The sequence below is a fragment of the Manis javanica genome, chromosome 2 (assembly GCF_040802235.1).
Source record: "Manis javanica isolate MJ-LG chromosome 2, MJ_LKY, whole genome shotgun sequence".
Classification (NCBI taxonomy): domain Eukaryota; kingdom Metazoa; phylum Chordata; class Mammalia; order Pholidota; family Manidae; genus Manis; species Manis javanica.
Window position 1 is genome coordinate 178,782,609 of NC_133157.1, and position 117,189 is coordinate 178,899,797.

The following is a 117,189-nucleotide window of genomic DNA, read 5'->3' on the forward strand; positions in this document are numbered from 1 at the left end:
TTAATCTGCTTCCAGGTACTTCCTATCTCCCTTTAATGTAACAATCCACCCAGCCACCCGGAACAGAAACTGGAAGCAATCCCTGTTTCTCTTTATTTACTTCCTTTGTCCAAGTCATAACCTTCTCATGATTCTTCCCACTAAACAGCTCTTTCATTCATCTTCTCCTGCCTCTCCCCTCTTCTATTACCCTAATTTAGACTCTAGATTTCTGCTTTAGCCTCCTAAGTGATCTTTGCCTCTAGAGGTTTCTTTTTCAGGATTTGTCTTTTTCAGGATATTTCCTAAAATGCAAATCTGATCATGTTATTCCCTAGCTTAAAGTTATAACATGCTTGAAACCATGGTAGGCAAATGTAGATATTCAAAAGCCTTTATTTTTATTCCTTCCTACTTTTCCACCTTATCTCCTGCCACTTCTATGCATAACCTTTACATTTTATCTGGGTGATAGTGGGCACGTCTTTAAGCCTGGTAAGTGGGGAAATGTACTACCTATTCATAAGGTTGTTAAAAAGGTTGAAATGATGCATGTAAGAATTTTAGCACAATACAGAGAAAGCACTTGTTTTCCTGATTAAAGAGACAGAGGAAACATCTCTAGTTCAGTGTCTTTCCTTTTTCCTGTCTTTAATATGACTGTTGATATCTGGTGTTAGACAATCACACTGCAGCTAAGAGGGAAAAGTGAAGAGAACTGCAGAGATGGCTCTCTGACATAATTGAATGAATACCAGCAGCTACCTACCTCCAGACCTCTCACATACTTTTTTGTTTAAGCAATTGTGAACCAGCTTAAATTACCTGACCTTCTATTACTTCCAGCAAAAATTACTAATAGTACAGTCCAAATTTATGCTTAAAAGTTTTAGCTAACATTCTTTCTGCTATCTTGTAAGCAGTTTATACAGATGAACCCATAGTATCTACAGTTACCTCACATGTAACTGCCTCTATTTTGAATCCTCCTGCTACAAATAAACTCTCTAGATCTTTGGGGGCAGTTTTGTTACTTGCAGTGCCCAAAGCTCATAGACAATCATAGTTTCACTGTGGTAATACAATGGCTGTACCATCTTGTTAACTAAAAACAATAGGTTTGTCCTACATGTAGAACATGACAAAATTTTTCTGTATCTATTCCACAAAGAAGACACTTAATATGATTGAAAAGTTAACAGGTTTTAGAGTTGACCAGATGGAGATAAATTCCAGTTCCACCATTACCTAAAATGTAAATTTTTTATTCTCAGTTTCCTTTTTTGTAAAAGGATACAAAAAAGGTATAGTATTTCCTCAAAGGATTATTATGAAGAGTTAAGGTTAATGTTGTCAATTGCCTAGCACAGTGCATATGAATGGAATTTCTTTTATTGCTTTAATTATATACTAGGCAATTAGTAAATATTATTGCCCTAATCCCTTCTACAGAAAATAAATCAGTATACACTTCATTAGGGAAGACTAGAGTTAAAGTTTACCCATAGAAAGAAGCTTTTGCAGATTAATCTCAACTGTTCTGACCATATCCTTTCTGGATCCCCATTAACATTTATATAGTCCCATGGTTTAAAAAAAATCTTACTCAGATAAGTGATTTCCACTTCAAACTAGACACTCCAACAACATGGTAATTAGTCAAAAACATTCTTTAGAAATCCTCTTTTAAGGAAAGGTTTTCAGAACGTAGCCCTCCTGTGTCATAGATATTCGTGACTGAGTGCTGGTGGTTTAAGTTACCTAACTTACTTAGATGTTATTTTCCACATGCATTGAGATTATATGTGTTTGTGTGTTTTCCTTTAGTGGCAAATCATTTCCATTAGAAATCTGTTTTTTGAGAAAACCGAAAGTTGTTCCAAGCTACTAGTAGTGATGAATAAGGTGGTTAAGAAATATGCCAGGCGATTTTATTGGTGATGAGGGAGTTGGGGAGGAGAACAAAATACAACAAAAATAGAAGTGAGATTTAAATATTAAGAAATTTTCCTTATGACCTATAATTGGCTTTGAAGGTATTCTAAAATATTTTGGACTAACAGTCTCCAAGGCTGCTTACTTCGAAAAACAATGCTCATGTATGTGTAAATTTGACTTAGTTAGGTTCCGTTTTTATTCACAATGTGGTAAAAATGATTTCATTGTATATACATGATTTCCTATACTTAAAAAGTAGAAACACAGAGAAAGGTCTGGCAGGAAAACCTTTTTAAGTGCGTTTATGTGCTTGAGCATATGTCATAACTGTTTTTCTTTTGTTTTTTTTTTTTGACACATACATTGTTGGAATGTCTCCTTTAACACGAAAATGGCCTAGTCTGGATTAACTCTGATGTAAACATCATCTAACAGTTTAATGAAATTAATGAAACAATATTCTTGTGTGATATTTTCTTTGCTGTGTATTCCATTTCCGGACCTCCTAAATTGATTTCACTTTTCGCTAACGGGTCGCGTCCCCAACTTTGAAACAATCGTTTTAAACTGCCGGTCGCTTCCGCCAGGCTCTATGGTTAGCCAGTTTCTAAGTCATCCTTTCTCGGGCTAGCAAGCCTGCCGCGACTTTGGCAACCTAGCAACCAGGCAGCGTGTGCAGACACTTCCGGAACCTGGCCGGAGTTGTCCAATCGGCTCTGCGGAGCTGCTGCAGAGGCTGATGGGGTGACGGAGACGGCCCTGCCTCAGGCGACTGCACCATGGTGACGGGCCGCGGTGGAACTAGGCTGGCAATGGCGGCGTGGTCCATCTCTCCGGCCGCGGCTGTGATTGCATTCCTCCTGTTAGACCTCCCAAGAGTCTCACAGGCCCAGACCTTCTCCTTCCCCTTCCGGCAGCCGGAGACGTGCGGCCACAACCAGTACTTCGATATCTCCGCGCTCTCCTGTGTTCCTTGTGGAGCCAACCAGAGGCGGGACTCCCTAGGTGAGAAGGTTCCGGGTGGGCCTTGGCCAAAGTAACATTCTGGCCTTGGTGCTGCCCCAAGTCCCTGGCGTCGCTGAAACACCTATTCGTCTGCGGGAAGAAAGTTTCAGGAAAATTAATCGCCAAGGGTTTCCTTGGGGGATTGTAGGTTGCACACAAATGAGGTTGGAGAACCCCGAGATCTGCTACTCGGTGATCCATTGCCATAATTTCTGAGCGCTAGTTCCCCGGGGACTCCTCATCCGAGGGGTCTTTAGGCAGGCACCTGGAAAGTCGCCCACTTAATGTGAAAAAAATACAGAGAAGTAAGCTGAAGTGCAGAGGAGCAGATGACAGGACAGGTTGGGAAGGGAATGCATATTGGTGCTTTTATAAACTTCGATAGCCCCAAATCCTAGAAATGTAGAGCTGGAAGGGACCTTAACCATGATCTGGTCCAGTCTTCTCATTTTACCGATAAGGAAGTTGAAGCCCAGATGAGTTTGTAATGTTTTGTCACCTAAACTGGGGTGGTGGGGAAGAACTCCTGTCTCTGCTTTCAGTCTCCACCTGTGCATTTCCATTATACATCGTGGAATAATATATTTCCTTAGAACTTAGGCATTTTATTGTTGAAAGTTACTAATTGACCTTAACATCCTTTAGATAAACCAAAAATTTTTTGACACATCTATCCTTTGTTCCTAGTTCTCACTGAAAATGCTCCGAATATGACGTTTACCGTATTCTAAAATCTAAGATTTAAAAAAAAGTTAGCGAAAATATATGAAATCCTGATTTGGGCTATGATTATGGGGGTATATACACATGTCAAAATCCATCTATAATTTGTTTATTTATGTATGCACCTCAACATAAAATAATTTATTTGAAAGTAAAAAAAAAGTCTTTAAGATGTTTTCAGTCTCAGTTTGATCACGCATGTTATCACCTTCTGCCATGTTAAATTTGATGTATCCTCGCGTGAATTATACAGGACAGGTCAGGCTTCTCACATGAGGAAATATGAATGAGAAAGCATTTCACAGACTCTAGAGTGTTAAGTATTAGTTTCATAATTATGAGTCCGGATATCATACTCGTTCTGCCTAAATTCCTATAGGTCCTGTTTCCACTTATTGCCTCCTTAGAGAATGTTGTTTTGCCTATGCGTCAAGTTAAATAGTGATAATCATATAATAGTTACTATCTGTCCAAGCAGAGGAAAACAAATTATTTGAATCAAGGTAATTTTCCTAATAAGATTTTGTTTTGACAGTAAATTTGAATTCTTGGATGTATATGTATGGTTGGGTAAAATAGAAAAGTAAAATTTTCCATAGCAGTTAATGAATAGATTATTAGTGTAACAGTTGAGTAATTTAGTAATTTATTCTTGCACTAAAATAGTAGCAAACACAAAACTTCCTTCAGCCAGACACATTTCTAAGAGCTTTTCATATAAAAACTAATATTCATACTTACCCTATGAGGTGGGTAGGTAATTTCCCCCCCATTTTACCAAAGTGGCAGCGAGGCACAGAGAAGTTCAGTAACTTGCTCTAGGAAACACAGCTAAGTAGCAGAATTAAGATTAGAACCCAAGGAGTATGTTTCTGCATTTGAATCCAGGCAGTACTAGTTCCAGAGTATTGTTCTTAACTACCGTACTGCTTTTCAAGATTTTAATAACTATTAAAAATGTCCTGATCTTGGAGTTCTTATTTACCAAGGTCAAAATTGGCATTTTCTTTTTAGGAACTTCATGTGTGTGTGTACCAGGATTTCAGATGATCTCTAATAATGGAGGACCTGATATTATTTGTAAAAAGTGCCCAGAAAATATGGTATGAAGTATTTACTTTAAAATAATTTTACTGTAAAAAGTAGTAAGTTAAATGTCTTTTTTTTTTAACTATGTCTTAATATACTCCAATGTTTTCCCACAAACTTTAAAATTATTAAGCTAGAGTAAATTTTGGGAGGTCAGTGAAATCTTATGCAAACTTTGAAAAAACAGGCATGTATTTCTTTACTTTTTAAAATCTGAAACCCAAAAAAACCACAAAGTTGTGGAAATTTGCTTGTCTATCTTTTCTCATAAAGTAACAGCGATAAAAACAGATGAGTATACGTATATAGCCTGCTGACATCTAATACATACATGGACATAATAAAAAATTTGGGATGTGTGTATCCTAATGTACAGATTCAATTCAGTTTTCTATAACATGTCAACAGTCATAACAATTCATGTTCAAAACGATACCTAAGGTGTGATAAGTTCATGAAATGCCAATTGCCTCACACTAAATAGCTAAATAATGTCTGTCTGTTGCTGTTTTGTTACTTATTTCATCATAATTTTTGGAAAATTAGTAAATTAGTAGCTACTATATATAATGATTCTTAACAGAAACACATTTTCCAATCATTTTGGATAACTAGGAGTCTCTGTGTGTCAGTTCTGACTTTTAATGTTTCTTCTCATCTATATTTTAAAAAATTGAATCTGGGAGTTTAATATAAAGTTACCAGTTGTCCTAATTTATGACTAATATAAGTTTGAGGATCATCTTGATACTTATTTTATGTTTTTGGAAATATTTACCCTAGCTGAATTACCAATGATAAAAAGCTACTAATATGAAATGGCAAGACAAATTTATTTTTCAGTGACATTGCTAAAGTGTTATAATTTTTAAATGGCCCTTTATAATAATTATGCTGCCAAATGTAGGAGCATTTCTTGATATACCCAGTCTTTTCAACCGAAATTAAAAATAATTTTTGGCATTGTTTTGCTATTACCATTGTTCTCTATTACTTTTGATTATGTCCATGTATGTAATACAATTATTGTATTTTTATCCCAGGTTTAGGAAAAGCCATATAATATAATAATCCCAATTTGGAATGATGTCATATTTTACCAGAAACCTTTACTAGTACAAACTACTAATGAGTAGTAGGAAATATCCTTATAATTTAATTTAACAACTTTATTTGCATATAATTTATATACCATAAAATTCATCCATTTTGAATTATAACTTAATTTATAAAAGCTAATGTATTTGAATTTTAAAAAATTAGAATAATTACTTAAGAACAAGTTAAACTAAACCATTAATTGGCTATCTGTTGATTAAATACTGTTGAATTTTGTTGTTTTATGTTTGTAAATGGAAAAACTGAATGACAGTACTACTTTGAAAGTAAGGACTCATTTGAACTAAAAATTATGAAGAACTATTGCCTAGAGTTAATAGTAGTCAGTACCTAGTAATGTATAACTTTATTTTAGAATGTAAGCACAATGGGCTATCCAGGAAATTTTTATGTGACTCATGCATATATGATTTATTTGAGTATTGACTACAAGTTATATACTGTTGTGGCTTTTTGAACTTACATAATCAGTTAAGAAGGAAAAAGCTAATATAGATGGAGAAAATAATTTTTTTTTAATTTAGAAAGGTGTTACTGAAGATGGCTGGAACTGCATTTCTTGCCCTGGTGGTTTAACTGCAGAAGGAAAATGCCACTGTCCCACCGGCCATATTTTAGGTAAGAAGTAGAGTCTTTATGAAATAGTAGTGATGAATCTTCATTTGTGTTTGTTTTTGATAAGGACATTCACTGAAATAGCTTGGTTTTTTCTTCCCAATGCTTGCTGCTGTCTTAAACATCATTGGATGTTCTGGACAGCAGTAAACTTTATGAAGTTTAAGACAGCAGCAAGCATTGGGAAGAAAATTAAAAGCCCTACCCATTTAAAAAACAAATTGTTAATAATGTAGGATTGAATGGATATATCCTTAAAATAACATTATAAAATATATGTGTTTCAACTCAGAAGCCAACATGATGCTTAATAGGGAAAAATCATAAGCATTCCTATTAATGTCAGGACCCAGATAAGGATGTAAACCATGCACTCAGGTAAGTGAAAGAAATAGATTGTAGAGTAAACTAAAAGGAGAAGGTAAAAATCACTAATTTCCAGTGATTTAATTCTATGTTTAGACAACTCAAGGGAACTACTAAAATTATTATAAACAATAAGGGTTCCTGCCTGCATATAAAATTAATATCCAAAAATTATAGCCTTCTATCCAAGTAACAATCCTTTAGAATATATGAAGGAATAAACGATTTTATCTACAATAGCAAAAGAAAAAAAGAAAAAAAAAAACCTATCCATAAACTTAGAAGAAATGTATACAGTAAATTAATTGAAGAAACCTTAGAATAATATTGAGGCACACAAAAGCAGGCTTTAACAAATCAAATACATACTTCATTCTTGGATGAAAGATTAAAGATGTCAGCTCTCCCAATACCAATCTACACATTTAAAGGAACCCTATTAAAATAATAATAATAATAAATGAATAAATAAATAAAGGAACCCTATTAATTCTACTAGGATATTGTTTCACTTAATTTTCACTTTTAAGTTCTTATTTGTCTTTTATTTTTATACCTTATTTATGCATTACCTGTTCAAAAACTAATTTTTTAAAGAAGTAAAAATCCCTGCCATTGACTTATTTAAAATCTACTTAGAAAGTAGGACATGCAAAAGGTAAAGTAATTTGCAAAGAATTTCTTAAGTGTGGGTAAGGGGGATGATCGTCTATAGATTCAAATGCTGCAGAGAGGTCAGTGTGGACTGAATTACTGAGATGACTTTAACAGTCAGAAATCACTGGTACTATAGTTGTGGTTTTAGTGAGTTGCTGAAAATGAATGCTAGTGGCTCTGATACCTAGTGACCCCTTAAGGTTGGGTGACAGCTGTGAAAATAGCATTTCATTTTAGGGGCTACTATTACATACTTAAAATTCTTCATGGTGTGAGTTTCTTAGAGCTTCCTTGAACTTTTGCTTAATTCTGTGGATTTGCAAGAAGGGTTGGGGAAGAGTGGGAGAATGGGCAGAAAGAGGTTCCATTTTCTTGCACAGCTTCCCCCAGCTCTTCTCATTTCTTATGTGAGAAGAAAATACCCAGGTAAACAGATAAATAATTTTTTAAAATAACGCAGTAAGTACATAGTACTAAAAATACCAAATAATAAATAAGGCTATAAAATGGAAAGTGAAACACTAAGCTTCCCACCTATTTCATTTCCCAGAAGTAATTTGTTTCTTCTCTATCATTTCAAAGCTCATATATATGCAAATATTTTGGAGTGTTTACTTGCAGTGTATTTTGGAGATAGTTCCATAAGAGCACATACAAATTTACAGTTTAAAAATATCTATCTATCTATCTTTTTCAAGTTCAACTTCAAAATTATACTTTAAATAGTATAGAAAAATACAAAAAAAAAACTAAGGGTCCTTTCCTTCCTACCTTCACTCCCATTCCCAGTCCTCAAATTTAACCACTATTAAGTTTCTTCTATATTCTTTCAGGAATGCTTTATATATTTATATGTCTCTAGATATCCTTGAAAATATCTGTAGAAGTCTTGTCATACTTGCTCATTTATTTACAAATATTTGTTGATAAAAAGTTAAAATAAATTTTAAAAGTTTATTTAACAGAAGGGCAGTGACTAGCCCCAACTCAGTCTCACCGGATCGTTGTCATATAGGAACATGGGTCCCATGAAACTAGGTTTTCCCATTTTTTGAGATGCCAGAAATAAAAAATTTTAAGTCAAACCTCTCAATTTTGAATCTAATTACAAAGAACAGTTTATTGAGTACCACCTGGGAGGTACTCTGATGACGGTAGTCAGAGCAAACTGTTCATCTTCACTTCTGTTAAAATTATTTTTACCACCTTGTAAAACCATAAAACACTATGGGAAAAATATTATGGATAACATGATTGGGACTATGGGTCTTCGACCATTTTTCCTAATGCTAATTATTACTTCCTCAGCCCCAAAGTAATTATCATTTTGATGTGTGTGTGTGTGTGTGTGTGTGTCCTTCTACAATTTTTTCTCCATTTTTTTAATGTACAGATATACATTGTAGCCACAAGAAATATAAGTGGTATTTTTATGTAAACATCTCATACCACATGTTTTGTTCTACGGCATACTTTCCTCAGTTAACAGTATGATCTGTTAGATTACCTCATTCTTTTTAGTTCACTTCATAGTATTTCATAGCTTGGATATACTACCTTTTTTCTATTTTAAATATTTAGGTTGTTTTCTAACAAATAATGCTCTATGAATATCCTTATATACGTGTACAAATGGGTTAGGTGTCTATAAGTGAAATTGTAGTGCTATAGGTTATGTGAATTTAAAATTTTAATAGGTGCTACCCTATTTGGCAAACCAAAGCCCTCTAAGGTACAGAAACTTACCAGCTGTCTATGAAGACTTGTTTCCCTATACCCAGTGTAATAGGAACACACACAGGTAAGAGGTAAGAAAATTTTTGAGGAAAAAAATTAATTTATTATGATAATTTGGAAAATTACTATCTATTGTTTTATGTGGGGTTAGGCAAGGCTTCACTTTTCTACACCTTATTTTGGAGGTGACTGACACGACATTTTTTTGCAAATAAGGTATTTTGAAAATTAGAATAATAATTAAAAATGGCTTTGAATAAGTATGAAAAGCTTATGTGTTGACTATGAGTTATATCTTAATTCTGTTTCTAAATTGTTTAGTGGAAAGAAATGTTAATGGAACATTGTTGTCTCAAGCAACTTGTAAGCTCTGTGATGAAAGTGAAGACTCTTTCACGGTAGCAGATGCTTTAGGAAACAGGTAAGAAGTGTGCTGATACTAACTTTTTAAATATCATATTTATGTAGAATCTGTACCTTTTTAAAGTACTTTCCTGTCATATCACGTGCTCCTTGTAATAACCCAGGGTAGGATAGAAGGAGATATTAACACATAAAGAAGCTGGTCAGAGAATGAGACTGAATAGAGTTCAAATCTTGGCTTTGTTTTAGTTGATGACCTTGCCTAGCTCAATAAATCAGTCTCTTTGACTTTAGAATGGGGATATACCACTTACTTCATATTCTTTAATGTGGTAACTTGTATTTACAGCATACTATATGCCAGGTACTGTGCTTTATGTGTTATAATGTTATATTAAAAAGCATATTAATAAGTATAATGATAATAATAACCCAGGAATCCTGATTTTTAGCCCTGTTCTCTATCATTTCCTGTTCTCCCTTTATGCATGTACACATGCACCACACACACATACACCCCCTCCCACTCTCTAGCTCAAACATATTATCCTTATCTAAACTTCTTTAATTTTTTAGAGACCTACATGATGACTTCCCCCTAAAGACAGTTTTCAATTCTCAAGTTTAAGGTAGAACATACTTAAGCAGCTTTCTCTAGGGACACTTAGTGTTGAATCATCTCTTGTCTCAGGCTGATAGGGATTGTAGCATCCAAATACTGACTACTGGGCTGACTACTAAGTCTTTCCGTCCAGTATCTCCTCAAGACAAGTCCGAGTTCTGTGCTGCACCCCAGCCCCTGCTCCTACCTGCTCTATCTTGCAAGTGATGAATACCCATACAAACCCATCATGTCTCCACTAGTCTGGTGGATGCTCTTCATCCCTCTATGTAATTCATTAATATGAATAAGTATTTTCCTAAAATAAAGGTGATGCATAGATTTTAAAAGTTTGGCCGTAGGTTTGATGATGGGATGAGACACAGGTATCTTTTCAGCATCTGTTACCTTTTTGCTTTGTGGCAGACAAAATGAGGAAAGTATATTTGATATAACTACTTATAAAAATGGATTAGGTTTCATTTTTATGAGTTTGTTGGCTCTTTTAATTGAATGATTTAACTGTCTTTGCTATTCACTATTATTTTTTCTTTATATTCCATGTAGTTTCAAAAGAATACTCTCCTGTTATTACTTAATTTTATTTATATCTTGCTTTATAGTACAAAGAGTGGTATAAAACTATTCAAATCAGTGTTAATATTTTTAATTTTATTACAAGCAATTGCTTAGTTGAATGAATCTCTCTAATCCAGCATTTAGGAAAACAAGTTTTCAATTTAATAAGATTTAGTATAATTCATTAACATTTAAAAAATGTTTTATTATGTTGACAGGTGTATCCCTTGTGAACCAACATTCATCAATACCAACAGATCCTGTACATGTTCAGAACCTAACATTTTAGTAAGGCTAAATCACATTGATAAAGTATGTATTTTAAATTATATTGCTAATACCGTTCCATAAACTGGGTTTTGTTTTGTTTTGTTATTTATTTATGAAGACCGGGGGATTATGTTTCAGCAGCACAGTGAATTTTCCTCCCCGTATAATTTCAGCTGCCCGTTACGGAGAACTTGTGAGTATGTTTCAATTTTATTGTTCCGTTCTTGAGATCTTTTTGTATTTATTCCTTTGGTAATTAATTTGGGGCTGAAATGAGAAATGTGTAAATAATTTTAAAACAAAAATTAGAATCTAAGAAACACTAACAACTCAGCATTATATTGTATAAGTCCAGTTACTCTCTGTTTTACTTTCTAGCTCATTCCTTTTTTAGTGGATCTCAAAATTTGCTCAAGTAAAACTGGACTTTTTTAGAGATTCTATAAAAAATACATTACAACACTGTTAAAAGCATCAGAAACTTGAGATTTTACTCGAGATTTGAATCCTGGGTTTGCCAGTTCTTAGTTTTTTATTCTTAGACTTACTTAACATTTCTAAACTTCAGTTTTATTTTCCGTAATTTTATTTTATAACATAATAATACTGCACATGCTTGTATATGGTAATCACTGGGGAAATGAGGGTTATTTGTATCAGGTCATGTTCCTTATTTTATATATGAGAGCTTGGAAACCTGTGGTTAGAGCTTTTGCAACAGAGGCTTGAGATGACAATGTCTGGGCTATAAAATGGGAAGTAAGTGGATGAATTGGAACTGAAGAGGTCATACAAGAAAACAGAAGTTAGATAACTAAGTAGGAGTTAGTTAATGAGCACTGATGATACCTGGTATGCCAGCCCAGCTCAGAGTGGACAAGCTAGGATCTGGTTGCTAAAGTCATCCTTGGATAAGTGGGAGTGATTAGGAGGGCTGTGAAGATAGGCATGTTAAGGTTAGAATCTGGGCTCTTGATGAATAAAGCAAGAATTCCTTTCCTGCAGTATATATTGTGGAGGTCACAAGCGAAGACCAAATATTTGCAAAACAGTAAAATAGATGTTTAAACGAGAATATAAAGGGAGCTCTGACATCACCCCCAAACTGACTCATTTGTAACAAGATGCATGTCTTCTGGGACATTCTTCCCCTACCTCCGATTATAGTGAACTTCTGTATACCACTATCAAACTTACAGGACTTCAGTTTTCCTTTTTTAAAATTTAAAATTTAAAATAAATAAAAATAATTCTGCCAGAATCCCCAACATCGTCTCGTTTTCCTATTTGGCCTCAGATCACCAGTCTGAGAAGTCATGCCCTTTTCATTCTCCAATCTGAAACAAGTCCTTAGTCTTTCCTGGTCTTTCATGAACTCAACACTTTTGAATATTACAAACCTAACAATTTATAAGATGACCTGTGACCTGGAACCCTACTCTTTTCTCATAATAAGACTTTTCCTGTTTATTTGTTAATTAATATCTGTATGAATGAGTGAGTTCCTATTTTATTAAAATGGTTGTAATCCCATATATGCATTGTTTTGATACTCAAATTGTCCTAGACTTGGTCTTAGAAACCCCTTCACATTAGCTCGTATATCTTTCTAGCATATCACCATTATTTTTTGAGCATTTCCTTTCTGGCATAACAAGATTTCCAGAATGCAGTAGATCAATTGCAGACTTCTCTGGTTGGAAGGGAAGGTGGGCCGGGAAAGGCTGTTCCATTCTTAATGCTAATCTGATTTAGTTAATGTATTTCATTTAAACATGCTAGTCATGAACACTGATGCTTTCCTAAGCGCAAATTTGGAACCCCTGCTTTTAAGTCATTTTATAACTGGTGTTCATACTGGTTGTGTGTGGCCAGAATATGAAACATGTAAATAAGTGAAGTTAAGATTATGTAGCTATCTTGACTCTGTCTGTCCTCAAACTTGGCAGGTGTAAGAACTCAGTTTTATCAGTGCCTTTGTAGGTCAGTCAGGTTGTAAGGGATGGTTTAAAGTAATTAAACTCTTAAAAGATTACATAGACTGATAAAGCAGAATATGCTTGTTTATTAGTTAATGTTGAGACTGTAATTGCCAGCTGGACTAAAGTACTTGTGTTGACTCAATAACATATAACCTTCCTAATTGGAAAAGCACATTAGAATATTACAGGTTAGATGTTTTTCTGGGTAATACAGAATTAGGTCATAATTAGTTTGGTTTAATTTTTTGAGAGGCATCCAATCCCACTCTAGGAATATACTTGCCAAATAGTATAGAATTTCCATATATATGGGTGAGTATCTTCTTACTGACTTTCCCCAAAGATAGTAATAGTGATCTAGCATCTTGGTTTCATTTGTTTTTCCCAAATTTTATTTTGAAAAATTTCAAAATAACAGAAAAGTTAAAAAATTAAGGCACTATGTATATCTGTTTTACTTAGGTTAATCAACTATTAATGTTTTGCCACATGTGCTTTATCTCTGTGTATATAAATGCATATATATATGCACACACATGTACACATACATATGTGCACATTTTTTTTTCTGAACCATTTGAAAATAAGTTGTAGACATGTGACATTTCACTTCTAAATACTTTATTATGTAGCTCCTAAGATCAAGGGCACTTTCCAGACATCACACCCAAGAAATTTTAAATTAATATAATAGAATTGCCTGATACTCTGTTTATATCCAAATTCCCCCTCTTATTCCAATAATGTCCTTTATTCCCCCACTCCTTCTTTTGGGGAAAGGGAGAATCCAGGATCCAGTCAAGGCTCACATTGCAATTACTCTTTTTAGTCTCTTAATCTAGACCCTTGCTCTGTTTTGCTTTTTTTGCTGTTACAGCATTGACTCTTGCAGTCTGTCCCACAATGTGGATTTTTCTGGTGGTTTTCTCATGATAAGACTCAGTGAAATATCTTTTTGAAAAAATATTATATAGGTGTTATATACAGCACATTGCATCATAAGAAAAGGCAGATAATGTCACTTACCCAGGATGCTAAATTTGATTGTCTGTCTGGTGCTTCTCTCCATTCTAAAGGTACTGTGATCTATAAGTTAGTCTGAGACTATACTTTTGAGACCATGAAAATATCCATGTTAAAAACCATCGATGCAATTTGCCTGAATCAATTAAATTGGTCATTTCAAAATGACTTTGCAGTTCTATTATTCCCTCTCATTCATTAGCTAGCTGTCTTCTGTAGATTGCTTTACTTTCTGTGTCTTTTTTTTTTTTTTGAGCCTAACTGCAAACTCAGGAAATATTTGTTTATTCAATATGTTATAATTGACTATTTTCACTCTTCTTCTCAAAGCTCAAATTGCCCCAAATTTGGACTTTCCTTTTGAGATAGCTCCTGTGTTATTTTGACATGTCTCCATTAACCTTTTTGCACTTCCTTGGTTTCTGTGCTCAACCAACATAATAATAATTTTTAATAGTACATAACACTGTAGTTCATGCACTGAAATTATACAATTGTACCTTCTTTGAATATTTAGATTTTCTGTTATCAATAGTATTCCTCTCAACCATTATATGCCGATATGTTTTTCCTTTTGGAGAGATTATCATCTTAAGATAAATTTAGGTGTTTCTAAATTCCTAGGTTAAAGTGTGTGCATATTATTTTATCAGGGCATCACTCAACTTCAGCTCTATCACTGGCATTGTCTGTGGGTTCATTTTCCATGACTTTGTAAGCACTGTTGCCATTGCTTTCCATTTTTACTAGTTTTTTGATATGTTGCATGAATGTTTTTTTCTTACAAAATGTGAATTTTTGCTTATTGAAGAGATGAGAATAGTGATTCATGTAATTTTATATTTTTTTGATACCTCTGGTGCCATGTTGCATGTAATTTAGTTTTATCTTCCTGGTCTATGCCCAGAGAATCTACTCTGAATGGTGCTTTTCACTGTCTTATTTTTTAGCAAGATGTGCAGATAAGCTCTAAAGCAGTTGTTCTTAGCCAGAGGTTTGTATCTGCATCTTTCAGATTGCATGCATGTTTTGGTCTCTTCCAAGAGATTCTGATTGATTTGATTTAGAAACCAGGCATTTTCTTTTTTAGGAAATTCCACAGGTGATTCTGATGCCCAGCATTGTGTGAGAATCACCACTTGGAGGTTATAAATGTTACTCTGGGTATCCCCAATCTCCTGTTGCTTAGAAATCATTCATAAATATTTATTTTTTATTAATTGCCAATTTAACACAATACAGTGATCCTAAATTAGTGCATGTTAACCAGCCAATACTAAATCAGTATCAAGTTTTTCTTTTTTTTTTTTTGTCCACCTTGTTCTTTGTTTTTTGTATTAGTGAAATGGGCATAGTAATTTTTTTGGATTACAGATATACTTTGTTTCCTTATGTCTCTTGCCAAAATGACAAAATTTGTAATGAAGTCCTATTTGTAATAGCTGACATTGGTTAGAATTGTTTTCTTATATTCTTATTTGAATTTATTTTTCTCATAACACTGAAAGAAAAATACTAGTTATTTTCCATTGGACAATGTGCATATTAATCTCTTCCTAACAATGTAAATTTAAGGAATCTTCTTTTGAGCCTAAAACTAAAATTCATCTTTTTGTTTACAGGGCATGTCTCTTACTTCAGAATGGTTTGCAAAGTATTTGCAATCATCAGCAGCTGCTTGTTTGGTCAGTTTGAATTTTTAGAAAACAATTTTATTTCATTTTGAAAAAACTATGGTACCACTTTTTTCCCCAAGATAATGAAAGTTTTCTAAGTAGATATATCTCTTTCATCATGTTCTATAAGAAGAATAAGCCCTTTCTAGTGGATTAAAAGAAGGAAAATGTTATTCATTTCACATTTCATTGTACACAAATTGTATGTCTCCAAGCTTATTCAGCTAGAATTGAGTGTTAGGGGACACTGATTCATACTGTCATTTACTAAATGTTTATTGATGACTTACTGTGTGCCAGGTCCTGTTCTCAAATCAGGTTATATATTTCATAAAAAGATAGAAAAATCCATCATGGAATTATATTAGAAATAAATGTCAGGTGGTGCTATGCAGTAGGAAGACATATAAACCAGGAGAAAGAGCATAGAGAGTGGAAGGGGTACTCTTTTATACAGGGTAGTCAGGATATGTTTCCTGTTAGGGTTGTATATGAACAAAGACCTGAAGCAAGTGAGAGTGAGCCATGTGAAATCCCAGGGAAGAGTGTTCTAGGTGGAGACCAGGGCAAGTACAGAGGTCCCAAAACAGGAGTTCCCTGGCATGTTCAACTAAGAAACAGGAAGGAGGCTGGAGTGGATGGAGCAGAATGAGCAGGGAAAGCGGAGGAATGATGAGTTCAGGGATGAAGAGAGGGCTTTGGCAGGGACCTAGAGTTCACTGTAAGGAAGATAGAAGGATTTTGTGCAAGGGGAAGTATGATTGAATTTCAGGTTTTGAAAGGAACACTCTAGCATGGAGAATAGATTTTGCTGGGGCAAGGACAGAAACAGGGAGACCAGTTAGGAGCATTACAATCTGAGTGAATGAAAGTAGACCTGTGGATGAGTGTGGTACCATGGAAATGAGAGAAGGGTTTAGTCTCTGGATAAACTCTGACGAGTGAGCCAACAGGATTTACTGATGAGTTGGATATGGGAAGGGAGAAAAAGACCACTGTGATGTTTGGCTTGAATAACTACAAAAATGGAGTTGCCTTTTCCTGATAAGGAAAACTGAAAAAGAAGTTTGAACAACTAACTCAATAAATGATCTTACTTTGTTGTTCATAAAACAGATTGCTTAAACCAAATGGATTAGACTTATATGCATAGATTCTAATATATAAATTATTATTATTTCAGTTATAATTATTTAATTGTTGCTTTAAATATCATGTTGTGTTTTAGTTCTTTTTTCAATTGCCTGTCTTTATATTTTTGCCTAAAATTTATAATTAAACATATTATTCATCTGTCATATGAAAAGTTCTTTTCTATTTAAATTAGATGAAAGGTATTAAAAAGCAAAAAAATACTCCATAAAAGTATTTATAAAATAGGTCAAATTAAAACCAAGCAAATTTTTATATCAAGTTTTCCTTAGAGTAGTAAAGTCCATGTTACATTTCTCTGCCATTATTCTTTTATAGGTGTATGCCAATCTAACATCTTGCCAAGCTCTCGGAAATATGTGTGTGATGAACATGAATTCTTATGACTCTGTCACTCTTGATGCATGTCAACTGTTTCAGTTTATCTTTAAAAATACTGCTAGACTGCATACTGTTCATTCAGTTTCTTTTTGGTAAGGATATGCTACTTGATGAACTGTCATTTCAACCTAATTCAGTGTAGCTATTTTCCCGAATATTAATATTAAGAAATGCACCCCATTATTAACACAATTGTAATTGTCTATAGGAGACAGAATCTTCCATGGCTGTTCTATGGAGACCAACTAGGATTAGCTCCTCAAGTACTCAGGACTACACCTCTTCCTACAAATTTCATTTTTAAAGGGCAAAATAAGGTACAAGTCACTGTATCATTATAGCATGACTACATTATAAATTGTAATTTTGAAAGGTAATAAGAATGTTATAGTCACAATTCTTTCTTTAGTTCTTTTATTTTAATAAAAAGTATTTTTACTAATGTATTATTGATATACACTCTTCTGAAGGTTTCACATGAAAAACAATGTGGTTACCACATTCATCCATATTATCAAGTTCCCCCCTTATCCCATTGTAGTCACTGTCCATCAGTATAGTGAGATGCGAGTCACTACTTGTCTTCTCTGTGCTATACTGTCTTCCCCATGTTCCCCCCACATCATGGGTACTAATCATAATACCCCTTAATCTCCTTCTCCCTCCCTCCCCACCTGCCCTCCCCCATGTGTCTCCTTTGGTAACCTCTAGTCCCTACTTGGAGAGTATGAGTCTGCTGCTGTTTTGCTCCTTCAACTATGCTTCGTTGTTATGCTCCACAAATGAGGGAAATCATTTGGTACTTCTCTTTCTCTGCCTGGCTTATTTCACTGAGCATAATACCCTCTAGCTCCATCCATATTGTTGCAAATGGTAGGATTTGTTTCTTTTTTATGGCTGAATAGTATTCCATTGTGTATATGTATCACATCTTCTTTAACCATTCAACTACTGATGGACACTTAGGTTGCTTCGGTATCTTGGCTATTGTAAATAGTGCTGCAGTAAACATAGAGGTGCATATGTCTTTTTGAATCTGAGAACTTGTAATCTTTGGGTAAATTCCTTGGAGTGGAATTCCTGAGACAAATGGTATTTCTATTTTTAGTTTTTTGAGGAACCTCCATATTGCTTTCCACAATGGTTGAACTAGCTTACATTCCCACCAGCAGTGTAGGAGGATTCCCCTTTCTCTGCATCCTCACCAGCATTTGTTGTTCTTAGTCTTTTCAATGCTGGCCATCCTTACTGGTGTGAGATGATATCTCATTATGGTTTTAATTTACATTTCCCTGATAATTAGAAATGTGTAGCATATTTTCATATGCCAGTTGACATCTGAATTTCTTCTTTGGAGAATTGTCTGGTCATATCCTCCACCCATTTTTAATAGGGTTATTTGCTTTTTGGTTGTTGAGGCATGTGAATTCTTTATATATTTTGGATGTTAACTCCTCGTCAGATAGGTCATTTACAAATTTTTCTCCCATACTGTAGGATGCCTTTTTGTGCTGCTCATGGTGTCCTTTGCTGTGCAGAAGCTTTTTAGCATGGTATAGTCGCACTTGTTCATTTTTTATTTTGTTTCCCTTGTTATAGGAGATGCATTAAGAAAAAGTTGCTCATATTTATATTCAGGATATTTTTGCCCATGTTTTCTTTTAAGAGTTTTATGGTTTCATGACTTACATTCAGGTCTTTGATCCATTTTGAGTTTACTTTTGTGTATAGGGTTAGACAATAATCCAATTTCATTCTCTTCCATGTAGCTGTCCAGTTTTGCCAGCACCAGCTGTTGAAGAGGCTGTCATTTCCCCATTGTATGTCCATGGCTCCTTTATCGTATATTAATTGACCATATATGCTTCGGTTTATATCTGAACTCTCAGTCTGTTCCATTGATCTGTGGATCTGTTCTTGTGCCAGTACCAAATTGTCTTGATTACTGTGGCATTGTAGTAGATCTTGAAGTTGGGGAGCATAATATCCCCAGCTTTATTCTTCCTTCTCAGGATTGCTTTGGCTATTCATGGTCTTTTGTGGTTCCATATGAATTTTAGGATGACTTTTTCTAGTTCATTGAAGAATGCTATTTGTATTTTGATAGGAATTGTATTGAATCTGTAGATTGCTTTAGGCACGATGGCCACTTGGATAATATTAATTCTTCCTATCCATGAGCACGGGATGTGTTTCCATTTATTGGTATCTTCTTTAATTTCTCTCATGAGTGTCTAGTAATTTTCAGGGTATAGATCTTTCACCCCCTTGGTTAGGTTTATTCCTAGGTATTTTATTCTTTTTGATGCAATTATGAATGGAATTGTTTTCCTGATTTCTCTTTCTGCTAGTTTATTGTTAGTGTATAGGAATGCAACAGACTTCTGTGTATTAATTTTGTATCCTGTAACTTTGCTGAATTCAGATATTAGATCTAGTAGTTTTGGAGTGGATTCTTTAGGGTTCTTTATGTACCATATCATGTCATCTGCAAACAGTGACAGTTTGGCTTTTTCCTTACCAATCTGGATGCCTTTTATTTCTTTGTGTTGTCTGATTGCTGTGACTAGGACCTCCAGAACTATGTTGAATAAAAGCAGGGAGAGTGGGCATCCTTGTCTTCTTCCCAATCTTAAAGGAAAAGCTTTCAACTTCTCACTGTTAAGTATGATGTTGGCTGTGGGTTTATCATATATGGCCTTTATTATGTTGAGATACTTGCCCTCTATATCCATTTTGTTGAGAGTTTTTATCATGAATGGATGTTGAATTTTGTCAAATGCTTTTTCAGCATCTATGGAGATGATCATGTGATTTTTGTCCTCTTTGTTATCTGGTGGATGATGTTGATGGATTTTCAAATGTACTATCCTTGCATCCCTGGAATAAATCCTACTTGATCATAATGGATGATCTTTTTGATGTATTTTTGAATTCGGTTTGCTAATATTTTGTTGAGTATTTTTGCATCTATGTTCATCAGGGACATTAGTCTCTAATTTTCTTTTTTTGTGGTGTCTTTCCCTGGTTTTGCTATTAGTGTGATGCTGGCCTTATAGAATGAGTTTGTGAATATTCTCTCTTCTTCTACTTTTTGGAAAACTTTAAGGAGGATGGTTATTAGGTCTTCTCTAAATGTTTCATAAAATTCAGCAGTTAAACCATCTGGTCCAGGAGTTTTGTTCTTAGGTAGTTTTTTGATTACCAATTCAATTTCATTGCTGGTAATTGGTCTGTTCAGATTTTTCTGTTTTCTTCCTGGGTCAGCCTTGGAAGATTGTATTTTTCTAGAAAGTTGTCCATTTCTTCTAGGTTTTCCAGTTTGTTAGCATATAATTTTCATAGGATTCTCTCACAATCTTTGTCTTTCTGTGGTGTCAGTAGTGACTTTTCCTTTCTCATTTCTGATTCTGTTTATGTGTGTAGAGTCTCTTTTTTTCTTAATAAGTCTGGCTAGGGGTTTATCTATTTTGTTTATTTTCTTGAAGAACCAGCTTCTGCTTTCATTGATTCTTTCTATTGTTTTATTCTTCTCAATTTTATTTATTTCTGCTCCAATTTTTATTATATCCCTCCTTCTACTGACTTTGGGCCTCATTTGTTCTTTTTCTAGTTTTGTTAATTGTGAGTTTAGACTGTTCATTTTGGATTGTTGTTATCTCCTGAGGTAGGCCTATATTGCAGTATACTTCCCTGTTAGCATGGCCTTTGCTGCATCCCACAAATTTTGCATTGTTGAATTATTGTTTCCATTTGTCTCCATATATTGCTTGATCTCTGTTTTTATTTGATCATTGATCCATTGATTCTTTAGAACCATGTTATTAAGCCTCCATGTGTTTGTGGGCTTTTTCATTTTCTTTGTGTAATTTATTTCTAGTTTCATACCTTTGTGATCTGAGAATCTGGTTTGTACAATTTCAGTCTTTTTGAATTTACTGAGATTCTTTTTGTGGCCTTGATATCTATTCTTGGAAATGTTCCATGTGCACTTGAGAAGAATGTGTAACCTGTTGCTTTTGGGTGGAGTGTTCTGTAGATGTCATGAGGTCTATCTGTTCTAATATGTTGTTCACTGCCTCTGCCTCCTTATTTCCTGTCTGGTTGATCTATCCTTTGGGGTGAGTGGTGTGTTTAAGTCTTCTAAAATGAATACACTGCATTCTATTTCCTCCTTTAATTCTGTTAGTATTTGTTTCACATATGTAGGTGCTCCTGTGTTTCGTGCATGGATACTTATAATGGTTATATCCTCTTGTTGGACTGCCCTTTATCATTATGTAATATCCTTCTTTGTCTCTTGTTACTTTCTTTGTTTTGAAGTCTATTTTGTCTCACACAAGTACTGTAACACCTACTTTTTTCTCCCTGTTAGCTGCATGAAGTATCTTTTTCCATCCCTTCACTTTTAGTCTGTGTATGTTCTTTGGTTTGAAATGAGTCTCTTATAGGCAGCATATATATGGGTCTTTTTTTTAATCCATTCAGTGACTCTGTGTCTTTTGATTGGTGCATTCAGACCATTTACATTTAGGGTGATTATCAATAGGTATGTACTTATTGCCATTGCAGGCTTTAGATTCGTGGTTACCAAAGGTTCAAGGGTAACTTCCTTACTATTGAACAGTCTAAAACTTAACTCACTTAGCATGCTATGACAAACACAATCTAAAGATCCTTTTTTTTTGTTCTTCCTTTTTCTTCCTGTTCCATTCTTTATATATTAGGTATCATATTCTGTACTCTCTGTCTATCCCTTGACTGACTTTGGGAGTAGTTGATTTGATTTTGCATCTGCATAGTAATTAATTGTTCTAATTTCTTTACTGTGGTTTTATTTTCTCTGGTGACAGCTATTTAGCCATAGGAACACTTCCATCTATAGCAGTCCCTCCAAAATACACTGTAGAGATGGTTTGTGGGAGGTAAATTCTCTCAGTTTTTGCTTATCTGGAAATTGTTTAGTCCCTCCTTCAAATTTAAATGATAATCTTGCCAGGTAGAGTATTCTTGGTTTGAGGCCCTTCTGCTTCATTGCATTAAATATATCATGCCAGTCCCTTCTGGCCTGTAAGGTGTCTGTTGAGAAGTCTGATGATAGCCTGATGGGTTTTCCTTTGTATGTGATCTTATTTCCCTCTCTGGCTACTTTTAATACTCTGTCCTTATCCTTGATCTTTGCCATTTTAATTATATGTCTTGGTGTTTTCCTCCTCAGGTCCCTTGTGTTGGGAGATCTGTGCACTACCATAGCCTAAGAGACTATCTCCTTCCCCATATTGGGGAAGTTTTCAGTAATTACCTCCTCAAAGACACTCTCTATTCATTTTTCTCTCTTCTTTTCTGTTACCCCTGTAATGCAAATATTGTTCCATTTGGATTGGTCACACAGTTCTCTCAATATTCTTTCATTCCTACAGATCCTTTTTTCTCTCTGTGCCTTAGCTTCTTTTTATTCCTCTTCTCTAATTTCTATTCCATTTTCCTTCTCCACTATATCTAATCTGCTTTTTTAATCCCTTCATTGTATGTTTCATTTTCGTATTATATGTCATTTTGGGAGGAGACCTCTGTCTCACCTCTCACGCTGCTATCTTCAATCTTTTTTGCTTTAGTTCTTTTAAATTTTAATTAGTAAATGAAACCTAAATATACGTAGAAACTAAACTATAGAATTGCGCTCTCTTGAGTATATGGCTACCTCTGTATTATATGGTTACAGCAACAAGTTGTGCTTGTTGTATTGGAAGGGTAGTTTTCATCACCAAATTCAAAACAATCAATGTCTTGTATCTCTAGTTTTTAAAAAGTACTTCCAAAGATTGATTGGGACTCTGTGCCATTTCCCCAGGACTTTACAGGTCCAAATTCTCAACTCCCTATTTTTTGATCTTCTAGAATGAAGGAATAGATTATTCCTTTCCCTACTCACTCCCCATCTCCCAACTCACATTTTAGCAGTTTTACAAGGATGTTATCTGTCACTTTCACTGCCTCTCAATTCTGAAATAATAATTTTCTTGCAAAAAAATAACAATCCATTTATTTTAAGTGTGTTAATCATAGAAATACTTAACTTTGCTTCAAAGAAAAGATAGTTGAATTTAATATTTCATCTCTGGAGAAAGACAAGATCTGTCAACAATGAAAATTTCTTTATAGAATGCTATATTTCAGAGTATGTGGCATTATTTTATTCTTGTACTTATTTAATCAGAATTCAAAACTGAAGTTTATTGCTGCTTCCTATGATGTAAGAGGAAATTTTCTCAAGTGGCAAAGTTTAGAAGGAGGTGTTTTACAGGTGAGCATAATTTCAGCTAATGAATTACTAATGTGCCCCATTTTTGCCTGATGCAAAGATGAGGAAAAGACCAGATTACTGCTTGATTATTTTATCAGTTGTATACTACAGTTGATTTTTTTCTGAAAGCTACTTTAAATGGGAATTTCTTGAAGCTACTTTAAGTTGTGATATTATAACAAAGATACCCCCTTAACTTTTTACACCCTTAATATATTAAATAAATATTACACAAAACATGTCCATGTTGGGGCTTGAGAACTCTTGATTATAAGCAGAAAAAACATTATGAGAGGTATTTATTATTTGTATTATTTTGCTACAGCTCTGTCCAGACACAGAAACAAGACTAAATGCTGCTTATTCTTTTGGAACAACCTATCAACAAAATGTAAGTTTGACTGAATTCACAGTCTTCATTTTTCACATCAGCAATAATTGGAATAATCTTTGAATTTTTAAAATTAGAAATGTTTTTCATATTAATGGATAGTTTCACTCATTTACATAGTCTTCTATTACCTGGGTAGAGAAAATACTAATTTACTCAACATGAAGAGAGTACTTTGTCATGTTTAGAGTCTGAAGCATAATGTTAGATTTTCATAGTTAATTGTTTATTGACTTTTAGGCATATAGGTCTTAAAAATAATGTGTACTTCTGGACATTTTATAATAAAGTAAAAATATTAACTTTATTTTTAATGACTAGTAAGATATTACCCCCTCTTCCCTCTACATTCCAGTAACAAATAAAAATGCTTCCTTTTCTCTCCCTTCATACTTTCCTCCCACCTCCCTTCCCTGACTTCCCTTCCTTTGGTATCCAATTTTTTTGTAATTACAGTATAGTACAAAGGAATATTATGAGCCATTAAACATTTGAATCACTAATCTACAAGACCACTTCTTGATAAGGTGCATATACACACACCATAGAATAAAACTGATTCCAGTTTTGTTAAAACCATAATGAAAAATACCATCATAGAAGACAATAAACATTTTTAACAGTGGTTATCTCTGAACGGTGGAATTATAGGTGATTTATTTTTCTTTTTTGTATTTTCCAAATTTTCCATCACGAACATGAATTTACTATCATTTTCAAAAATGACTTACATGTTGTTTTTTAAAAAAAGAAGGAAGTGTTACTATATGTCTACCATGGACCAGGAGAATCAATACTTACTAAATGCCTGCTGCTGTGTTCTCAGCATTTTATCATTGTTATTTTATTTGATCCATGAAATAGCTATGTGAGATACATATTATCTATGCTTCACAGATGAGGAAGTAGTGCTTAGTGAGACTAGGTAATTTACTCAAGGTCTTGCATCAAGTAAATTGTAGAACCAGTGTTCTGTTAGGCTTTAAAAAAACATGGTTTTTCCATTAAACTTGGCTACCTCTGAAGTGGTTCACAGCCTAATAGAGAAAACATCTGTATAGACAAAAAATTACAAAGACTGTAATAAGTGTTGTTCTCTAGGGACCACATTGGCACAAAGGAAGGGTCATGAACACTTCCTGGGGTAGAACAGAAAGAATTCACAAAGTGAGTCAAACTTGGGCCTGTAGAATGAAATTGAGTTTGCCAGAAGAGCACAGTGGGCCAGGAATGTCACGCAGAAACATTTGCGACATCCAAGAGACAGAAGAGCTTAACATATTTAGGAACAGCAAGTATTATAAAAAAAATACATTTGTAGTATTCATGTTTTGGAAGGCACATGGAAATGCATATAAACAAGATAGTTTAAAGATATTTTATCTTAAAAAATCAAAAAACACTTATTTAAAGGTAATAAATATGCTTTCTAATTTTCAATTGGGATGATTTTGTTTTACATTTTATTTTCTAGTGTGAAATTCCTCTCTCTAAGATCTTAAATGACTTTCCCACTCCTATATTTTATGATGTATATGTTGAATATACCAATGAAAATCAACACCAGTATATTTGGGCTGTGCCTGTATTAAACCTAAATCTTCAACACAATAATATATTTGTGAACCGAGGTGAGACATCCTTATATACTACTCTCTATGAGTTGAAACCAATAAATATATCAACCAACATGATAGTAAACCATGTATTATAAAGTCATGGATTCTCTCTTACTATATGGTTTTGTATAGCATGAACAAAAGTAAAACAATAAGATTGTTAGTTGTTTACAATTTTTACTAAATGTGTCAGGATTACTGTTAAGAAATTAATATTATTACTAAGATTATATCCTGAGAAGAGTTAGAACTATAATTTGGGGCTTCTTCAAGATTTCCATGAGCTGCTTTTTGGACAAATTAGTTTCTTTTCTTGTTTCCCATATTATAAAATCCTGCTTATTCAGGAAATTTGAAGGGAAAATCCTTCCAAACTAATGAAGAGTCCAATCAGAAGACATTCAAGTGAGGTGAGGAAAGCTGTTACTAGGAATTGCTTATAGCAGTAGCTGTCTTTATAACCACAGTATCTTAAACAAAATGTATTATCTTTATGTTTTAAATTTGTTCAATAAACTCCTTGAGAACCATCTTAAACAATTTGAAGGGTTTTTTTTAATGCCATCTTTTTTGTTGTTTTTGTTTCTTTGTTTTGCTTTTTATGATAAAGACAGTGCCTCTGGCAAGTGGCTTTTGACTCGGCGCATTTTCTTAGTGGATGCACTAAGTGGACGAGAAAATGACATAGGAAGTCAGCCAAGATTAATTCGAATTGCTACCCAAATATCACTGAGGTAAATGTCTAATGCACTAAATTAGGCCTGGAATATATGAGAAAATGTCTTAATGAAAGTGTTTGTCAATAATTATCAGATAAAAATGATAACAACTGAATTTGGACAATACATAAGGATTTTCAGGTATCTCCATAGAGTGGTACCCACCAGTAAAGGTGAGGAGCCAAGGGGACGGTTATATCAGAAGAGCCTGGGGAATCTCATCCAAGTTTGCATTCTAGGCTCCACTCTACCTCTGAATTAGAATGATTTGGGAGGTGGAAGGAAAGTGAATGCCAGTGGGCTGAAACGGTATGATAAAAAGAGCCTGCTGAAGGGACATTGTTCTCCCAGCTGACACACACGCCAACTGCCCACAACTACCTCTATAGCCATGAAAAGGCAGAAGAATCTGATCCAGTTGAGAATCACCCAGACAACACCTGAGAGGGGGCCTGGGGAGATAGATTTAACCAATCTTCCTGAAAAAGAATTCAAAATAAAGGTAATAACCATGCTGATGGACCTGCAGAGAAATATGCAAGAGCTAAGGGATCAAGTTAGGAGGGAGAATACAGAAATAAAACAATCTCTGGAGGACTTAAGACAAGACTAGATGAGCTACAAGAGGCCATTAATGGAATAGAAATCAGAGAACAGGAACACAGAGAAGCTGAGAGAGAGAGAGATAAAAGGATCTCCAGGAATGAAAGAATACTAAGAGAACTGTGTGACCAATCCAAACGGAACAATATTCTAATTATAGGGGTACCAGAAGAAGAAGAGAGAGAAAAAGGGATAGAAAGTGTATTTGAAGAAATAATTGCTGAAAACTTCTCCAAACAAGGGGAGGAAATAGTCTCTCAGACCATGGAAGCCCACAGAACTCCTAACAGAAGGGACCCAAGGAGGACAACACCAAGACACATAATAATTAAAATGGCAAAGATCAAGGACAAGGACAGAGTAGGAAAGGCAGCCAGAGAGAGAAAAAAGGTCACCTACAAAGGAAAACCCATCAGGCTATCATCAGATTTCTCAACAGAAACCTTACAGGCTAGAAGAGAATGGCATGATATATTTAATGCAATGAAACACAGGGGCTTTGAAACAAGAATACTGTATCCAGCACGATTATCATTTAACTATGAAGGAGGGATTAAACAATTCCCAGACAAGCAAAAGTTGAGGGAATTTGCCTCCCACAAACAACCTCTACAGGGTCTTTAAAGGGACTGCTCTAGATGGAAGCACTCCTAAGGCAAAATAGATGTCACCAGAGAAAATAAAATCACAGCAAAGAAAGCAGAACAACCAAATAATAATTAAAGGCAAAAAATAAAATCAACTACTCACAAAAGCAGTCAAAGGAAACACAAAGGAGCACAGAATAAAACACCTAACATATAAAGAATGGAGGAGGAAGAGTAAGAAGGGAGAGGAATAAAGAATCATCAGACCGTGTTTATAATAGCTTAATAAGCAAGTTACGTTAGATGTTTAGATAGTAAAGAAGCTACCCTGGAACCTTTGGTAACCATGAATCTAAAGCCTGCAATGGCAATAAGTACATATCATTCAATAGTCACCCTAAATGTAAATGGACTGAATGCACCAATCAAAAGACACAGAATAATAGAATGCATAAAAAAGAAGACCCCTCTATATGCTGCTTACAAGAGACCCACCTCAAACCCAAAGACGTACACAGACTAAAAGTAAAGGGATGGAAAAACATATTTCAGGCAAACAATAGGGAGAAAAAAGCAGGTGTTGCAATACTAGTATCAGACAAAATAGACTTCAAAACAAAGAAAGTAACAAGAGATAATGAAGGACATTACATAATGACAAAGGAGTCAGTCCAACAAGAGGATATAACCACTGTAAATATCTATGCACCCAATACAGAAGCACCAACATATGTACAACAAATACTAACAATACTAACAGAAATAAAGGTGAAATAGAATGCAATCCACTCATTTTAGGAGACTTCAACACACCACTCACTCCAAAGGACAGATCCACCAGACAGAAAATAAGTAAGGACACAGAGGCACTGAACAACACACTAGAACAGATGGACCTAACAGACATCTACAGAACTCTACACCCAAAAGCAGCAGGATACACATTCTTCTCAAGTGCACATGGAACATTTTCCAGAATAGACCACATACTAGGCCACAAAAAGAGCCTCAGTAAATTCAAAAAGACTGAAATCCTACCAAACAACTTCTTGGACCACAAAGGTATGAAGCTAGAAATAAACTGTAGAAAGAAAACAAAAAGACTCACAAACACATAGAGGCTTAACAGCATACTCCTAAATAATCAATGCATTAATGACCAAATTAAAATACAGATCAAGCAATATATGGAGACAAATAACAACAACACAAAGCCCCAACTTCTGTGGGACGCAGCGAAAGCAGTTCTAAGAGGAAAGTATATAGCAATCCTGGACTATTTAAAGAAGGAAGAACAATCCCAAATGAGTAGTCTGAAGTCACAATTACTGAAATTGGAAAAAGAACAAATGAGGCCCAAAGTCAGCAGAAAGAAGGAAATAATAAAGATCAGTGAAGAAATAAATAAAATTGAGAAGAATAAAACAATAGAAAAAATCAATCAAAATATGAGCTGTTTCTTTGAGAAAATAAACAAGATAGATAAACCCCTAGCCAGACTTATTAAGAGAAAAAGAGAATCTACACACATCAACAGAATCAGAAACGAGAAAGGAAAAATCACAACAGACCCCACAGAAATAAAAAGAATCATTAGAGAATACTATGAGAATCTGTGTGCTAACAAGGTGGAAAACCTAGAAGAAATGGACAACTTCCTAGAAAAATACAACCTTCCAAGACTGACCAAGGAAGAAACAGAATATCTAAACAGACCAATTACCAGTAAAGAAATTGAAGTGGTGATCAAAAAACTTCCCGAGAGCAAAACCCCCGGGCCAGATGGATTTACCTTGGAATTTTATCAGAATACAGAGTAGACATAATACCCATTCTCCTTAAAGTTCTCCAAAAAGTAGAAGAGGAGGGAATACTTCCAGACTCATTCTATGAAGCTAGCATCACGTTACTACCAAAACCAGGCAAAGACACCACCAAAAAAGAAAATTACAGACCAATATACCTGATGAATATAGATGCAAAAATACTCAGCAAAATATTAGCAAACTGAATTCAAAAATACTTCAAGAGGATCATACACCATGACCAAGTGGGATTCAACTCAGGGATGCAAGGATGGTACAAGATTCGAAAATCCATCAACATCATCCACCACATCAACAAAAAGAAGGAAAAAACCACATGATCATCTCCATAGATGCTGAAAAAGCATTAGACAAAATTTGACATCCATTAAAAAAACTCTCAACAAAATGGGTATTGAGGGCAAGTACCTCAACATAATAAAGGCCATATATGATAAACCCACAGCCAACATCATACTTAACAACAAGAAGCTGAAAGCTTTTCCTCTAAGATCAGGAACAAGACAGGGATCCCCACTCTCCCCACTGTTATTCAAAATACTACTGGAGGTCCTAGCCACGGCAATCAGACAAAACAAAGAAATACAAGGAATCCAGATTGGTAAAGAAGAAGTTAAACTGTCACTATTTGCAGATGATAGGATATTATACATAAAAAAACCCTAAAGACTCCACTCCAAAACTACTAGAACTAATACCTGAATTCAGCAAAGTTGCAGGATACAAAATTAATACACAGAAATCTGTGGCTCTCCTATATGCTAATGATGAACTAGCAGAAAGAGAAATCAGGAAAACAATTCCATTCACAATTGCATCAAAAAGAATAAAATACCTAGGAATAAACCTAACCAAGGAAGTGAAAGACCTATACCCTCAAAACTACAAGACAGTCAACACAAATTAAACAAGACACTAACAAATAGAAACTCATCCCATGCTCTTGGCTAGGAAGAATTAATATTGTCAAAATGGCCATCCTGCCTAAAGTAATCTACAGATTCAATGCAATCCCTATCAAAATACCGACAACATTCTTCAACGGACTGGATCAAATAGTTCTAAAATTCATATGGAACAACAAAAGACCCCGAATAGCCAAAGCAATCTTGAGAAGGAATAATAAAGTGGGGGGGATTTCACTCCCCAATGTCAAGCTCTACTACAAAGTCACAGTAAACAAGACAAGTTGGTACTGGCACAAGAACAGAGCCAGAGACCAGTGGAATGGAATAGAGACCCCAGATATTAACCCAAACATTTATGGTCAATTAATATACGATAAAGGAGCCATGGACATACAATGGGGAAATGACAGCCTCTTCAACAGCTGGTGCTGGCAAAACTGGACAGCTACACGTAAGAGAATGAAACTGGATCATTGTCTAACCCCATACACAAAAGTAAATTTGAAATGGACCAAAGACCTAAATGTAAGTCATGAAACCATAAAACTCAGAAAAAAACACAGGCAAAAATCTCTTGGACGTAAACATGAGCGACTTCTTCATGAACATATCTCCCCAGGCAAGGGAAACAAAAGCAAAAATGAACAAGTGGGACTATATCAAGCTGAAAAGCTTCTGTACAGCAAAGGATACCATCAATAGAACAAAAAGGTACCCTACAGTATGGGAGAACATATTCATAAATGACAGATCCGATAAAGGGTTGACATCCAAAATATATAAAGAGCTCATGCACCTCAATAAACAAAAAGCAAATAATCCAATTAAAAAACAGGCAGAGGAGCTGAACAGACAGTTCTCCAAAGAAGAAATTCAGATGGCAACAGACACATGAAAAGATGCTCCACATCGCTAATCATCAGAGAAATGCAAATTAAAACCACAATGAGTTATCACCTCACACCAGTGAGGATTGCTGCCATCCAAAAGATAAACAACAACAGATGTTGGTGAAGTTGTGGAGAAAGGAGAACCCTCCTACACTGCTGGTGGGAATGCAAATTAGTTCAACCATTGTGGAAAGCAGTATGGAGGTTCCTCAAAAAGCTCAAAATAGACATACCATTTGACCCAGGAATTCCACTTCTAGGAATTTACCCTAAGAATGCAGCAGTTTGAGAAAGACAAATGCACCACTATGTTTATTGCAGCACTATTTACAATAGCCAAGAAATGGAAGCAACTTAAGTTTCCATCAGTAGATGAATGGGTAAAGAAGATGTGGCACATATACACAATGGAATAATATTCAGCCATAAGAAAACAAATCCTACCATTTGCAACAACATGGATGGCGCTAGAGTTTTATGCTCAGTGAAATAAGCCAGGTGGAGAAAGACAAGTACCAAATGATTTCACTCATCTGTGGAGTAGAAGAACAAAGCAATACTGAAGGAACTAAACAGCAGCAGAATCACAGAACCCAAGAATGGACTAACAGTTACCAAGGGGAAAGGGACTGGGGAGGATGGGTGGGAAGGGAGGGATAAGGGTGGGGGAAAAAGAAAAGGGGCATAACGTTTAGCATGTATAATATGGGGGGTGTCGCATGGAAGGGCTGGGCAACACAGAGAAGACAAATAGTGATTCTACAGCATCTTACTATGCTGATGGATAGTGACTGTAATTGGGTTTGTGGGGGGGACTTGGTGATGGGGGGAGTCTAGTAAACATAATGTTCCTCATATAATTGTAGATTAATGATACCAAAATAAAAATAAATAAATGATGAAAAAATTTAAAAAAAGAAAGAGCCTGCTAGGTGATTGTAATGTGCAGGCATCCTCTGTCTTCATCCTCTTTACTAGCTACTGTTCTAGACTGACCCAGATTAACTATAAACACCTCACTCTTCCTAGGATACTTTAATGGTGAGCCTACCTTAGAGTCATGCTGTGCAGCCCTTCTTTCTCTTTTCCAGTGTGAGATTCCTATCTGTATGTCATACCTGCCTTTCCCACTCCAGTATTTTATGATGTGTCCCTTGAATACACTGATGAAAATCAGCACCATCAACTTAGATTAGTCTGGCAGTTTGACATACTTCAATATGTGTTATTTTTTCACTGTTACTTCATTTTCACTTTAATAACAATCTTATGAGGTAGGCACTACAGAGGGTCTGTCATATATTTTGCTCAAATCCAAGTGTACCATGTTTGTAGCATTCCCTCAGTCTGCTGCTAATGTAGTATCGCCAGTAAAAATGAAATCGAACCTAGTCAGGCCTGATTTGATCTTGGTGAGACCATGGTGACCTGCAGTGTTGTACATTTTCTTTTTTGAGTTTACAAACTGTACATTACTAATGCTTTGAGTTCAGCAAAATGTACCCCATAAACAATACTAGGTAGGACACATTATTTTGTTCAGAATCAATCTTTCTCTCTTGAAAATGAGGATATTATCTGCCTTCTCTAGGCTTCATGTAACACCCCTCTTTTGAGTATTCCTCAAAGATGGTTCACATTAAGTGATATCATTTGTAAACATAGGACCTAGATAGAGAAGAGTTCTAATTGGTCTCAGAGAGTATATTTTAATAATAAAGTTTTGCCTACTTAAGGTAGCTTGTGTTGTTACCATTAGTTTACATTTGGCCTTCCCTAGTTTTTATTTAACTGGTTGGTTCTCAGATTACCACGATTTAAATTACAAAGAAATGATGTTAACTAAATGTTTAAATGCTTAGATGTATTTATAATAAGAAATGTATTTCTTTTAAACAGCATCCACCTTGTACCCAATACGGAAAATGGAAACATCTATCCTCCCTTAATTACCATTGCCTACAGTGATATTGATACCAAAGATCCCAACAGCCAGTCTGTGAAGGTGAGTTCCATACTAATCCATGCCTCTGTATGTGTTAACGTAATACTGCTGCAGTTTACATTATAATCAGAAGACAATTGTCTTTAAGTTTTAAATAAACACTGTATAGTCAAGTCTTAATTATTTTTACTAATAATGGTAAGAGGTGAGTTCTTATAGATCCTGAGTATAAAAAAGCAAGAATCAAGTTTTTCTGTAGACAGTGTCACCAGCAGTTGGGCATCCTGTCCATGATCCTGAGGTATGCTGAGATGTGCAGTGTCTGCTCCTGTCTTCTTTTGCCACCTTGCTTCTGTTAAGATTTTGTCTCCTTGCCTTATTAAACCAGGAACTCAAACTTTATAGTAGGTGTTTTCTTTCCTCACCAGTCTTGCCCACCTGACAGAGAAACACTTGAACAGGCATAAAGAGATTCAAATGATCAACTTTATTACTATAATGCTAAAGTGAACTACAGAATGTAGTTTAGCCTGCACAGAAGTAGGCTTCTTACTACTTCCTCAGCTTAACTAAAGCTAACCAGAGATCTAATGAATAGTCTCTCCTGCCTGCGAGGCCTGGATGTAGAAGGGAGACCTAGTATACCCCAAGGACAGGCTAAACCAAGGAGAGTGAGTCTGGAAAAGGCTGAGTTCCTCTTCCCAACCTCATCAGTCAGATAAGGCAGATAAGGCAGAAAATACAGAAACATGCTTAATAACAACTGCTTGGTTTAGAATTTCCTGGAGTGATCATTCTTGGTTAACCAAGAGTTTATTTATTTATTTATTCATTCATTCATTCATTCATTCATTTATTATTTATTTATTTATTTATTTATTTATTATAGAGAGAAACCCTTTAATACCTTTAACTCTAACAGTTGGTAGCTACCAGTAGCTACAATGACAACAACAAAAATTCATGGTTGTAGACAGTCACATTGGCTAATAACACTTCATAAAATTAATATAAACACTATACAATACACATCACTCTGAGAATATCAGAATCTCCTTAATATATCTATATCTGTGAGACATGTTAAATCCCACTATTTCACTGGATTCATCTATATCTGCCAGTTTTTTTTGTTTTATTTTATATATTTTTCTTTTTTCTTTTTTACTTTTTATTATTATTTATTTTTTTAATATTAATTTTATTATCATTAATCTACAATTACATGAAGAACATTATGGTTACTAGACTCCCCCCTTCACCAAGTCCCTCCAACAAACCCAATTACAGTCACTGTCCATCAGCGTAGTAAGATGCTGTAGACTCACTACTTGTCTTCTCTGTGTTGCACAGCCCTCCCCGTGCACCCCCCCACATTATACATGCTAATTGTAAGGCCCTTTCTTTTTCTCTGCCCTTATCCCTCCCTTCCCACCCCTTCTGCCCAGTCCCTTTCCCTTTGGTAACCGTTAGTCCATTCTTGGGTTCTGTGATTCTGCTGCTGTTTTGTTCCTTCAGTTTTTCTTTGTTCTTATACTCCACACATGAGTGAAATCATTTGGTACATGTCTTTCTCCGCCTGGCTTATTTCACTGAGCATAATACCCTCTAGCTCCATCCATGTTGTTGCAAATGGTAGGATCTGTTTTTTTCTTATGGCTGAGTAATATTCCACTGTGTATATGTACCACATCTTCTTTATCCATTCATCTACTGATATGGACATTTAGGTTGCTTCCATTTCTTGGCTATTATAAATAGTGCTGCAATAAACATAGTGGTGCATCTGTCTTTCTCAAACTGGGCTGCTGCATTCTTAGAAGTGGAATTCCTAGAAGTGGAATTCCTGGGTCAAATGGTATGTCTATTTTGAGCTTTTTGAGGAACCTCCATACTGCTCTCCACAATGGTTGAACTAATTTGCATTCCCACCAGCAGTGTAGGAGGGGTTCCCCTTTCTCCACAACCTTGCCAACATTTGTTGTTGTTTGTCTTTTGGATGGCAGCAATCCTCACTGGTGTGAGGTGATATCTCATTGTGGTTTTAATTTGCATTTCTCTGATGACTAGCGATGTGGAGCATCTTTTCATGTGTCTGTTGGCCATCTGAATTTCTTCTTTGGAGAACTGTTCAGCTCCTCTGCCCATTTTTTAATTGGATTATTTGCTTTTTGTTTGTTGAGGTGCATGAGCTCTTTATATATTTTGGATGTCAACCCTTTATCAGATCTGTCATTTATGAATATATTCTCCCATACTGCAGGGTACCTTTTTGTTCTATTGATGGTGTCCTTTGCTGTACAGAAGCTTTTCAGCTTGATATAGTCCCACTTGTTCATTTTTGCTTTTGTTTCCCTTGCCTGGGGAGATATGTTCATGAAGAAGTCGCTCATGTTTATGTCCAAGAGATTTTTGCCTATGTTTTTTTCTAAGAGTTTTATGGTTTCATGACTTACATTCAGGTCTTTGATCCATTTCGAATTTACTTTTGTGTATGGGGTTAGACAATGATCCAGTTTCATTCTCTTACGTGTAGCTGTCCAGTTTTGCCGGCACCAGCTGTTGAAGACTGTCATTTCCCCATTGTATGTCCATGGCTCTTTTATCGTATATTAATTGACCATAAATGTTTGGGTTAATATCTGGGCTCTCTATTCTGTTCCACTGGTCTGTGGCTCTGTTCTTGTGCCAGTACCAAACAGTCTTGATTACTATGGCTTTGTAGTAGATCTTGAAGTTGGGGAGCGAAATCCCCCCAACTTTATTATTCCTTCTCAGGATTGCTTTGGCTATTCGGGGTCTTTGGTGTTTCCATATGAATTTTTGAACTATTTGTTCTAGTTTGTTGAAGAATGTTGTTGTTAATTTGATAGGGATTGCATCAGATCTGTATATTGCTTTGGGCAGGATGGCCATTTTGACGATAATAATTCTTCCTAAAGAGCATGGAATGAGTTTCCATTTGTTAGTGTCCTCTTTAATTTCTCTTAAGAGTGTCTTGTAGTTTTGAGGGTATAGGTCTTTCACTTCCTTGGTTAGGTTTATTCCTAGGTATTTTATTCTTTTTGATGCAATTGTGAATGGAATTGTTTTCCTGATTTCTCTTTCTATTAGTTCATTGTTAGTGTATAGGAAAGCCACATATTTCTGTGTGTTAATTTTGTATCCTGCAACTTTGCTGTATTCCGATATCAGTTGTAGTAGTTTTGGAGTGGAGTCTTTAGGGTTTTTTATGTACAATATCATGTCATCTGCAAATAGTGACAGTTTAACTTCTTCTTTACCAATTTGGATTCCTTGTATTTCTTTGTTTTGTCTGATTGCCGTGGCTAGGACCTCCAGTAGTATTTTGAATAACAGTGGGGAGAGTGGGGATCCCTGTCTTGTTCCTGATCTTAGAGGAAAAGCTTTCAGCTTCTTGTTGTTAAGTATGATGTTGGCTGTGGGTTTATCATATATGGCCTTTATTATGTTGAGGTACCTGCCCTCTATACCCATTTTGTTGAGAGTTTTTATCATAAATTTTTGTCGAATTTTGTCGAATGATTTTTCAGCATCTTTGGAGATGATCATGTGGTTTTTGTGCTTTTTGTTGATGTGGTGGATGATGTTGATGGATTTTCAGATGTTATAAGAAGAGTATATTTATTTTAATATTAAATACTTTGGATCTTTTCTTTAAATATTTTTATTGTTCAAAGTATGCCAAACTGGGTCTTGACAAATTGGAAAATAAATAGGAAAAGAGGTGAGAGAATCATGAAATTATGCTGACAAAATCCACCTCAAATTCATTCTAATTGTTGCCTGTACATTTAAACATTTCTTAATGTTTTATGACAGCCATTGCAAAAATTCTACATTAGTTTTAAGCATCCAGCTACATCTCTGTTCCCTCGCCAAAAGCAAATAACCATCCCTCATTTCATGAGCAGATCAAGACCATCCAGAATGAATTCCCTCATACTTACTTTTTTAATATTTCAGAGTCTGTTTCTTATCCTTCCTGTCTCTCATTTCTATTTCTAAGAAAAAAGGGCCCTTCCTCCTTTCTGAATTTAAATCTTCTCCCTGTGCCCATTTACAGTACTTTGTCCAGTATCCTGTTTCACTCCTAGCTCCTCATTTAGCCTGCTTCTACACTGGTCCCCTTTCCTTTGCTCAGATCAACCATCATTTTCTATATCTTAAAAACAAAGTAAAACAACCAAACAATTAAATCTTTCCTCAGTTCTGCCAGCTTTTCAGTTTGCTATAGTTATCTTTCCTTGATTTTCCAGCTATGTACTCTTTCATCATTTGCAGTCTGGCTCTTGCCATTTTAGTAAACCTCTTTCATGAAGATTAGCAATGAATTCCACATATATTGCTATATTTCTTAAACATTCGTGTAACATTTGACACTCTACTCTTGACCTTCTTGAAACTCCTATTCCATGACCCTGGTAAGACAGATATGTTGCCTTTCCTGCTCCCCTTAGTCCTGTATCTCTTACCCTTTACTGGTTCTTCTTTCTCTTCCTGTCTCTTAAAACAGTGGTACCCCTAAGATTGTTATTGAGTCCTTTGGTTAATCTGCATTCTCAGGGAGTGATTATTTAGCCATTTGCTAAATTCTTGATACATAGTCACATTCCTCAGTTACAGAAACCTATCAGAAAATGAAATATGATTAGTTTTGGTATGACTTCTGTTATGGAGCCTAACCTAGCTCCTAATGAACACTTCTTTCTTTAATGTGTGTTCAAAGGGGATATTTAAAGCAACATAAGTAATTCCCCAAAACATTTCCATTTATGTGTTAAGTAAGGGTCAACTCTAGTAATACTGATAGTTTAAGAACATGGCTTTTATGGTAAACTCCAGCTACCAATTTATTTTTGTAGTAAAAATAGGTTGGTGTTCTATCTTTTCAGTGTTTCTAATTTGCTTCCTTTTAAATATCAGGTTTCTTTCTCAGTCAAATACGAAATGAATCAAGAGGAGGCACAAGTCCGGACAGATGTGAGTTTAACTTGTTAAATATTTACAGTATATTTTTTAGTTAAAAAAATGATTTTACATGTATAGGAAAGTTGTCAAAATAGTTTTGCCTAATGTGCTTCACCCAGCCTCCCCCGATGGTAATGTCTTATGTAACCATAGTACAGTGATCATAATCAGTAAATTAATATTGATGTGCTATTACTATCTATGCACTCCTTGAATTTCACAAGTTTTTTCACTATCCCTTTTCCTATTTCAGGACCCAATCCAGGGTCACATGTTGCTTTTTGCAGTCACGTCTCCTTAGTCTCCTCTAAGCTGGGATGGTTCCTCAGTCTGTCTTTGTCTTTCATGACCCCAACACTTTGGAAGAGTACTGGTCAGTTTTTTTTTACCCTTAGTTGGGTTTGTCTCATATTTTCCCATGTAGTCTGACACACACAGATAAGACGTTGTGCCTTTCTCAGTGCATCCCATCAGAAAGTACCTGGTGGCGGTGTGTTTTATTGCTGGTGATGCTCACTTGGATCATATGGCTTGAGGGTATCTGCAAAGTTCTCCACTGTATTTTCCCATTTATATTTAATTAAGTATCTTACAGGGCGATACTTTGAGATGTTGCAAATATTCTGCTTCTTATTATCCATTTGCTCTAATTTTGGTGTCATTTGATGACTCCTGCTTGTAGAAAGTATATTACTGTGATATCTGTATTAGATGATGGTGATTTTTTTATTACTGTCATTTCTTCTTTATTAATTTCAATTCTCCTGTAAGGGGAAGCTATCCCTTTGCCCACATTGATTTATTTATTCAATTATTTATTTAAACCTGTATTGACTCTTGAATATTTATTTTATTCTAGTGATTATAATGCACTAGTATTTTCTTAGTCAAATTGTCCTAGATTTGGCCAATGGGAGTTCCTTCAACTTGGCTCCCGTGCCCTTTTTTAAAAAATTTTTATTATTTTTTTTTTCTTAAAGTATCATTGATAAACAATCTTATATTGGTTTCAAATGTACATCACAGTGGTTCAACAGTCCCCATAATCAACTTATATAGTGATCACAAACTATTGTGCCCTTTTATCCCCCCTGCCCACCATCACCCCACCCCTCCCCCTTAGTAGCCCATAGTTCTTTCTCAGTGTCTGTGAGTCTTCTGCTGTTTTCCTTGTTTTGCTTTGTTTTTATATTCCACAAATAAGTGAAATCATATTCTCCCGTGCCCTTTCAACACATACTCCATCATTTTTTTGAGCACTTCCTTACTCTGTATTTACATAGTTTTGAACATTGTTGAGGGAAATTAGATAAATTCCAATATTTTTTTTTTTAGATCGCTTTGGGTGTATTGGGTGGGCTAGCTGTTTTATCATCTCTTCTGAAGACAGCAGGGTGGAAGAGGCGCATTGGGAGTCCCATGATTGATTTACAGGTATGATCTCAGGAGTTTTTAAAGTATATTTTTATCTTTGGACTATACTGTATCCTTCTCACAAGACACAGCTAGAGGACGAGTGAAAAGTTGCCTGAGTTTCTCTGGAGTATATAATGAGGAGAGGGGTTTGCACCCCTCCGCGCCCTCCTGCGTCACTGTGTGCCGGTCTGCATTCCCACCGCAGTGCTGCTCTGGTTTCAGCACTTGATATTTTTTCAGCCTTTCCATGTTTTGCCAGTTTGGTAGGATAGGTAGTATGTCATTGTTGGTTCAATTTTCATGTCGCTGATTTCATACAGTTTATTAATCATGTGTGTTTCCCCTTCTGTTAACTATCTGTTTATGTCCCTTGCCCATTTTTTCAATTAGGTTTCAAGTTTTTCTTACTTATTTAAGGACTTCTTTGTATTTTCTAAATATAAATCCCCTTTTGGTTTTTAATGTTGAAATTTCTCTTCCAGATGTGACCCATCTGTTATTTTTATCTGTGTGTTCCTTTCTTTAACAGAAACTCTTGATTTTGATACTGTCAAATCTGAGTAGTTTCTCCTGTTTCGGAATGTGTTTTTAGGATATTGTTTAGGAAAACCTTCCCTTTCTGAAGATCAGAAAGATATTTTCCCACATTTTCTTACAGTAGCTTTATGGCTTTAATTCTTCTCATTTAATCATTTTTATATTTATCTTTGTTTTTATTTTTATCTAAAATTGAATATTTACTATGAGCCAGGTACTTTTTAAAGCCTTACTTGGGTAATTCATTACAATAGCTGTATGAAGTTAGGTATTATTATTATCATTCTCATTTTACACATGATGAAATTGTGGAAGAGTTTAAATAAATTTTCAACTCCTTTAATTTTTACAATTCAGTAATAGGTGGTATTACCATGTTGTTGATGAAGAACATGAGAAAGGCAACCTAGTAGCCTTTTTGTTCTGGGTATCTTCCTGACTCCAGAGCCAATGTCCTGAAGAATCAGAGTGGTGACTGATTTCCTGTTTGGGATAGTCAAGAAAGGCTTCCCAGAGAAGTGAACATTAGACTGGGCTGGGCTATCTGTGCAGTCCCCGGATAGTCACTGAGGACCTGCTTGATGAGTGCCGTTCACACCACCAGACGCTAGGGCATGTGGTAGTGAGCAAAGACAGGCATGGGCTCTGAGTTCATAAGAGTTGGCCACAGAGAAGGAAAGAATATTTGATGAAACTATGCCCATTTCACTTCACAAAATAACTTAGATGAAGTGTTGGAATGGTTAGTCATTGAGTGAGTAGTTAGAACTGGCAGGTGAGACTAAAAAGGCCATTTTGGTCTAGGTGGTGAAGGGTATTGAGCTTGTGAGTCAGAACTTTACACTTTAGTGAGGAGACACTATATTTTTAAGAGGGGATGTGACACAATCCAATTTATATTTTAGAAAGCTAACTCTGGTGACAGTGTGGAGGATTGATTGGCGTGAAAATTTCCAAACTAGGAGAAAATGATGAAGCAGTCTAACTTTCTTAGATGGTGAAGGTCAGAAGGGTTGACTAAGGCAGTGCTAATGGGAATGGACTGAAAGGTAAAGATCCCAAAGTATCCAGGAGGTAGCTGCGGTTGGTCTTAAGAACTGAGTGATCCATGGACACATGAAAAAAGGCTTGAAGCTTGAGAAACTGGGTAGATAATATGTTATTAAAAGTGGTAGTATAAATTGAGTCTGTAACAACTGTAATTCTCTTTTTAAATTGCAGACAGTTATGAAATTCTTGGTATACTATGCTGGTGATCTAGCCAATGTTTTCTTTATCATCACTGTGGGAACAGGTCTTTATTGGCTAATTTTCTTCAAAGTAAGTGAGTTTCTGAATTTAACCTAAATGCCAATGCCTGAATAACTGGTAAGCTCCCTTTATAAAGAAACTATTTTTATTTGGGAGCATTGCTGATCAAGAGTTTTGAGGCAAGTGCCAAACTTACCATTCCCTGAATATAGTGCTTATTGTGTATCACCACCTCCCTCTCTTATACTGTCTTTAGTTTATAAGTTGTGCTTAGTAAAAGACTTGCATGGTCATACTTAATGGTGTAATTTTATCATAGGCACAGAAGTTGGCTTTTGTTTTGCTGCCAGGGCCGGCTCAGGAAGAGCGTCTCGTTACTTACGTGGGATGCGCTTTTGCTCTAAAGGTGAATTTCCAAAGACAGGTTACTGAATTGAAAAGACCTGCTAAAAACACATTGGTCTTTAAAATTAAAATGTTTTTGAAGTCTTTGGTATAAAATTTAGTTTGATTTTGAAAGCACAGATTATTCTATTTTAAAACAGCTCGTTCTGAAAATCTGCCTTAAATACTTTTTCTAGGAAACCATAAATGTGTTTAGAGTAACATGAGTTACAGCTAATTGATAAAATATTTCATTTGTGACTTTGTTCGCTAAAGTCTGATAATGCATTTACAATGGGACAAAATGCCTTCAGGCATGAATTTTGTCTCTGTTGAGAGTTAAAGGTACCACCTTTGATAAAGTGCCAAAATCGTAGAATTTATTTTCCCTGTCTCCATATTCTTTTCATCCTCTTCCCATGGCAACCTCCCTCCACACCTCAATGTTCTGTCAATCTATGTGAAGCTTTTTACATGTCTCTTTGGTAGATATCATCCCATTGTAATATGATTATTGAGTGCCCCATTGATTTGAGAACCCTTTGAAGAGAGGAATCATCGTATACACTCTCCATGTTGTTTGATGAGCTTCTGGTGATCCCTGAATGGTACTATAAATTCATTTGTCACTTGTGAAAATGGTACTGTGACTTCATTTGTCACTTGTGAAAATTGTAGTATGTTTCTTTAAAAACTCAGTGTTGGTTTCATGAGCAGGCTTAATGCAGGTACTTTTCAGGTGGTCTGTTTGTCATTCTCAGGCTCTGCAATTTATGCATAAGCTCATATCCCAGATTACCATAGATATATTCTTTATTGACTGGGAGCGGCCTAAAAGAAGTGTTATTAAAGCTGTTGAAGGTAACTGAAATAACCGTTTGCACCAAAATTCTATTGCTACCCTTGCAGAGCAAAGAAAGTGAAACCCTTTTACTCATCTTTTCTCCCTGACCAGGTGAGGGCAGTGTTCGGAGTGCTGCTGTTCCTGTAAGCATATGGAGAACATATTTTGTAGCAAATGAATGGAATGAAATTCAGACTGTGAGAAAAATTAACCCACTCTTTCAAGTACTTACTGTCCTCTTCTTTTTGGAGGTATAAACTCATGTGTGCAATTTATGGGGGCCTCATTAATATTAATTTCATATAATTTCAGCTAAATTTTCATCTCAGTGGATGAGTTTTCTACAGGTTAAAATAGTTATCAAGCCATTAAAAAGAGGGGCTTTTTAAAAATTGTGGCAAAATAAGCATAACATAAAACTATCCTCTTAACCATTATTAAGTGTACAGTTCAGTTAAGTACATTCACACTGTTGTGCAACCAATCTCTAGAACTCTTCTCATATTGCAAAACTGAAACCATACCTATGCCTGGTGTCACCTCTGGAGATTATGTTTGATTCAGTAGCTCTGAGGTGAGCCCGGCTATCTATATTGTGCAAAAGCCACCTCCCTGCATGACTCACATTCTCATACCTACATTAGAATCACTATTATAAGGGTGAAATTTTCCAACAAATTATCATTGAACCCCTACTGTGGACTGTGTTATTTGCAAAGAGCTGGGCTAAGCAGTAAATACATAGTGAATCGGTACATGGTCATGATTCCTTTATAATTATTTTGTGGATCTAGTTGGAATTGTTAAAAGAAGTATTCAGTACTGAATATGAGACTGAAATATGTAAGCCATTTATCTGGATAATAGGGATTTTCAGGAATTAGCTGCTTAAATAAGATTAGATATGATTTATTACCTCATGTCTGTCAGCTTTTTTCTCTTTTTCCTCTTTTCTTGTTTTCTCCCTTTTTCCTCTTCCTTTCCTTTTTTAAAGCTAGAAGAATATGTGTATCCCTAGAGCACATGAACAATATTTCAAAAATTCATTGTACTAGTGTTTTTTAGGAGTGTTTCATAGAGCTTTAAAAGCTCTATACATGAAAAAGAAGTGTTATATAGTCAAGTAAGTTTGGAAAACACTGGATTCAATAAAGTCATATTGATTCCTTTACCATAAATCTTCCCAGAGCCTTTATTCTTTGAGGGTAAATGCATGGAGGTAAGTATAAAATTCATGGCTAACCATTTTCATCAAATAAGGTATCTTCCTCAAAAGATGTTTTGGGAAATAGTGTTTAAGAGTATAAAAAGTATTTCACATACCTTCTGACATATGTTAAAAACTCATGAAATGCTGGTTGTTCATTGGTAGTTTACTGAAGGAAGTTTTATTCTTTTAACAGAAATTTTGAGCTTTGTCAGTATATATGATGTCAGTGTCAGTGTAATAATATGATTATATTTGGCTTTTGGAAATATTGAAAATAATATCAAATGAACTAAATAAATACTTTATATTAAATACTTTGTAATTAAAAATACTGGACAATTTACATTTTCTGTTTGTGCAAACTTGAATTTGTTTTTAAGGTAAGGGGTAAAGAAGAATGTCTGATTTTCAGATCAGAGAAGATTTCTTCATCCATGTCTACTTAAATTGTTATTTTTCCTCTTTACTCCAGGTTGTGGGATTCAAGAACTTAGCATTGATGGACTTATCCTCTAGTCTTTCCAGAAGCCCCGCTAGCTACATAGCTCCTTACAGCCTCATTTTGAGATATGCAGTATCTACTGTTCTTTGGCTAGTCATTGGAATTATACAGGTAATAAGAGATCATGCTTTTAAGCAACAGTGCCTCTGTTTATATACTGATTATCCTCAAATGCTGACTACATCCTGGTCTCTATGAAAGAAAAGTGGTAACAACAATAATAGCTAATAGCTTATTCTTACATAATGTTATAATCCAAGCACTGTATTAATTAATTGCATTATTATATATTAATTTATTTAATCTGAGTAGCCCTCAGAGATAGGTTCTATTGGTACTCTCATCTTACAGATAACATTGAGGTGCAAAAAGTTTAAGTAGTTTCTTAAAGTCATGTAACTAGAGATTGGCAGAACTGGAATTTGAACCCAGGCAATCTGATTTCAGATTCATATTCATATCAATAGAGGGGCTCTGAGGGTTTTTCAGAGTCTGCACTTTCAAGTCATAGGCTAGACTTTCTTTAGTTTATATTTAACTACAAGGATGGCTAAGCTGCCCTTAATATTTTCTTTTAATTTTGAAGTATAACTTACTGTTTACATTTATTTAAATATCATTAAATCCCACCCAAAATGACAGAACCTCTTGTGAAGTTTTCTTTAAAATATTTATTCAAATAACTGAACCTGAAAATAAATCTTCTCAGCCTCATGTCATATGGGTCTAGCAGAGGATCTTTTCTATGCTTACGTCCCTTCTTAAAACTTAAAAAAAAAAAAAAAATGAGAGGGAGTAAAGAAAGAAGCAGCTAAAGCACTTAACTCTAATGTCTGCACTTCTTTCTCTTGCTTCCAGATACTTCCGTGCATGGAAAGAGAGTTTGTTGGTTAAAAATTCCTTTAACTTTGAAGTCAGCAAATAAAAATGGGACCTGTAGAAAGACTGGGGTCAAGTGTTTCAAAATCTTTCCATTTCAATATTCATATGAACACATTATCTGTAATTGAAATAGAATACTGATACATGCATATTCTATAACCCAGTGAAAAAATATTTGCCTAAAAAAGCCAATTTTTAAAGATCTTTTGGGATTGAAATTCCAAAATTCCTATAGAATTGGATCTAGGTGGCATTCTATGACCTGAGAATAGACTTTTTAAATTTATAGTTATTTTAAATTGGTGAGACTTGTTTAAATTTGACACTATAGGAATAGAGCTAATGAGGGATAGTTTGATAATCAGAAAAGAAAGACAAACAAATCAGAATTTGAAATAAGATTAGGATCAAAAGAGTATTGCTTTTGGTGTTTATCATCAATAAAATAGTAAGAAAGTATTTTATTTTGTACATAATACCAGTATTATGTTTTCTGAATAGATGAGATTCATCTGGATGTAGAAATTTAAAGGAACACCTTCTAAAGCTTTTCATATTTGGTTGAGTACAACAACAAAAGAAAATTGCAGTGGCTGAAATAAATGATCTTTAGTTCTCCCATGAGAAAGAAAAGCAGAGGTCAGCAGTGCAGAGTGGCTCTGTGCTGCTGTCAGGACCCAGAAGCCTTGTTCTGCTCTGCCGCTCAGCAAGCACTTCCAGCTCTAAGGTTACCTCATGGTCCTTAATGGCTGATAGGGTTGTAGGAGGAAGACAGTGGAGCAGAGCTCACCCTCTTCTCTGTAAAAGTCTTCTCAGAAGTCTCTACAACATCTCCTTAGCCAGGACTTGATCATATGGCCACATCTTGCTGCACCAGCATCTTTCACCTGGACAGCAGTGTGCCTACTGCAAGGAGGCTGTGTCACTGAGGAGTAAGGGGAAGAGATCCCTGGGGCAGAGACAAGGGTCTCAGGCACCACATCTAACCTTATGCTTTGTTCTCACTGCTGTCATTCTGATAGGAATATTTCTCTCCATGGTAACATTCTAAGGTTTTTCAGTATTTATATCCTTAAGTGTTCCTGTAGCAACCTGCTCCATAAATTTGTCTATAAAGATTCTTTTTGATTCTCATAATGCTAGACTTTTATTTCCCCAAACCTTCAACTTTTAAGGGCATCCTTTAATTTTTAAACTTTGAAAGTTGCTGTTTTTCATCTCCTTTAAAGTTGTTTAAAACAATGTGTATATAGAATGTAGTACATTGTTTTTAGTAATCAGCTGCTGTAATTCATTAGTTTATTCATTCACATATCTGAGTACATTTCATGTACTAGGCACTGTGCTGAAGTCAGGGATGTGCTATAACAAGAACAAGTTACAAATTGTGACTGGGGATGTGAAGGGAATAAGCAGGGGGATGAGAGCAAATAAATGGAGGGAAGGGGAGGGGAAGTTAAGAATGGGGGACAACAGGGACAGCTTTAAACTAAGTGGTTAGGAAATGTTATCTTTCTCTGAAATACATCTAAGAAAGTCTACAAAGTAAACTTCTCTTTTGATATGTAAAATTTTCCTTTCTAGTTTTGTGACATATAAGAAAACAACTGAAACCATTACATTTGAGTATTTAACACATTATCTGTAGTTGAAATAGAAGACTTGATACGTGTTTTTCTTATGCTACTCTGTCAGGTTAATTTGAAAAGCAGCAACATCTTTTTAATTGAAGTATACTAGATAAAGGCTTATAGTGGTTTCAAGTATACAACACAATGGACCAACGGTTACCCATATTTTTAAATCCTCATATTTTAAATCCCATATTTTTAAATAGTCAATTACTATCTGTCAACATAGGAAGACATTAAAGAATCACTGGCTATATTTTCCATGCTGAACTACCATCCCCATGACCAATTTATATTATGATTGAGCATTTTTGGAAAAACAGCAGCTTGCCTAATGGCTTTGGAATTTAGGAGATGGACAGAACTTCAGAACCAGACACAAATCTGACCATTAACAAACACATTGTTTTATCCTAAATTTTTTTAAGCCCCTGTCTTCCCCCATGTTTTTCCTACCTTGTTTAATGACACAAAATTTTTAAAAATTTAAAATAGGCTCCCTTGATGAATATTAACAGAATTCTAAAACCTTCTTTTGACAGAAGAATCAGAAATCGTAAGTAGGATTTTATCCCACAGGAATCATTAGAGGCCAATGTGTTCTTGGTTGGAACTTCTTTGTTCTTATGATACCATACTGTGACTATAAAAGAAAATTAAAAACTAAAAGCTAATAAATATGAACTTGGCTTAATGTTTCAGATTGTGTTCTTTGCTGTCTTTTATGAGAGATTTATAGAAGATAAAATTCGACAGTTTGTTGATTTATGCTGTATGAGCAATGTAAGTACTTTCTGACTTTATCTTAGAACTGTTACTTTTCCCTTTTTTAAAGGTCATGAGTATATTAAGAGAGGCCTTAAAAGTGATTTGATATGACTGGATTTCTAGTCTAGTTCTCCACTGGTTGTTAATTCCAGAGATATTATAATGAGCTACAAGTTAATTTTTACTGCCTTAATTTCTTTTTCCTTATTTACAGTTTCTTAATTATGAATTCCTTATGCTACTGGATACTTTACTGAGTACAGAATCCCTGAAAACTTTTCATTTATCAAACCTATTTCTTCCTTTCTTGGATAATACCTTCAATCTCTTTTCCATCTACATTTTTAAAATAACCTCATTATCCTTTATTACCTTATTATCCTCTTTATATATTTTCCAAGAATTCAACCCTCATTATTTGGAGATAAAGGGATCAGTTTTAAAGAAAACTTAATTCTGATTGTTTTGTGATAAGTTGCTAATTGTTCCTTTTTCTTCTCTCTTTCTAGATATCAGTGTTTCTATTATCCCACAAATGTTTTGGCTATTACATTCATGGTAGATCAGTACATGGGCATGCGGATACTAATATGGAAGAGATGAATATGAATCTTAAAAGAGAAGCGGTATGAATATTTTACATCTCTTATTTTCTAAGTTGAGAGGTGGGTTCTCTTAATCTAGGATTCATAATATTTAAGAAAATCTTGTTGCTCTGTTTTGAAAGTTGCTAGGGTACCAACTCATTACCAGAAGTACTGATAAAGGGAAAGAATCAAATTTAATCCTGCAGTTCCTAAATGAACTATTTCAGAGTAACCAGATAATTTCATGAGGGACAGTCCTTCCTTATAGAAAAAAGTAAAAGGACTTCTAAGTTAGGAACCACCATTTTATAATGACTAATCGGTTAATACACACAGATTGCAGTCATCAATGGATGCTTAGATTATTAAGTGAAGGTTAATTGGAAAATTTATAATGAGGAATGAGGTTGACATAATCTGAACACTGGCTCAATCTTACCACAAGAAAAATTTGGACAACTGACATTCACTTCCTGTTATGATACAGTAGGAATTATACAACATTGCCCGTGAAATATTCTTGCCTGAGAAAATTGAACCTGAATGTAATCAAGCCTCTAGCTCTAAAGCCACAAATTTACAGGACATAGAGGGGACAGAGGGACAAATAAAGTAATACCATAGGAAGCAAGTAGCCAAAACTAGAATATAGGCTGTCTCATGGGACAAATGATCATGTCTACAACAAATCAAAGGCATCAAAAGAAAAGGAGGGGTGGGAGTGGGGATGGGAGAAGAACTGTTAAATAGTAAGAGAGATTTAAGAAACAAAGCAATAAAATAAAATGTGTAGACTTTGGATCTTGATTCAAACAAACCACCTATAAAAAAATCTTTAGGAAAAATCTGGGAGACTTTAATAGACTATTAAATTATATTAGGAATGATTAATTTTTTAGGTGTGAAAAAGGCATGGTGCTGTTTTTTCAGACCTTATTAGTTAAGAGATACAGAAGTATTTACAGATGAAATGACATGATATCTAAGGTTTACTTTTAAGGAAAAAAAAGTTGGGAGGATAGATGAAACAAAATTGGTAAAATGTTGGAAATTATTAATGTTGGATGATGGATGGTTTACTGTTCTCTTTACTATGTACATTAGAAAGTTTTCGTAATAAATTTTAAAAAGAAAAGTGAATCCTTAAGAGGAAAAATCAAGGGGTATTATTGACTAAGGAACTATACCTTTGACTTGCAAGAATTTAATACATGGTAATGGCATCTCAGAGATGCCGTTGAACTGGATCAGTTGGTTAACTATTAGAAATTACATCTGGGTTGAAAAGTTAAATATAAAAAAATGAAACTATGAAAACCTAGAAAATATTTCAGATTGAGAGAGACATTGTAAGCATAAAGAATAGAAAACATCAAAGAGGGAATATCCATTGATTTTACTTTATTAATGCAGAACATTTACAACAATCATGTAAGTAAAGGACATAGCAAATTAAGGTAAAATTCTCATAGTAAATAGAACAAAGGTATTGATAACAATATTGAAAGTCATGCAAATCAGTCAGTAGGCAAACACTGAGTTAAAACCTCAGTGGAAAAATGACAAAAAGATTTTTAAAAATACATAAATAAGAAACAGAAGAGACTAATAAACCTCTAAAAAATGTTCAGCTCATATATAATCAAATAAATGAATGTAAGAATAACACTTTTGCCCTTTTCAAATTAGCAAACTCTTTTTCAAAAGCTAACACTAGCAGCAAGGACTGGTGAAATGGGCACTCATAAAGCTACTACTCTCAGGATGAATATTTATAAACTTTCTGGAAGGCATTTGGCAGTATATACCAAGAGCTTTTTAAGAGTTCATTATCTTTGACTCACTATTTCTATGCCCCTAACTCAAGGAAATAGTTAGCAATGTGCATAGCTAGTTAGGTTTAGGATCTTTATCCCAGGGGTTACTTAAAAAAGCAAAAACATACATAAAAATTAGAATATTAAATCAATTGGTTTATCTATATAGTGAAGTCTTAGGTAGACATTAAAAATCATGTTTTATAGAGTATTTAAGAACATGGGGACTGACTTAGGATATAATATTAAGTGAAAAAAAAATTGGTCTATATCCCAGTTTTATGCTGTCTATATGTATATGCCTAGACCTTTAAAGGACTGGAAATGAAACCATAGAATACTTCTATCTTTGAGTGTTGAGATCATAGCTGATTTGTTTTCTTTTCTTTTTTTACCTCTCCATATTTTATAAATTCTCTGCAATAACAATGTGCTTTTCCAATCAGGAAAAAGAAAACACATTCTTTTAACAATAGAGAAGTTCACTACATGTAGATTTCATAGTAAGCTGTAGAAAACCAAGTGTTATATTTGCAGATTAACTTTAGACAAAGGAGCAGACTATTAAACTCTGAGGTAGGCAAATAAAGGCAAGAGAAGGGAGGTAAGAGGACTTCAGCCGACCTTGAAACATCAATAGGAAATGGCCAGTTGGTGTAGGTAGGACAAAACTTCATGTTTCATCCTTGTCAGGCTGCATGTAGTGTCAAGGAGACCTGAAGTGAATGTTTGGTCCATGACATCAACTGTCCGTCATGTATTCAGTCACATATTACTGCCTTTTTATTGCAGTTAACTAAGAAAGTTTTTTAAAGTATTTAGATAACAAAAAAGCACTATTTACAGTTTTAAAAACAGTTATTTCTAAAACAACTCTTTGGCATGTGTTAAAGATCAATCAGTAAACTTAATCATAAAGAAAGCTAAGAATACCAGTATACAGTGAACTTAGTATGGATTTTTTTTTAGTTGGGAATAGTAAAAGAGACGATATAGAAATCTGCAAGGAAGTACGACAAAAGAGAAATTAGTAAAACATAAAGCAGTGTGGGAACCTTGGATAATATTAGATGTTCTTTGTCTCAAATGTAGTTTCAATAAAATTTCAATTGACTTACAGATCTTGTAAGAGATGAAACCAACTAAAAGAAAAACATTGTATATTCTTTTTGAGATAGGCAAATTTTCATGATCTTAATTTAAATCCTTTAACTTTTCAGGAGAATTTGTGTAGCCAGAGAGGTTTGGTACCCAACACAGATGGCCAAACTTTTCAAATTGCAGTTTCTAGCCAGATGAGACAACACTATGACAGAATCCATGAGACACTTACAAGGGTTTGTATGAAGTACAGTTGTATGAAGTTCAGGTATATTTCACCATTTCATGTTACTGAAAAAAAACAAGAATGGAAGCCATATTACATTTATTCTTGTCTCTTTTTCACATTAGAAAAATGGCCCTGCCTTGAGTTCATCAGCAAGTACTTTTGAGCAGAGTATAAAAGCATATCATACTATGAATAAATTCCTTGGCTCTTTCATTGATCATGTATGTATGTCAGCATTTATATGACTAGAATCAAAATGCAATTTTTAAAAAATTAACCAGGAATATCAATTATTTCTTCAGTCAACTGAGTCAGTGAATTTAGAACCCTTCTTCTTTTGGGTGTCAGAGTTAATACCATGGTTATGTAAAAGAGTTAAGTTATGTAAAAGTAAGATGAGATCCTATGTCTATCGGTGTAGTGACAATTTGTTTAAAGTATATTTATACTGGAATTTTCTTAGCCAGTTACTAAAAAGTTACTGTTTCATTACAGAACTATGTTATGCCATGATACTATTTCTGAAAAGCTTATAAGTTGATTTTTAGTACATGTGGTTCTAAATACCACTGAAGACATTTGTAATTTAAAACATTCCTAAAGAGAATTTTGTGATAAAGCCCAGCATGGCAAAATCAGTCTTTTTGAAGAACATATTTTCTTTGTGTACTATTTATTTTTCATTTTCTTTCCTCCTGATTTTACATTAATTGAGAAACATTTATTTCACTGCTATTTTTGAAATGAATCTGTCTTTTTATATTAGGTGCATAAAGAAATGGACTACATTATAAAAGATAAATTACTTCTTGAAAGAATTCTTGGAATGGAATTCATGGAACCGATGGAAAAAAGCATCTTTTACAATGGTATCCTTCAAATGCCTTTGCTAAACTTGATTACTATTTTCAAAGTATGATATAAAGTGCTTATAGTTATTACTTCCCTTTTAATTTTATAATTTTACATATAAACAAAGGAAACAATGAACTTAGGTAACTTCATGGAATTATAGTCATTTTCTGTATTTAGTTTTATTATGTCATGTAGCAGGGAACAAAAATATAAAAGATAGTTATTCTGTAAGAATGCAAAAAAGCTTAATTTCAAAATCAGTGGTATACAAAGAAGAGATAGTAAAATACATACATAAAATTTAGATTTTATTAGAATGTTCATTCAGTGGCGCACCTATGGAACAATTAAAGGAAATAACATTAGTGATTAATCCAACCATTTAAATTAACATTTAATTTTTCATTTTATCCAAATTCTTAAAAATTGCAGATATCTATGACAGAAGTCATGATTAAACTTGGTTTCTTATCAATATGAAGATAGTATGTATGTAACTTTTAATGTGACAGATAACCTCTTACATGGGTTGATAAGAATGGAAATGGCATAACCAGTGTCCTGGCCTAGATAACACTAACCCATGCATATGTGTGCCAATCCTGGGATACACAGACCAATGGTCATTCCTTGGGCATCTTGTTTAGTAGACCCAGGGAAGTAGGTATGTGAATGGGTGATTGGAAAGATGCTGGAATAGAAGTCTGTGCAGGCACAAGTTGCACCAGGTGCAGAAAGAAGAGTAGAAAATCTACCAAGACACATGAAGCCAAAAGAGGCAACATGGAGAAGTTTCAACTGGATCAAAAATGAGTTACTGTTGTCAAACAGGAGGGCCAAGGGAAGAGAAGCAGACATTTGTGCAGAAGGGGAAAAGGGCATACTGTACTTTTGAACTTTATGACTGAAGGCTGATAGGAAGTGGGACACAGTAAGGGAGAGTTCATGAAACAAACAGTGCTGAGTCCAAATCCCAAATGCCTTGTCTGACATCCTAAGGTTTTACTTTATCCTATGGAGCAGTGTTTCCAAAAAAATTGTTTTTAAATTTTTGTCCCATAGAGGTATGGAGGTTGATGCACAGAGGTATGAGAAAAATACATTAAAATGTCTATTTGTATATTTACAATTCCATTATTCTTAATTTATATTTAAAAAATTTTTTTGGCATATGTCATGGTAACTAATAAAGTATACCTACTGTGGGATGTATGCTCAACATTTTATCCTGATAGGGATACATGGTCAAAAAAATTTGAAAAATTTCAAAAAGTGTTAAGTAGACCTGATTTGCAAGTTGAAAGAATTACTCTGGCAGTAGTGAATAGTATATAGCCCTCTAGAGAGAGGTTTTTGTGTTTATACATGTGTTGTAGGTATGAGTACCTGATATAGGTAGGCTTTCCAATGAAGTGATGGCACTATTTCTAATAATAATACAGTCATTATCACCTTCATCTTCAGGAGATGATGAAAATATGAGCAAAGGCAGTAGTAATGGGGATAAAGAAGGATTGCCAGATATACTAGGAAAAACAGGGGTAGGAGAGAAAGAGTAGTCAAAGGTAATCTGCACTTCCAGCTTCTATGACTGGGTGGGTGGTGGTAGTACCTTTCACAAGACAGAGCATGCAGGAGGAGGCCCAAGTTGAAAGAATATGAGTTTAGTTTTCAATATGTTGTGTCTTGAGGTACCTTTGGGACATCTGGGAGGAGATATCCAGTAAGGCATTAAATATTAACTGTAAGGGACTGCATCTTAGGAAAAAGCAAAGACATAATAAGCTGGAATTTCATCAAGTAAGGTCACTGTTGGAGCAGTGAAAGATCACTCAGGAAGAGCATCTAGAGCAAGCTTGTTCATTTTTTAAAATACATATACAAGTATAATGTATATACAGAACTGCATATTTTGTAAGGATATGTCTTAAATATCAGTGAATTTTCACAAACAGAATATATCCTTGTAACTAGCACCCTGATCAAAAAAAGAACATTACCAGCATGCCAGACCTCCCCTTGAATAAAGCAGGAGTTCCTAACTGGGTATATCCATGGCTTCAGTCGTTCTCTGGACCTCTCTAAATTGTGTGCAAGATTCATATATGTGTGCTTTTTTTCCACCCTGGTGGAAAGGTCCGCTTTTATCAGAATCTTAAATGGATGTTCATATGCCAGAAAGGACAAACCCTTCCTTGTGGAGTGAAAAGAAAAGAAGTCTTAGAGCAGAACCTTACCGGACTATTTGAGACACAAATTGTAGCACACTACATAGTATTCTAGTCCTCACTGGTTTTGTTTTGCTTTTTCTAGCTTAGTGCATCTTAGAGAATATTTCTAAGATTTTTAGCTTTTAGTTATATAAGCAAATAAAGGATATTCATTACCTGGTCTTTGAAAGGTATTGACTATATATACTTCCACTTTTAGCAGTTACTGACACTTAGTGCAAATGTTAAAAACTGCTTTTTAAGAGCAGAGTTCCTTGACTAACCATTTACATTAGCAAATTTTAATAACATCTGTTTATTTTTTGTAAGCCACTAAGTACTCTAAGTAGTAACTAGCTAGTTTCTATTTGGCTGTTTTTAAATATCCAAATTTTATCACCAGAAATTTATCACAGATTTATTCTGTTTTTAAATTTCTAATTTGTATCTTATAAATTGCTTTTTTGTTTTAACAGATGAAGGTTATTCTTTCAGCAGTGTTCTGTATTATGGAAATGAAGCCACGCTTCTTATTTATGATCTGCTATTCTTCTCTGTTGTGGATTTGGTTAACCAAGATTTTCTTCTAGCAGCCTTCCTTACATACCTACAACAAGAGGTAAATTTAAAGGTTTTTTGGGGTTCATTTTAAAAGAAATATGTTTGAAGTAAATACTTATTTTTGTAGCAGACTGATTATGTCTACTTTGACTAGGAATGTATGAAGGTTTAGAATATGATTAATCTTACCCCTAAAAAAGAATAACATGTCAACCAACCTCATTTGATACTTTCCTTCAGGGTCAGTGAAATACTGGGGTCTCGTGGGGGACCCAAGTTTCTTGAGCAAATATGAAAGTAATCCAGTAGGAAGACATTTACATTGCCAATCTCCTAGAGGCCAGAAGTGAGCAGTAAAATTACAGTCCCATTCACCCTTTGCACCAAAAGTTAATGTAACAAAAAGGAAAGCACTGGAGATCTACCTCAGCTCAGCCACAAAAAACCCTCTTTAAGTTGTAACTCACACATTTCTTACCTGTGCAGATAAAAAAAATAACTGTATGGAAGAGTGTGGAACCTGAAATGGAGATTTCAAGAAAGATTTGTTCTGGAAATATTATTAATGTCACCCAAATATTCTCCCCACCATGTTGAGGAAGAATATAAGTTAGTAAGATATATTTTATTATTCCTTGATGAGAGATCCAGAATTACAAACAAATTGTATCCCTACCAGTTATTCTGATGTTGCCTTAGCTTTTAAAGCTAGAGGAAAGTTGCCTTGAAAATTATTTAAAAGTATATTCCTGTGAAATGAGATTTGTATTACTAATTCATAAAAAATATATTCTAAATAGACACACACACTGCTTTGATATTATAAAAATAGTGATAGTCTTGAAATAATTTTGTATGTCATCTTGGAGTTCATATGTCTGATTCATGAAAATAAATGGTTGAGAGAATTAGTTTAATTTAAATATTTTAATTGATGTGAATATTTTTCTTAACATATTGTTTTCATTCTGAATTGTTTTCATATTTTTTTACCAGATTTTTAGATTTATCCGTAATACAGTTGGACAGAAGAATTTAGCATCCAAAACATTGGTGGATCAGAGATTTCTGATTTAATTTGCTGAATAGATAACTAAGACTCAATATAATCATGGCAAAAAAAGGGTTATGATTATAGGTTAGTTTGCTATATTTTTATCAGCTTGTAGTACAACTTATTCTATTTTTATTTTTTAATATACAGAATGATTTATTTTTATTACTGATATATAACCTGCTTTGTGAATATATAGTGTGATTTAGTGGAAAATATTGTTTTCCCATTATATATGGTATTTAATTCACCAACTCATAAATTAGATAACACTGACAATGGGGCAAAAAAATCCAGATGTTGCTCTCAGCACAATATGTTCTCATAATCAAAACAGTCCCTATCATTTGTCTCTGTAGACTGTTTTACAAACTGGGATTTACCAACATTTTCTCACATTGACAGAATTACTTGATTCCAAGTTCAAGCCTACTTTTCAGTTCACTATTTTCTTGTTTTATATATTTTATGGTTAAATAAAAGTTGAAAACTATTTTCAAGTTTACTTAAAAATTTGAAGCAGTATATTGCTGACTCAGCCTACCTTAGTAATTACTCAGGCAGTGTACCAATTCACTGTTGGATTAGCAGGTGTCGCATGAACTATGCATTCTTTTGTGTATCTGTATTGTTAGATCAGTGTCCCATGATGTATGTGTATACATTTCAATTATCATTTACATTTATTAAGCTATAATGAGTGACATTTTCCTTGATACAGTTTTTTATACATTTTAAGTTATTTAACATTTTAAGAGCATTCCCAAAGTTTTGTTCTTCAGTTATGTTTAAAGATTGTAAATAACAAACTACCATTTGCAACAACATGGATGGAGCTAGAGGGTATTATGCTCAGTGAAATAAGCCAGGCAGAGAAAGACAAGAACCAAATGATATCACCCATCTGTGGAGTGTAACAACAAAGCAAAAACTGAAGGAACAAAACAGCAGCAGATTCCCAGAACCCAAGAATGGACTAACAGTTACCAAAAGGGAAGGGACTGGGAAGGGTGGGTGGGGAGGGAGGGATAAGGGGATTAAGGGTCATTATGATTAGCACACATAATGTAGAGAGGGCACGGGAAAGGCAGTAGAGCACAGAGAAGACAAGTAGTGGACTCTATAGCATCTTACTATGCTGATAGGCAGTGGCTGTAATGGGGTATGTAGTGGGGACTTGATAATAGGGAGAATGTAGTAACCACAATGTTGCTCATGTGAAACCTGAGCATAGGATTGTATGTCAATGATACCTTAATTAAAAAAAAGAAAAAACAATAACAAACTAAATTTATCATGTTATGTCAATAGGTGATTTATTGAAAGCAAACTTAGACTTTCAAGTAGGCTTCTATTTTTTTTTAAATAAGGAAAAGAATATTAGGATCCAAAATATACTTAATGTAAATTCTGAGCCATGTAGCTAATAATTTTCCATGAGATGATTTTTTTTTCTTCAATATACTCTTTAGGTGAGCAAGGCAGAAGCTTTTATTTAGAGGTACAACAAGAGGACAGAGCTCGAGAGTCCCCTCTTCAATATACTCTTTAATAATCCTTTTCATTGTATACCATGTACTTGAAAGGTACTTATACTTCAAGTATAATAATCATTAACCCCCAAACTGATATTTCTTATTGTCTTCTATGTTAATGCTATATAATACTTAAATATAATGCTATGTAAATATTGTTTACATTTTTTTCTTGATTTTTTATTTTGTAAATATGTAGATTTTTTAATTGAAAATATAGAATAAGACATTTGGTGTTTCTGTTTCCTATTGGATTAATATCTATTTCATGAAATAGCACTTCGGAATGAATACATATAGCACCATTGAGGCAAGGTCTCCAAACACTACCAAAGTTGAATCTTTTCATTTTCCCTGAATCTTGAGGATTGACTGAAGAGAAAGAGGGAAAGCTAGTAAGTTGACTATTCGAAACTTCAGTTTCTGAAGGTTCATAGTACAGGAATGCCTTTATAAAAGCTGCAAAGACAAATAAATGTACCAACATGGATTTTTAAAACCACCTGCTCAGAAGCATGTGGAAGACATTCAGCTCTCATTCTGCAAATGGGAAGTTAATACTAATGTGAATGTTTTAAAATGAAAATTTCGAAAAATGAGGTCAGTTAGCTCACCTAATAAATTAAAACAGAGAAAAGACATTAAAAGAATCATTCTACACTACTTTTGCATAATATTTTTTATTTTGGTTAGAGACATAAAAATGTATATTGATTTTCATACAGTGTTGACTCAATTTAATTTTATGCCACAATTTAAATTTTATGATCATGTACCTGATTTTCCACAAGATGTGTAAACTTTCTATTTCTGTAGCACCAATTCATTGTACTTTGCATCTTATAACCCTAATTTTACTGACTACCTAGAAATGTTTGACAAGTCTCATCATCATTTCATAATGAAACAAACTCTAGGTTTACCTAGATATTCTATATAAGTGCTGTGTCCTCCTTAGAAGTGCACAGATCTCTAAAATAATCCTGCAGATCATTCTCTATGTTATGAGCTGCTTATATTTACTTATTTGCCTGGCACTGCTGTCCTATTAAACTACCTTTTGAGAAGGCTCTTCTAGTTACATAGATTGAGAAGCATTCAAAAGTACCATTAATTCAGTGCTTGTAAGCATAAAAAAGTATCCTTTTTATGGTCTGTAAATACTGACAAAAGCTGAGGAGAAATAAAAGTACGTTAAGGAGCTGTGTGACTTAATGGAAAGTACTCCAGATTTAGTAACAGAAGCCCTGGATTTGAATTAAAATTTGCCCATCACCTACCAGCTTTGGAACCTTAAACCAAGTTATTTGGCATCTTTGAAATTTCATTCTGCATCTTTGCAATGGAATCAATACCCTTTGTTTACCACTTGTTGTAAAGATTAATTCATTAAGATAAGACTTATCACAATGAATAAACTGAACACTGGAATTTTTTTTTTTGAGGGAAATTGCTGTTTTATTTGTATTCATAAAACTTGGCTGTAATCAATTATGCCATATAGGATGTCATACAATACCACTGGTTAAAATAAAGGCTATTTTTCAAATGTAGTGAGTTTCTCAAATTTGTCATATTTTTCTCTTGTTTTTATTCAATGCACAATATGGCATTACATCAATGTTCTTTCAGCTGTAGCCTGGCATACATTTCTGATAGACCTTAACAGTACTCCAAAATTTACAAAACATTTATAGGGCCCCTTAGTTGTACACTTTATGGTAAAGTGGATTCGAGTTGGATGTGGCTAGGTAAAGCAATGAGCAGAGGAACAAGGTATAACATGGGAGCTCTGTATTAGTACACTTGGGTGTCAGCGTGGCCTAGGACAGAGGTCAGCACACTGTGGCCCAAGGGCCAACACTGCTTTTGTGTAGCCCACTAAAAATGGTTCTTACATTTTAAATGACTGAAATCAACAAAAGAATACTGTTTTTGTAGCAGGTGAAAAATAATGTAAAATCCAAATTTCAATGTCTATAAATAAAGGTTTAAAAGAACATAACCATACGGAACACTGGAATTTTTATAGTTTTTGGATTGAACTATCTGCTTCCAAATATATTTTGTATCTTGCTAATAAACTCCATGATACTGAAATTTTTGAGCCTTACTTCTACTTTAGCCACCCCAGCCTCATCAGAAAGAGGACTTGGAAGATGTCACAGCTGTTGGTGAAAAGAGGCAGGAAGTAGCCGTCATCACACCATGTCACAGACATGGGTCGTGGCACAGACAGAAGGGAGGTGGGGGGATGGTGCCTGTGGAAAGGAGAATCATTTGCTCTTTCGTCTACTCATTCCAACAATACTTCTGCCTCTTCCTACTCCCCAGCTCCTCAGAAGGATTTTACAATTAGTAAAGGAAACAGGTTTATTAACCAATAATTACAGCAATCTGAAAAATGCATCAGTCACCAGGGTGCACAGGGAAAACCCTCCACAGTGCATCTGTGGTCATCTGGGCTTCTATGTGAGAAAGTAGTATTTGATCTAAGATTTAAAGATAGGCAAGTGCAATCAAAGCAAAGAGCAGTATGTGCTCTGAGGTGAAGTACATGGCAGTTGGGTACTATAGGTAATTTGAATACAGAATACATGTGTTTATATTTTTTAGTTTTCTGCATATTATGATGTACTATTTTGACAGCTTAAAATTTTTTATGGCTAGGGGTATTCTAGTCATTTCTTAGAGATAGCAAAGAGCTGAGCCAGGAGCATACTTTTGATATGTAAACTAACCAATCCAAATACTACCTGTTCCATCTGGCCCCATATACACCAGGAGGCAATATTCCTCTGCCTTCATCATCCCAGGACCAGGCAGCAGAGAACGAGGACCACTCCAATAGCTTAGAGCCTGTCCTGAACTGTTTACCCCACCCTGCCTTGACTTTACTGTATAAGGGCATAAACTAATGAAGTCCATGGCCTAGGCTCTCCCTTTGCTCCTGTGCCTCTGCCTCCTGGCCAGCACTGGTACTGCCCCAAATGGTTCTGCATAGTGTAGGGTACCTGTGTGGCACAGCGTGCCTTCTGTTTCCAAGACCTGTGAGTAAAAATAAACTTTGTTTCCCTGAGCCTCTCCTGTATCTCCTCTTGTGGCCCCACCTGACTGACTATCATGTAAAAGAACACAGAACAGTACGTTTGGGGTTCTTGGAGGGTTATGAGGTTAGCAAGAAAAACGAGCTATAGCATTAAAGGTTTTTATATTCTAGCCACAGTATATAGAGAATTTAGCCAAGCCAAGTTTACCAGCCTCTCCCTCAAATACCCCATACAGAGGCATGAAAAGCGGATTTTCCACAAATTACTCTGGAAAAATTGATAGTCTGTAGGCTAAGAGACTGGTGCTCCTCCCTCTGTTGCCTGATGCTTGTTACAGTTCACAAGAAAATACATTGCCTGTAAGAGAGGCAGGGAAGGGTAGTGGCTAAGAACACAGAATCTGGAGCCAGATTTGCTTTATTCAAGTCCTGGCCGCACCACTTAATTAGCTGGGTGATTCAGGGCAAGTCATGTACTTCGCTGTGACTAAATTTCATCATCTGTAAAAGGGAATACTACTACCCACCCCACAGAGTTACAGGGAAGATGAAATGTGTGTAGTGGTAGTCGTAGTAGTAAGTTCCACTGAAATTCAATTCTGAAGGACCCAGATGAGCCCATCTGGAACCTGTAGTAAGATGCTGTCCCATTTCTGGGAGTGCTAGAGGTAGCAGTACAGAAACTGCCCAAAAAAAATAGTCTGTGTATAATGTGGGGGTTGGGGCATGGGGAGGGCTGTGCAACACGGAGAAGACAAGTAGTAATTTTACAGCGTCTTACTACCCTGATGGACAGTGACTAATGGGGTATGTGGGGGGGACTTGGTGAAGGGGGGAGTCTAGTAAACATAATGTTTCTCATGTAATTGTAGATTAATGATACCAAAATTAAAAATTGCTTAAAAACAGTCTGTGGGCTTTAAAGAATAACTTTGCCTCTATTTTAATCATTACAAAGAAAAATACAGTGGGTGTGGCCCAAGGATAAACAAATGACCACTGGAATGGAATATGGACACAGACCCATAGGTGTACAGTCACTTCATTTATGACAAGGGTGATACATGGTGCAGTCAGGGAAGGGTAGCTTTTCGATGTCAAGTGACTATCATAATGAAAAAAAATATCTTTATACCTATGTCACACTTTTATCAAAAATAAAGTTCAGGAAGATGGTAGATCTAAATGTGATAACTGATAATGCTTCTAGAAGATAATAGAATATATTCATGACTTTGGTGTAGGTCAAGCTATCTTAAGACCCAAAAAAGCAACCTTAAAGGAAAGTATTGGTAAGCTGGACTTTCCAATTTACACTAAGTTTACTCAAACGTATATTTACATCTGATGTAAATGTAATTTTGCAATTTATATTGAAATTATAATTATAACCTTGCTTATCAAGTGGTAACATTGTGAGAATGAAAAAGCAAACCTCAAGATGAGAAAAAATATTTTAAAACATATCTAACAAAGCACTTCCATTCAGAATAAAATCATCAAACCACTAAGGAAAAGACAACTCAATGGAAAAAAATAGTCAAAAGACTGAAGTATGCATCTCTCAAGAGGATTTCCAAATGACCAATAAATACATATGAACTACAAAACCACCAATATGGCTAAAATTAAAAATCTTAAAACAGCAAGTGTTAGTGAGGATATGAAGCAAGTCATACTACATTTATTATATAAAGTGAGAGAATCCGTAGCTTTCCAAGGGACTACTTTGTATTTTACAGACGGGAAGATGAAATCGCGTGTGTTTGAGCCACAGCAGATGGCAGTGGAGCACACGCCGAGGTCTCTGCACGGCGCTCCTCAGGCAGGTGCACTCACAGACCTGCAGGGAGGACGCCACAGCCCCTCTTCCCTTGTTTCACCCAGTCACTGCTCCTCACTTCTCTAGTTCCTCCCCTAACTGCACCAGAGCATTAGGCAGCTCAGATGATAAAGTGTACTATTTGTACAGCTGAGGCTTTTCTGCTCAGGTTTGGGAATTGAGTGCTAAAAATAAAAATATACTTCCATCCATCTCCTAGGGAGAGATCACAAAACAGGTCATACCTCACCAAAAAATAAGAACTGATCAATGATTATGGAATCCTGCTCCCCCCATTTTAATGAATTACGCATTTATGTTAGAATCTTTTTAAAAAATCAAACCACTTTTCAGAGTATGTAAAGTCTCTTTAACAAGTACAGTCTCCCCAAATGAGACTCTCTGTGACATTCTCCTGATACAACATGATGGACATTGCATCATAATGTAAAATACAGCATATATATTGTGTGGTAAATACTATATGCTTTATGTTTTAATGCGGCAACTTTAAACTTTCACCAAAGGCAATGTAGTTTCAAAGACTGTGAAGTCCACTCTCTTCTCTTAGATTCTCTTAAAGTTTGTTATATTGTAAGAGTGGGACCGCCATTTTGTAGATAAAATGAGAGTCCCTGTGGCCAGGATTCTCACCTGGCCCTGGTTGACTAGCTCACTGCACACCTGTGGGCAATACATGGCTGTTGACTCTATATAAAGAGCTCCGCCCAGTACTCTGGGCACGAAGTGGTGGCACAGCTGCAAGGCTGCAGGAGAGCAGAGCAGAGGCTGGAGTGGTGGCAGCGCTGAGGACAGAGGCCCAGAGGACGGCCATGTGGGACAACTGTGCAGAGAGGCCCACAGGATGGCTGTGCAGACAGAGGGGCCCAGAAGCAGAGACCGGCTTGCGGCATGCAGACTCGCTCTGAGTGAATGGGATTCTAGTGACTGACCTGCTACCTGGAAATAAAGTTGGGTATAACCCTTTCACCCCAAGAACGTTTTGCTGTCAATTTCTTTGGTCACATTGAATCCATAGCGAACTTGCCTGGGGCTGAAACCCATTGGCAAAACACCCATATTGCACAAGATTATAGAATGAGATGTTTATTGCATGTGTAAGTGTGTATACACATGTTTCCCCCTATTTTTTTATTTATGTAACATTTGTACTTTTTAAATACTATTATACCATATATCAATAATAACTTAATTTAAAAAATTTTTAATACTATTATACCATTACTTTTCTAGTTTATATCTCATATTTATCCTTTTACTTGATGGAAGCAGAAAAGGAGAAAAACAATCACACAAAGTGCTCACCTGACTGACAGAGTTACGGACAAGCCAATGCCAGGGTCTGGTCTCTTCCAGCCTCATTACCTGTAACTTGTACTCATTTCTTTTCCTGTGGGTGAGAATGGTGGAGTTTACATATAATGGCTGAAATTGTTTTGAACTGCTGCTTCTCCAAACACCTTCCTAATTACTACTTGAACTTATAAACAACTTTGTTATATAATCTTCTGATTATAAGTCCATTTTTTGTTTTGACAAACAAGATTTTTTCAGAAAGGTTTATGTGTTTCCCACCCATGATCACTTTGAGCACTTGGGCACAGCTGTGTAATAGAAGAGGAGGCTCCTGGATAGCCGCTGGCACCACTTATGAATCCTCATCATTGAGGGAAAGACTGGGTCTGTTTCAATCACTCTCATCCCAATTATCTGGCATTGCACCTGGAGCATAATAGTGAACGTCTGAAGGAATGAATGGGTATCCTGGTTGGAGTTATGGCCTATTTTAATAAAGAGCTGTTGAGTGAGATCTCATACCATTACTGCTTGCTTCTGTGGAGCATAATCAATTTGCAAATATTTATCCAGTGCTTGCAAATGCCAAGTACTACACCAGGTGCTAAAGATATGGCATCCTTTCCCTTTGTGGAGCCTATAGTTAAACAGAAAAGATAGAACAACAAATAAATATAGTAAGTACTATATTCATTTCCTGCAATGGCTGTGACAAATTACCACAATTTTGTGGCTTAAAACAACACAAATTTATCATCTTAGAGTTGTGGACATCAGAAGTCTGAAATGGGTCTCACTGGACTAAAACCAAGTTGTTGCCAGGCTGTGTTCCTTCAAGAGGCTCCAGGGAAGACTGTACTTTCTTGCCTTTCCCAGTTTCTAGGGGTCACCCGCATTCCCTGTCTTTGGCCCCTTCATCTCTCTTCAAGGCTAGCAGACAGCATCTTCCCATCTCTCTCTGCACTGACTCTTCCCCCTTTTCCCTCACTTAAAGGACTTCTGTGAATATATTGGGCGACCAGGTAATCCCCATCTCAAGATCCTTAACTTAATCACAACTGCAAAGTCCCTTTTCCTATGTAAGGTGATGTACTCACAGGTTCTAGGGATTGGGATGTGGACATCTTTGTGGGTGTGGGGGCATTATTCCACCTATCACAATCATTGTAAAGGAAATCTATATGGTGCAAGAACATAAAACCTAAAACAGTTTGGGCAGTCTGGTAAGGCCTGTGGGGAAGATACTTTAACTGACGCATAACGTATGAACAGATAACAGCCAGGATGATGAGGTAGGAATGAGCATGAAGGTTTCAAGATAGGAGGAACAGCATGTACAAAGACCCTGAGGTGGGAACAACCCTGTCAATAGAAGCGCTGGATGGGCCATTTAACAGAACTGACCAACAGTGGAGAAAGAATTTGCACAGAGTCAAGCATATAGTTTCAAAGCAACAAAAGGCTAAGTGCTTGATTCCAGTGTATTCATTCTAATTCATGTTTTTGGCCTTCTCCATCACAGCAACCAGAGCAAGATCTTGTTTTGTTTTGTTTTATTTAGCTAGAGGTGGTTCCATCCACTGAACATGTCTCATTTTCTGGAGCCTCTCAAAGTAATCACCAGACACAGTTTCAAAAGATCCTTATCTAGCAGGCAGAGAGACCAAGGTCAGAGCACAAAGTCAAAGCCAATGCCCTAATCCTATCTGGAAAAGTTATGTTCCCTGCTGGGGGTCAGTTATTATTATGATCATGTTTCTATACTGGCATTTCTCTTGTACTCACTCTTACATGGAGAGAGGTGCTGAGGGGCAGAGCTGACATAGCAGGGAGAAACAGCTGTTAGCAGACCAAAGCATTAAAAAGAAATAGTCTTAAAATGAATCATAGAGCTCTTTTCCCACTTCTGTCACTATTGAACTTGAATCAAGCCAGTTCTGATGGAAATAATGATAGACAGTGTCTGCATGGCACTTTGCTTCCCAATGTTTTAAAAAATAATTGGGTGTTATTCCATGTATCCTCTTTAGCTGCCATGTGTCATATGAGCTCAGCGATGCCAGCTGCCAGGGAGACTCATTAAGTTGACATTTTCAATGACCTTTAAGTTACTAGAGAGGGTAAAGGATTATGAGACTTTATGCACTTGAGTATCTATCCTAGACACCAATCAAACCAGAACTCCAAACCTATGTCTTGATTCTGTCTGCCCTCCTTGGTTTTTACAAAGCTGCAGGAAAAGCTTTCAATTAATCTGTTTTTTGATTATCTGTATGGTTAGGATAAAGAGGCAGAGTAGAATTGTAGCTAAGAGCAAAATAAAGGCTTTTAATTCTGAGAGACTTGGAACTGACTTCCCCACTTCTCTATTTCGGTCATGTGTCATCAAGCAGACTCCACAATGTCCATGAGCCTGCTCTTCATCTGTAAAATCAGGTAATATCTGCCTCAAGAGCACCTTTGTAAGGACTGAAGGAGAGAATAGACGTGAGGTTGTTAGCACAGTGCCTGGCGTACGTAAGTACCCAGTGAGTGTGCTGCATCACTGTGAGTTGTTATGTCGAAAGCCACAAGAGAAGCTAATGTGACAGTGAATTATGGATGCTTCTGTGGCACAGCTGAGGGAAGCACAGATTTGGGAATCCAGAGGAGGAGACCTGGCCCAATGATGATGCTCTGGAAAAGGACTAGTAGCTTCACCTGACCAACAAGCTCAATATGGAACAACACTGGGATGAGATTGTTAATGAGATTTAAGGCCACATTAATTGTGTATCCAAAATAAAGGTGGAAATGGCCCTCTTATGTGTGCTTCACATATTATCCATGATATTGTGTCTAGTTCTGAAAACACCTGGTTTTAATGGACCTTGACAAATTGGGTTTTATTTGAAGGGTGGTGATCAGGATGGTGAAAGGTTAAATGCCCCAGGAAGAATAATAGAAGGAACTGGGGAAAAGACTGACCAGGATAATCATGGCTTTATTATAACCCCCATATAGCCCCCAAGTACAGAACTAAGATCAATAAATGGAAGCTATGGAAAGTAGATTCGAAGCTCAAGAGAGGGAATACCTTTTAGGTATTTTGGAGCTGCCTAAATAATAGCAGCTCCTTGTCATTCAGGTCTTCCCACAGATGCCTAATGGCAAAGAGTCTGGAATGCAGAGATGAGTTACCTGCCTTGGGGAAGCTTGGACATGGAGTCCATGCTCCTTTCCCAATCTGCCACTCGAGTGTGCACAAAGGCCTTCCCACACAGACTCACACCATCAGAGGACCGTGTCTGTTTGGCCTCCAGGAGGGTGAGCCTCGAGCACTGAAATACTAAAGAACCCTGAAAGCAAATTGCCTTGTACACCTCACAAACCCAGGGATCAGAGACCAAATTGGACTGTAACAGACTCTTATTTATATAGCTCTACCTTTCTGGAGAATATAATTTATTCCATGATGTATGTGTCTAAGTCCATAAAGTACAAAACTCGTAAATAAATGATTTAGGAAAGAATCTCCAATGGATATCAAATGAAAGCTCTGTGACTCATTTCTTCTTTCTCATGAAAGAAGTGTGTTCAAAGATGAGATACATATCTAATAGGCAGATCTGGAAAAACATGGAAAGGATACCAGACTAGAAGTCTAAAGGTTTGGATGTTAGTCCCATCTCTGTTGGTAACTAGACTGTGGCTGACCCAGTTACACTTTCTGAGCTTCTGTTCCATCATTTACATCCCAGTGATCTCACGGCCTCTTCTTGCTCTGATTCAAGGTACATAGCTGATAACTTTCTACATGTAAAATGCTGGCTGAAGATAATTAAAGCTCATATCGAGTCCACTTGTCCTTGAACAAGTCATTTAATGTAAAATTTGGTTTGATATATTTTTAAATGGTGGAGAATAACCTTGAGAGGATAGATGGAAGGATTTATAAGAAGTACATCAGTTTAAACTCAGACATATGTGAAAAGATATTAATGACCGTCACGTTTGAACATGACCTATAATATGGAGTATGCCACCACAAAGCCCTGTATTACTACCCGCAAATGAATCAACGTGTGGAAGAACATTGCTAGCTGCCTGTGGAATATCCATTTTTCTCTTCTTCTTTACTATGGAACACTGGTTTCTTTTAGTGCTCAACTTCCATTGCATAGGTGGCCGTGTTTCATGGTGACCAGAGATAAGCAGAAGCTCAGTAGATGGGGTTTCTGAAAAGACTACTGATTTCCTCAGGAACAGGGATACACGCAGGTGGCACATGCTTTTTGTCCTTCCACTTTCCCTGCCTGAGATGTGGTCATGGTGCCTGGAGGTGCAAAAGCCATGTTCAACTCAAGCATGAGGATGCAGAGCGGGAGAGTACAGAGGACTAGGTCTCTGAGGGCTGCCTTGCGCAGATTCAACCCAGGCTGCTTCCACTTCTTGTTACTGGGAACTTTATAGTTTCAAAGCCTTATTTGGAGACAGATATCAACTACATGCAGCCTAACGCAATCCTAACCAATAACATTCCCCTGAACAACTACTTCCAGTCAGTCCACGTTAATTATGCCACGATATGAATTTCACTTGATAACCTCCAGAATTCCCTATTTCTTAAGAGAGCATGTAACCATCTGCAGCCCTAAGAGATCCGATGATACAGTGGAGAGTCCTCCTTTTGTACCTTCCTCTCCACATCGTTCTTCTAAATAGATTATTCAGCATTTTACAAGAAGACACTATCATTATCATCAGCACTTCCAACAATAAAGATAACACACAAGTAGTGAACATCAACTATTTCCTTAAGGAACTTTTGGTGAATTGACTGACTTTCAGCAGCACAGCTTAATTGAGGGCCATCTAATAAGAGAAAAAAGGCATTAACTCAAACTTTGTCAAATCCCTTTAAGGGTTATACTTATTGTCCCATAAAACTACATTTAAGTGCTAAGAAAGCAAACAAAATATTACTAAATGTTCAGTTTTTGTTATAACTAACGTATTTCATGCTAATTTTGTTAACACTACTTTTTACAGCTATTCACTTTATAGTATATTGGAGTCGCTTGTAAAATCATTCATATATTACAGTTATGCCTGTTTTATAGAGCTCAAGAATAATTTTACAGGTTTAAGTGATTATATAAGTTCATACCTATATTTGCTTTTAGGGCATGTGGTTGGTTATATTTATGGTTTATGTGATGCTGAGTTCTTGGTGAGGATGTTACTCTGCTATAATAATATTTCTAGGGGGAGAATGGAATCTGTTTTGTAGCAGTCTGCTTTATGATACAGTCAGCAGGAATGCCTGCACTCCATTTAAGAACAGACAATAGGCATATTTTTCTTTTTCCTGCAAAGATTTGGCTCCCACTGGACAGGACAGGCTGCCTTCATGGAACTCTCTTATTTAAGCTGGCCCTCAAAATTCTGAGATTTCTTTTAACTGCTCTCTTTTTGTGCAGCATTTCACGAGTCATTCCAATTCACTTCCCGAGTTCTGGGGCTTGCTGCCACACCTCAGCTTCTGTTCACTAGGTCTATGCCCTACCTCCCTCTGAGCATGCTGACTGTGCCCCTCAAGTGCAGCCAGGGGACTTCTCCTCCCTGAGATTGCGTGGGCACTGTCTGGTTAGCTCCTCAGTCCCTCTGTGAGTTTCCATGAGACACGAGATCCACCAAGCATTCTGCATTTCTTTGCTTTTAACTTTCTGAAGATTTAGGGGTCCCCACTCATGGCACAGCACCCAACACCTCCTCTCTCCTTCTCCATTTCTTCCTCTTCCCACCCATTGCCAGATCCACCCAGGAACTGCTGGGTGGTGTGACAAGCCACACTTGAGCCTCTGTAGATCCAGCTTTTACCCCAGCAGGAATGGCATTTTAGTACGAAGGCAAGCTTTCCCCAGGAGGAATTCTTGTGCCAGTGGCTAATAGAATATTTCTTCCCATCTTGTTACACCATGGTCATTACACACAAAAGCCATATGCTCACATATTTCCATGAATAACCAAGGAACGTTCTGGCTCACAGAACCATTTGATGACCTCATACCTTAAACTTTGTTTTTACAACTGGCGGTGCAGTAAGAATACAAACAGAGGGTTTGGACCATTCTTCAGCTTGTGGTGGTCATGGAAGCTAACAGAGTAAATTAGGGTAAACACAGATCCATGACGCCCAAATCACATCTGGTATGTTTACTTCTTTTACAGTCTGTTCAGCGTTTCTAGTTTTACATGCTCCAAATGGCAGAGTATATACAGAGCCTCTAGTACTCACACTCCATCACTTAAATGAAAAAACCTCAATGGCAAGTAAAGAGAAATGGCTGTGGAGACCCGGCCCCTCTTTGGGGCCCCTTAAGTGGAAGGATCTCAGAAAGGGCCAGGAGAGACAGAAGTCCTTGAGGCTGAAGGACTGGCCAGTGAAGAAACAGTTGTAAGTACAAGGTGTGCACTGAGCTCCACTGACTAAGCAAGAGGTTGAAATAGAAACACAGCTTAAAGAAAACTTTGCCAACAATTGGAGACGTGATTTCTACTACAATGGAAATTGCTACCCTCTTTAAAAAAAAATATTGAGCCAACTGAGGTTAAATTTTACTCATATAACAAGACTGTGTTCTCTGTTAAGAATTATACATTCAAATGAAAGCCACTCACCAATCTTCTGATCTTCTGAGAATACCCTGTCCTATAAAACCCAAATGAAATGATGAGCTTCAGGCCTCAACTCCTATATTAGAAGTCCTGTCTCCTTGCAGAATTTCTGAGGATTTTTAAAAACCCTCAGGGTGTGCATGATGTGTACATGTGGTTGTGTGTGTGTACATGCCATGTGTGCGCTCATGTGGGGTGTGTCACAGCCGAAGACCAGGTGTGGGAGGCATGTCGGCTTACGTTCAAGTCGCCGCGCACTCTGAATACTTCTGCTGAATTCCTTCCTGCTTCTCATCTTGCTTCCTGCAGCTGCAGTTCTTGCTCCTACCACTTCACCCCTAGGGGGACTCAGCCGTCTTCCTTCATTCCCCAAAGCACTGCTAACACTGGACACTTGCAGGTGTGAAGCTTCTGCTGAAGGTTTGGAAGAAGAGAGAACGGGCTACAGCATGGCACAGATCAGAAAACAACTTCAAATTGAGTATCAGGCCTTGCGGTTCTCAGACTCCTTCGGCCAACCCTCCATTGTGGGGAATTTCCATTGTCGTCTTTCCTTCAGAGCTCGGCTGCTGTGTGCTGCTGGGACTTGCTTTCCCGTGTGCCCGGATCCTTCTCCTCTTTATCCTCCTCTTTATTCTCTAGGTATTTCTCAAACAAAAGATCAGCCTTGTCTCTTCTGCCTTCCAGAATGTGAAATAGCTTCAGACATTTTTTTTTAAATAGCAGTTGTCCTTTTCTGTAAGACTTGTAGAATAAAGAGGATTAGTATTCAAAGAGTGCTTGGTCTTCATTATGTTTTTAGGATGTTGTCAAGTTTGACCACGGGGAAAAAGAAATCCCCCAGTCATAGGCTTTAGTGGACCGTAGCAACTGTAGCATCTCTCATTTGTGGATCAGAAACCTGAGGCCCTAAACAATTCCCTGGTAAGCCGATGGTCACTGGTAAACCATCAGTGGAGCTGGGATTAAAGCCTCCTCGGAACGGCCACTATTGGTCTGATAAGAATTTAACAGAAGCAGGATATAATTTACATTGCTCACCTTGCTTGTCAAATGCACCCAGTGTGGCTTAGAATTCTTACAAATATGACTTACGGGCTTAAATTTTATTCAAATGGCATGATTAGACATGCAAAAATATGTGCATTTCTACTCGCTGTACAGGTGAACTTTTCTGCCAACAGGGAAATGCAGATTATGCAGTCAAAAGAGAAACAGAACTTCCTTTGGTGCTGTTCAGATGACAATTCAAATTGTTATAGGAAAATGAGAGTAAAATCTCTTGGGCCCTTGAGTCCCATGCAGGCCTCAGTGCTGAGTCTTGGTTTTTCACCACTAAATAGCTGCTTGTATCTCTTTTCCATCATTAGGATGCTTGGTGACTTCTGACCCTTAAGATACTGCTCTCTGTCTCTAAAGCACACTTCTTACTCATTTAAATCTTTTTGTAATCATAAAAATAATATATATTCCTCGTAGAAATTCTGGGCAATACAGAAAAGCATAAAGAAAAGAAAAACAAAAACTGCCTATACTTCCACCATTACAAATAAGCACAGATTCCATTTTGGTGTGAGCTTATTTCCCCAGACATTTTTCTTTGCATTTTAAGTAATATATCCCATACTAACACTTTTTTGCATAATGGGATTATATGCTATACATTGCTCTATAGCCCGCTTTAAAAAAATTACACAGAATAAGCATATTACCCTGTGATTAAATATTCTTCAGAAATTGAATTTAAAGATATTATTATTTAAAAAAACGTTTCTTCCTAAAAAAGTACACACTAGGGCTAACCGCATTTACTGATCCCTTGTATTACTCATGATGACCTTTGAGAGGTCACTCAAGGTCAAGGCTACAGTTTCATGAGTTGGCCCTGGATGCTTCTCCAGCTTCTTCTCTTCTTGTTGCTCCAGCCACACTCAAACTCTACTCACCAAAGACTCCAGAATCAGTTGGACATTCAGCTGGTATGTCTATTTGCCCTCCTTCCCTCCTCTTTGATGCCTTCAAACCTACTATGGCTTCTTCCTGGGAATCTCCCCCTTCTTTCAGCAGCCTAAGTCCTACCTCATGCTGTCAGCTTAGAATTCTGTCCTCAGGAAGCCTTCCCCAATTCCTCCTGATCCAATCATCTGTCCCCCGCCCACTGCCACACAGGCTGCTTACTGCCTCCTTTGTGGTGTTGAACTGGTACCACTGCATCTGTCCTCCTGGCTACCTCCACGGAAGGACTGAGATTTCTGTCAGGACAGGGGCCACATCTACCTATCTTATTCAGTAAATTGTATCCCCATCACTGATAACAGGATGTGGCATATAGTTTACATTTATTTATTAGCTTATTTTTTATGTTATGTCTTTCCCCACGAAGATTTCTCCATGAACAGGGTCCTTGTCTGATTTGCTGCTGTATCTAACCCCAGTGCATAGAATTCTATTTACACCTTACAGTAAACCATTGTGTATTTTTTTGGTTTTTGCTTCCGTAAGCACACAACATATAACATGTATGTACTGTTGTTTTTACAGAAATGAGATGACTGCATTTTTTGGTAGCCTATTTTTTTTTCTCTTAACTATATATTGTGAATATCATTTCATATTAGTAAATGGTGAAGGGTGCCAGAGTATACCACACCAAAATAAGACTGTAGGAATTCAGGATATGCCACCCCCAAATATGCTGCTTTGTATATTAATTATTTTGGGGTATAGACACTTGAGAAACAACAAATTGAGGAGCTGGCTTTCTCTGAATTCCTCTTATCTGCCTAAAGACAGATCCTCCAAAATGAACTCAATTGTCATAGACAGGGCTTTGGGGGTTTCATCAACCCGAGAAGACTGCCTCTTATCACAGCAGAGGAGCCTAGAAGTCACACCACACCCAGACACACTTTGTCACCAACCATCACACCTCCCATTTATTCTTCTAAGGGAGCCATGCATCTTTTCTAAAAATAATTTATTCTCGCTTAAGTGCTCTTCATTCTTTCTCCCCTTTCTCTGTTAAAATGGTTTTTAAATCTGAATTCTACACCACCTGAAGGAGTTACTCATTTTTTCCTTAGGTATTTACCATATATCCACAAGACATACATATTAATAAAATTCTGTTTGTCTTTCTCTTGTTAATCTTTTTATTACAGGGCTTTCAGCTAAGAACTTAGAAGGATAGAGGGAAAATTAGTTTTCATCCCCTATAGTAGTCTTCTATTATATTTTCTTAACCTATCTTCCATTGGTCCTTTTATTTTCTATCTTGAACCTTTATGCCTTAACCACTCAGAAGAGCATCAAGCAGTGTCTATGAGGAGGAAAGGTCTTTCAATCTGGTGAACATGCACGTAGACACCAGAAGGTGGCGGAAGAGAGCGCTTCGGTTATCCACCCGGGTCATCTGTGTCCCGGGAGCCCAACCCCTCCGAGAAGGCTGAGAGTAGCTGTGCCTGGTCTCCGCTTATCTCCTCCCTCCTAGCTTTTTACCTCTCCGTCTCTCCTCTGCTCCTTACCCCTTCCAGGTTCTTCCTCAGACCTCTGGCTCCAATTTTAAGTTCCTCAGTTCTCTCTGGTTTGTCCCAATGAAGGTGGGAGGGGTGGGGATAAAGGAAAATGGCCCTGCCTTGTGTAACCCCTCAAGACCTGAGGCCCAGATAGCAGTGATTATGTTTTTCTTCCCTACTGTGTTCCAAACCCACAGTTTATACAGAGCAGAGCCCCAAAGATCTGTCCTACTTGTTTGGCAAATGGCACTTAATTCAATCCACATTTAATGGGTTTCTTTTCTAATCCAAATATGAAAAGAGCCACCATTTAGCAGGAGCTTTCTTCAAGAGAACCTTCTAGAAGAGTACTTCCTGGCTCAAATATTTTTAATTTTGGTACAACCCTCCATAAAGGTTGTACCAAGTTACATTCCTACCAGTGGTGTACAATAATGCTTTTAACAGTGAGATAATCATTCTATTTAGTAGGCAATTAATGTATTTTATTGTTGCATTAATTTGCATTTCCCTATGTATGTTTTCAGGAAATAAGTAGGCAGAATATGGTGTCTCGTATTAATTTGTATTTTGCTAAAGCATATGCTTTAAAATTTAAATAATTTCAGATTTTATTGTTGTTTTTCATAAACCAATAGAATTTCAGGATTTGGTCTATTAATTCTGAGATCATTTAACACAATGAGACAACAGGGTTTTTAACTGTATTTCAGAACTTTACACTGCAGATGGTTGGAGTTGAAAAGAAATAGCCATCATCTAGGTAATCCTGTTTTACAGATTTAAAAAAATTAAAACCTAGTGGTTAAAGAAAAATGTATCCAGTGAAAGCCATGATAATTGAATCAAATGCAAAATAAGGTTATTTTTCAGCTGCAAAACTTGGAAAGTGTATTTCAATTTAAGCAATATTTTGTAGTATGCACTTTGCATAAGGTTGTTCAACAAGCTGTCACCAAATAAACTACATAAAGATATGACTTCTTTCAAGGAATTTATATGTAATCATGAAGGATTAATACCAATTAAGTGCTTGACAAAGAGCAAAGGGTTAACCTTGAAAATGCACAGAATGAACCTAAATGAATGGACTGTTTATGACATAGTCAAACTTAATAGAATTCTGTCAGCATATAATGGAAAAAAATAAGAAAACACATTTTATAAGTGAAATGCTCTTATGTTCTTGTGGGGAAAAAAAGCTACTTAAGACCATAGTTATGAGTACTTCTCACTGATCTGAATCTGGTCCTATAAGAGGAGTTTCAGAAGATTGAGTGAGCAATCAGATCCTTCTGTGTGTCATAAGATTTATACATCAGAAGCCTCCAAGATTCACAGCTACTTGTTGGAAAAGAATAGTCTATTCAGTCAACAGGCACTTACTGAGGGTTTATGCTAAACCAGGTGTTACTGAAGATTTACCAACATAAAAAATCAAGATATCTCTGTCCTGAAAGAATTCAGTCTAATGGGCAAGGCAAACAAATAACACAAAACAATATCATAAGATCTGTGATTGTCCTATCAGAACCATTGTAGGTCAATCCCTGGCAGTTGTCACCTTCAGAAAAACTAGAAACAGGAGACAGACTGAGATCAGATGCCAAGCAGACAAGACACCAAAGTCTGGCACTCAAGAGGAACACGCTGGCACAGAGCTGAGGTCAGATGCCATCAAACTGCTGGAGCTGGGTAGCCAGGCTGGCAAGTCAGAGCAAGGGCAAGACTGGAGGACAAATCTGACATCAGAGGTGGTGGGGATGGAGAAGAGGCAGAAAAAGAGAAATCTGAAGAGGGAGACCTGGGAGAGCTTGTGGGAAGAGCATTCTGTGGTGAGGCCTTACCCCAACACCTATAGACCAGCCACAGGAGACATTCCACCTCTGGCCTTAGGGGCTGCACACAACCATGTTTAGAGGTATGTGTAAAGTGGTAGAGGAGTCACCAGCTGAAACTGGGAAGACTGCACAGAGTTGATAACAGAGTGTGGGCTGCTTGAAAGGTGAAAAATGGAAAGCAAATGCTGCAGGATGAGGCTGGTAGCCGACCCCCACTGGGCACTTGCGTTGGAACAAGCAGTGTGTGCAGCGCTTCACGGGCAGCATGTAGTTAGCCCCTCAGTGACCCTGTGGGATGATCTCTATGATCGGCCTTGCTGCACTCATTAGGAAACTGAGGTTTGAGAGATTTTGTAACTTACCCAAGGTCTTACAGTAGAGTTTGGGTTCTAACTCCAGAGCTGGACTATTAACTGTTTCTATTAATTACTAAAGCTCCCAATTATGGTGAGCCTTTTCGACATGCTGAAAGGTCTGAACTTTCTCTTGCAGGCAGTGGTGCAGAATCAAAGGTCTTAAAACCAAGGACTGACACGTGTTTGGTAGTGTGGTTTCATGTCATCAGCATAAACTTGAAAGTCCTCAGATTCAAACACCAGCGCTATGACTTTCTGAGGATCCCCCAAGATAATAGTCTGAGGCCTCAAAGTCCTGTTTTCAATTAAGAATAACAATATCTTCTTGCTGAAATGCTGTGATACTTAAATATAATGCACATGAAAGCAACTTGTTAACTGCCCAGCTAGAAACACATACTCAGTTAATGAAATATAACATAATAAAAATATGATTTCTACCCTATTTCAGAAATACCAAGGCAGCCATGGGCAGAGTGACCGGAAAGCCAGTGGGGACTGTTGTAGTGGTCCAGATGAAAGAGATGAATGACAGGGCCCACACTAAGGCTGTGGCAATGAGGATAAAGAGAAAGGACATATTTAATGGATAATTAGGACAGTCTACAAACTGGACTAAATGACTGACATGGAGAGGGAAAGAAAATGGGGTCAGGATGATGCAGAATTTTCTGTTGAGTCCTCAGGTGATGGTGATGCCATTAAAGCATGAAGAAGGGTAGGCAGGATGTTTTATTTCAGGAACATTGTGAAGAGGTAGCTATGAGGCATCCAGCAGGTGAAGATGGTGACATCTAAGTGGGTCTGTGAGTGGGGGTTCAGAAAAGAGGTGTGCTGTGGATTCCCATTAGAACCTCTCTAGGTGTGACTAAAGCTATGAGAGCAGATGGGATGTCCAGGTGGACCATGTAAAGCAATGCTTTGTAACCCTTTAAAGCAAAGGAAGCGTCTCCACTCACACGCCAGAGTAAATGCCAATGCCAAAACCCAACTTTTAAAAATTTATCAAAATAAAGTTTTTCTGGAGTGCATTGGCTGGCGCCCACTTCTTGAGGTAGCCTCTGAATGGGCTTCACTGAGCCCAGCGTGAGAACCACCAACTTGGAGTAAGAAGAGGAGGGGGAGGGTTAATTGCCTACCAAGTCTGAAAGAAAGCAGCTTGCACAAAATCAGGCTGGAATGTTCATTTTGGATTTTTTGAAAAGCCTCATCCAGTCATATGTGGTACTATTTTTTCTGCCCTGCTCATATAGATGCTTGACACTGTTACAGTGTCCATGCTTGCTCCCTGGAAGCCACAATACAATTCACATAAAGATAGTTGGCTCAGAGCTTATGCTGATAACATATTTTCAAGTCCATACATTTGGGTTTTCCTCATCGGAAGCTGTTCGTCGTGTGCCCATCTGCTGGGTCACCAACACTGAGATGACCCCATGTGTCACAGTTACCATAAAACTCATATGTGAGCTCCAAATTAGAGAAACATTACCCACGTACACAAACAGTTGTTTGATAAAAATTATCCTGGATACTTATCATGTAAGCTTTTAAAAAAGTTGAATTAATTAACCTTTTTCTCCTAATAAATTAATTGAGTCTGCTTATTATTTCAAAGATGTTAAGGCCTTAATCCCAAATGCAATAAAAGCAGTTTGGTTATTAAATTAGAAAGACCTAATCACATGATAAACAAAGACAATAGGAGCAAAGCGATTAGGAGAGCAGGAGACCGAAAAAGACAAGGAAGGACAGTGGGTGACGTGTTAGAAGGTGCTGTTACAAAACCACAACGACAAAAATCAACCAACTCTAAAATCTCGGTGATTTAACACAATGAATGTTTATTTATTTCCCGCACTAAGTCCAGTGTTGTGGATGTTTACAATTGGCACATGGCCATTCATCTTTGTGACTTCGCCTTAGCATGCTTGCCTGGGTCCTTGGCCATTCAGTGACTGGAGTGGGAATCAGACAGTTTCTTTGGACCAAGCCAAAAGGTGGGTCCGTTCCTTCAGGCCAGAATGCGTCCCAAGGCTGTGCTAATCTCAGGAGAAGGTGGAAGTGGGTGTGGCTAGCAGCCAGCGCGTCTCTGCTACAGATAAAACAAAAAATTCCTATGCTCAGGCTTTGTAAAAATTAGAAAAATCAATTCCTTGCATACAAAAAATTTGTCGTATTCTCCTTCTTCTACAGAAGCCTTCTTCCAAAAGACTAGGAGAGATTAATATTGAATACTCTCAACCCTGCCATAAATATCAGCTAATTCCTAAGCAGGAGTGCGTTACCGTGTTTTCAAATGCACCAAAGAAAACATCGATCACTTTAACAGGTAAAGCTCAATTTTTAAAACATTCTTTCTAAAACGTATTTTAAATAGTGAAATAAAATGTATTTGTGTTAGATACAGCTCAGCATTATTATACAAACTTTTCCTTTACAGACTTCTCATAAAAACTTCTTCACATTCTTACCCGTAAAAAGAATTTTAAAAAAGCTAGACGTATACCCACTGAGTCATAGAATAATTGGAATTCTGGCCGGAAGATAGCTGTAAAGCAATTCTTTAAAAAGGAACACCATCCTGCTTTATTTCAGCTCCACAAAGTAGGTGAGCGTTTTATGAGTCGAGACTTTCTAATACAGGTGTTATGCAATACGCAGCTCAGCTTCACCAGCTTGCTCCTTTGTTCCTCCTGGGCACCACGCACATGCCATTCCGTGACATCCTGAGGTCTGGGAGGCGACTGGATTAGGCGTCCTGAAGAAGAAAAGGTTATTCTACATCCTGTGTGAGAAAAAGCTTTGATGATTCATAAAATTAAAGCCTTTTAGCTCCTGGCAGCGGAGACTTCCTAGCCAACGCGCTGAAAGGAAAGTGGCTGTGTAATAGCTTTGCGCCTGACAGAACCAAAGCTCCCCAGCTGGCTTTTTTTGCAGGAAGGACAGAGCATTAGGCCAACGTTGATTAAACAACTTTTAAACAGCACAAAGTAGACAAAGACACTTTCAGCCTCCCAGAAAGAAACTGAATAAGTGCCGGTAAGTTGTCATGTTAGGGAAAGTACAAGGACTATTCCCTGTTCCAGCAAACGTTTCCTTATCATGGAATAATGTGTGAGCAATTGCACATCACGCTTGTGTCCCTCATAACATACCTATACCACTGGTGTATGCTGCTGAGATAAGGTAACTTTTGCCTCAGAAACTAGAAATTTGCCTTAGAAAATGCAACCCAATCCAACTTGCTTTATCTGAGAGACCCCCCCAGCATCTTCCACCCCTTGCTATTTTCATTCCACCCTGTGTTTTCCTTTTTTCTGCCTGGTGAGAACACTTAGGAAATGTGTATTAGTTTCTAATTGGCATCAGAACTTGATAACTTAATAACTTGTAAAGAGCTTGAAATTAAAGTTCTTGGTGAGTTTTTCCTTTTTTTGGAATATCAAAAGACAAATCTGTGTTTTTCTTTTCTTCCCTATTATATGCAGTTCTTTGCATAGCCAGAATCCTACCTTTAATGTATTTTGATCTTTACCATTTTGATGAGATGGCCATTGCAAAGAAGGCAGGGAAACAATGGTGCCTCTGAAGATGTCTACAGCTTGGCATCCTACAAAGCTTGTGATGTGGACCATTGGGACATCTAAGGCAATTATAGGTGTTATGTGCACACAGAATTTATGAATTAATAAAAGAACTATTTAACTTTTCCAGCATTTATTATTTGACTCATATAGTGAAACTGTCACTCCACTTCCTGTTAAGGAGATAACCTTGCTACAAGCTAGCTACATGTTTATTCCTGTTACTTGCTGTTCCTTCTAAGGAGAGACAAGTTTCAGGCTGAGTCCTCAGCAGGCAATTTTATGCAGTTGAAACTTAGTAACATTTTATTTTCATTATTCTTATTTTTAGTTCTCATCTAGCAAGTGAAACAGATTTTCCAATATCAAGTGCTATAAAAGTTTCTTTTAAAATAAATAAGTTAAATGCTAAAAAGGGAGTCACTTTAAAGGAAAATATTGAATAATAAGATAAGTGCTTTGTGAATGTTGTGAATGTGAGTCACGATTGAAAAACACAGGGATAGTGGGATGAACACTGGTCTGAGAGCCAGAACACCTGGGTTTCTGTCCTTTGCCACTATCTAGCTGTGTGACATACAGCAGAACAATTAACCTCTCTGGTCCTCAACTTCCTTATCCATAAAGGCTGCCAGATATCAGTGGTTCTCAACTTTGGCTGCCCATTAAAATCACCTGAGGAGCTTTTAAGACTCCCAGTTCTTGGGTCACATCCCAGACCAACTGTACCAGAATCTATAGGAGTGTGACCCGGGCATGAGTATTTTGCAAAGCTCCCCTATAATTCCAGCATGCATCTAAAGTAGAAAACCACTGCACTGAATGAGTTATAAGGCCCTTATAACTCTAAGTTTCTATGATTCTAAGACAAACAATAGATGACATAAAAAAGTGTACTGACATAATTGAGACATATACTCCAGCATTTAATCTAACTACTCAAAGGAACCAACTTATTGCCATCATTCATGGATTTAGATATGCATGTATCATGCATGCATATTACAATTTGACACAGGAACTACACCAGGGATACGATGGGGACCAAAGTAGATGTGGTCTCTTCAAAACTGACAATTCAATTGTCAAAACTGACAAATAAACACAGCGCTGTGTTTCTGTGTTAGAGAATGCTGGGGGAAGTGGGAGTATGTAGGAAAAGCATCATCAGTACTCTTAAATTTTATTATGTGAATTCTATAAACAAAAATCAAAACATTCCTCCATATAGTTGCTCTGTATTACCTGGGCTACCAGCTCACGATACTGCAACATGTGTCAAACAGAAAAGCTCGTGGTGTGATGGTGGCACACCAGTGTGAGTGGCATAGAAGCCACAGGGCATAAATCTGCAAAGAAGTAAAAAGCTAACCTTTTCAAACAATATGGCTTCTCTCTCACTTACCATCTTTACATTTCCCTGTATGGCCCCGGAAGATGACTGGTTAGCCAGAGACGGGTAAGATTCCTCAAGGGAGGAACAACCTAAGACAGGCACAGTCGCAGGGGGGCCATCAGGTGAGAATTTGGGGATCAACAGAGGTGAGGCTCAGAACCTCACCCCCCCTGCTTTGAGAGAAATCTTCTGCATCCGTGGATGTCTTGCTGCCCTTGTCTAGCCTGGATTAATACTTAGTCCATAGGCACACACTTGATCATCTGATCATCTACATTTGCCCTCTTACAGCACTAAACTATGTTTTCTACCTTTATCTTGCATCTACCTACCACTTCAGCATTTTATTAAAAATAAAAATTAATAATAATAATAATAGAGGGAGAAGTGTGGGATCAACATATAAATCAAGTACAAAAATCAAATGAATATTCATATTTAACCTGATTGTTTATAGGTCATAATGCGTGATCAAAACCGAAAGTTTCTGTGATGAATGCCCTTGTACTGTTCACCATGTAAGAATTTATTCACTATGTAAGAATTCGTTCACCATGTAAGAACTTGTTCATTATGCTTCAGAAGATTGGAGACTGACGAGAATTAGGCTTGAGATGGATTAATGATTGTACATTGAGCATTGACCCCCCTATATTGAATTTTATTGTTGTTAACAACCATTTGATCAATAAATATGAGAGATGCCCTCTCAAAAATAAATAAATTAAAAAAAAAAATGAAGGGATGGGAAAGTTATGGGTTCCATCCAAATTTTCCCCAGGTTACAAGAAGACTGCCTACACTGAGCAGGCTTACAGGGGGCATGAGGGACACAAATGAAGTCCCATTTGTCTTCAGGCCACTTAAGTCCTACAGGTTCAAGTGCAAGTGACACAAGTAATAAAAAATCCAACTCAGACTGACTTAAACTAGAACTTGGATTTATTGGCTTAGTTAGGTAACTGCTCTTAGGTCAGTAGGTCTCCAGCTTTAAGAGCAACAGAACCACTTGCAGCCTGCATCGCGACCTACTATCTGGCCAGGCCAAGTTCCCTGGATCTGTCCCTCTAAAGAAATTATCTTTTCTCATAAAAAAACAACCACAATTCTCTACATTTATAGATAAACACCTGAGTTGGGGGCTTTTTCCTGGCAGTAGACAAAGGCTATTGTTAGTGATTCTGATCACAAAGCAGCTCTGATTTGCGGCCCAGATATGACCTAGAATCCTAGCGGCAAATGTCCAGGATGGATCACAGAGATCCGATCCCTGAGGCGGAGCTCGGTTTTCCCCAGGTACCAAAGCAGTCGGTTTCTTGAAGTCATGCTCTACGCCGTTCTCCCCAGAGAAGCATTGCCTAGTCACAGCAGCTCCCAGGGACCCTCTTGTCGCTGGAGACCTAGAGCTTTCAATTGCAACCAGTTAATTGAATTGTAATATATGGTATTTGAGCATTCTCTGCTTCATGAGTGTGCCTTCTCTTTTGTCTCCTGAATTAAATTCTGGACTCTGTAAGAGCAGAAACCATATTAATATTTATACATAATCCTCACAGTGTGAGCACAGCTCTGACACAGGATAACTGCTCAATAAATACACATGGATGACAATCACTAGGAGAACAAAACCCCATGCAGTGCCAGATTTGCTTGTGCACAGGCAGCCCTACCATCTTGGTATAAAGACAACATTCTAATAAATGGTGCATTCAATACATTTAACTACAAAGTTAAAACCGAGTTGCATGGTAGAGAGAGCTATCTGCTCACTCTCCCACACAAACCCCAGGGCTGCAGGTTCTTGCGGCCTAAACTGATTTCCCCAAATACTGCCATGTGGACCTAGCTCTGGGTGTCTGCCTAATGCTTGTAGCACCCTCTGTCTTTAGCATCTCTTTTCTGCTACATATATATTGTCTCACAGCATCCCTATCTCTACCCTCTGCAATCATTTCTGATTCTTCCTCTATTCCAGCCTCTCAAGGAGAAAACATCTATATAGATAGATGACCAGATATGAGACAGGGACCATGGATGTAGTCAGAGTAGGGTGAGGGCCTCTGGAGGGGGCAGGGCGGGATACTTGCAGTCAGAGCAATGTGACTACATGCAAAGAAACCCCCCTACTAAAACTCTATGTTAAACATTGAGCTCTAGAATCATTCTTCAGTGAGATCAGTTAATGTTCCCCAGATAAAGAAGAGTAGCACATGTTTTATTATGCTAATAATTTGTAACCGTGTGTAAGATTCACTTTAGCATGCTAAAAGGCCCAGGCCTATGTGCTGTCTTTCCTCCTTCAGATCTGACGAGGTAATTTTGCAAACTGAGCAACTAACTTAGCATGCAGACCCAGCTGTAGACGACATGGTAAAAGGCAGGAAGAATTCCATCTTAAAGATAAGATTGCATTTTAACACCCAAGAAGTTCAAGAGGCAGGATTCTTTAGCAAATAGACAATACCGCAGGCCACCTTGGGGGCTGGGCAGGCAGCCTTCTGATGTGCTCCCAGACCAAGGCGCTGGTGTCCTGGAGACAAATCAAGGCAGGAAATTCCTTATGTTAATTTTTAATATTCAGGGACCACTTAACAAGTCCACACCCCTAATTTTTTTTCATGTTCTCGAAAAATCCTCAACTGCCTATAAAACCCCCTAGACAACCCATCAAAGACGGACCCTCTTGTCCCCTGAAAGGAAAGGAGCGACACATAGCAGCAATTCACCGGAGAGTTCCGCTTTATTAGGGAAAGGTGCTGGGTTATATAGGAAGGGGTATGAATTGATTGAGGTGTCACTTCTACGGGGCTGGTGGCTATTGGCTAGGTGCTGGGATTGGGAGGGGAGCGAGAGGTGATTGGGCTTCAGGTGGCGCCAGCGGAAACTGAGGACCCCGAAGAGAAGCCGGAAGTTTGCCATCTTACTGGTGGGGGCCCTTCATTCCCCCCTTTCTCCTCTATGGGGTTGTGGACGTTGCTTTCTCTCTGGCTGCTTCCTGCTGAACAGGGGCGGAGAAGGGAGTGAGGGCTTGAGGATTGGGAGGAAAGGGTTGATAGGACTCCCCACAGTAAGAATGAGTAGATGTGGACTTCTTCAGGTTTGGAAATCAATGAAGGTTCCCTGTAACCATAGGTTGAGGACCTGTTGATTCCAATGGTGCCAAGAGGATATGGGTGTCAGGAGCCAGGCGTCTGCAGCCATTGTTTCCAGGAACAGTTTCTAGTGGAGAGAGGGGTCCATCTCAGTGTGTGGCGAGGAGGTCACGTGAGGGTGAGGGATCTTCTGTGGCCAGAAGCTGGTAGTTTCTGAGTAAAAGCTGGTTGAAAGCTTGATTAAAGATTTTTCCGACTTGGCATTTGATGAACTTTATTATACAGGGTAAGAAGAGACAGGTGAGAAGAATGATTATTATGGGGCCTGCAATGGGCCAGAGCCAGGTGAGGAGGGGGTTTGTTAGTATTGAAGAGAATGGGTTGGAATTGGAAGCAGAGTGGAGGCTGGAGGCAAGGTCGGTGAGTTTGGTGATGTCAGTTTCTACAATGCCGGATTCGTTGATGTAATAGCAGCACTCTTTCTGGAGGAAGACGCAGGTGCCGCCCTTCTCGGCTGTAAGCAGATCTAGGGCCCACCGGTTTTGAAGGGTGACTTAAGCTAGCGAAGTGACCTGTCTTTGGAGAGAGGCTAGGGAATCGGCAGTGGATGTCAGGGATCCCTCAAGTTTGGCGTTGAGATCTCTAACTGCCTATAGAGAGTGACCCAAGGCTTCTCTCGAAAACCCTGCCCCAATGGCTGAGGTGATCAAAGAGCTACTGACCATGATGGGAAGTAAAGCGGCTCTTTTTGTGCACGAGGGCAAGGGAGGTTGGAGCTCAAGAAATTCTGCCATGCTGTAAAGTGTTAACTGTGGGATTAGGGTGACGAGAATGCAGGGTGTATCGGAGTTGAGAGGCAGTGAGTTGAAAAGACTGCCATTACACTAAAAGAAGTGTCCCGGTTGCGTAAAAGTCTTAGAGCCGGAGGTAGGGGTGTAGATAGAGAGGCAGTGAAGTGCGCTGGAGGGGGGTGGAGTTGGGCCTACACAGTGGTGGATGGTGAGATTATCTGCGTCTTCTGGTTCCCATAGGGGTATGCCTGCCAGAGGGCAGAGGGGTTGTCTTTCTGCATGGAAGGAGTAGTTGGAAATATTAAGGGGCACGGAGGCCAGCAGTGGGCGCTGTAGTGATGCACACAAGAAACAATTGGCGGTGTTGAGGGTGTGGTTGAGAAAGATGGTGGTGTCCTGAATGAGCTGTAATGAAGAGTAGGAGAAATGAGAAGAGGGGCGGGGATAAGAAGATGAAGAGGCGCCGTCAAGTTTGGATAATGACTTTTTTGGAATGTCTGCTATCTGATGCAACTTGAGAGATCTGGGAATGAGAGGGAACATAGTTTTGAGAGATATGAAGGGTACTGTGGGGGGTCGAGGAACCCCCCGTAGTAAACTGAGGCTGTGACTCTGGCGGCCCATCGAGAGTCCCAGGGATCTGGGATTGATAAGGAGAATGAGCCGTTGGGATATTTCATGAAACGGTTGGAGGAGTAATACTGTGGGTACTGGAAGTTACTCATGTAGTGAATGGCGCAAGACCAGTAGGGACATAGCCTGTAGGTGTCTGGCTATCGCCTGCAATAGGCTTGTTTTGGTCATAGAGGAAGCAGAGGTAGGGAGAATAAGGGTAGCTGCTAGTGAACACTTCGGTGGAGGGAGGAAAGTGTAGGTATAAAGGCTCAGAGCAGCTTTTCAGAGGGCAGTCTAGTATGGCAATGAGGGCAGTAACTTTTGTTTGATGCTGTGTGTAAGTCTGACTTTGAATCGCCATACAAAGGAGGCTGGGGTGGCGGGGAAGACAATAGGAATGAGGAGAAAAAGCAAGAGAGCGGTAAAGGAGGAAAAAGTCATGATTCGGGTATGGACGGCAAAGGGGGTGAACGGGATTTTGGAGGAAAGAGGACAGTAAGGTCAGGAGTCTGGAGGGAGGGAGAGTCTGTAAACTTTTGTAGGTTAAGAGATCTTTTAGGTGATGTGGGGACAGAATGGTAAGGGGCGCCCTGAATGTCAGTTTATGAGCTTCTTTCTGCAAGAGCTGTCCAGTGGCTAATGCCTGTAGGCAGGGGGCCCATCCCCGAACTGTGGGATCTAATTGCTTGGAGAGATAAGCTACTGGGGCAAAGGATGGGCCATAATATTGGCTTAGGACTCCTAGAGCTTGACTGGACCTCTCATGAATGTATAATGAGAAGGGCTTCGACAAATCAGGAAGATGGAGAGCTGGGGCTTCCACAAGGGCTTGACGGAGCTTAATGAAGGAGTTTCGGGGTGAGGAGGATAATGGTTTTTTAGGGGGGCTCTTGATGAGGTCGTATAGGGGTCTTGCCAACAGGGTGCAGGGAGAAGTTAGGGATCTACGCTCTAAAATATCTAACCAGGCCTAGAAAGGAAAGGATTTCTGTCTTGGTTTTGGGAATGGGCAGGTCAGAGAGGAGCCATTTTCTGTCTAAGGTAATGGACTTTCTTTGTTCAGATAGAAGGAATCTGAGGTAAGTGACAGAAAGGGAAGAGATTTGAGCTTTGACGGGGGATACTCGGTAACTTCTGGAAGCTAGAAGGTTAAGTAGGGAGGCAGTGTCAAGTTGAGACTGTTCCCACGAGAGACTGCAGAGTAGAAGATTGTCCATGTATTGTAATAAGGTGGACTTGGAGTGATCATGATGAAACTGTTTGAGGTCCTGAGCTAGGACCTGTCTAAAAATATGGGGACTATCTCGGAAGCTTTGTGGCAAAACTGTCCAAGTGAGTTGTTCAGAATGTCTTGTGTATGGGTCCGTCTAGGTGAAGATGAAAAAATCTTGGGAGCAGGGGTCTAGAGGGATAAAAAAATGGGTCCTTGAGATCCAGGACTGAGAAGTGTGATGCTGAGGCAGGGATCTGCGATAAAAGGCTGTATGGATTTGAAACTAAGGGATGGATAGGGACAACGGCTATGTCGATGAGGCGAAGGTCTTGGACAAGGCGGAAAGATCCGTTGGTTTTTTTAACAGCTTATATGGGGGTATTAAATGGGGAGTGAGTGGGTCTGAGGTAATTTTTGTTTAAGAGATCTTGAATGATGGGTTGGAAGCCTATGAGGGCTGAAGTGGTTAGGGGATATTGGGCCTGACAGACATACTGAGAGGGGTCACGTAATTTGATAGAGGCAGGGGGACATAGGGCCACAGAGGGGCTTGTAATGTCCCAAACTTTGGGATTTACAGGGCGTATGAGGGCGGAACTGGAGCTTTCATTGGGTAGAGGGGGGGGTCGTCGGTTATGAGGGCCATCAGAAAGGGAGTACTGGGGGCTGTGGGAGTGGATATAGTTATGGAAATGTGGAGGAGAGAAAGGATGTCCTGTCCTAGTAAAGGGATGGGACACTGGGGCATAACCAGGAAGGAGTGGGAGAAAGGTATGGGATTGTCTTGGATTGTGCATAAAAGGGGGGAGGTTTAATGGGAAAATCTGTTTACCTCTTACCCTGAGTATAGGAGTAATGGCTGGCATGGTAGGGCCCTGGTATTCTCGCAAGACTGAGAAGGTGGCTCCTGTATCTAGGAGGAAGGAGATAGGGTGACCGTATACTGTTAAAGTAACCCTGGGCTCCTGTTTGGTGATGGAAATGGTCGGGCGAGAAGCCCCCGGGCCCCGTCAATCTTCTTCTGCCAGCCCCACTACGGCGGGCTTAGGATGGGGGTTGTTCGTCCAGCCTCCCCTTCGGGTGGTTGGGCAATCAGACCCCCAGTGGCCTTTTTTGTGGCATCTGGGGCATGGGGTGGTAGGAGATCTGGGGGAGGGGCACGCCCTTGACCAATGTCCCTCTTTTCCGCACTTGAAACAAGCTCCTGGGGAGGCTTGTTTGTAGAGGGGCGCCCAGGTTGTGGTTTTATCAGCTGGGCCAACATCTGGAAATTGGCCTGATCAGCCTTTTGTTTACGGCGTTCTTTCTCCTCCTCCCGGTTATGGAAGACTTTAAAGGCCACTGTTAGGATCTCAGTCTGTGGGGTAGTGGGGTCCTGTTCTAACTTTTTGAGTTTCGCTTTAATGTCGGGGTAGCTTTGAGCTAGGAAGTATGTCATAAGGACATGTTTTCCTTCAGGTGTTTCTGGGTCTAGGCTGGTATACTGTAATAGGGCTTGAGTGAGTCTGTCTAAGACTTCGGAGGGTGTTTCATCTCTCTTTTGAATTATGTCTTGGAGCTTTTGAAAATTGACTACTTTACAAGCTGCCTTTTTTAGACCTGCTATTAAGCAGGAGGCAAAAATATCTCGAGAGCGGAGACTCATGGTGGTGTTATAATCTCAGTGTGGGTCTTGTTCAGGGACAGCAGTGGGGCCAGGGGGATAGGTGGGGTCAGTCCTGTGGGTTTCGGTAGCCTGCATTTGGGTGAAGTCTCAAACTCATCTACGCTCTTCAGGGGGGAGAGTATTAGCCAGGAGCATGAAAATGTCATGATGCGTGAGGCTGTAAGACTGGAGGGTCCATTTAAACTCCCTGATGTATGTCGTGGGATCGGTGGAAAAGGAACTTAGGCATTTCTCTAGTTGGGCTAAATCTCTTAAATGCCTTTGGATCCTGCTACCTCCATGAGGGGGGCGATAATTTTGGGAGGTTCTCGGGGCTAAGTCTGAGGGGGACTGAAGGGTTCTGGCTCAGTCTGTGGGGGAGTGACGTGGTCTAGCTGCGCCTATTCAAGCAGGTCCTGAAGTGTGGAAAGGGGGCAAAGAAAATAAAGAAAGATAGAATCAGACCCACGTGTTGCCAGCCTGCAGCCCAGCTGCTTGCCTCTGCTGCTTTAGTTAGGCTTGAACTCATGACTCTGAGGTTAAGAGTCCCATGCTCTACTAACTGAGCTACAGCAGGGCTCCAATTAATTGCTTATGAAATGTGTAAACAGAATGTTCTTTGTTCTCCATTCCTGCCACATTGGCAAGTGGGGGAAGGGCATAGCTAGAAGCAGGGGCGGTGTTTCTACACATCTTCAAGGTCTCCCTATTTTCAGAGTGAAGAGTCTTGGCTCATCTTCGAGGACAAGATATGTTTTTGTGGACAGATAACTTCCAAGGACTGCACCGGTTGTTCTCAAGCTTGTGCTTTCCCATGCTGCATTCAGACATGGGGGAAGGTGCTTTCTCATTCTCCCTACAAACATGTGAGAAGACAAAGGCGGTCCCTAACAGGGGAGAAATAGGTGATGAGGGCAAAGATGGAGGAGGCCCCTGGGACCTAGTTAAAGGGGGGGCTGAAAGGCTCAGGCTTAATCTGCGGGGGAGGAAGGCAGAGGAGGTGAGATGGGGGAGATGGTGGGGGAGGAAGGGAGAAGGGCTGTTGTAGGAGAAGAAGGGGAAGGGAGTGAATGGGAGGCTTCTGCAGGGGCGGTAGCTTGCAGGCTAGGAGAACTTGGGAGGGGGCGGGGAGAGGAGGAGGTGGAAAGCTTCGATATAGGGAATCTCCTTCCATTTTTTCAGGCGCTGGCAGTAGTTAAAAAGATCGTGAGTGATGTTAGGATCAAGAGTTCCCCCTGCAGGCCATTGGTTGTTATTGTCTAGGGGGTATGTCGGCCAATCTTGGGAGCAATATTTACAGAGAAGTTTTGGTTTTATATCAGGCGTCAGGGAGAGGGTAGCCAGATGCTTAAGCAGGCATTCAAGAGGTGAACTTTCAGGGAGGGATGAGGAGGCTCCCACGGCTAAAGGACAGAGAAGGAGACAAACAGGGGAAGACGAACGGAGATCCTCGGACTGGAAGCAGACCGCAAGGAGACAAAGGGCGTCCCCGATGGTGGTCTGCGGAAACTCGTATACGAGTCAGAATTTCTTAGGAAGTGTGGGTCGTCACCCAGACTTCCCTAAGAAGGCAGAGTGCTGGAGTCACGAGGTACCTAGCGCTAGGCGTTTTTGGCAGACAGAACAGATTTCTGCGGACAGAACAGAAGGAGGATGGGGGGGAAGGGAGCGTTCTCATCTGCAAAGGAGTCACCTCGTTTATGGCTGTTGGAGGGGGGTGCCTGAGAGTCTGCCGCAGCCGTGAAGGCCTGAGGCGGGGATTTATGGCTGTTGGAGGAGGGGCCTGAGGGTCCGCCGCAGCCATGAAGGCCTGAGGCGGGGAGAGTTCCCTCCTCATCCCCGAGCGTCAGGGCCTTGCCCGACGATCAAGGTCAATGGCACTGCGATAGCTCAGAGAAGAGTGGCCCACCCCGGAGAAATTTTGCTTAAAAAGTTTCAGCACTGATGGAAGGGACGGTGAATGCGTTTATGGCTGTCGGAGGAGGGGCCTGAGGGTCCGCCGCAGCCATGAAGGCCTGAGGCGGGGAGAGTTCCCTCCTCATCCCCGAGCGTCAGGGCCTTGCCAGACGATCACGGTCAATGGCACTGCGATAGCTCGGGGAAGAGTGGCCCACTCCGGGGGGAAAACTTACCTAAAGGCCAGAGAGGAGTGGTGAGTGTGATGAGCCAGCGCCGGAAAAAGAGGACGAGGGCAAGCTGCTGCTGGTGTCGGGGGGGAAGACGGGGCCCAGTTGGGGTGTCCCGTCTCCCGGGTTTCAGCACCAATGAAAGGAAAGGAGTGACACATAGCAGCAATTCACTGGAGAGTTCCGCTTTATTAGGGAAAGGTGCTGGGTTATATAGGAAGGGGTATGAATTGATTGAGGTGTCACTTCTACGGGGCTGGTGGCTGTTGGCTAGGTGCTGGGATTGGGAGGGGAGCGAGAGGTGATTGGGCTTCAGGTGGCGCTGGCGGGAACTGAGGACCCCGAAGAGAAGCCAGAAGTTTGCCATCTTACTGGTGGGGGCCCTTCATCCCCTCCTGGCGTGAGCCGGGAGCTCTGTCCTTTCACTTTATCTGGAAATAAAAGCCTGTACCTTGCTCTCCTACCTTGACTGTTTGTGAAGCTCATTCTTCAGCTCCGCAAACAAGAACCCCGGCATCAGATAGACATTCAATTGTAAATATGAATCTTGTTTTCTTGTAGAAAATCTGAAACATTGAGAATAACAAAAATTAAGCATTGAAATCATCCATAATTTTACATCTCAGATAAACACTGTGATGTTTTGATATTTACCCTTCCAGATTTTCCTGTGTGTATAAACTCAAGTGCAGATATATTTCATTCCATTTTTTTTCCCTTTTTTTTCTTTTTTTTAAATAATTAGGCCTTTACAAATGTGGCAAACACATCTACCTGGCACTGGATAAAACTAGAAATTAAAAGTGGCCTGATCAACAACAAGATGGAATTATGAGGTGGCACAGAATTTCCTAACATGCAGAATAGTTTTTAAGTCCTTGAGTCAGTGTATGCATGTGCTAAGGCTTAATTGGAACAATATCTTTGTTTTGAAAAGAATATTAAAACTCTACTCCTTAGAATTCCTGCCCCACTCTCTCCTGACAGGTGTTCAACTTGAATACTTTCCACCTGGGAAGCTCAAAGTTTCCCAAGGCAGCCTGTTCCATCCACCCCTCAGCCCCACATTCAAATTGTAAGGAAGTTTGCAATGATAAAAGGCAAGCCTGGTAAAGACAGTGAGGATCAGGAAAAGCTAAAAGGAAAAGTAGAATTAGAAATCAGCTATGAAGGGGAAAAGATAGTTTTCACAAAGCAAAGATAAAAACCGTGAGGATCTAGCCATTGTGGGAAGCAGAGGAATGAGGTCTTGGGAAGGGTTTGTTTCTTCAGTTTCACTTAAATTGCAAGACAATAAATGGCATTTTCGTGAGTGGTCTACCAGGTTTTATTGCTTATTCCTCTGTACTTTTGAGTATTGCATGCATGTTTACCTAATCACACCAGGCATGGCCCAGAAACTTTCCTTTATGTTACTACCCCTTCAGTAACCCAATACGAATTTCTTTTAAATGCAAGGTTAAAAAAGTACACTTGAATTTCATTGACTCAAAGAATGTATTTAGAAATGGAGGCCTGGATAGTAATATCACTTATTTAATGTAAACCCAGACTAACACTACTGACTAGGGTAGGGCTGGGCTGGGAGAAAGGAATTTAAAACAGGTAACTTCAGAGACTGAGGTATCTTAACAATGAAAAAAAAAACTGTGAAGGAAAGGTTAACTAGCTCGCTTATTTAAATGTTAATATTTCTGTATAGAAAAAAAACACAATAAAAATGGAAACAAAAAAAAGACAAGGAAAATAGTGTTTGTAAAATATATGACAGGAATAGTGCCCATAGTATATTTTTTAAACTTCAAAAAATGATTTAAAGAATGAACAGTCTAATAGAAACGTGGTCAAAAATTCATATATGGAGTTAAATTAAAAGGAAGAAAAAGATTTATCTGATAAATATGTTTTAAAAAGATGCTTAGCTGAACTATTGTAAGTCCGGGGAAAGGAAATCCGGGGGCAAAATACCTCTAAAAACCAAAATCAGTCAAAGGGAGAAATAAAGTTTAAAACCCGTTCATTGCTTAAAAAACTGCAGTTGGGCCCATCTCTCTCTCCTGCTCAAGCAGCCACACCACCCATTGATATGGAGATGAACTTCTCCACCCCTGAGGAAGGATGCAAATGCACTAAAGCCTACTTCTTTCCACCTCTGAATGCCTGTTGATACGCAGATGCACCAAATCCAGGCGAGAAATTCTGGAAATGTTTCAATTTTACCCACAACTATGAAAAACAAATAAAAATAGTCTTTATTTGTCTATCAAATTGGCAAAGATATAAAATGTTAATAATACCAGGTTGATGATGATGTAAGAAAATAAGCATTCTCATACTTGATGAGAGTGTGTGGGTAAAATAGTAATTTATCCAGAATATTTCGCTTGGCTTTCATACATATGCATATCAACAGGAGCTCAAGGGTGGAGAGAAGCATGGCTTTAGTTGATTTGCATATTCCTCAGTGGTGAAGAGAAGGTCATCTCCATATCAATGGGTAATTACCTGGGCAACGGAGGGCTTAGCTGTACCTGAGAGGTGAAGGGAGGGCCGGTTTTGTTGCTGCTGAAGCAGGAGAGGGAGATGAGCCGGACTGCAGTTTGTAAGCAATAAACTGGTTTTAAAGTTTCTTCCTTTGACTGATTTCGGTTTCTAGAGGTATTTTGCCCCAGGATTTTATTTCCCCAGACTGACATCTGGCGCAATCAGTAGGATTCCTCTGAACCCGAAATCTGTCATAGTGGATGTGGCCTTGGGGAGGGCCGCCCCAAGAAATGATGGGGAGAAGTGGCGCTCGCGTGTGTCTACACTCATGTAATCTTGGAGGCGCCACCACCGCTGCTGGACACGCCGACCCCGGCCCGTGGCCCGAGCCTAAGGCTACTGCTTCTGCCACTGCTGCTGCTTCTGCTGCTGGCTGGAGCCTGGTCACAACTATGGAAAGGAGCAGAGGTCTGGTACATCTTGATAAGAGAAGCAACTGGCTGCTGTGTACCACGCCTTGTTGCCTATGGAGCCCATCACCGGAAAATCTCCGACCAAGGTAATAACCACCTATTCTGTCGTGGGGTGGGTGAGAGACTGGACCCAAAGGCCATGGAGTGGTGTGGCACAGACACCTACCATATATCATGTGACTGGCCATTTGCCTTTGGCATCCCCAGGGAGTGATGAAGCAGACGCATAGGCCCAGGTGCTCTGGCTAGAAGGAAAGCCTGCCTCTGATGTGGCCCAATGGCTACATCAGCGTTTGTTGCACTTGGGACAAAAGACAATGTGGGCTGTAGCCCGTTGGTGGGGCTTGCCATTGACCTTTGAAGAAGTCAGCTGATCCAGAAAGCAGTGCTCTGTACGTTGTGCAGATCAGCAAACCACCAAGAGGGGCCTAAAGCGTCTCTTTCCGGTGATTGAGAGCAATCAAAGCACCCACTTTATTGGACATACGTTGCAAGGATAAGTGCAGCAATTAGGAATAAATGGACATGCCTATTTCAGTTCAACTTAAATTAGCATTAATGCTTAATGTTTTCTATTAGAATTTTCTGGAAGTTTTAGAATGCTCAATTTTCACAAGTGCTTGTCTCTAAATCAATTTTTATTTATACCATCTGGAGGTAGAAAAATATTTTTCATTTACACACTTAGACACAAACATACAGATTGAGACATAATAACTACAGTTAGCAACACTTTTCATAAGAACATATATACAGACAGACTGATACAAAGATTTGAGTTACTAATATTCAATTGCCTTCTTTTTTAGCTTACTTGATTAAAAGTATCTCAATTTTTAAGAATACACTCTAAAGGCGAGCAGTTTACATAACTGGGTTAAGGTCTAGATGGCCTCAGACTAAAAGGGTTGATGAAGGTTCTGTGCTGATAGGGACTGTGTGTGTCTAGGTGGCTGGAAATTAAATATAAGTACAGTTCTAGCACTAGTCATTTAAAGCCAGCCTGTCTTGGAAGAGGATACTGGGTGGCGGGAGGGGGATGCAATAGCCGTGTCTGCTGCAGAAATGGAACTTAGAGATCGTCCAAAGCCCGTCCACCTCCCTGAAGTCTGGGCTGTTGGTCTGAACGAGGTCTGGCCATTGGGCCAGGTCTGATACTGTTCGGCTGCCAGCATGATGCTGAGGGGGGTTGATCTGAAGAATCTGCATTGAGAAGCTACTTGAAAACCAGAAAGGAAGAAGAATCTGGGGGCGATGACAAAAGGGGTGAGGCTGGGAAGTCCCAGGAAAGGGAAGGGTTGGAGCAGGTGGACGAGGAAGTGAAGCCTGGAGCCTGGGGCCTTCTGGTCCAGCCACAGCGGCTCTGCTGGCGGCTCTGGCACAGGGCAGCCGCGGGAGGGGCATAATGCGTACAGTGAACAAACCAGAGGCTGTGGGCAGAAGGCACCATGGGCAGCTCTTAGGCCGTGCAGTGTTAGGACCCCAGAGATCTGGACAAACATGCGTAAACCTCAGAAGTCAGTGAAGCCCTGAGCTATCCGGCTCTGGCTCACAAGCCAGCAAGCTCACCTGGCCCCTCCTAGACCTCCTAAGGCCTCTCTCTTTCAGTCCCTGCTGTGGGAATTGCAGCAGTCCTGCTGGGGAGACCATGGAAAATGAAGAGAGTAGAGCCAGCCAACCTGCCTGAACACGGCGTCCTGCAGGCTGAGGGATGTGGGGCTGGAAGAGCAGAGCACAGGCACAGAAGTGTTTCTCATTGTGGTAAGTTTGCTGGGTCGGGCAGTATTTCTCAGTGGGCCTCAAGCTGCACTTGGTGAAAGATCCATCCTCACCCAGGATTTGAGCCTTGTTCTTGCAGGTGCAGATGGGTTTTGTCAGCAAAATCACATGCATAGCTGTTCCTAGATGGAATATCGAAACTTTGCTATTTCAGGTTACAATCACTATGAGTGCCAAACTGATTTTAAAAGTAACCAAAAATCCTTTCCTATATGTCTGAATGGAATGGGAGGCTTGCCTGGGTAACCGATGCCTTGATGCAGGTGAACACACATGCGCAAACACACCTGTTCAGTGTGGAGTCACACAGTTGACAGCCACATTTTAAGCATCTATCATGTGCCAGATAATGTGTGCTGTGCTTTACACATTCTATTTTGACCACTACAATAGCCTTTCAAGGTAATTTGCAAAAAGCTAAGGGTGGCTGCCCTTTCTATCCAACTCGGCTCATGAACCCCAGTCTCAGTCTGAAGATTTAGGGCCCAAGCACAACTCTGCTGCCACTCAGTAACTGTGTAATCTGGGTCACTTACCTATTCTCTGGGCCTCAGTTTTCTCTTTTGCACAGTGAAGATTTGGACTCTCTGACCTCTAGGGCACCTTCATTTTCTCAGATTCGGTGCGCTATCCAGTCTTGTTACCTAACCAGTTTCAGATTTGACCTTTAGAGCAGCTGCTGCAAATGTGGGTGAAACAGGTTAATTAGATTAATATGATTTTATTTCATTCATTTATGCAATAATAAAATTGTTTAAACACTTTCTTAAGTGGAAACCTCAAGAAGATACATCCTTTGAGAAATATTATGAGGTAAAAATTGGAACTTACAGTGGGCATATGATCCCCATGGGCTGATTCAAACATCCAAGCTCTTGCTTGATCTCATCTCCTTGCATGAGCTCTGGGAACATGCTCTATCACCAGACCCCCTTCTCTTCTATGTCTTCAGACTAACTACTTACCAGCTCTTTTTCTTCAGCCTAGAAGTGCAATTAATTCCCTTCCACCTGTACACACACACACACACACACACACAGAGCCCTCTATCTTGTACATCTGTCTAGCTATCACCTTATTGGTTCTTTTTCTTTCTCCCTACTTACCAAAATTCAAGGAGCACTCTGATTGCTCTTCCCAATTTCTCACCTCCCTTTAGCTCCTTGTCTCCACCACTCAGTCAGTCAATCATTTGCATTCATTCAGCAAACTTTTTTTCCCCCTCTGTGGCAGTCATTGTGCTAGATGCTGTAGACACAAAGATAAGGAGTGTTTCCGCCCTTAAAATGTATATGGTCTAGGGCAAAGAAACTGAAGTTATACAGGGCAGTGGGTAAAAGCACAGGTTTAGGAGTTCAAATCCATGACTTTGAATTCTGTCCCTCTTATTTACTAGTTGCACCCTTGGGCAAGTTGCTTTCCTTTCCAAGCTCCTTGGGACCTACCACCAAAGGTTGTTGTAAGGATTATGCAAGGTAATGCCTATAAAGCTTTTTAGCTCAGAGCCTGATGAATGTTTAATAATGGTAAACAGTTTCTGTTGCTATCACATTACAGAGGGATCAGAGCCAAAAAGGGGCCTGCAAAAAGATGCTCTGGAATATATGAGTGCTGTTCTTAACCTAGACCAGGGAGGGAAGAGAAGCCAGGGAATGCTTTCTAGATAGAAGAATGGCCTGAAATGAGTCTTGACAGTAATTAGGAATTAGCCAGGGGATGGGATAGAAGAAAGCAAGGCTAACTGTGTTTCAGGTAGAGGACGCTGCCAGTGGAAAGGAGGAGAGAGCACACTGCCTTCTCATAATCTGAGTAGTGTGGATAGGATGCAGGGTGAGAGGGAAGTGGGACTAAAGTCTGTTAATGCTGGGCATGGACAGATACATGAACACATAGATAAATGAATGGAAGAGACAAAGAAAGCAAGAGCGAGAGTGTAGACTCCAGTTATCACAGCTCATTCTCTTTCAGTGCCCTGTTAAATGAACATCATGACCCTCTTTCCCATCGGTGTTATACACTGCATTCCAATCACAGCCAATAATAACTACAGGATTGATTTTGTAAGATTTTTTTTCTCCCATTCTTGTCAAGTTTCCTCCAATCTCTCTTTGGGCTTAAAGAACTTGGGCTGATTACAGATACTGCTGTTTCTTCTTTTTCTGCTTTATTTTGTAATGGAGAAATTTCAGGGACTTAACTCTGGTGCTTTCAGGACATTTGTTTATAGCATTGCATAATGTAACTTGAATTTTTCAGGGAAGAAAGAATTTCTAGAAAATGTTCTTTGATCTTTTGTGTTATAATTAAATACATGTTCAGAAATTTTAAAGTCAAACTCTATAACTGGTGCCAGAGTATAGAAAGACTTTATAGAGGAGTTACGGTTTTAAGCAAAAGTTAGAAAAATAGGAATGTCAAGATTAGGGAGCAGGAAAATTTGTTGTGGCAACTGATAACTGTAGGCTTAGTGAGTTTCTCATCACAACTCCCAAAAAGCGAGGGGAGAAGCCTGAGTATAGAATTTTAAAAATGAACCCACACTGCCTTAATTATTTTAAAAGCAGCGCCAAGACTGAAAAATGCTTTTAACATTCCTAGCACATAAAAATAGTTGGCCTCAATGTTTTGATGCTGAGCAGTTGGGGAAATGAGCATTTCCACTGTGGCCAAAGCCTGCACATTTCTCTTATGACTCATCTCATATCTAAATTCTAAAAGCTTGGCATGCGGAAGAATGTGGAAGTGACACACCCTTGTTTCCAGTTGATCTTGTGAATATAAAGTCAGGATGAGTGTGGTGTGACCACTCAATTCAGAGTATTTTAGGGTCCTTGATATTTGGGGTACAGGGTGATTTTTCATTTCTAAGTTTTTCAAAAATGTACAAACAGTGCTTTTAATAACCACAATGCACATACCCCTCTTTACTCTCTATAATGTGGACTGATTTAAATATCAATAGCCTGGCCTTGGGAAAGTAATTAATATTTCTCAACTTCATTTCTCTCATCTGAAAAATGGGAACAATAATGAAATGCCTCACTGCTTTGGTGTAGAAGTTAAATGAATGAGTGTCTGTGCATAGCTTAGCACAAGGTGTAACACACACTCATTGTTCAATACTAGCTGTTGTGATCGTTGATGTTCATATTATTAATGATGTAATGGGAAGAACATTGGTCTGGAAATCAGGAAAACTAAGTTTTCCAAAAATGACTTCTTAACCTATTACTAAACTTATTTTGCTAACTTAACTTATTTTGAGCTGTAATCGTCTCATCTTAAAATGACAAGTTTGCTCTAGATAATTTTCCAGCTTTAGTATTTATGACACTATGAGTAGACTGGTCAATATAGTGAAGTCTTCCCAGCTCCCCCCTCTGAAGTCCCTGCATCTTTCCTGACGTTCTCTTCAACCAGAGGCAATTTCTGTGTCTGGCATTCCACAGAGCTCTTGTATCTGAGCTCCATGCAGGGCAGCTCTGGGGAGGTGCTGGGTAGTGCTGCAGAACTTCAGCGGAAAAAACTTTTGGGTAATGATTTCCAAACCCAAGGACATACAGTCTAGAAATATTTTTTAGTACTAGGAGGTACAGAGATAACATTCACAATTGTCTCCAAGAGGCAATTCCATTGTCCAGTGAGGGCAGAAGACCTAGGCTTTTGTCCCCTAGTCCTTGATGGGATTTAACCAACTTGGATACAAATATGTTTTCACCTGGGGAAATGAAATTTTCCAGACTGACTCCATTTGAGGGCAGTCAGCCATAACACACAATAATGACCCTGTGCACCTGTATGGCTTGTTGCCTCTATAAAGCGATTTGTCGTACATTATGCCAGCTCGTCCCCCACAATAACCATGTAAGGCAGGCAGGGTGGCAGTGACTGTTCCCGTTGCTGAAATAAAGCCGCTGATATACAGAGAGGTTGTATGACTTACCTGGGATCACACAGCTCTTATGGGCTTGCATTATGCCAGAGAAAGCCACGGCTTGCTGGCTTGCTGGGGCACCTCAGGCAGCGACTCTGTCTTCCCCACTGGTTTCCTGGGAACTGGCAAAACATCTCAGCATCTCTGTCAGATACAACTAAGCAAAGAAAAGTTTTCAAAGAGGGGATCTATCAGATCAGTTTCTCTAGGAGGCCTGCTGGATAAATGTAAGGGAAGAGCAGGGATATTCAACACTACTCTCTATCAAGCGATACAAAAATCACCCACAGAGGGTCACACTCATTTCAAAGGCACAGTCACTTAGGACATGTTATGGGGAAATTTACCTGCTTATTATAAAAGGCAAATGTAAGCATTTTATTAATTGACTACATCAAATACTACAAGGACAAATTCAGGTTCATGAATCAGGAGAAAGATAAGTCTTGGCCTGTTTATCATTTTGCTTAGTTGGTCCACAGGCAGCAGAAAATGGCACATGGCTTGCATCTTCCTCTGACTTTCCTTGCTTAGGTTTGAAAGAGAAAAGATCCTCTTAAAGCTTCTCTCTCACATTCCTGGGTGCACCCCGTCCATCCTGTCATCATGGAGAGCCCCCACTGAGGGTGCTGTGGGTGCTGGGTGGGCTCCCCTATCACTTACTTGGACAAGAGATTCCAAATAAGCACTGGTGGCTCTTGAGCCTTTGTGAGGCTGGACTGGATGAGTCCACAAGGCCCTTCCAGTTGAAAGGCCAGAGCTGTCCCCTTCCCTGTCTTGGGATTCAGCCAGCTGAAAGTGCCCAGAACTGTCCTTCTGCTTCTAGCAAGCACTGTGCAAGCCCCAGTTAAAGGGAGAGAAAGATGAAACTCTCAGAGACCCTCACCCCATTTTCCCTCACCTTGTCATGGGCAGGCCCATAGTCTTGATACATTGCTATGTCATATTTGAATAGTGCTCTCAAGCCTTAGGCGACATGGCTGGCCACAATGTTTGGGAATGGCTAAATCCCCTGCAGAGCTTTGCCTCCCCAGGTACGCATGTGTGAGGGCCCTCATGACAGTGTCAGGCCTAGATGTGCCCCAGAGGTACAGAAAAATGCTGCTCTAGAGCCTGGTATATCCCTGAACCCATTTAACCAGCTTCCCAAAAACTGTGATCCCTTTATTCCAGCTCTAGAAGAAAGCCCGTAAACTTAGCTTTTTTATTTTTCACTAAGTGTTTCAATCTGTTAATCTTTTCAAACCCAGCTTATCAAAATCCAAAGTCATCTGAATAAGAAGCCTACAAACAAACTGGGAACATACCACACCATTAACCTCTGGGCAGGCTGAAAAAGAAGAGAATACTGTGTCCGCTTGCCAAGGGCCAGTTGCACACAGAGAAGTCCTTTTTCACGTAGCCTTCTCTGCACCCCCATGTGGTGGGTGTGAATACTGTTCTCACTTCACAGTTCAGGAAATAGACTCCGATATGGGAAAATAATTAAGCTTATGTAGATGGTAAAAGGTGGAGCCATGGGTAGACCCAAGCCCCTGCCTTCAACCACTAAGCAACATTGCCTAGATGCACTAGAAGGATCACAGCTTCCGACCAAATGCCTCTGCAACTTGGGACTAATTCGTCAGTGTGGCCAGTGCTACATTCCTCAGTTACTTATTCTCTGCCTCCCCACCAACTCTGAACTATACCCCCTGTTTGATGAATACAATAGCCCACAACTTCTCTTAGAGACATTAGGAAATACATAGGTAAAACTTAGAATGGAAGAAAGTTCAGTATCAGTATCCAGGTGTGTGTGTGTGTGCATGCGTGCATACACACAGATACACGGAGCCTGAGATGTGGACTCACCTCTGTAACCCTGAGGAAAAGAACAGGACCTGTCCACACTGTACTTCACCAGCTCCAGTGAGTGCCGACCAGAATAGCTTTGGCCAGGCCGCTGCCTCATCACATTACAGAGCAGCATCTCTGTTGCTGTCTGTCACCCTGCCTCGCTGCTTTGCAGCCTCCCAGCTCTCCTTTCCCTCCTGACCTCTCTCCCTCGCTGTGGATTAGCTCCCTGTGGCTAGTCTGGTTTGTACTTCCCCAAACCAGGGGCCTCTTCTCTCCTGCTCTGCACCAGCAACTTTAGATGTCTGAGTCAGCTTCCTTCTCAGGTCTGTGCGTCACCCCAAGTTATTAAGGATAGGTGCTAAAGGAGGACAGCCGAGACACGGTCTTCTTCATGATGGCTCACCGGAGCCAGCTACCAAGCTCTCCTGTGAGATGGGCACTCGAATGCCCATGCTCAGCCTCCACGTCACGCTCTGAATCCCAGCTTTACTTCTTGAATCTTAGTTTTGTTATCTGCACGATGGGTTCACTAATCCTTTCCTCAAAGAGTTGGAAATAATGAATAGTGGTATAAAACACTTAGTATGTGACAGCTATTGAAATGCTGTAACTATTAGTAATACTGTCGTTATTACTTCTTCCTCACACTCCTGTGGCACAGCCTCCTCATATCTGCTCCCCCTCCCCAGCACTATCTCAATAACCTTTACAAACAGGTGTTATCACCCCAACGTATAAGTTAGGAAACTTGGCTGTGTAACTTTCCCACACTGTTTCGAAGAAAAGCAACTAAGGTAAACTAGTTTCCTCTCTGACTCCTTCAGAAAACATTTACTGGGTGCTTCTGGCACCACGGACTTTGCTAAGGGCTGAGCAAACTGTGGTGATCAGACATGGTCCTGAGGGTGAAGCACAGTCAAGTGGGGAAAGAGATAGATAAACAGATAATTACAGAATAGTGGGATGGGCATATGTAGGCAGGCATACATAGGCATAAAATATGTAGGCATAAACATCTCAGGACTTAGATTAGTTATGAAAGGGGAAAGGAAGCTGGACTGTGGTCAGTCAGAGCTCCCTGCTTTGACCAATCAAGCCAAGGTCCAGTGGAGGAGGGCATCCAACTGGTCAGCATAAATGCAAAATATTTTCTAGACTCAAAACAGGAAGAGCAAGAACATGGTTGTAGGTATTATGCTATCAGAAGGACTATATAAACCTATGCATATATGGTCAACTAATATATGATAAAAGAGCTATGAATATATCATGGGGAAAAGACAGCCTCATTAATAACTGGTGCTGGGAAAACTGGACAGCTACATGTAAGAGAATGAAACCAAATTACTGTCTAACCCCATGCACAAAAGTAAACTTGAAATGGATCAAAGACCTGAATGTAAGACATGAAACCATAAAACTCTTAAAAGAAAACATTGGCAAAAATCTCCTGAACATAAGTATGAGCAATTTTTTCCTGAATGCATCTCCTCAAGCAAGGGAAACAAAACAAAAATGAGCAAGTGGGACTATGTCAACTAAATAGCTTCTGTACAGCAAAGGACACCATCAGCAGAACAAAAGGCAACCTATAGTATGGGAGAATATATTCATAAGCAATTTATCCGACAAGGGGTTAACATCCAAAATATACAAATAACTCATACCTCAACACCCAAATAACCAAATAACCCAATTAAAAAATGAGTGGAAGACCTGAATACATGTCTCCAAAGAAGAAATTCAGATGGCCAACAGGCACATGAAAAGATGCTCCACATTGCTAATCATTAGGGAAATGCAAATCAAAACCACAAATGAGATATTGCCTCACACCAGTTAGAATGGCCACCATCCAAAAGAAAGAAATAATAAGTGTTGGTGAGAATGTAGACAATGGGAACCCCCCTACGCTGTTGGTGGGAATGTAAATTGCACAACTGTTATGGAAAGCAGTATGGAGGTTCCTTAAAATAGAAATACATTCGACTCAGTAATTATACTTATAGGAATTTACCCAAAGAAAACAAAATCCCTGATTTGAAAAGACATATGCATCCTTATGTTTATCGCCTCATTATTTACAATAGCCAAGATATGGAAGCAACCTAAATGTCCATCATTAGATGAATGGATAAAGAAGATGTGGTTTATATATGCAATGGAATATTATTCAGCCATAAAAAATCTTGCCATTTGCAACAACATGGATAGATCTAGAGGGTATTGTAATCAGTGAAATAAGCCAGGTAGAGAGGAACAAATACCATAAGATTTCACTTATTTGTGTTATCTAAAACAAAAACAAAACAATGAACAAACCAGTAGACTTACATACACTGAGAAATGACTAGTGACTACCATGGGAGAGGAATTGGGATGGGTGGGTGGGGAGTGCGAGGGGGATAAAAGGGCACAAAAATTCTCAATCAGAATATAAGTTGGTCACTGGGATAGTAGTACAGTATGGAGAATATAGTCAATGAATCCATAACATGTTTCTACATTGACAGATAGTAACCGCACTAGAAGGGGATGAGGATTCAATAATATGAGTAACTTTTGAACCACTGTTGTATATTTGAAACCAGTACAAGATTGTACATCAATGATACTTCAATAAGAATTTAAAAAAAGAAAAAGAAGGACTATATCAATGAAAGGGGAACTGCCATTCCAGAAACAACTAAAAAGAAAATAAACACAAGCACAAAGAGGCATAAGTTGGCAGTATCCCTGGGAAGGGGTTCCATAACTCCCCAAATTCAATTGCACCATCACTGCACTGGGCATATTTTGACCCCATTGGGGGTCTTGATGCCATTAGCCTTTCAATTTACGTCAGTGACTCTCTTTCCTCTGACTTGATACTCACAAAGCCATCTCCTGATTATAATTCTGCTTTGCATATAGTACCTCCTGTAGAGGAATAGAAACCACTGAGCGGCCGACATGAATGTCTGGTGTATTTGGCAAAAGGCACCAGAGTGTAATGGTTAAGATCAGATTTCTGAGTTTGAAACTTTTCAGCTGTGTGACCTTGAGCAGGTTATTTCAGATCTCTGCAACTCAATGTGATTAAAAATTTTCTGGTAGCCACTTTAAAAAAAGTAAAAAGGTTAGGTGAAATTAATTATGAGACCATCTTTTATATTGGACTTCAACTTCCCACTATAAGTAAAAATAAACTCAAAATAGATCAAAGACCTAAATGTAAGAGCTAAAACACTTAGGAAGAAATATGGGTGTAAATTTTCATGACCTTGGATTAGATAACCATTTCTTGGATATGACACCCAGGTGGCCTTCAGCGGTGATGCAATCGGTCCCACCCAGCCTTTGCGTGTGCCCCAACATCACCTGCTTACGCACTGCACCCCCTCATTCCAGACCTAGGGCCCTTTCTGCACACACTTCCATGTTCCGCCGCTGAGACATATGGGATATCGGCTCACCTGCAGGCCTTGCGCAGGCCCTCTCACTGTCTGGCCATGCCATAGCACCACTTCTACTCCTCTGCAGCCTCCCTGGTGAGCTAGGCTCCTCACAGAATCCCAAACTGAAAATGAAACAGAAGCCCCTCTGCCTTTGGCTCTCCCTCCAATCTTAACTGCAGCCTCCATTGTTTCCAGATACCCCTCTTCCAAGAATTCCAAGCAATGGTTTGACTGTTTCAGACCTCTAAGCTTCTGCAGCTGCCCATGCTTTTGTTTCTTTTCTGTTTCTTCCAGGTTTATTGAAAAATAATGAACATACATCACTGTATAAGTTTAAGATGGACAGCATGATGGTTTGGTTTATATATATTGTAAAATTATTACCACAATAGGTTTAGTTAACATCTATCGTCTCATTCAGATACAACAAAAAGAAAACAAAGAAACGTCTTGTGATGATCTTAGATCTTTCTTAACAACTTTGCTGTGTATCACACAGCAGAGTTGTGGTCCTCACGTTGTACATTACATCCTCACCATATATTGCCTTATAACTGGAAGTTTGTAGCTTCGACCACCTTTCTCTAATTTCTCTTTCCCCGGCCTCCAAGTCCTCACCACCCCCTCCCACACACACTATGGTGACCACAAATATGATCTCTCTAAGAGTTTGGTGGGTTTCAGCACAGTTGAATGTAATTCTACTGCAACACAACACAACACAACACAAAATTCTCCAAGGTAATCTGTGTTTAATATTTGTTGCTCACCAAACTGAATTAACTGGGCAATAGATTGTAAAAAGATGTGCTTAAAAATAATATCAAAAGGAATGGCAATGTAGTAAGAACAAGATTCTTTAGAAAGATAATTGTAGTAATTTATATCTTAGAGGATTTTTTTGACTTAAAACTAAAAAATTCCTTTGCATCCATTATAATAAATTCTTTACTTACAAGAATGAAGTGTTTTAATTCACATTTTCTGTTTAAAGAGCAAAATAACAAACCTTAATGAGTGCATCACTTAGGAATGTATTTGGCTGCAAGTAAGAGAAACCAACTCAACTGACTTAAAAGATAAGGAAGTTATTATTTCACATCACAGGGACCCCCGAGTTGGGCAATTTCAGGGTTTCAGCAGTTCCTTGATATCATCAAAGATCCAAGTTGTTTGCATCTTTCTACTGTGACCCCCTCAGAAGATTGACTTCATTGTGAGCAGCTTCCTGGATTGCAAGAAAGTGCCACAGGCCCAAATATCACCTGTTCACACAGCAACTCTAAAAGTGGTGTAGCAGCTCTCAGCGGTCACCCTCTTCCCAAAACAGGAAGACCCTTGCCCAGGGGCTTCATGAGGCCCTTCTCTCAGAGCTCTTTCGTCAGAATAACATCACAAGTAAGTCTGTGGAATCACCACGATTGACTTAGAATAACAATCTGCCAGGTAAGCACTAGAGGTATCCATGTCCTAAGGCTGTGAAGGCTAAGCAAAATTAGGGTTATATTGGTAAGAAAGAAGGGGCTGCCTAGCAGTCTTTTGCCACAGCCATCCTTTATCATGATCACAATTATGATTGTTTTTTTATTTACAAGTCTGGCTAATCTTTCATGTGTGTTGGTCCACATTCCTCCTTTTAGTGCCTGGAGGTATTGAAATGCCCCCTGCTCACTATTCTGTGCGTGAGTTTTTCATTACACTGGGTCTAGGATTAGGAGGCTTAGAAGAATGGGCTGAATTTATATTGGCCCATTGGCCCAAATACTGGGGTTATTTTGGAAGATACATTTATTTTGGGAAAAATATCAACATTACCTGTATGACCTCTCTTTTAATTCTAAAATCAGAGTGCTGAAAATTATTGCAGGTTAATTGCCAGCCTCCCATTTTAGTTGTCTGGCTACAAGTCACTCATTTGATTCCCTAACAAACTGCAAAGAAGGATAAGTACTAGAACATCAAATTATGGTTAGAGAGGTGAAGGGACTCTTGGAAAGCCACTATGGTAAGTTTATGGCTTCCTGGCTGTAGGCTTCTCACTAAGTGTAGGGCACAAACCAACTGGTGTGAAACTGACTCTGGAGCTCACTCTGATTGCCTGCACAGTGAGCTAGCAGGGACCCGAGACCACTTTCTCCCATCAGAAGGGCTGCATGTAAGCTCGGCTTCTCATGGGACTGGAGCGTCCTCCTCCCTGCAGGAGGGCTGCACCATCCTATGGACCCCAGGGTCCTCAGGTGCTCTAGGCAGCTGGCTGTCCCAGAAACTCGTAAATGGCTGAGTCTCCAAATCCAGACTGCCAGGACCAAGCTGCCTTAGTGTTCCTCCTTACAAGGTAGCTCTCCTATCCTTGCTTTACAGAAAAGGTAGAACAATGGGGGCTTTTGTTCCTCTGTTAGAATATAAACCCACACTACATGTCTTGAAGAGCATCCAGTCTCTCTGTGGGACCCTGGGAGGCAGGGAACCCACATCTTCTCTTTCTGTGTGATCAGCCTTAAAGGTTTTCTCTTTCCCCAATAAAGCCTATTCCTTAACCCAAACTGGGTGAGGTTGTAGAATTTATCCCAAACCTAATGCACAAGTGACCAAGACGGGACCACTTGCATGACAGGCAGACACCTCTTTTTTTATGTTGGATGTGCCCTTTGTCCCCACAAGTGCAAGGCTATTCATACAGTGGTGCAGAGAAAGAACTCAGACAAAAATCCTTCCATCCATTTTTAAAATGTATGCCTGCAAGTTATTATAAGCATCCATTTAAGTCATCCTAACGTTCCTCTGCAACAAGATAGAATATGCATAGGTAAATACATATCAACAAATGTGTTAACTGCATTTGTCATTTTGTCCAAGACATCTGTGTTCCTTGTGCATCCTGCCCCATTTCACATACACACCCCACTCATTTACTCTCTAACAATAGTCCACCAAAGCCATTGCTAAAAAAACTCTATTCCTCTAGTAATTCTAAATATTGAGATTCTAGGTGCATCTGGAAACATTCTTCCTCCCAAAATTCCTGTTATCCTACAATTTCTCATATCTCCACCACAGTGGTCTAAGACATAGCAGCTTTTAATAAAGGAGCAGGTTTCTTGTAAAGTATTAATCTACCCTCATGGGTATTTCTTTGATCACCCTTTGGAGTGTTCTCCATCCTAATCCTCTCCTGAGTCTTCCCATATTTGCAGATGCATCTTCAGTCTTCTCTCTTCCCTGAAGTCTCTCTAATCAAGGGCTCTCAGACCCCCTTCTCAAGCACTTGTTACTGCTTTATCCGACTACCTATGTATCATCATTGAGTAATACGTACACACTTACATACTGGCTTAAGAACAAGAACTATGACTTATACTTGAGTGTATTCTGTTGCCTAGAACAATAAGAATTGATTGGTTTTGATCTTATTAAGTAACAGTTAAAAGAACAAAGAAATTTCTGAAACAATATTTTTATTTTTAATGCTTTGGAACCCAGTAGCTTATTTTTCTGGAAATATAAATTTCCAGTTAATTATTCTAAATTCATTCTTGATTTGTCTTTTAGAAATCACAGCCAACAATAATTTCAATCCTTGTGCTGTCTTAATGACAAAATAACAACAGCATGCTTAAAAAAGAAAACCCCCATGTTTTCTTTCATTGGCTAAAAGTTTCAGTCAGCTACTCAACTTCCATAATTTCTAATTTTTACAATAACCGGAATATACACTAAAATTAAGTAGAAAAAACTGAAAATTATAATGGGTTATTCTGTTGCTCTACTTGGTTTTATTTAACCTAATTTTTAGTGTTCATTAAGTTTTATGTCATTACATTCCAACCATATTAACTAAAATTAAATGAAAATGACAATATACCATGATAATATGATAATATAGATAGAGCAACTAGAATGCCCACACATTGTTGGTAGGGACATAAAATGACACATCCAGTATAAAAAAAAAAGTCATGTTTTATTATAAAACCAAATATGTGTCTACCCTAGGATCCAGATATTCCACTCCTAGTCTTTACCATGAAAAATGAAAACATATCTCTACAAAAAGATTTATATGGGAGTGTTCATGGCAGTTTTATTGCAGGTATTCAGTTGGAGAACGGATACACTAACAGGTTAATTTAACAAATGGAAAACTGTTCACCCACAAAAAGGAACAAACTCATGATATAAGCAGAAACACAGATGAATCTCTAAAGCATGCTTTGTGAAAGAAGCCTTGCAAAAGGAAACATGTGCTGTGTGATTCCAATTCCATTAAATCCTAAAACAGTCAAAACTAATCTATGGTGGAAAAAAATCAGAACAATGGTTGTCTCTGGGGGTGGGTAAGAGTGGGGAGTGCCTGAGATGGGACACGAGGCATTTTGGGTGATGTTAGTTTGATGGGGTCTCAGTTACACAGTAATACCTGTTTGTCAGAACTCAAGAGAATGTTCACTTAAAATGTGTGTCTATCATTGTACCTCCCTAAAAAACAACAGTAAATAAAATAAAATGAAATCCTAGTTAATGAAATGCATGCTGAAATATTTAGGGGAGGAAGTGATGTCTGCTTACTTTGAAGTATATTAAAAATGTGATGTATTGATGGATGGACAGGGATGGATAGATGGGCAGATATGCAATAAAGCAAGTATATGAACATGTTATTACAGAATCTCGGGGGGGAGTATATGCCTGTTTAGTGTAAATTCTTCCAAATTTTCTGTATTTGAAAATTTTCATAATAAAATACTAAATAAAAGCTCATTAGTGTCTCTCCTCCTCCAAAACTGGTGCATCGTCCCTTTCACATTTCCCTTGGTCCTCACAGTTCCCGCAGGCACAGAGACGGCCTTGTGGTGTGAGCTACCCATCTGGTGCGACTTGAGAGACTCCAGGAGGCCTTTGCTCAGCATCGGCCCAGTGCTTTCTCGCCGTCACAACTGAATGTTTGTATTATGAATTTATTCTTTTGAGTCCAGAGGGAGTTTGGGCCATCAAAAATCTTCTATAAAAATGGCCAGGGAAATAATTCAAGCCTGGGAGGAATTACCTGTCAAATAATAAAAGCAGAGTCTTCTAAATAAAATATAGAACTGAGGACAAGAAAGGGAAAAGGAATCTATGTGGGAGATTAAGACCTGTCAAAAACAAACCACAATGTACTGTTTTTGCCTGGGCCAAGGTGAAAAAAGCAGGGCTTGACAAGAAGGGACAGCTCTAATCCTGTTCCTCAGGCCACAAACAGCCAGGAGCTAGAAACAGGGTCAAGGTCATGGGCAAAAAAAGTTTCTCTGGCTCCAGCCTTGCTTGCTCTATAGGAAATTTAGTTCCCTCCATGTCCTCCAGGGTGTCTGGGAGGCCTGCAAGGGTGTCTTGTGTGCACTTGGGAGCGAATCCCCTCTCCTGCCTTGACCTACTGAGGCTGTGAGTTCCTCCTGGACATCCATCCAAGCCTGTGTCAAAGACTTGCATGCCTGACCCAGGTGGATTTCCTCTCCCACATCAACTCTGGTCCCGAAGCAGTCTTGGTTCAGCACTCACTCCCCTCACCCTCTAAACCCCTGCTCAGAGCAGACTGGACCAAGGAATGTTCCCTTCACCCTCGAAATTGCCATGTCTTCCCTAGAAGCCTCACTAAAATTCTGTTTTGTTCTTTTCAATGCAGCCTCTGCTCCTCAGGTCGTAGGTACAGATCATGGGGGCAAGGCTAGCACTATCTGAATGACGGACAAGGGTGTGATCCTTATCACTGACTCAATGTCCTTCGACAATGTTTTAACTCTCCTCTCTCTTTCCCTGGGATAAATACTTTAGGGAGGCTTTTTGCTCCTTAATGCACATAAGCATTTAACTGTTTGCCTCCTGTTTCTTTTGGGGCAAGACTGAATAGTACGGAGATCCCAGTTGAAGCTACTAAGATGGGACTCTAGCTTCTAAATAAAAACAAATGGATACATACTTCCATTTGTGTTGCTGTCCCTTCCACCAGGAGAAGGAGTCTTATCGCTTCACCTCCTTGCATGTGAATTTGGCCATTGATTTGCTTCAACCAATGACTCATTAGTAATATAATAAAAGCAGAGGCTTGAAAAGAGTTTGTACGTTGGGATCTGCCCTCTTCTGCTTTTGGAACCCAGTGGCTAGTGAAGAGACTGCAGTAGCCTGCCTGACAGATGCTGCAGACACAGGCATGGGTGCTACTCACCAGGCATGTGAGCGAGGCCATCTGTGCCCCCTCGGCTCCTGGCAGAACCATCTGCTGTCCTAGCCACTGTAAAGGAGCCCAGGAAGGATCAACAGAAAAACTACCCAGCTGAGCTCAGCTCAAATCACCAGTACCCATAATTGTGAGCTACCTAGTGACTGTTTTTTAAGTTACTAAGTTTTGCAGGTGTTTGCTGAGCAGCAACAGATAACTGATGCCTTGTTGGGAGGCCAGAAGAAGGAATGTAGAATCAGTGGAATAAATATTCATAATTGATGAGTAAGATAAGATCCAAGGTCTTCTTCCAGATACTGAAATTCTATGATTTGACGAGAAGGTCCCAATATCTAGAAGTATAATATATAACATTTAAATTTCTAACTGAAGACCATATTTTCTCTTCCCTTCTGTTTTGTTTTGTCAATTCCAGAGGTCCAGTGTGTGACCGTAAAGAACTGACTGATTATCACCACATCCTTCTCATTACTGCCTGGTCATGCCTCGTTCTGTCCCTGCCAAGGCAGTCTTTCTTGACTTGTGTACTGTTTGTAAATGTTTACTTAACATGAGTCACACCCCAATCCTGAATAAGAGCTATATGCATAAAAAAAGAGTTGAGACTTATTGAAAGGAAAGGAGCGACACAGCAGCATTTCACCGGAGAATTCCGCTTTATTAGGGAAAGGTGCTGGGTTATACAGGAAGGGGCATGGGGTGATTGCGGTGTTACTTCTACGGGGCTGGTGGCTATTGGCTAGGTGCTGGGATTGGGAGGAGGGGGCGAGAGGTGATTGGGCTTCAGGTGGCGCCGGGGGGAACCAAGGACCCCCCCCACCCCCTCCACCCCCCGAAGAGAAGCCGGAAGTTCGCCATCTTACTGGCTGGTGGGGGCCCTTCATTCCCCCCTTTCTCCTCTATGGGGTTGTGGACGTTGCTTTCTCTCTGACTGCTTCCTGCTGAACGGGGGTGGAGAAGGGAGTGAGGGCTTGAGGATTGGGTGGAAAGGGTTGATAGGACTCCCCACAGTAAGGATGAGTAGATGTGGACTTCTTCAGGTTGGAAATAAATGAAGGTTCCCTGTTAACCATAGGTCGAGGACCTGTTGATTCCAATGGTGCCAAGAGGATATGGGTGTCAGGGGCCAGGCGTCTGCGGCCATTGTTTCCAGGAACACTTTCCAGCGGGGAGAGGGGTCCATCTCAGCGTGTGGTGAGGAGGTTACGTGAGGGTGAGGGATCTTCTGTGGCCAGAAGCTGGTAGTTCCTGAGCAAAAGCTGGTTGAAAGCTTGATTAGAGATTTTTCCGACTTGGGATTTGATGAACTTTATTATACAGGGTAAGAAGAGACAGGCGAGAAGAATGATTATTATGGGGCCTGCAATGGGCCACAGCCAGGTGAAGAAGGGGTTTGTTAGTATTGAAGAGAATGGGTTGGAATTGGAAGCAGAGTGGAGGCTGGAGGCAAGGTCGGTGAGTTTGGTGATGTCAGTTTCGACAATGCTGGATTCGTTGATGTAATAGCAATCTTCCCGGAGGAAGACGCAGGAGCCGCCCTTCTCGGCTGTAAGCAGATCTAGGGCCCGCCGGTTTTGAAGGGTGACCTTAGCTAGCGAAGTGACCTGTCTTTGGAGAGAGGCTAGGGAATCGGCAGTGGATGTCAGGACTCCCTCAAGTTTGGCGTCGAGATCTCTAACTGCCTATAGAGAGTGACCCAAGGCTCCTCCCGAAAACCCTGCCCCAATGGCTGAGGTGGTCAAAAAGATACTGACCATGATGTGAAGGAAAGCAGCCCTTTTTGTGCATGAGGGCAAGGGAGGTTGGAGCTCATGAATTTCTGCCATGCTGTAAAGTGTAAGCTGTGGGATTAGGGTGACGAGAATGCAGGGTGTATCGGAGTTGAGAGGCAGTGAGTTGAAAAGACTGCCATTACACCAAAAGAAGTGTCCCGGTTGCATAAAAGTCTTAGAGCCAGAGGTAGGGGTGTAGATAGAGAGGCAGTGAAGTGCACTGGAGGGGGGTGGAGTTGGGCCTACACAGTGGTGTATGGTGAGATTGTTTGCGTCTTCTGGTTCCCATAGGGGTATGCCTGCCAGAGGGCAGAGGGGTTGTCTTTCTGCATGGAAGGAGTAGTTGGAAATATTAAGCGGCACGGCGGCCAGCAGTGGACGCTGTAGTGATGCGCACAAGAAACAATTGGCGGTGTTGAGGGTGTGGTTGAGAAAGATGGTGGTGTCTTGAATGAGCTGTAACCAAGAGCAGGAGGAATAAGAAGATGAAGAGGCGCCGTCAAGAGTTTGGATAATGACTTTTTCGGAATGTCTGCTATCTGATGCAACTTGAGAGATCTGGGAGTGAGAGGGAACATACTCTCGAGAGATATGAAGGGTACCGTGGGGGGTCGAGGACCCCCCCATAGTAAACTGAGGCTGTGACTCTGGTGGCCCATCGGGAGTCCCAGGGATCTGGGATTGATAAGGACAATGAGCCATTGGGATATTTCATGAAACGGTTGGAGGAGTAATACTGTGGGTACTGGAAGTTACCCATGTAGTGAATGGCGCAAGACCAGTAGGGACATCCCCCATAGGTGTCTTGCCATCGCCTGCAATAGGCTTGTTTTTGTCATAGAGGAAGCAGAGGTAGGGAGAATAAGGGTAGCTGCTAGTGAACACTTCGGTGGAGGGAGGAAAGTGTAGGTATAAAGGCTCAGAGCAGCTTTTCAGAGGGCAGTCTAGTATGGCAATGAGGGCAGTAACTTTTGTTTGATGCTGTGTGTAAGTCTGACTTTGAATCGCCATACAAAGGAGGCTGGGGTGGCGGGGAAGACAATAGGAATGAGGAGAAAAAGCAAGAGAGCGGTAAAGGAGGAAAAAGTCATGATTCGGGTATGGACGGCAAAGGGGGTGAACGGGATTTTGGAAGAAAGAGGACAGTAAGGTCAGGAGTCTGGAGGGAGGGAGAGTCTGTAAACTTTTGTAGGTTAAGAGATCTTTTAGGTGATGTGGGGACGGAATGGTAAGGGGCGCCCTGAATGTCAGTTTATGAGCTTCTTTCTGCAAGAGCTGTCCAGCGGCTAATGCCCGTAGGCAGGGGGCCCATCCCCGAACTGTGGGATCTAATTGCTTGGAGAGATAAGCTACTGGGGCAAAGGATGGGCCTAATATTGGCCTGGGACTCCTAGAGCTTGACTGGACCTCTCATGAATGTATAATGAGAAGGGCTTCGACAAATCAGGAAGATGGAGAGCAGGCGCTTCCACAAGGGCTTGACGGAGCTTAATGAAGGCGTGTCGGGTGAGGAGGATAATGGTTCTTCAGGGGGGCCCTTGCTGAGGTTGTATAGGGGTCTTGCCAACAGGGAGAAGTTAGGGATCCACGCTCTAAAATACTCAGCCAGGCCTAGAAAGGAAAGGATTTCTGTCTTGGTTTTGGGAATGGGCAGGTCAGAGAGGAGCTGTTTTCTGTCTAAGGTAATGGACTTTCTTTGTTGAGATAGAAGGAATCTGAGGTAAGTGACAGGAGGGGAAGAGATTTGAGCTTTGACAGGGGATACTCGGTAACTTCTGGAAGCTAGAAGGTTAAGTAGGGAGGCAGTGTCAAGTTGAGACTGTTCCCACGAGAGACTGCAGAGTAGAAGATCGTCTATGTATCATAATAAGGTGGACTCGGAGTGATCATGATGAAACTGTTTGAGGTCCTGAGCTAGGACCTGTCCAAAAATATGGGGACTCTCTCTGAAGCCTTGTGGCAAAACTGTCCAAGTGAATTGTTCAGAAAATCTTAGTTAAGAAAAATGATAGGCAACACTTGGATATGAGTATAGCAATAACCAAGAAATCCCTATTATATTGAGATGTGACAATGATCATAAAAAAATGGAACTAATGTCCCTGATTAAATTATTAATATATTCATTAGTGAATTGTTCAGAATGTCTTGTGTACGGGTCCATCCAGGTGAAGGTGAAAAAATCTTTGGAGGAATGATCCAGAGGGATAGAAAAAATGCGTCCTTGAGATCTAGGACTGAGAAGTGGGATGCCAAGGCAGGGATCTGCGATTAAAGGGTGTATGGATTTGGAACTAAGGGATGGATAGGGACAACGGCCATGTTGATGAGGCGAAGGTCTTGGACAAGGTGGAAAGATCTGTTGGTTTTTTTTTTTAACAGTTTATATGGGGGTATTAAATGGGGAGTGAGTGGGTCTGAGGTAATTTTTGTTTAAGAGATCTTGAATGATGGGTTGGAGGCCTATGAGGGCTGAAGTGGTTAGGGGATATTGGGCCTGACAGATATACTGAGAGGGTTCACATAATTTGATCGAGGCAGGAGGACATAGAGCTACAGAGGGGCTTGTAATGTCCCAAACTTTGGGATTTACAGGGTGTATGAGGGCAGAACCGGAGCTTTCATTGGGTAGAGGGGGGTCGTCAGCTATGAGGGCCATCAGAAAGGGGAGTACTGGGGGCTGTGGGAGTGGATATAGTTATGGAAACGTGGAGGAGAGAAAGGATGTCCCATCCTAGTAAAGGGATGGGACACTGGGGCATAACCAGGAAGGAGTGGGAGAAAGGTATGGGATTGTCTTGGATTGTGCATAAAATGGGGGGGGGGGTTAATGGGAAAATCTGTTTACTTCTTACCCTGACTATAGGAGTAATGGCAGGCATGGTAGGGCCCCGGTATTCTCGCAAGACTGAGAAGGTGGCTCCTGTATCTAGGAGGAAGGAGATGGGGTGACCGTCTACTATTAAAGTAACCCTGGGCTCCTGTTTGGTGATGGAAATGGTCAGGTGAGAAGCCCCCGGGCCCAGTCAATCTTCTGCCAGCCCCACTACGGCGGGCTTAGGATGGGGGTTGTTCGTCCAGCCTCCCCTTTGGGTGGCTGGGCAATCAGAACCCCAGTGGCCCTTTTTGTGTCATCTGGAGCATGGGGTGGTAGGAGATCTGGGGGAGGGGCATGCCCTTGACCAATGTAAACAAGCTCCTGGGGGGCGCTTGTTTGTAGAAGGGCGCCCAGTTTGTGGTTTTCTCAGCTGGGCCAACATTTGGAAATTGGCCTGATCAGCCTTTTGTTTACGGCATTCTTTCTCCTCCTCCTGGTTATGGAAGACTTTAAAGGCCACTGTTAGGATCTCAGTCTGTGGGGTAGCGGGGCCCTGTTCTAACTTTTTGAGTTTAGCTTTAATGTCGGGGTAGCTTTGAGCTAGGAAGTATGTCATAAGGACATGTCTTCCGTCAGGCGTTTCTCGGTCAAGGCTGGTATATTGTAATAGGGCTTGAGTGAGTCTGTCTAAGCTACGTCCTGGAGGGGGGCAATAATTTTGGGAGGCCCTCAGGACTGAGTCTGAGGGGGACTGAAGGGTTCTGGCTCAGTCTGTGGGGGAATGACGCAGTCTAGCCATGCCTAGTCGAGCAGGTCCTGAAGTTTGGAAGGGGGGTGAAGAGGGAGGGCTGACACTCCCACGCGTCGCCAGCCAGCAGCCCAGCTGCTTGCCTCTGCCGCTCCAGTTGGGCTTGAACTCATGACTCTGAGGTTAAGAGTCTCATGCTCTACCAACTGAGCTACAGCAGGGCTCCAGTTAGTTGCTTATGGAATGCGTAAACAGAATGCTTTTTGTTCTCCATTCCTGCCACATCGGCAAGTGGGGGAAGGGCACATAGCTAGAAGCAGGGGCAGTGTTTCTACACATCTTCAACGTCTCCCCTAGTTTCAGAGTGAGGAGTCTTGGCTCGTCTTCGAGGACAAGATATGTTTTTGTGAACAGATAACTTCCAAGGACTGCACCAGTTGTTCTCAAGCTTGTGCTTTCCTATGCTGCGTTCAGACATGCTGCCTAAAAACATGTGAGAAGACAAAGGCGGTCCCCAACAGGGGAGAAACAGGTGATGAGGGCAAAGACGGAGGAGGCCCTTGGGACCTAGTTAAAGGGGGGGCTGAAAGGCTCAGGCTTAATCCGCAGGGGACGAAGGCGGAGGAGGTGAGATGGGGGAGGATATGGTGGGGTAGGAAGGGAGAAGGGCTGTTGTAGGAGAAGAAGGGGAAGGGAGTGAACGGGAGGCTTCTGTGGGGGCGGTGGCTTGCAGGCTAGGAGAACTTGGGGGGGAACGGAGGGGAGGAGGAGGCAGAAAGCTTCGATATAGGGAATCTCCTTCCATTTTTTCAGGCGCTGGCAGTAGTTAAAAAGATCGTGAGTGATGTTAGGATCAAGAGTTCCCCCTGCAGGCCATTGGTTGTTATTGTCTAGGGCGTAGGTCGGCCAATCTTGGGAGCAGTATTTACGGAGAAGTTTTGGTTTTATATCAGGTGTCAGGGAGAGGGTGACTAGATACTTGAGCAGGCATTCAAGAGGTGAACTTTCAGGGAGGGATGAGGAGGCTCCCATGGCTGAAGGACAGAGAAGGAGACAAACAGGGGAAGACGAACAGAGATCCTCGGACTAGAAGCAGACTGCAAGGAGACAAAGGGCGTCCCCGATGATCTTTGGTGGTCTGGGAAAACTCGTACATGAGTCAGAGTTTCTTAGGAAGTGTGGGTCGTCACCCAGACTTCCCTAAGAAGGCAGAGTGCCAGAGTCACGAGGTACCTAGTACTAGGAATTTTCGG

General features: G+C 39.0%; 1 protein-coding gene and 1 long non-coding RNA gene across 10 annotated transcripts; one reads left to right on the plus strand and one right to left on the minus strand.

Moving 5' to 3' along the window:
- Positions 1–2,638: 2,638 nt before the first annotated feature.
- Positions 2,639–58,966, plus strand: TMEM67 (transmembrane protein 67). Of its 8 annotated transcripts, XR_012128316.1 has the most exons (29): positions 2,640–2,922; positions 4,660–4,748; positions 6,378–6,471; positions 9,550–9,649; positions 10,990–11,059; positions 11,160–11,234; positions 15,669–15,731; positions 17,193–17,347; positions 17,464–17,572; positions 23,473–23,559; positions 23,885–23,950; positions 25,425–25,581; positions 26,180–26,303; positions 33,002–33,107; positions 37,995–38,051; positions 39,375–39,473; positions 41,214–41,312; positions 41,563–41,649; positions 42,389–42,488; positions 42,583–42,722; positions 44,154–44,294; positions 47,399–47,479; positions 47,974–48,090; positions 51,089–51,205; positions 51,321–51,419; positions 51,965–52,067; positions 54,740–54,882; positions 55,821–55,962; positions 57,351–58,966. XR_012128316.1 is itself a non-coding variant. In XM_073229827.1 (28 exons), the coding sequence occupies exons 1-28, from the start codon at positions 2,697–2,699 to the stop codon at positions 55,419–55,421; spliced, it is 3,015 nt and encodes a 1,004-aa protein (XP_073085928.1). In that variant the 5' UTR covers positions 2,639–2,696; the 3' UTR covers positions 55,422–55,737. The 8 variants fall into 8 exon arrangements, 7 of the variants coding, with proteins under 7 accessions (XP_073085928.1, XP_073085930.1, XP_073085932.1 ...); XM_073229827.1 differs by lacking the exons at positions 55,821–55,962; positions 57,351–58,966 and adding an exon at positions 55,311–55,737 and having other exon boundaries at positions 2,639–2,922; XM_073229830.1 differs by lacking the exon at positions 55,821–55,962.
- A 31,663-nt stretch (positions 58,967–90,629) lies between these two features.
- Positions 90,630–101,050, minus strand: LOC118967842 (uncharacterized). 2 transcript variants are annotated; one of them, XR_012124186.1, is made up of 4 exons: positions 100,963–101,050; positions 99,118–99,265; positions 95,711–95,853; positions 90,630–91,004 (listed from the first exon to the last, which is right to left on the minus strand). It is a non-coding gene; the product is annotated as an uncharacterized lncRNA (long non-coding RNA). The 2 variants fall into 2 exon arrangements; XR_005055114.2 differs by lacking the exon at positions 90,630–91,004 and adding an exon at positions 95,081–95,296.
- Between the last annotated feature and the right edge of the window lie 16,139 nt (positions 101,051–117,189).

What these genes read in the sequence shown, in the direction of transcription:
- TMEM67 (XM_073229827.1), top strand. Translation starts at nt 2,697, where the DNA reads ATGGTGACGGGCCGCGGTGGAACTAGGCTGGCAATGGCGGCGTGGTCC. An exon ending in TAGAAGGAGGTGTTTTACAG is followed by an intron (nt 23,560 to 23,884) that starts GTGAGCATAATT and finishes ATTTTGCTACAG; the next exon opens with CTCTGTCCAGACACAGAAAC. An exon ending in TTACATACCTACAACAAGAG is followed by an intron (nt 54,883 to 55,310) that starts GTAAATTTAAAG and finishes TTACCTGTGCAG; the next exon opens with ATAAAAAAAATAACTGTATG.